Below are 114,408 nucleotides of genomic sequence, written 5' to 3'. Positions count from 1 at the left end.
TGTCTCCGTTTTCACAGTGAATGGTGAGACATAACAAACAACTCACTGGTTTACGATGTTAAAAGTCTATTATGTCACTTTTTTTGCGAGCTCTGTGCCCAAAGATCTGGGCACACAGCCATAGATATTCCAACTCCCCTGATGACACACGGGTCTCCTGCCGTGACACCAACCTTCAATCTGCCCATCTCCAGAGCTCCGAGATCCTAGGCCTCAAAACATGAGCCAGACTCTTAGGCCGAGCCCTTGGCGTGCTGAACAACAACGGTCGGTTATGGTACCCTGAGAGTGGGTCCCATTCCCGCAAAGAACCATAGTCAGCGTGTAACTCCAGGTCAGGGTCTTCAAAAGAACCTTGAAAGGGAAAAATAAAGATATTAAAGATGGAAATAGATCTGTTTCCGAAGTTGCAAGCAAAGGAGTCGCTGTTTAGCGCCATCATCACTCCACTCGGCCTCCTTTGCACCAGCCTTCACTGTGGAAGACACAAACAGAGTGCTGGAAGTTTGAAAGTATCAGGTGGCAGAAGTATGTGTAGTTACTATAACTAGTGAGAAGGTTCTTGGGAAAATGAAAGATCTGAAGGGAGATAAGTCATCTGGACCAGATGGTGTACACCCCAGGGTTCTGAATGAGGTTGCAGAAGAGATTGTGGAGGCATTTTAAAGATCTTTCAAGAATCACTAGATGGTTCTGAAAGACTGGAAAGTTGCAAGTGTCCCTCCACTCTTTAAGAAGGGACAGAGGCAGGAGAAAGGAAAGTAAAGGCCAATTAGTCTGACATCAGTGACTGGGAGGATGTTGGAGTTGATTATTATGGATAAAGTCTCAGGGTACTTGGAGACACATGATAAAATACGCTGTAGTCAGCTTCCTCAAGAGAAAACGTTGCCTGACAAATCCGTTGCAATTCTTTGAAAAAATAACAAGCAGGATAGACAAAGGGAAATCGACTGATGTTGTATACTTGGATTTTCAGAAGGCCTTTGTCAAGGTGCCACAAATGAGGCTGTTTAACAAGCTATGAACCCATGCTAATACAGGAAAGATTCTAGTATGGGTAAAGCAGTGGCTGATTGACAGGAAACAAAGGGTGGGAATAAAAGATGCCTTTTCTGGTTGGCTGTCAGTGACTAGTGGTGTTCCACAGGGGTCTGTGTAGCAACCAATTCTTTTTACATCATGTGTCAATGATTTGGATGATGGAATTGATGGCTTTGTTGTAATTTTGAAGTCCTTGTGCCAGATTCCCTAAAGGTTAATTTGCAGGTTGAAGCTGTGGCGAGGAAGGCAAATGCAATGTTAGCATTCATTTCAAGAGGACTAGAATATAAAAGCAAGGATGTAATGTTGAGACTTAATAAAACACTAGTGAGGCCTCTCTTGGAGTATTGTGAACAGTTTTGGGCCCCTTATCTTAGAAAGGATGTGCTAAAACTGGATATGGTTCAAAGGAGGTTCACAAAAATGATTGCAGGATTGATTGGCTTGTCATATGAGGAATGTTTGATGACTCTGGGCCTGTGTTCACCAGAATTCAGATGTATGAGGGGTGACCTCATTGAAACCTATCAAATAGTGAAAGGCCTAGATAGAGTGGATGTGAAGAGGATGTTTTCTATGGTGGGATAGTCCAAGACCAGAAGATGCAGCCTCAGAATAGAGGGGGGTCCTTTTAGAATGGAAATGAAGAGGAATTTCTTTAGCCAGAGAGTGATGAATCTGCGGAATTCTTTGCCACAGGCAGCTGTGGAGGCCAAGTCTTTACGTCTATTTACAGCAAAGTTGGTAGGTTCTTGACTGGTCAGGGCATGAAGGGATATGGAGATAAGGCAAGAGATTGGGACAGAGAGGAAATTGGATCAGCCATGATGAAATAGTGGAGCAGACACAATGGGTCAAACGGCCTAACTCTGCTCCTGTATCTTTTGGTCTTATGGTAATTGACCTGGGTGGACAAGGCACACAAGTTCACGATTGCAAAAGATTTTTCCAGTGCTGTCTCTCCTTTATGACGGTCTGTTGCTACTGATAGCTGGCTACCATGGGGATTGATCGTTTAAGATCTGACAAGCTTTTCTCACTGTTGTGTAGCAAACAAGCAGTAATATTCTGTTGGGATCAAAGCTAGATCATTCTGATCTAATGACTGACAGTGACTGGACCAGGACCTATTTCGTTACTGGCTGAAGGGTGAAGGATCTGCAGGATTGCTTACTGACTGTTGAATTAGCCATCTCCCCACAGTTTGCTGATGAAATCAGTCCCTCAGTGCATTACAACAAGTAGGCTTCTCCAAGCTTTTATATCAATGAATGACCCCTGCCACTGAGATTTTTTCAGTGTAACCAGGCAGTTGAATGTGAGTGGCCACAGCTGACTGAGGCACTAAACTTTTTCAGAGTTGCTGGACCAGACTATGAGTGGTCAATGGTGGTGAAGTGAATTTGGTGACCATTGGCTAAATAATTGTTTCCCAACATAGTTGTTGCCCGAAGCACCAACTAAAAAGTAGAAGCTTTTCATACAAACAATTAAACGAAAGCAGAAGCTGGCTTCAACATGTAAAAACTACTGCTTAACATGCTAAAACATTTTTAGCCGCCTGCTTGCTTCCAAATGATTGACATGGAAACTCCTGAGATATTGCCAAACTATATCCCCTTTGGGGGAAGGGAGGGAATTCCCCAGTTCATAACAAGAAATGTCACCAGCAGTTTCTAGTTTAATAATTTGTGAAACAAAGGAATTGACCTCAATTTGATGGGCTGTGCAACAGTTGGAGTCATTGAGTCATAGAGCACTACAACATTGAGACAAGCCCTTCAGCCCATCTAAACCATGCCGGCCTATTAATTTGCCTGATCCTATCACCTGCACCCAGCCCATTGCTCTCCAAACCTCTCCCATTGATGTATCTATCCAAGTTTCTATTAAAACCTAGTAAGTTTATGAAAATGTTTACTTGCATAGTTGAGCTCTAAGATGGCCCTTGATTGGTCAGGATCGACAGTGGGTGTTGCATCCTAGCTGTCTGTGTCAAAGTCAATTCGCAAGCCAGGGCAGTATGATATGGGGAGTAAGCTGATGTCCATGTAGCAGACTCCTGCTCTCCACACAGCTGATGAATCCAAAGGAACGGCTAAGACATTGTAGGAGTTGCCGGTCATCACTGAGCTCAAAGTAGGACTGCCTTAGGGACTCTAGCTCTGTATTTTTTCTTTGGGGTTTACATCTGAAGCCTTTCCCATGAGTTGGTATAGCTGCAAAGCAGTGGAGGTTTGAGATCAAAGTTTTCCTTCTCCTAGATGAGCTGCCAATCACAGCTGACATGCCTGAAACAACCAATTTTAAAGCACCAGCAACCCGCCTCTGCCCCTCCTGTCAGTAAAAACTATTCCACTGGGCTTAGTAACTAAGCCATACATGAAAGGCAAGAGCTGGATTTGGTTGTCAGAGGCTATTTGAGATGCATGACATTGGGAGCATTTAATAGGTAGTGGGAGCTTATCTCCACTAACCCCCCCCCCCCACTTCCCCCAGCTATGATAACCTTAGGAACCTCAAATAGCCATACAGGTGTCAATTCAGCATTTCATGATTTGTGTCATATGCTTGTGAACAATGAATATCTTTGCAATATTGAATCACACCATTCAGAAGAGGGTAACACACAAAACTGCTGGAGGAACTCACCAGGTTTGGCAGCATCCATGGAAATAAATAAACTGTCAATAATTTGGGCCAAGACCTTTCATCTGAACTGAATTTTATGGAACAAAATCTGTACCTATTATGTGCTTCTTAGCAGTATCTTAACACTAGTCAGCATGCTTCAGTGTTTCATGCTCCCTGGCTAACAGAATTAAACATTTAACCAAAACTAGAAATGTAATCTGGAAAAATATAAAACACAAGAAATATTCAGTTTGTCAGCCAGCCTTTAGGAGAAATAATTAATTCACATTTCAAAATTTTGACCCTGCATCAGAAAATAAATATTAAACTCTGATTAACCTTGTCTTTAATTTTGACTTGTGTTGGCGTGTGGCAAGGCATCAGACTAGTAACCTGAAGGTCACTGGTTCGAGCCTTGGCTGAGGCAGTGTGTTTGTGTCCTTGAGCAAGGCACTTAACAACACATTGCTCTGCGACGACACCGGTGCCAAGCGGCATGGGTCCTAGTGCCCTTCCCTTGGACAACATCGGTGGCGTGGAGAGGGGAAGGCCTGCAGCTTGGGCAACTGCCGGTCTCCCATACAACCCTGCCCAGGCCTGCGCCCTGGAAACTCCAGGCGCAGATCCATGGTCTCTCGAGACCGACGGATGCCACCACCAATTTTGACTTGGCAGTAGGTAGCTAAATTTTACTGAACAATTATAGACCCTCCAATTATAGACCAGTGGAATAACTTTCCCATGTTTTCAATTTAATACAAATTATATCAGAACAATAAGTTGAGAGAAGAGTATATGCATATTTTTATATAATTAATTTATAAACTAATAAATTTTTATTAATTTTTCATATAATGTGATAAACCTTGAGACATATTGTGAGGTTTCTTCCAACTTGTAAAAGAAAATTAATGATTGTAAAAACAGAGCAGAAGATGCTGTGTTTACAGATCAGATGGCATTGATGGAGAGATAAACAGCTGATGCACCAATACTTATCATCAGAACTGTAAAAGTGTACTTTAAATTCCAGGTTGTTAAGTGATGGTGTGTTGGTAGGTGGAAAGAATAGTGTTGAAACCAAGGTTGCCCAGGTAACAACAGAGCCTGTAGTACCATTTAAAAAAGGGAAAGAGATTCTAATTTGTAGGAGCCATGTATCTGTTTGATATCTGCTTTGTATTCTGTGTTGTGTGTTTATTATAGTAACTGGTCATGTGAGTGGGGATGTGTTAAAATGAAAAGTTTGGTTACATATCCATGCTTTGTCAGTCTAGGCAGTGAGAGCAAGAGACATCCGCTGATGATATCTTTTTGCTGAACATTGAATTCCACTAAATTATAATCGTGCTGCTAATTTTAGTTTCATTAGTTTTATCATTTCAAGATTGTTTGTTTTGCTAGTTCCTTAATAAAGGATCAATATTCTTCAACTTAGAACATTATTATTATTGAATCTGAAGGCACATCATACAGGATAACTCCCCGAGCTTGGTCTCTATCAGTAGCATTGGTTTGTTTGAGTAGTTGTTACATAGTTAATCATGGTTATGTCTCCACATGGGTCAAATAGAACAAGATAAACAAGGCAAAAGAAAGAATTTTAAAAATATGCTGGAACTTGTGAGATGCAGAAGTCAGTGGTTGCTGGAGTTTGTGGAATAAACTCTCATCATACATTGAACTATCTTGGTTCTGAATTTTCAGCCATATTAGACATGTACTGAATCCAACGATTTCAGAAACAGTCTTTCCTATTTGTATCAAAACCTACAAAATCTGACAAAAGTTTGTACACTAATAGCATTTTTTCTTTCTCCACGAAACTGCCTGACATGCTGAATATTTCCTGCATTCTCTTTTATTTCAGATTTACAGCAGCGTTTATGTTCTGTGTCTTATCATCCCAGCACAGTCTGTTTACAGTTTAACACCCGCAGTCATCTTCCTCTGGACACAATTTAATGAGCAGATTGGCTATACTCAGCAAACATGTATTTGCCTCCTTTAGATAGCATCAAAAACAATTACATAGGATAATATTGACACCTAGATAAACCATGATTTCCACTCAATCATAGGTATTGCTTTTGTTTGTGCTATCCCTCCCCCTCTCTGCTACTTAAAACACATTTGTTTTCTCACTCAAATCAAAATGCAGGAAACACTTAGAAGCCCTCATCTGTCGGGAGAGAAATGGGACCAATGTTCCAGGTCAGTTACCAGGTATTCTCAATTTTTCAGTTCAGGTGAACAATAACTCAGTTCCTCTTTCCAAAGTGCATTCTGACCAGTTGACCATTACCATCATTTTCCATTTTTATTTCAAATTTCTAGCAGAACTTTGATTTCTAACATAATTGTAACTACATTTAAATACATATAGGGAAAATTATGTTTTGACTCTATTAAATGATTGTGTATGTATTGGAAAACATTCAGGGTCTAAAAATCACTACCAGTAACCAAGGATAAAGAAAATGTTTTGGTTTCAGTTGTATGTGTGAAAACTAAAACTAAACTCTTAGGCAAAATCATCCGTGTTAATGTCTAAAGCAAAATCTTGCAAACGAAACAGAATTGGACATCACACATTCATTCTGGTAAAGTTCATTAAAAAAAGCCCTGAGTAAAGTTCTGAAGAACAGGTTGTAATGGTAGATTATGTTGGACCATTACTTTAAGATCATCATCTTCAGCGATCACTTGTAGTTGAGTATGAATCTTCTCCAGGTGGTTGAACTGGTCACTTGTGGGTCTTGAGATGATGGAGGAGACCGATTGATGATCCACAAGTTCTGTTGCAGTATTGGCAGGTGGAGGACATTGAAGTGTTGGTGAGTGTAGCTGGTTGGGCCTTTTCCAGTCTCCCCTTACATTCAAGCTGCTTTGTCTTAGCAGCACAGTCAAGATATTCTTTGAGCTGTGCAGTCCCCTCATAGACAGTCCTTCTCCAGATTTCCCTATCCTGTACTAGTTTCTTCCATCCATTCAGGTGGATGTGGCACTTCCTCAGGAGGGTCTGATATTGTCCTTGAACCACTTTTTCTGCCCTTCGGGAGTGCGCTTTGCATCCTTGAGTTGGCTGAACAGGAGTTGTTTAGGGAGGCAGGAGTCAGGCATATGGATCATGTGGCCGACCCATCGCAGTTGATGTTGAGTCACGATTGTGGTTATGGAGTTAATGTTAGCTTCCTCCAGGATGCTGGAGTTGGTATGCTTGTTCTTCCAGCTAACTTTCAGAATCTTTTGGAGGCATCTTTGATGGGACGGTTGGTCTTGATATCCCGATCTTCAAAATCCTCTTCCTCAGCCTGGCAAAAGCTCCACTCGCACAGCCTCTTCTGCAATTTATGTCAAGGTCAAAGTTGGCTCTTGATAAAAGAAGGCTGCCAAGATCTAGGAAATGATTAGTGTTCTCCAGAGGGGTCTTGTCATCTTGGATGGCTGGAGTAGGTTGGTGCAGAACTTGGGTTTTCTTAATATTTAGATCAAGTCCCAGGAGCTTGTATGCTCTGGAAAAGCATAAACTATGCACTGCAGATCCTCCTTGGAGTAAGCTATGATGGCATTGTTATCTGCATATTGGAGCTCCATGATGGAAGTGAATGACACCTTGCTCTTTGCCTTGAACCTGTAAAGGTTAGAGCTTCCCACCTGTCCTATAGAAAACCTGGACTGCTTGTGGGTGGTCTTGGCCTATGAGGTGAAGAATGGTTGCAATGAAGATGGCAAACAGAGTTGGGGCAATGATGCTCCCTGATTGACTCTGGTCTCAACCTTAAAAGTTTCTGTTTCAGAGCCGCTGTTACTGATGACTTTTGCACTCATATCATTGTGTAATAGCTGCAGGATCTTGAGGTATTTCTCTGAACACCCAATTTTGGAAAGTACCTGCCAGAAGGCAGGACGATTTACAGAGTCAAATGCTTTTGTAAGGTCTATGCAGGCCATATAAAGTTCCCGGGCTTTCTCCTGCAATTGACGTGCTGTAAAAATCATGTCAGACGTTCCTCTGGCTGGACAGAAGCCACACTGAGAGTCATGCAGGAGATCTTCTGCTAGAGGTGAAAACTGGTCACATAAAATTTGGGTGAGTACCTTTCCTGCTGTATAGAGGAGGGAGATCCCTCTATAATTTCTGCAGTCAGCTTTTTGAAGAGTGTGACAATCAAGGCATCAGCTGGAATATTTTCCTGGACCCAGATCTTGACAAGCAGGTCATGAATATGATTTAAAAGTTCTGTGCCACCTTCCTTGAGGATTTCTGCTAGAGCTCCATCAGGCCCAGTGGCCTTGTTGTTCCTCAGTTTCTTGCAAACCATCTGCACCCCTTTGATACTAGGAAGCTTACTCATGTCCTCCTTCATGGGTCATTGTGGGTGCTGGTTGATGGCTTCAATGTCAACATTAGTGTTACAATTAAATAGCTCCTAAAAATGTTCCTTCCATCAAGAATTGATGGCTTCATTGTCCTTTAGAAGCTTTTGTCCATCTTTGGAATGAAGGAGGTTTAGGCTATGATGGTTTGGACCATATACTGCCTTGGCAATAAAGAAACCCCTCATATCACCAGCATCAGCAAGCTGCTGTATTTCTAGGGCCCTCTCAGTCCACCACTGATTCTTTATTTCCCTTATTCTACGTTGGACTATGGCCTTTTGGGCTTGCAGTTGATGTCCTTTTGCCAGGTGCAGAAAGCTTTCTTCTTGTTGTTGATTAGCTCTTCTATTTCATTGTCATTTTTGTCAAACCAATCTTTGTTTTTCCTGGTCATGCATCTGATGATGTTTTTACAAGTATGTGTGGTCTTCAGTGTGCTTCAGTATCTCAGTACTGCGTTGAGAGTCTTTCAGAGGGGGCAGCCTGGAGATAAACCTTCGCTGTGTCTTTTCAGTTCTTGGTGTTGAATCTGGGATGGCTCAGCTTCATTGGGCTCTACTCTTCCACATGATTTTGATGGTCATTTGTGACTTTGATAGTCTGTCCAGCCATCATCAGCACTGATCATGGCTCTTGTATTCTTTATGTCTCTGCAATCCCTCCCCCAAACAATGACTTCATCTATAAGATGCCAAGTCTTTGAACAGGCATGCATCCACTAAGATTTCATTTTATTCTCTGGTGTAGTTGGGTATTAGTGATGGTCAGGTCATACTCAGCACACTTGGAGAGTAAGAGCATTCCACCAAAGTTGATATTGCCAACATTTTCCTTCCCAATTGTGCCTTTCCTGGAATCGCTGTCCCTGCCAACTCTAGCAATGAAGTCTCCAAGAAGAATGACCTTATCCTCCTTGGGAATATCTGATATTATGTGGTCTAGCTTAGCGTAGAAGGTCTCCTTGACGTTATCTGGTGAGTCTAGGGTTGGAGTGTAGGTACGCACAGCATAGCCATTTGATTGTTAGTGAGTTTAAGGTGTATGGTCATTGATGCCAACTGGCAATCGGAGAGTTGACTGTTGATGCTGTTCCTTATGGTGGATTCTGGATTCATCTGCTGACCTCCTCCAACTTCACAGTTGTTGTGGTGGTCCTCATAGTTCTGAGATTCCACAGAGACTCTAATTTACCACCATCTTCCGCCCGTTCCGCAGTTGAGGTCTTGGTTGGACCGCACTTCGTCTCGATCCTCTCCTTTGACCTTACTGCCATGGGCAAGCCTACCAAGAGCTAAGCTCCAGACGGCATCACTTGACAAGGCTAGTCTGGAAGCATAAGTCGTATGGAATCCTGAGAGAGCTTGCTAAGTGAATACATACTAAAATTGCTTTGATAGTAGGAAGTGTGTTGGCATGTGGCCTAGTGGGCAAGGCATCAGACTAGTAACCTGAAGGTCACTGGCTTGAGCCTCAGCTGAGGCAGCATGTTTGTGTCCTTGAGCAAAGCACTTAACAACACATTGCTCTGCGACGTCACCGGTGCCAAGCGGCTTGGGTCCTAGTGCCCTTTCCTTGGGACAACATCGGTGGCGTGGAGAGGGGAAGGCCTGCAGCTTGGGCAACTGCCGGTCTCCCATACAACCCTGCCCAGGCCTGCGCCCTGGAAACTCCAGGCGCAGATCCATGGTCTCTCGAGACCGACGGATGCCACCACAGTAGGAAGTAGAGGGCGATGCTGGAAAGCTTGTTTGTTTCGACTGGTAGCCTCTGACTAGTGGTGTGTAACAGGGATCAGTATTGGGCCCAATGTTGACTTAGATGAGAATGCACAAGGCATGGGTAGTAGATTTGCTGATGACATTAAGATAGGTGGTATTGTAGATACTGAAGTTTATGAAAAATTACAGGAAGATCTTGATCAGCTAGGTTAGTGGGCAGAGGAATGGTAAAAAGCATTCAATTTAGATAAATGTACGGAGTTACATTTTGAGAAGTCAAACCTTGACTTTCACAGCGAATGGTATGGTACCAGGGATTGAAATAGAAAAGAGGAACCCAAGGGTGCAAGTATATAGTTCCCTGAAAGTGGCATCACAAGTAGATGGGGTGGTAAAGGTGGTGTTTGGTACACTGGCTTTCAAAGGTCAGGGCATTGAGTTCAGGAGTTGGGACATTATGTTGCAGTTGTACAAGACGTTGGTGAGACCACACTTGGAGTACAGTGTACAGTTTTGATTACCCTGTTGAAGGAAAGATGTCATTAAGCCAGAGATAATGCAAAAAGGATTTACAAGAATGCTGCCAAGACTTGAGGGCCTATGTTATAGGAAAAGGTTGGCAGGCTAGGACTTTATTCCTTGGAGTGTAGGACATTCCATTGGGTGGTGCATTTATGGAATGAGTTAGCAGAGGAAAATGTACAAGCAGATAAAATAACAACATTCAAAAGGTATTTGGAAAGTAAAGGGTTAGAGCAGCGTTCCCAATGTGGTTCCTCACAGGGGCGGTAGGAGTTTCTAAGGGGGTGATAAAGAGTGTGTGAGAGGGCACTCTGTAGTAAGGGGAGCAACTGAGGATAACAGGCTGAATTTTAAAAATGAATTACTTCATATAGGCATTTGATGCTCAGTGCCTCATAATTGATTAAAATTATCACATAATCACCTCATCTCTTGCTAACCCACCGGTCTCTTAGTCTTTGCTGGAAGTGCATTATATTTGTTGAAAAGCAATGTGATATTTCTGTATTTAACATTAGATGAGAAACCTGTACTAAAGAAATAATGTTATTTCCGGGCCCAGCTGTGCATTATTGCCGGTCATTACTATAGAACAGCATTAGCTAGTACAATTCACACTCTCTAATCACAAAGTGATGCAATTCCTATATGGGGTTCACTGGGGTAAAGATCAAAATCTACCCTTGCGACTGGGCTTGGCTGCATTTGTATAGGCCAAGGCCCAACTGAGATATTGTTGCCCTACTTTATGTGCCTTCAGGCAGGAAGTCAGGTTTTGACTGAGCTATGGTGACATCATAACTTTTCCTTTTATTGATCACAATGCTTGAGGTTGGACTTAAACAGGTGATTGGCTGAGGTCATTAATCCATAACACAAATGGCAGAAGCAGACCCAATGAAAAAGAAGTGTAGACAGAATAGTGTTGGGTATCTGAAATATGGATTTATACCAGCCCCAAGCAACCAACAGCAGCCAATGTGTCTGTTATGTGAAAAGTTTTTTTAATGAGCCAATGAAACCATCCAGTCTCATTGAACACTTGAAGAGAATACACTCTGATAAAGCGTGCATAAACGTGCCTTACTTCCAGTCACTTCATAAAACTTTGAAACAGAAAACACTTCAAAACATGTTTGCCAGTACTTCACAACAAAACAGTGATGGCTTGTGTGCTTCACACATCACTTCATTGCTCATTGCAAATTCTGAAAAGCCTCATACAATTAGAGAGGAACTGATTCTGCCAGCAGTAAGGCAGGTTCTGAGTATAGTTTTCATAAGTCGCAAGACCAAATAACTAAGGCAATTCCCCTCAGTGACAACTCTGATCAATGATGAATAGATATAATATCTGAAAATGTGAAGACGTATTTTGCAACAACAGAATTTGCTGTGCAGTTGGATGAGTTAATGTTGCCAGACACTGGATCTTTGCTTCTCGATTAAGTTTGCTTTGGAAAAGATGAAAGAATAGTTCAAGAGTTGTTATTTGCAAACAGACTAGCCAACATCTGTTATTAGCCAACATCTGTACTTTAAGAGCAAATCAAAGTTTTTGAAAATAGTTCAAAAATGGTCCCCACAATGTTTGAAAGTATTGACAAGATTCAGAAATTGAACAATGGATCTTCTCTAAATTTAAGCATGATATAACATCACGTAACCATTGAGCATGAGTAGGTGGAACAACATCCTTCTATTTAAGCAAGAACACCCTCCTAGCTATAAAAGAAATAAAAGCCAATATATGCAAATCAGATATCTCCAAAATAATATCTTTTCCTCCAACAATACTGAATAAGGCAGTCAAAGGGTTAGGCTTAAAATTTACTTTGAAAACCACAGAGAAAGTTTGGAATACTTCCTTCCAGTATTTTTCAAGAATCAGACATGTCCAAAACATATGAATTAGTGAAACTTCTCCATTGTTACATCTATCACAACAGGGAGATATATCCAAATAAAAACAAGATAGCTTATCCTTGGTCATGTGAGCCCTATGGACCACCTTAAGTTGTAGGAAGGAGTGGTGGGCACGTAACGATGAAGTGTTAACCAATTTAAAAATTCTATTCCAAGTTTCCTCAGAAATTGAAATCTGTAAATCTTGTTCCTGAAGATTTTTAATTGTGTCTAAAGGCGCATTTCTCATTCCCAGCAACATGCCATAAATATTGGATATTGAACCATTATGAAAAGGTTCATAAAAGCAGACTAGAAACAGACTAGTTTTTAAAGAGAAGGGCATGCTGCTCTCCAATGTTCTTGCTTGTGTAACAGATGGGGCACCATGATTGACAACACGCTACCACGGGTTATTACACTTTTGAAAAAGCTGTACCTAACATATTTACCATTCACTGTGTAATTTGCAGAGATCAGGAGAGAGGGTGAGCAGCCAGAAGCTATGGTTCATATTGGAATCAATGACATAGGTAGAAAGTGGGTAAAGGTCCTGCACAGTGAAAATAGGGAATTAGAGAAGAAGCTGAAGAGCAGAAGACCTCCAAGGTAGTAATCACAGTGCACGTGCTAATCAGGGTGGGATTAGAATAATTGTACAAGTGAATGCATGGCTGAACAAGTGGTGCAGGGGGCAGAGTTTCATATTTCTGGATCACTGGAGTCTCTCAGGGGAAGATAAGACCTATATGAAAAGGATGTGTTACACCTGAACCTGAAGGGGACCAATATCCTTGCAAGCAGGTTTTCTAGAGCTGCTGGGGATGGTTTAAACTAATTTGGCAGTAGGGTGGGAACCAGAGTGAAAAGGCTGAGGATGGGGCAATTGCTATTCAAGTCGATGCATTGCATAGTGAGACTGTGAGGAAGGACAGCAGATGATAGGGTGAAACTGCAGTCAGTGGGATGAGTTGAAGTGTAACATGGGGCAAAATCAAAAAGGGTGAAGAATACAGAACTGAAGGTGTTATATGTGAATACACACACTATATGGAATAAGGTAGATGATCTTGTACTGCAGTTAGAGATTAGCAGGTATGATGTTGTGGGCATCACTGAGTTATGGCCAAAAGAAAATCACAGTTGGGAGTTCAACATCTAAGGATGCACCTTATATTGAAAGAGCAGGTAGAAAGGTGGCGGGGGGGGGGGGGTCTGTTGCGAGAAAATGTTGTTAGAAATGAGGTGTCGTAGGATCAGAAGATATAGAGTAGGGTAATGAAATTGGGGAAAATGTACATAATACAGTCACCAACATTGAGTTGGGGTTTCACTTTAAGAATCTGGTCTGACATGATGACGTTATAACGTAAAGTTTTTTAGCGCACATTGTGTTTAGGTTTTGGAGGTCAATAAAATGTGTTATGGGTTTCATTAAATATAAAACATCTCACTTCATTTTATTTGTGAAAACCTACATTGGTGACCCCAATGCACTAGGACGAATCCAGAATTATTGAGCATGTCAGCCAATGCAATTACTTAGAAATTGCCGAAGATTTGAGAGCAAAATGCCGTCGCTTGGTTTGTAGAAGCTGAAGCCCAATTTGGTCTGTAAGAAATCACTGCCGACGACACCAAATTCTACTATGTGGTAGCATCGATCAGCAACTCCATGGCTGCAAGAGTGGTGAGTTTGCTTGAACACCCTCTGAACACGAGAAATACCGATCGCTGAAAACTCACCTTTTTCAGACTTTAAACTATCGAAGCCTGAGTGCGCTCCTCACCCAGTCTCAGCAATGCTAGGCCTTTGGAGTTAGTTGTCCACCTGCTTATTCTGCTGGGAAATCACCACTCTTGTTTGATTTTTAAGGAACTCCTTATGCAGCAAATGCCTGATCAAGTTCATATAGCCCTCACCAGTGCACCCATGAAGGATTATAGGGAGCTTGCTAAAATGGCCGATAGTCTACACTCAGCCAGGCAGCAGTGCATCATTCCTCCTCTTTTCTCTCCCTCAATAAGCCCGATCAGCAAGGCCCTCAACGCAAGGATGCCCGTGGCTCCAAAACAGTCAATACCAAATCTGTGATTTTACCATGCTCGCTTTGGTAGGAACACCTAGAGGTACCCATCGCCATATAGTTTCAACAGTGCCAGCACATCGGGACATCAGAGGTCTGTGAACACTATGGGTTGCAGCTGCTAGGGTCGTCTACTGTTCATTATGAACATCCTTTCAGGGTGATATTTCCTGTGTGACACGGGTGCTCAAGTGAGTGTGCAGTCAGCATCGTCTAGTGATGAGAAGGCAAAGAGTGATGAAAGCTTGCTGCTGGCCACCAATGGCAGCAGGATCTAACGATGTGTGACTTTGTGCTTCAATGGGCAACTTTGTCCTAGCTAAAGTGGATAGACCTCTACTTGGTGCAGATTTCTTGTATGCCCAAGGACTGTTGGTTGATCTTAAGAACTGCTGGCTTGTGGATGTCGAGGACTTTGGGTCGTTACCCTGCTCCCCCCAGTAAGCTCCCCACAATGATTCCGTCAAACACATGCACTACCGCATGTGAGTTTACTCAACTGTTGGGCAAATTTCCTGACCTCAAGCCCATATTCTCCACTACAGTCACAAAACAAGGGGTTGAGCGCCACATTCCCATAACTGGCCCACCAGTCCATGTCCACATGCATAAACTGGACCCAGAAGTGCGGGTAACCACAAAGGCTGAGTTTGCCAACATAGAAAACCTACGCCACAATACAGGCCCTTCGGCCCACAAAGCTGCGCCAAACATGTCCTTACCTTAGAACTACCTAGGCTTACCCATTGCCCTCTACTTTTCTAAGCATGTAGCCATCCAGGAATCTCTTAAAAGACCCTATTGTATCCACCTCCACCACCACTGCCGGCATCCCAATCCACCTTTCTGCGTAAAAGCTTATCCCTGCCATCTCCTCCGTACCTACTCCCAAGCACCTTAAAACTATGCCCTCTTGTGCTAGCCACTTCAGCCCTGGTGAAAAGCCTCTGATTATCCACACGATCAATCCTCTCATTATCTTATACACCTCTATCAGGTCACCTCTCATCCTCCGTTGCTCCAAGGGGAAAAGGTCGAGTTCACTCAACCTATTCTCATAAGGCATGCTCCCCAATCCAGGCAACATGGAAAGACTTGGCATTGTATGCCATTCGAATAGTCCCTGGGCTTCACCCTCCATATGGTCCCTAAGTCCAATGATGGTTGCCGCCCATGTTGTGATTATTGATGCCTCAAGGATACCACCCCCAATCATTACATGGCCCCACATATCCAAGACTTTTGGCATGTTTAGCCGGAAAATTAATTTTCCCCAAAGTTTATCTAGTTAGGGGCTACTATCAGGTGCCTGTGTGCTCGGAAGACATTCACAAAACAGCTGTGATAACCCCATTTGGCCTTTTTGAGTTTCTGTGCATGCCATTTAGACTGAAAAACTCAGCACAGACTTTCCAGCGGCTGGTGGACTCTGTACTGGAAGGCTTACTTTTTCTTTTTGTTTATCTGGATGGTGTGCTTGTGGTTAACGCGTCCAGATCTGAACATGTACCTCATCTCCACACACTTTTCAAGCACTTAAACCAACAGGGTTGACTATTAACCCTGCTAAATGCTAGTTTTAGTTGTCAACCACTGACTTACTCAGCCATCGCTTCTCTGCTGAAGGTGTGAAACTCCTTTCATCAAAAGTAGCCGCTATTATGGATTTCCCAGCACCCCACACTGCAAAAACCAACAGGAGTTTTTAGGTACGCTAAGTTTCTATCACTGCTTCGTTTTGTGAGCTGCTGAACTTGCACTTCCCCTGTATAGTGCCTTAAAGTCAATACTCCTAATCAAGTGCTTGGCTGGTCAGCAGACTTAACCAGGGCATTTGTTGATACCATACGAGCTCTTTCTAAAGCAATCCCAACACACCCATACCCATTACTCCCAATGCTTCAGACTATACTGTGGGTGCTGTGCACGAACAGTTGGTCGGAGGTGTGTGGCAGCTGCTCGCCTTCTTCAGCCGGCAGCTCTGTCCCCAGGAAAGGAAGTACAGCACGTCGGACCTTGAGCTTTTTGGCCTCGATCTGGCAATCTGCCCATTTTTGCTTTCTTCTAGAGGGTTGCCATTTCACACCATTTGTTGACCACAAACCCCTTGTGCACATTGTGGCCAAAATATCAGATCCTTGGTCTGCACAGCAGCAACATCACCTGGCCAACGTATCCAAGTTCACAACTGATATACAACATATCAAGGGGAAAAATAATGCCCTGGCTGATTACCTCTCACGGCCAGCCATTGAGGCCCTACACATAGGGTTTGATTCTGCCAGCATGGCAGATGACCAAGTTACTGACCCAGAGGTCCAGGCTTACCAAACAGCAGTCATGGGCCTGCGGTGACTGACATTAAGTTTGGGGAAGATGGCATTTCTCTCTTGTGCGAAGTCTCTACTGGTTGCACTCACCCCATTGAGCCCACAAACTGGAGACAGACTGTTTTCGACTCCATACATGGCCTCTCAGAAGGCCTCATAGAAACTAGTTGCAGTAAAGTTTGTTTGGCATGGCCTCAGAAAGGTTGTGTGTAATTGGACTGCAGCCTGTGTGGAATGCCAGCTGGTAAAAATTAACCGTCATGTTTAGACGCTATTGGGTCCTTTTGAGGTCCCTGAATGGCAGTTTGACGTTGTGAATGTGGACCGTGTTGGTCCTCTTCCCCACCCCTCCCCCACCTGCAGTTTCACTCACCTTCTTACCTTGGTGGACCATAATACCAGGTGGCCAGGGTTTGTCCTTGTAGCATTGTCAATGGCCACAGATGTGGCTCAGGCATTCATCAGCACCTGGGTTGCTCGGTTTTGGCACCCCATCTGATAATTCCTCTGACCACGGTCCCAATTTCATTTCAGACCTCTGGACTGTGATGGCCCAGATCACCAACTGTCTAATAGCCTACGCGAGGGGTTTCCACGCCCCTTAAAGGCTGCTCTGAGGGCTTCACTGACCGATGAGCATTGGCATGGGTCCTGCAGGGGTTCAGAACTGCTCCAAAAGAGGACCTGGAAGAGTGTCGTGGCTGAGTTAGTATATGGGCAACTGTTATGAGTGCCAGGTGGTTTCATTCCTGATGCCATGACTGCTTGGTCAGCCTCTCGACAACATGCCATCCTCCTCAGTAAGTTCAATTCCTTTTCACCTGTTCCTACCTCCCATCATAGCATACAGCACCCTTGGGTTCCTGGTGACCTACATTCCACCTTGTTTGTTTTCATCCACCCTGACGCGCACCAACAAAATACACTGAGCAATAAACAGAGAGGCAGATGATAGGTGGAGCACAATCAGACACAGGTGGCAGCAATACAGGTACGAATGGGAAACAGGTGAGGGGTGGAGTAATCAGTGATACAGGGGCCAGAGTAGAGCAGGGGTGGGGACAGGAGCACATGGGGCATGAAAACAAACAAGAACACATGGCAATACAAAAACACAGAATGATGGCTAGGGGGAAAACACACAAAAAGACAGAGTTCAACTGGAGGTACTGACAGGCTTTTCATGACAGCTTATCTTTGAGCCCGCAAGGGGAAAGGCAGTTCTGGATTGGGTGTAAAATAAACCAGATTTGTTTAGGGAGTTTAAGGTAAAGTAACCCTTAGAAGGCAGTGAAAATAATATGATAGAATTCACCATGCAGTTTGAGTGGGAGAAGATAAAATTAGATGTATTGGTATACAGAAGGCAGATAAAAAAGCAATAAACTATTAAATATAAAGGAGCATACCAACATTTTTTCAGATATATAAAGAATAAAGTAGAGGCAAGAGTGGATATTGGACCACTGGAAAATAGAGTAATAAAGGAGAGATCGTAATGGGGACAAAGAAATGATGGGCAAACTTAATAAGTATTTTGCATCAGTCTTCACTGCGAATGACACTAGTGTTGTGCCAGAATCTGAGAGTGTCGGGGCAGAAGTGAACATAGTTACTATTACTAAGGACAGGGGTTTTTAATCTGGGACCCCGAGGCATCTGTGGATAGATTCCAAGGGGTCCATGAACTTGGATGGGGAAAAAATTACATCTTTATTTTCACAAACCTCTAACTGAAATTTAGCTTTTCCTCTAAATATGAATGTTGGCAACAAACCACCATAGTACTAGCATATATGTGACTTTGTCATTAATATATAAATCACAGATACTTTCATATCATGCTACAGTTCTTACTTATATCTCAAAACATCACTTATGGCATACTCACCACTACTTCGAAATTACAGTTGTTATTAGACCCGCCGCAAGATCGAACACGGTTGCAGTCTTCCTGTCTGCAGATGCTCATGCAACGTAGCTGGCCAACTATCAGCCCTGCCCCTAGTAGTCATTCAGCCATCAAATGGTGAAGTCGCTTGTTCTCATATTTGTGAGCCAGACATCTACGTTGCTCTCCATTATTCTCTATCTCCAATTGTTTGTTGATCAATGCGTAGAAGAAGGTGAGTGTTTTTTGTTGTTTATTAAAGTTTTGCAAAACTGGACTGTTCAAATGAGAATTCTGAACTCTCCATAAGGCCATGGGGCCTTAGGTAACACCACACGACTCCATATGCAAGAATAGCCGAATTCTAGGAAGTACAGGGCACATGAGCTACTGCTTTAATCCTTGTTTCTATCCCAGTATCTGAAAGTCATTAAAAAGGTTAAAACTTTGGATAAATTGTAAAGCCATTTTTATTTTACTTACTTGGCAAACAAATTTCTTGATTATCTTGTTCTTCACTAACTAACACACAGATTACTTATTTCTTTGCAGTTTATCAAAAAAATTACCTAAAAACCATACAAAAACTTGAGTTTCAAAAAATGCCAATTGAATCAAATATTTTATTTTAGCTTTATTTATTTAATATTTTTTCCAGACCAAATTTAAGTTGAACTGTCAAAGAAAAGGAAATATTATGAAATATGGTTCCACTTGCATTAATGGACGTGATGAGACGGTAAAGGCACAGTGATTTTTGTGTGGAAGAATTATTGCGAACAGAGTATTAAGCCAACAAAACTGAAAGAGCACCTCACGCCAGTCCATCCTGAAAATGCTTATAAAGATGTGGCATTTTTCCGAGCAACGAAAGCTCAATTTGAAAAAATTGAGACTCTTCCAAATCCTGGATTTGCCATTTCACCAAACCTTTTCTTGAAGCATCCTATAAAATTGCTTAGTGGTTTGCCAAATGAAAGAGGCCCTACACTACTGGAGAGATTTTAGTAAAGCCATGTGCACTGATTTGTGGACTAGAACAGAAGAAATAAAACTGGAAGTGATTCCCTTACCAAATAATGTGATACATTCTAGAATAGATGATATTTCTTTTAACACTTTGAAGCGGGTTATTGAGGAATTGGCTGGCTCGCAATGCCCATGCAGTTTGCAACTGAATGAGACTACAGACATCTGTTAATGTAGTCAGCTCTTTGTTTTTTGTTTGTTATGTGTGTGCTGTTGCCATCAAAGAAGAGTTCTTATTTTATGAGTCCCTTTTGGAAACTACAAAGGTCATCAATGTTTTGTAAATGGTAAAAAGTTTTTTTTGCTGGAAAGAAAATCTTCACACTCTTTGCACAAATGAAACTCCTGCAATGCTTGGCAATAGAACTGGTTTTGCTACTTTAGTGATAATGGAAGCTCCTAACATTGTCATCACTCAGTGTTGTTTTACACAGATATGCACTGACAACAAAGGCTCTTTCAAGAACCCTAAAGGAAGTTTTGTCAACAGCCATAATAGTCATCAACTTTATAAGAAGCAGGTGTCTGGATAACACATTTTTTAAAAAGACTTTGTCAAGAAATGGGTGCAGAATACGAAGTGCTTCTCTACCACACAGAAGTTCGCTGGCTTTCAAGAGGGCAAGTCTTGAAGTGCTTTTTTGAACTAAGGGCAGAAGTTTCACTTTTACTGAAAGAAGAATAAAATCCACTCTTGTAGCAGTTTGAAAAATAGGATTTTATCCATGGTTTGGCTTACCTAGCAGATACTTTGAACCATATGAATGAAATAAATCTTTCAATTCAAAGTCCTGAAGTCACTATTATGGATGCTACTGGAAAATTTCAAGCTTTCTTGGCTAAACTGCCGATATGGAAGAGAGTGAGGCCGACATCTTCACAAACTTTCAAATGCTGGAGAAAGTGCTTTGCCAAGATGGAGTTGAGATAAAAAATCCTCAGTCAATTTCTTTGAAGGGAGACGTCTGCAAACACCTGGAAACACTATAGAACTCTTTCAAAAGTTATTTCCATTACCTGGTGGCATCAAAGTTAAACCATGGATTCGCAACCCTTTTCTTTCTGCTATACTGCAAACTGTATCGAAGATGTTGATCTAGCCAAAGATGAACTCATTGATCTTACAAAAAACTTAGTACAGTTGGAGTTTAACTCAAAAAGCCTTGGAGAATTCTGGTGTTTTTTGAGGGAATCCTTACCTTGTAAAGCGAGCTATGGAAGATTTAATTCAATTTGCAACAACATATCTTTGTGAATTAGTATTTTCAACACTTATAACTTGCAAAAACACGCATATTGCTTTGTTAAAAACCACCGTACAGTTTAATGGTCTTATTCAAGCTAAACAACAACAGCCTTCACACTGATAAGTTTTTTAAAAATAAAACTTAATTTTAACTGACTTATTTTAAATATGAAGTCTTGTTACTTAATGCATTAATAAAGAAACATGTATATTACTATATCACATATTTGTCTTTTTTAATGTTTTAATAACTATATTTCAATGAAATTGTTTCTTTTGTAATCCTAAGTATTTTATATACTTAAGAATATTATTCTGAGAGAAGGGGTCTACAATCTTCACTGGACTGCCAAAGGGGTCCATGGCATAAAGAAAGTTTATGAACCCTTGAGAAGCTGAAAGGTCTAAAGTTAGATTAATCATCTGGACCACATGGACTACAGCTCAGGGTTCTGAAAGAGGTACCTGAAGAGATTGTGGAGGAATTAGTAATAATCTCTCAAGAATCACTAGATTCTAGAAAGGTCCCAGAGGACTGGAAAATTGCAAATTCCACTCCACTCTTTAAGAAGGGAAGGTGGGAAGATGTTGGAGTCCATTATTAAGGATGAGGTTTGGGGGTATTTGGAGGCACATGATAAAGTAGGAGAAAGTCAGCATGGTTTCCTTAAGGGGAAATATTGCATGACATATCTGTTGGAATTCTTTAAGGAAATAACAGGCAGGATAGACAAAGGAGAGTCATTGGAGCTTGCTTATTTGTATTTTCATAAGGCCTTTGCCAAAGTGTCACACATGAGCTGTTTAACATGATAAGAGCTCATGGTACTACAGGAATGATACTATCACGGATTGATACTACCACTGTTGGAAAGGAGGCAAAGTGGGCAAATTGATGGCCTATTCTGGTTGGCTGCTGATGACTAGTGGTCGGTATTAGGACTACTTCTTTACACGTTATATGTCAACGATTTGGATGACAAAATTGATGGCTTTATGGCCAAGTTTGCAGATATTACAAAGATAGGTAGAAGAGCAGGTAGTGTTGAGAAAGCAGTGAGTCTGCAGAAGGACTTAGACAGACTGGGAGGAAGGGCAAAGAAGTTGCAGATGGAATATAGTGTAGCAAAGTGTATGGTCATTCACTTTGGTTGAAGGAATAAAGGTTTAGACTATTTTTTAATTGGGGAGAATATTCAAAAATCAGAAGTGCAAAAGGAATTGGGAGTCCTTTTGCAGGATTTACTGAAGATTAACTTGCAGGTTGAGTCAGTGGTAAAAAAGGCAAATGCAATGTTGGCATTCACTTTGAGAGAATTAGAATATACTCTAAGAGCAAGGGTGTGATACTGAGGCTTTATAAGGCATTGGTCAGACTGCACTTGGAGTATTGTGAGCAGTTTGGAGCCTTTTTTCTAAGAAAGATATACTGACATTGGAGGTGGGTTCAGAGGCGGTTCACAAAAATGGTTCTGAAAAAGAAAGGATTAATGTATGAGGAGCATTTGATAGCTCTGGGCCTGTATTTGTTGGAGTTTAAAAGACTGAGGGGGGGAATCTCATTGAAACCTATCAAATATTGAAAGGCCTAGATAGAGTGAATGTGGAGAGGATGTTTCCTATGATGGATGAGACTAGGACCAGAGGGCAAGCTCTCAGAATAGAAGGACGTCCATTTAGAACAGAGATGAGGTGGAATTTCTCTAGTCAGTGGGTGCGGAACCTGTGGAATTCATTGCCACAGATGGCTGCGAAGGCTAAGTCTTTGAGTATACTTAAAGCAGAGTTTAATATGATTTTGATTAGTCTGGATGTCAAAGGTTACATGGAGAAAGCGAACGGGGTTGAGAGGGATAATAAATGATAGAATGGCAAAAAAGACTCAATGGGTCAAGTGGCCCAATTCTGCTCCCATATCTTATGGTATTCCATTTGAATATAATGTTGCAAAAATCCTAAGTGATCGGCTGCACAAATCATTAAATACTGTTATCACAGCAGTAAAAAAAAATCAAGCTCTCAATTTTTGATAATTTTGAGAGCTTTATATTGAGAATGATGAATAGTTTGAATGCTTGCTGTTGCACACAGAAATCAAAAGGTAACTGCCTGAGATGGTTTTATGTTCTTTTTTAAACTATGACAAAATTCTCTTTATTACCTTTCCAACATGATATTTAATAGAGTGCAGTCTCAGTGCAGTTGCCCAACTTCTTTCAGAGCAACAAAACTGTCTGCAACTTACTGAATGTGGGGACCTGAGACTCCTGAGTGACATTCATCCTGATGTTGAGAAGATGATACCACTGCTCCAAGCCCATCACTCTGATTGAACGGTGAAAAATCAATTGAAGTAGTGAAAAACTGGACTACTAATGTAGGCTCTATAATTGTTGATGAAAATTGTTTCACTGTAATTAAATAAAGAAATAATTTTATTTGCAGCTTTAAACAGATTTGAATATTTTTTGCAATTATGTGTTACTGCTTTGAATTTGCAGTTCCTATTTTCTTTCACTGTGCATCATAAATCAAAATTATTTGTAGTTTTTATGCGATGGCCAGAAAGGGAGAGAGGGGCACTGGATATGTGGCCTGGGAGCCAAGGGGGCAGAACCCAATGAAGTTTGGGAACCATCGGACCATCAGATGGATATGAGCCTCATGGGTAAATGGGACTGACTTAGATAGGCATCTTGGTTGGCATAGACAAGATGGGCTGAAAAGCATGTTTCCCAACTCTGTTATTCCATGCTCCAATCAATCACCTTAACAATTGTTTGTTCTGGCAGTTTTGTCACTTAGTAATTTGCATTTTGTTTCCTGATTCAGCACTCTGCCAAGTTGTATCAAGTAATCAACAAAATATAAAGGAATACATTTTCTTTCTTTATTCTTAAGTGACAAGAATAAACCTGCTTTGAACTGAAGGAGGATTGTTTAACTATTAACTAAGGCATTCACCATGTGACACTAATTTGAATATTACCTCACTTTTTCTAAACGTGTCTATTTGCAGTTTAGTCTTGGGTGCAGATCCTGTCTGAGATGGTCAGCTAAGGTTCTTCCTTTCTGCTGTATGTTACTTTTCAGGTAAAGTGAATAGACTTCTTACATTCCTGAACTTAAAATTGACAATTATTTTCATTGCTTTGATATGAATACTGTCATTCAGCTAAACTTCCAATTTCCATAGGGCTTATTTCCATAAACAACTAAAGTTGATAGTATTTTTATTTAATTTTTTAGTTGTATGTTTTTAAAATCTTATTTCATTTCTGTATGTTAATGTGTTGATTCTCAACTTTAGACTCTTGTAAATTTGCAGAGTATATCATCTGCAACTTTGGTCTCTGCCAATATTATTGTACCATGACTGTTTGTTGTCAAAATTTTAGCTCTAAGATTTTATCAGACACAGACATGTATTTTTTATTCCTGTGGTATGGTATATTTAATGTGTTACAATTGGCTTCAACAATTCCAAACTAACAAAAGCTAAGCTTTATGAAATTGCACTCTTGTCTATAATCCAGCTACTACTCCCAGTACTGTGTATAGAAGTAAATTAAGACAAGATCAAACTTGGCTGTTGAACAGCATTTTATATTCTCAAGGCCCAAAGGATTATATTTGTGCAAATGTACTACAATACATAAACATTACAATCTGCAAAGAAAAGTGTGGTGGGGAGAGATTGTTTGTATTTTACAGTTCAACATTCAATGTTATTCTGAAATTCAGAAAAAATGCTTCTAAGTTTGAAGGTTTCATGAATACTTGAGTTACTTAAGCCTCAGCTCAACAAAGTAAAGTTATTTATGAAAGGATTATTCTAATCTTATTGCAAGTCGAGAGCTGTGCCTTGTGTATATTTTAGTGAAGTCAAATATTTAATATAGATTCCTGTCAGAATGCCAACATATAAATTGGGAATAAACCGTTCTTTCCATGCCTTATAAGTGAAAAACCTCTTTGGCTGTTTTCTACTAAATCTGGTAACTGGGGATTGTATGCTAAAAAAGAAGAAAACTTTTTTAAAACAAAAACTCATTAAATCAATAATCTAATTTAAATAACTGATCTTGAATTGGAATTGAGCAGGCCAGGCAGCTTCGATGGAAAAGAGTGAACAGTTGGCATTTCAGGACGAGACCCTTCATCAGGCAAGACCAACCCAAACCATTGACTATTTATTCTTTTCCGTAGATGCTGCCTGGCCTGATGAGTTCCTCCAGCATTTTGTGTGTGTGTTGCTGAGATTTCTAGCATCTGTAGATTTTCTTGTGTTTGATTAGAGTCGGTTTATTATTGTCACATGTACCAAGTAAGGGGCTGAGCATGCAACTTTATAGAGTGCCAGTGTTCAGCATAATCCTGGCAGAGATGGTGCAGCCCATCCTTACTGACTGGGTTCTGGTGATCAGGAAGTTTTGGATCCGGTTCCAGCAGGAGGTGTTGACACCCAAGTCTCAGAGTTTTGGTGTTGAGTTTGGAACTATAGTATTGAAGGAGGAGTTGTAGCCAATAATTAATAGCATAAAGTAGGTGTCTATATTGTCTGGATGTTCCAGAGACAAGTGTAAGGCCAGGTCCGCTGATGACCTGTTTCAGCAGTAGATGAACTGTAGTGGGTCAAGGTGGTCTGGGAGGCTGCAGTTAATGTGTGTTGTGACCAGCCTCAAGAAAGACTTCATGATGGTGGATATCAGAGTCACAAAAACAAAAGGAAATAATACTTTCAGCCACAAGTTATTTTCCTGAAAGATTAACATTGGGTCAGGTGCACTTGTAGCAAGCCAAGTCTCAGAAAATCTCATTATTTTTGGATTCTTGCTTTTTAACCAATGGATATCCATGATGGAGTCAGTGATCCAACAATTTCCTCACTCCTAATGATACGGAATTGCTTCAGGTTGGAATTCTCACTAACTTTAGCTGATCAGCTGTATACAAATGAACAAGTAAGTATTGTATTAGAATAAGGGGTTTGGTACCTTTACTTGTGAACTATGTGCATCACAGAAGTACAAAGTAGATTTATTACCAAAGTACATGCGACCCTGAGATTCACTTTTTTGCAGATAATCACAGTAGAACAAAGAAATACAATAGAATCAATGAAAAACTACATACAAACACAGAAACAACCAATGTGCAAAGGAAGTCAAAACTTTGCAAATACACAAAAAAGCAATTAGCAATAGTAATCACCACTAGAATAGTCCAACAGTTCCTAGCAATTGAGAAATGAGCATGCTTAGCTAGGCCCACACCTCAGGATTTACCTGCTTGAGCAGAGAAAAAAAATGTTTTTAAACTTTCATAAACGTAATAATATATGTAAAAAAAATAACATTGAGAATATGAGTTGTAGAGTCCATAGGTTGTGGAATCAGTTCAGTGTTGAGGTGAGTGACGTTATCTATGCTGGTTCAGGAGCCTGATGGTTGAAGGGTAGTAACTGCTCCTGAGCCTGGTTTGTTGGGCGTCCGGCTCCTGAATCACCATGGCCAGGAACAGTTATGACCTTTCTATACTATTGTGCATTATAGAACACTACAATTTTGCCTTGATAGGACTTCCAAAGGTTCAAGAAGTCTAAGATTGCATCCCTGCAATGTATAAGGTCATCATTCCAGCTAGCAGAAAAGAATTCCATTCCTTCAATGCACAGCATGCCTATGATTGTTACACTGTGCTGTATAAATGAATTCTGCTTTCTCTAGGAGCAGCCATGAATCTTTAATCTAAGACAATCTATTGAGGTAGTTCTCTTTTTGCCAGTGAGCTTTCCATAGATCAAACCTATACTCTGCAATGTAGCTCATCAAGTATGGTATCAGGTGAACCTGATAATGTTCCTTCAACTACGTGGTTGGCCACTGAGGCAAAGTGACTTGCCTGTTGTACCCACACCAGACACAACACGATACGATCAATGCTATCTGGTGTCAGGTGCAGTAGAATTCTCTGTAATCATCTGGGACATCGGCTCAGGGGAAATGAAGCATACCTTTTGTGTCTATGGTGAAGAGATTACCCAACTGGTAGTTCCACTTGAAAACTGCTGTGTAAGCTCTTTATAAAGAATTCACTTTATATAAATGTAACCTTTAATGTTCAGCTTTTACTCTATTCCTTTGCTGCTTCTATTCAGTAATGGACAGACTGAACCAGGTTTTTATTGCCAGGTCCTGAAAAAAGAAATGGAAGGAAACTTTGTCCAAGGCTCCAGGACTTTTGTCTTAGTATGCTTTAAATACTGTTGAGTCCACTCATTTAAAACTTGGAACAAAAAGCCAGTAATCATTCTGGATTAATGAGAATGGCTCCAGGGACAGTGTTTTGTACTGTGTGTGGGATATGGGAAGTCTGGGAGATGTCCAGTCTCCTGGATAAACACATCTGCACCAGGTACAACAAGCTGCAGAATGTATTAAGGAATTGGAGCTGCAAATTGATAACCTTTGACTCTTACAGGAGAATGAGGAGGTGACACACAGGAGCTACAGGGAGGTACTCACCCCGAGGTTGCAGGAGACAGGCAACTGGGTGCCTGTCAGGAAAAGGAAAGGAAATGCAGTCAGTACAGAATACATGTGTGGCCGTTCCCCTCAATAATAAGTATTCAACTTTAGATACTATTGAGGGAGATCGACCTACCGGGGAGAGCCACTGGGTCTCTGGCGCCAAGTCTGGTGCTGTGGCTCAGGAGAGCAGAGAGGTGAAGAGGACTGCAGTGGTGATAGGAGATTCCTTAGTCACAGAAACAGAGACAAGGTTCTGAGGGTCCGATAGAGAACCTGGATGGCATGTTGCCTCCCTGGTGCCAGGATCTCGGATGTCTTGGATGGGGTCCATGGCATTCTCAAGGGCAAGGGTGTGCAGCCAGAAGTCTTGGTACATATTGGCATCAATGATACAGGTAGACAAGGTGAGGAGGTCCTGAAGAGAGATTTTAGGGAGCTAGGTAGAAAGCTGAGAAACAGGACCTCCAGGGTAGTTACCTTTGAAATGCTTCATGTGCCTTGTGCCAGTGAGGATAAGAATACGATGATTTGGCAGATGAATGTGTAGCTGAAGAATTGGTGCAGGGGGCAAGCGATCAGATTTATGGATCATTGGGATCTCTTGGGAAGGTATGACTTGTACAAAAGGGATGGGTTACACCTGAAGCTGAGGGGGTCCAATATCCATGTGGGCAGATTGGCTATATTCACTGGAATTTAGAAGAATAAGGACTGACCTAATCAAAACCTATTGAAAAGTGAAAGGCCTTGATAGAGTGGATGAGGTGAGGATGTTTCCTGTGGTGGGAGTGTCTAAGACCAGAGGACAAGCCTCAGAGTAGAGGTGCGTCCTTTTACAGCAGAGATGAGGAGGAATTTCTTCAGCCAGAGAGTGGTGAATCTGTGGAATTTGTTGCCACAGACAACTGCGGAGGCCAAGTCTTTCTGTATATTTACGAGAGCAGAGTTTGATATATTCTTGATTGGTCGGGGCATGAAGAGCTATGGGGAGGATGGTGGGGGGGGGGGGGGTTGTGGGGAAGGCAGGAGATTGAGGCTGAGAGGAAAATTGGATCAGCCATGATAAAATGGTGGAGCAGACTTGATGGGCCAAATGGCCTAATTCTGCTCCTATATCTTATGGTCTGATAATGAATCCAAGTACCTGATTGAAATAGTACCGTTGTAAAACATGGGTGTACTGAATGAGCAAGCATGGAGGTCAGTGCAAAGCTGAAGAGGATAACAAAGTTAAGCTTTGTCATTTACAGGAGACATTTGCCATTTTCCAAAAAAAATTCTTTTAGAATCAGAATCAGGTTTATTATCACTGACAAATGTCATGAAATTTCTTGTTTTGTGTCATTGCAAGACATAAAAATTACCTTAAGTCATTAGATAGATAGAAGGAAACAGAATAACATGGTAGTGTTTGTGTACTGTTCAGAAATAACATTTCTTTTATTTCCATATCAACCTTCTCAATAACAATATCTGCACTTTCTCCACTCCAAATCAGCACAAGCTAGCACTGATCCCTACCTAAAAGCACGATGGAAGTAACTTAAGCAGAATTGTAACACTACTGTATGTGAATAGTGGTGGATAGATTCTTTCGTGTTGACGATGGTCAATACATGGTATTTGCAGTATTTTAATTGTGCTTTCCATCCCAGTGGTGGGTGTTGTCCATCCTGTGAGATTTCCTCTCTGGGTACACGTACGTTGACATGCTGTGTATTGTTCTCAGCAATTTGCATTCACCATGTGTGTGTTTAACAACACAGTTCTTTCATCTTCATTTTTAAGGAAATTAATATCAGAAAGCACAAGTAGGAAGAGAGACTCCATGCACAGCACTGTATTCAAATAGTTTCTGCTGAAAACTGCAGTAACCTCCAGCTATTGCGCCTCCCACTGAGTAAAAGGGGCAGAAGTTGGTGAGTGTGTTGTGGGAAGAACTATTCGAATTTCCAGTGGACTTTGAAATAGAGAGAGGAACGGAATTAAATATGTGGAATTGTTTCTAAAAAGCAACTTTTCCTTCTCTTCATCACAGCCAGCATCAGATAAGACTGAGTTGAAACGAGTAACCACGAGATGATTCACTGAAATGCGATCATATTTTCTTAAAAGTGTAGGAGTTTATTTTAATCCTCTGCTCTGGGGATCGCATTAAAACCTATCAAATATTGAAAGGCCGAGATAGAGTGGAAGTGGAGAGGATGTTTCCTATAGTGGATGAATTTAGGACCAGAGGGCACAGCCTCAGAATAGATGGCCATCCATGTAGAACAGAGTTGAGGAATGATCTGTGGATCCTATTGCCATGGATGGTTGTGGAGTTCAAGTCATTGAGTACATTTAAAGTGGGGGGTAATAAGCTCTTTATTAGTCAGGGTGTCAAAGGTTATAGGGAAAAGGCAAGAGAATGGGGTTATGAGGGATAATAAATCAACCATGATGGAATGACCAATCAGACTCGATGGGCTGAATGGTCTTGTACTGCTCCTTTATCTTATGATCTTATAATACAGATGTGGATCTAGGGATGTGCAATAAATTCTGCTTACCAAGACACTCATTCCCATGTCTGATTAGAAATTACAAAATACACTCCTATCACAGGTACTAGCTGTAAAATAATGTAACTTTGGCCTGACTTTCGCACCACAAATGAAATCTTTTTCAAAAATTATTTTCAATTTCAACAGCATTTTTCAGTATCGAGGTTCTTCAGACATCTGTAAATCTGGTGAACAAAGAGCTGTCCAATTGGTTTCTCTTGGAATTTTCTCACACATAAACCGAACCAGTTAGTCTGGGACTTTCTCAATACAGCTGCAGCAAAATTAATTATAAAAATAATCACCTTTCTAAGCTGTTCCCTGCATCCTGTTGCAATATATCTTTACCAGCACAATTAACTCTCAAAATAGCACTACTGTCCACCTGAACAGATCATTTCACACCATTTCCTCAGCTGAATCTTCAAGAAAGTGTACAAAAAGATGAGGGAAATATGTTTTTATTGCTTAACATTAATAGCAAAATTATTGTAGTTTGCTTTGTATTTAAGATTGAATCATATTCAGTCTCTGTTTTCTACCAGTTCAAGATGTTTCTAATGCATTGGCTGATACTCGGTGCCAAATAGAAATGAGATCGTTTTACTGTGGCCAAGATTTTGAATACAGACGTAAATTTTGTAACGTTTGCAATGTGACCATAGTCTTGTCAATAAATGAATTCATTCTGCTGATTAGATCATCTGTTTCCCTGAGGCAATGAGGCTATTTCACCTGGTTTTCTACATGAATGCTGATCAAGTCTAGTTTAACTATGAACTCATAGGGAGCAAGACAAGGAAGCAAATCCATTCTTGCCCAGAATGCCAATGATTTGCAACATCTCTTTGATGTAAATATTATTACCTGCTATAAAATTCACATCTAAAATTATCAAACGTTTTCTGGCTGAGACCAAACTCGGTCAATATTCTTAATACTGAATGCTGCTGTGTTTGAGTGAAGAAGTGATTTCAGTGATACTTGGAACTGAAGGTGCCTATGGCAAGATTTGCAGAAGGATTTTGATTAGATGGCAAAAGAGCAGAAAATAGCTGGTTTTACATGAAGGTGTGACAGATACTATTTTGCATACATACGGCAAATAATGATTTCCATAGAAAACAAACCTGTTTATTTACATTCCTCTTATGTAAGGAGCACACAGTACGTTGCTGTGCCAAGAACTAATAAAACAGAGTCAGGTTTCATTTGCTATGAACTGAAGTTAACATATTTCATGTGTGGTCGATTTTGGAAGCGTTTTAGTTAAAAATTAAATAAATTTGACATTTCATGCTGAGTAATACTCCCTGTTTCTTTTAATCCTATTTGATGTTATCTGCATATTTGGGAAATCAGCCTTTAGCATCCTATGTATCCTTAATTCTACAAAATTACTCCAGACATAAGAGAATGGTTGATTAGATATTAGGAGCCTGTCATGACTAGTCCTTCCCTATTGAAGAGCTCCCATGGGTTTATGGCCAGTGCTTGCAAACTCTCACAGTTAAATTGCCAAAATGTCACAGGAAATATTTAATTTAATTAGTTAGGCACAAAATGCTGCAGAAACTCAGCAGGTCAGGCAGCATCTATGGAAATGAATAAACCATCGGCGTTTCAGTCTCATCTTAAAGTGTTGACTATTTATTAATTTCCATAAATGCTGCCTGACCTGCTGAGTTCTTCCAGAATTTTGTGTGTGTGTTGCTTTGGATTTCCAGCATTGCAGAATTTCTTCTGTTACTACTTAATTAGACATGCTCAAGAACAATCACGGGTCATTCTTAAAGAGCCCTAACTTTATACTTCTCCAGTCACAGTAGTTGTGTTACTTAATGAACAATTCACACACTTTGAGCTTTTGAAGTATCTAGCAAAACTACTGGAGTTAACCTTGGTGTGTCAGAATGCTGTGGAAAGTTACACAGCAAATGTTAGTGATATGCACCACCAGTTCCCCACATAACCCTCATTACCTTTGCCATGAATGGTACCACTAGGTGAGCCTACATGAGCAAAACGACAGGACAAATATTGAAGGAAAACAGCAAAACTTACTTCATTAACATAAAGCTATGAAAAGGCATGGTACTGCTAGAGTTAATAGAGGCAATAGAACAAAGGACTGGTAATTCTGGTTCATGCTGTTTTAACTTGAATAAACATATTAAATATGACTTAAAACCATAAGATACAGGAGCAGAATTGACCCATTTGGTCCATCAAATCTGCCCTGCCTTTTCATCATGGCTGATCCAATTTTCCACATAGTCCCAGTCTCCTGTCTTCCCCCACACTGCTTCATGTCCTGTCCAATCAAGAATCTATCATCTCTACCTTAAATATACATAAAGACTTGGCCTCCACTGCTGCCTGTGGCAACAAATTCCAGAAATTCATCACACTCGGCCTAAGGAAATTCCTCTTCATCTCTGTTCTAAATGAACGCCCCTCTATTCTGAAGCTGAGTCCTCTGGCCTTAGACTCTCGCACATTCACTCCACATTCACCCTGTTACCATTTGATAGGTTTCAATGAGATCACCCCTCATTCTTCTGAATTCCTGTGAATACAGGCCCAGAGCCATCTACCGCTCTTCATGTGACAAGTCATTCAATCCTGGAATTATTTTCTTGAACCTCTTTTGAACCCTCTCCAGTTTCAGCACATCCTTTCTACGATAAGCTGCTCGCAATACTCCAAGTGAAACTTCACCAGTGCTTTGTAACCTGACCTGTTTGTAAGTTGGAGTTACAAAAACATGTGGAAGGGGACCACAGAAATGGATGTGATTGGTCGGAATGGGAAGAGCAGCCGCCAGCTCGCCTCACCGATTGGGTGAGTGGATGACTCTGATCAGCACTCTCAGCTCTGTCCTATTTGACCAGCCTCTGATAGTCGTGGTTCAGGGGACGAGAAGGCCTGCGGAAATGCCCTGTTCCCACTCAGTCAAAGATGCTTGCAGCCCTGCAGTAGCTGAAAAATTCATCTCCATCCATCCCACCGGTCTCCCAAACACTCATTCATTTATACAGGGTGTCCACAGGTCAGATGTTTGTAACATGGAAGGACCTGACCATGAAGACAGTTTGTGTAAATTGTATATCCACTGTTTTACATGTGTACAAATTGTACATGGTAGCTCACGTGACCATTTCCTTCAATATGTACAGTAACTCTCCAAAAGTTAAATTGTTAAAATAATTTTTGGGATCTGGGTGTCACTGGTAAAGCCAGCAGTTTTGTTAATTGTTAATAGCCCTTAAGGGAGTCAAAGTGGGGCCCGGGCCTGGGTCTGAGAACTAGAAATGACCTGAGGTTTGGATGATTTAGGTGCCGAGCCAGATTGAAAAGGCCAGGTTGGTGCGACATGAGGCAAGGGACAGGCTGGTGATCAGCTGGCTGCTGCACGAAGTTTATTCGCCTCTGTGCTGAACTGAGATTGTGGCCTGCAAACTAACAGGCTCCTGGATGGGCTGCAGTGACGACTGGCTTCGTGGCTGTGGACCCACTTCCCTGAACTTCAGTTCTGAATGTTATCTGTTTTTTTCTGTACATTGGGTGTTTGACAGTCTTTTTTTTTAATGTGGTCTATCGGGTTTCCTTATTTAGAGGCTGCCTGTAAAGTGGTGCGTGTCAAGGTTGTATATGGTATACATTGATAATAAATGTACTTTGAGCTTTAATACAAATGCTGTCTTTGCCTTCCTTGTGGTAGAGCTCTGAAATTTGAGAGGTGCTGTTAGAGTAGCCTAGGGAACCGGTGTTTATTTTGTAGGTCAAACAAACTGCAACATTGTGCACAGGTGGCGGAGTAAATGAATGCTCAGGGTAGTTCATGGGCTGTTGATCAAGCAGGTCACTTTGTACCAGTAGAACCATATAATTAAATGTAATTGTATTCTGTAGAGCTCAGTATCTTTAATACCAACACTTACTCTTTTCCAAGTATGTGTAGTGACCATGCAAAATGAAATGCAATATTTTAAAATATTTTTCTATTGTTGTTTTCTTACATTTTTAAATGACCTAGGATGGTTCTATGGATCACTACAGAAAAAGTACTTCTAATTGTTGTAAAGGTAACATACAAATTAGGAGATCTATACGAGTTTTTAATAGCACCCACTGTGCATGAACCAAGACCCTACCAAGGTCACCTTGACCTGTTCAAGTCATTGCAGATGAGCCAAATGCATGTGGTGTTAAAGGGGAAATAGTTGCCATCGATGATCTTGTAAACAGTCAAACTATTATCCAAAGTCTGAATCCTGTTTTAGAAGTGTCACTCTCAGTTCGGCTAGTGGCTTAATCTAGGAGAAGACAGCCCTTGGCCCGGCCAAACTTGAAAAATCTCGTTTGGATGGATGCTGCATGATGTGTCCCCTGTTACAAATAAGTACCACAAGATGACAAACTGTACACAACATGCGATTAAACGAGTGAGATTTATAATACTTTATTTGGCTATATGGTTAGTAAAGAAACAGAAAAAAGAAGGGGGCCCATTCTCATGAAACAGTCTAATGCGCAATGTTGGAGCTCATGGTTCTGTCCATTTGTTCCCTGTCAACCTCCTCCAAGCGTAGCCAACCCTCAGACCTTCGCTCCAAGTCCACTCTGTCTGGTGGTCTACTAACTCTCTCCATTCGTGTCTTCTCTCCTCACCTCTCCCTGGCAAAAGACCACGAAATCCCTGCCTCCAGACCCACAAGATAGAACAACATCCCGCTCATTGGATAGCACACATTCCAAAGCCACATTATCTCTAATCATGATCCAAACATTGCTGCTACAGAGAAACCATTTCCTTAGCAGTAAAACATTACAGAGAGGCCAATATATTAGCAGTGAGACCTTACTGCGCATTACAGGAGTTGATAGCTGACAGATTAATTAATGCAGATAATGACATGTAAGTGAATACAGTTACTAAGTCAAGGTGCCAAATAGGATGCTTAGCATTACCATAAATTATAACATTAGGAGAAGATAGTGAGACACTTTTTAAAATCTAACTTCTCAAGTTTTTCCCATTAAAGTCTCCTAAAGACCTGTATACTTATTATTCAGTGATGCAGGCACCTTGAAGTTTAGGAATCCAAGGAAATTCTTGCAGAGGATTTGTTGCTCTTTAATTCTCTGTAATCAAGCTTTCCAGTATTCACAAAATGCTCTCAAAAATTAATTGCTGATTTAAGTTAGAAAAAAAAACAAATCCTCTGATAATACTTCATAAGCTAAATTTGGTTATACGTGCGTCAAAAAGTATATTTTTAGAACATCTGCTCCAAAATGGTTTTCTCTGGATTTACTTGGAGAAGCTCCTCCCCAAAGGGAAGTGATAGGCAGATCATGAGGGCAGGGGAGGAGAAGAAAAGTAGTGAGAGGGACGCCAGACTGAGGGAAAACAGAGGGGAATTGTTATTGGAAATTAGAGGTATCCATGTTCATGCCATCAGGTTGGAGACCATCAAGGTGGAATATGAGGTGTTGCTCTTCCAACCTGTATCTGGCTTCATTGTGTTCTGTCTTGGTAGTCTCCAACCTGACTGCATGAACATCAGGTTTTCCAGCTTCTGTTCCCCTATCCCACACACTTGGTTTTGCTTTAGCCTGGTGGCACTCACACTTTCCTTTTCTCCTACCTGCCCTACCTCTGGTTCCCCAGCTTCTTCTTTTTATTTCATAGTCTATTGTGCTCTCCTGGTAGATTACTTCTCCTTCAGTCCTTTACCACCTCCGAGCTTCTCACATACATCCCTTTCAAGCCACTCGCCCACCCACTTACCTTCCAAGACTTGTAGAATGGTCCGGAAACTGATTACTCTTGATCATCCCCACTTTACGATCTCGCCAGTATCATTAATTGCAATACAAAAATACATTTGTAACCGCTTGGCATCAAAACGTAAAATCACCATTGACTCCTTCACTGAAGCATAATGAAAGATTGACTCCACTAGCCACCTACAAGACAAAGGCCCTCTACTAACCAGCACCCATGGAACAATTGCAAATAAGGCAGTTAGAATCTATGACAAGGCCCTGGACATCATGGTGAGCCCAGCACCAAGAGTGTTTCTTCGTGCCTCAACCCCGCAATATCTAAGACTTCCCAAAACCAACTATTGCTATGGATAATCTGCTTTTCTACCACATTTTCACACACATCCTAAGAAGGACATCACTGGATCATTCTCTTCTACTACTGTTCATTCCCAATAGATCTTCTTCTTAATATTTTTACCCATCAAGGCAATGTGGGAGTGGTTCCATTACATTTTAGCTTGGAAAATCAGTGCCACCGCCCTGCAACCATCACAAATCCATTGGTAAAATGCATGACAACCTACAAGCCACAAGAAGTCCGAATTGTGCTGGTTTGTGTGGCCCACAATCAAAGTCATTCAAGCCCTTGAAATTCCATGTAGCTCTTAAGTTCAAGATCAAACTATTGTATACAATATTGTGTCTGAGTACTTCTTAAATCTTGCAATGAGAACCTGTTCCTTGAATTCCTTTACTCTATCTTTCATTCACAGATGGAGCATGGCTAAACCTGGCAAAAGCTTGCCACTTATTCAAAGTCTACACATTCACCTGAGCAACACAATAAAAATTGGTGTATTGGTGGCAGTGGTTCTTTTTTTCCTGATATCAATGATAATTCTGGGATGGCAGATCTACCTCTACCGCAAACATACAAGAGCAAAGAAATCAACAGGTGGGTTCTAAATAAACTTTTAAAAGCAGATGTTTGAAATGGCTTTGTGCTTAGCATCTCATTCCAGCTGTTAACTATGTAACTTTATATCCAGTGGCCACTTTATTAGGTATACCTGCTCATTAATGCAAATATATAATCAGCCAATCATATGGCAACAACACCATGCACAAAGGCTTCCAGACATGGTCAAGAGATTCATTTGTTGTTCAAACCAAAATCAGAATGGGAAGAAATGTGATTTAAGTGACTTTGACTGTGGAATGATTGTTGGTGCCAGACAGGGTGGTATGAGTGTCTCAGGAACTGTTGATATCCTGTGATCTTCATGTACAGCAGTCTCTAGAGTAGGGGTCCCCAACCTCTTTTATGCTGTTGACAAATACCATTAAGCAAGAGGTCCATAGACCCCAGATTGAGAACCCCTGTTCTAGAGTTCACAGAGAATGGTGCAAAAAACAAAAAAAAACCTGCAATGAGTGACAATTCTGTGGGGGGGAAATACCTTGTTAATGAGAGAGGTCAGCGGAGAAAGGCTAGACAGGTTCAAGCTGACAGAAAGGCAACGGTAACTCAAATAACCACATGTTGCAACAGTGGCGTGCAGAAGAGCATCGCTGAATGCACAAAACATTGAATCCTGAAGTGGACAAACTACGGCAACAGAAGACTATGACCACACACTGCATGGCCACTTTATTAGGCACAGGAGGTATCCTACAAAGAGGACAGTGCGTATATAGCATGTCAATGGCATAAATCCATATATTGTAAAGAAAACATCATTACTCTTCATTGATAGCAACATTAAATTATTAAATACCAGCAGAAAGACGCAACCAGGAATCAAGAGATACCGATTATATTTCTGTAGCATTTCATAATGCACCAGCTTCATTTCCAACAACATGCCATTGTGTTACCTCAGCTCCCACCTTGGGGATGATCCCACAACTGTGCTACCTTAATTAGTCTCATACTAATCAAGGTATGGGGTGCTGTGGCTATGCTGTTTATAACAAAGAACTGTGCAGAGAGGGAATATGAATGCTTGTGCCCCTCCACATCTTGAGACATTTTCAAAATGGTGGGACATGAAAACTGGCCAGTGGCAATCTTCAATTAAGGAAGGCAGCTAGTAAGATGAGAAGACTTCCTCTGCCAAAACATATACAGCAATCATAAAAGTGTCAGAAAATTGCACAAGATTAGTCCAGTGTACTGCAGAATGCACTGCAATTAATTTTACTCCATATCCCTTGACCGAGTGCAACACAATAGAGTATTTATGTGGATGGCTCCATTAAGGATATTCTATGCCTTAGAAGGAGGACATTTGTTTATTAATTATTTGGTCAATCTCAGAGTATTCCCATCAATCCTCTTCCCCCACTTAGCCTAATCTCCCTCATGTCCTTTAATTCTCTTGGCATCAACTTTAGTACCGGCCTTCTCAGAATCAGAATACTATCACTGACATGCAGTATGTTATGAAATTTATTGTTTTGGAGATGCAGAATAGTACAATACATAAAAATGCTATAAATTACAAGAAGAAATACATTTTTTAAAAATAGTTTAAATAAATAATTCAAAAATAGAGCAAAAATAGTGAGGTAGTGTTCATAGGCTGGTTCATTGTCCATTGCTATTCCTAAAGCATTGGGTATGTGTCTTCAGGATCCTGTACCTCCTCTCTGATAGCAGTAATGAGAAGAGAGCATATCCTGGGTGATGGAAGTCCTTAATGATGGATGCCATCTTTTTAAGGCATTGCCTTTTGAAGATGTCCTCGATGTTGAGGAGGCTAGTGCCCATGGAGGAGTTCGCTGAGTTGGCAACCCTTTGCAGCTTTTTCCAGTCCTCTGGAGTGGCCCCTCCATACCAGATGGTGATGCAACCAATTAGAATTCTCTCCATAATACATCTGTAGAAATTTGCTGGAGTCTTTGGTGACATGCCAAATCTCCTCAAACTCCTAATGAAATATAGCTGCTGACATGTCTTCTCGGGATATCACCAAACACTCAAGGTGCACATTACAATGCATAAAAAAATATTGTGAGTTTGTGTCTTCTTCCAGAACACTTACATCCTTCAAAATAAGACCATAAGACTGAAGATGTACAGTAAGAGCAGAATTAGGCCATTTTGCCCATCAGGTCTGCTTCGCCATTTCATCATGTCTGATCCATTTCTCTCTCAGCCCCCATCTTCTGCCTTCTCCTCATATCCCTTCATGCTCTAAGATGCAGCTATAGCAAAATTTATCTTTAAGTTACAAGTTCCCAAAAAATAACTGTGATTTTAATAATTAATGTACATTTGCTGTGTAATTTTTAAACTATATTACATTTATAGATACAAAGATTAAACCCAAGAAAAAATATACAGAGAAAAGCAACTTGTCAACACAAAATAATTCTTCAGACTTCCTGGCTAAATCAGATAAAGATGAGTATTCGAACATGAAACTACACGATTACAAGGCAAGTACATTTCAGGATTGATAATACACTTACTGTATTTAGCTATGAAAAAAGTTGTTATATGTAAATTAATGCAGTTGATGTGTGTACATGACTTTTTTTAAAGGTATACAAGCTCCAAGAGAGTATACAAAAGCTAAATCATTATCTTCACAGTTCTTCTGATCATCTTAAACTGATACAATCAAATGAAGATCTTGTTGCTGAATCAAATTATGAGCTTACAGGAAAATTAAAATTTTCTCTATCGTACGATAAAATACAATCAAAGCTACAACTGACAATTTTACAAGCATTTAATCTTCCTGCTCGACATGCCAAACGGACTACAGACTCCTTCATTCGAACAAAGCTATTCATCAGCTTACTTCAGTACCAATGTATTCTTCATCAATGGGACACAAAAATTGTGAAAAACACCAGTTATCCCTGTTTTGGAGACCACTTTACCTGTTCTGTTGAAAGCGATGTCAGCAAGAAAGCTACTTTAAAACTTCAGGTACTTTATGCTTTTTTTTATACAGTACTTAAATCTTTTTATTTCCCTTTTATTTTGAATTATTGTCTCTATTTATCAGTCATTTTCATTTTATCTGTATGAACAAACCACTGAGTTTAAGGTTCAAGTAAACCAATCTAGAACATTACGGTCTCTGACAAGTGTGCCCCCCCTCCCAATATCAGGCTTTGGCTTTATGTGAAGATAGTAGAATAGGAACATAGAAACTAGTAGCAGGTAACTTGGTACCTTGAACTTTTCTGTCATTCAGTGTGATTAGAGTTGATCACTAATTCAATAACCTGTTCCTACTTTCTCCCTATATCCCTAGAGTCTTTAATTTTATACCAAACTTCTTAAATGCATGTAATGACTTGGCCTTAACTGCATTTGCAGTAAGAAAATCCCACAGATTCACCAACCTTTTTGGGGAAGAAATTTCTCTTCATTCTTTCTCCTAAATGCTTTACCCTACATTCTGAAGACTGGGGTCTCTGATTCTGGACTCCAAACCATTGGGAGCATCCTATATTATCTGCCTTTAGCCTGCTCACTCCCTATTGGATTTTATATTTCAATGAATTCTCCCCTCATGTTTCTAAATTTGAGTGAATTTAGATATATATTTTGAATTTCCTGGTGACATAGAGGAAGCTATTGCAGCTCATCAAGCAATCCTATTCTCCAATAATTTTCCCTGTGACTTGTACAAGCCCAGTTGACCCATTTTGCTTTCATATTTTGTCGGTCAAATTCAGAATTTGCCTAATGAAACTTCACAGCCTTCCTTCCATAGCAAGAACATCTATCCTCAAATAAGGAGACCAAAACAGCACACAGTTCTCATGTTGTAGCCTCATCATAGCCCTGTTCAATTATAGTAATATAGTAGGTAGTAATAATATGGTAGTAGTAATATTGTAGGTTGGAGTAATGTAATAGTAATATACTGGGTAGAAATATTGTAGCAATATAGAAGGTTTCCACAAATATAAACGGCGGAGGTATTTTATATTTAACAAAAGCTCTAACAACTCATTTATTATACTCCAAACACTGAACTCAAAGCGTGGTAAAAACTTTACATAATTACATCATCATGTCAGACCAGCATCTTAAATTCAACCCCAACTCAAATGTGGGTGGTTGTGAATTATGTACATTTCCGCCAGTTACATTACCCTACACAGGCTGCCGCAGAATTCACTAAACTGATTTTATGAGCCTGTCCGGAGCTCGGACGAGTCACCCAGATTGGGTCCTATGTTCCATGGGTGGAGTACAACAGGAAGCTTTGGCTCGTCCAGGTGTGTGTTGACACACTTGTAGTCATGTCTTGACATCAGGGGCATGCTTGCAGAATCCTCCAAATCTTGGTGGGCTGGTTAAAGGTGATCTACTGAAATACCTTCAGGTGTACTTCATTTATCTATGATAAAAGTCTTTTCTCACTGTTCTATTGTAAGGGGACCTGATGCACCATCAATAACTCACTCTGAGACGTAAGAAGCAAGATATCAGCTTTTATTGACTGGAAGAATGAACAAAACTACATCCTGGAGAATGAGGCCGGGCTCAGGCCTCAATCGCCTTTATACAGGGGTCTGTGGGAGGAGCCGCAGGAGCAGTCAGCAGGGGTCTGTGGGAGGAGCCACAGGAGCAGTCCAGACAGGTATATGTAGTTCACCACAGGACCTAAAGGGATGTTGGTGTGCATCGTGGCAGACAAAAACCAATGATGTGAAATGTAGGTCAACAAGAACCCGAGAATGTTGTACACCATGATGGGAGGTGAAAAGGGATTGAATTTACTGAGGAGAATGGAATGTTGTTGAGAGGCCATGCCAGAAGGAAATCACTTGGCACTTGTAATAGCTGCTTGTATACCAACTCAGCCATGAATGACTTCAAGTCCTCTTTTGGAGCTGTTCTGAGCCCCATGGGAGACAATTATGCCAATACTCATCGGTCAGGGAAGCCCTCAGATCAGCCTTTAAGGAGAGGTGAAACCCCTCACGTGGGCCATTAGACTGTGGGTGATATGCAGTGGTGTGATGTAGCCTAACGCCAAGGTTCTGGGCCTTCACAGCCCAGAAGTCTGAAATAAAATAGGGACTGCAGTCAGAGGAAATATCAGATGGGGTGCAAACTGAGCAATCCAGGTACTGATGAATGCTTGAGTCACGTCTGTGGCCACTGTTGATGCTAGAGGGACAACATCTGGCCACCTGGTGGTACAGTCCACCATGGTAAGGAGAGGGGCAAGAGGACCACCAAGGTTCACATTGACATGGTCAAACCTTCACTCAGGGACCTCAAAAGGTGACAATGGCACCTGAACATGACAGTTAAATCTTTGCCCTCTGGTACTCCACACAGGCAGCAGTCCAATCACGCATGTCCTTTCTAATGCCACGCCACATAAACTTCAGTGCAACCAGTTTCTGCAAGACCCTCCGGCCCGGATGCGAGAGGCCATATATGGAGTCAAAAGCAGTCCACATGCAATTTGCGGGCACTATGGAGTGAGGAGGACCGGCTGAGACACTGCATAGTGGAGAAACCCCAGCTTCCCTGAACTTAATGTCAGACAGCCGCAGGCCTGTGACTGCCGTTCGGTAAGCCCGGACCTCCGGGCCAGTAGCTTGGTATCATCAAATGCCCTGGTCATCTCCACTGACCAGTCAAGCATGTGACTAGGAATGTTGTCTTAAAGTGCACTATACAGGTTCTGTAGCTTGCATAATGAATCAGTGATAGAAATTCATCATGCCTAAAAACTCCTGTGGTTTTTAGTAGTGCAGGGCGGTGGGGAATCCATAATAGTGGCTATTTTTGATGGGAGGAGTTTTGCACCTTCTGCAGAGATTTGATGGCCGAGCAAGTCAATGGCTGGCAACCTGAACTAGCATTTACCAGGGTTGATAATGTTGGCTTAAGCGCTGGAAAAGTATGCAGAGGTGAGGTACATGTTCAGATTTGGATGCACTGGCAACAAGTACTTCATCCAGGTAAACAAAAAGAAAATGTTAGTCTTTTAATACAGAGTCCATCAGCCATTGCAAAGTTTTTCAGGCCAGATGGCATGTGTAAGAACTCAGAGGCCAAACAGGGTTATCACAGCCCCTAACTAGATTGACTTTGGAAAAAATTAACTTTCTGGCTAAATGTGCCCAGAAGTCTTGAATATGTGGGACTGGGTAATAATCAGTGGTGGTGGCTTCATTAAAGCGTCAGTAACCACCAAATGGGCAGCGAGCACCATCAGACTTGGGGACCATATGGAGGGGTATAGTGCAGGGTCTATTCGACCAGTGTGCAATGCCAACTCTTTCCATGTTGGCACTTACATCCATTTCCACCTATTACATTGCCCTATAAGACTGTCTGGTGGCTCTGGGCTTGTATTCACTAGAATTCAGAAGACCTCATTGAAACCTATCGAATGGTGAAAGATCTTGATAGAATGGATGTGGAGAGGATGTTTCCTATAGACACAGCCCCAGAATAAAGGGGGTACATTTAGAATGGAGATGATGAGGAATTTCTTTAGCCAGAGAGTGATGATTCTGCAGAATTCTTTGCCACAGGCAGCTGTGGAGGCCATATCTTTATGTATATTTAAGGCAGAGGTTGATAGACTCCTGACTGGTCAGGACATGAAAGGATACAGGAAAAGGCAGGAGATTACGGCTGAGAGGAAAATTAGATCATGATGAAATGGCGGGGAGACTCAATGGGCTAAATGGCTGAATTCTGCTCCTATATCTTATGGTCTTGTATCCCTGTTCCCGTACTCAAATTCTCTGCCTACGAAGTCCAACAGACCATTTGTTTTCTCAGCTGCCTACTGTACTTGCTTCTAGCTAGTGTACAAGGACTATTGAGTCTTGTTGCATCTTCCTCTTTAATTTATCATACATCAATTAATAAATTGTCCAGTGGTATTTCTTAGCATTACTGATATAGGTTCCACATCATCTGATCTAATCTATCTCCACACTCTTGTGTTCATTTTAAACACAAGAGATTCTCCAGATGTTGGAAATTCAGGTTCTCTCTCTCTCTCTCACACACACACACACACACACACACACACACACACACCCCTCCCCCCCCCCCCCCCCCCCGGGGGGATTTCAGCAGATCAGGCATTATCTATGGAAAGGAATAAAGAGTTGATGTTTTGGGCCAGTGACTCTTTATTCCAGTCCTGATGGAGGGTCTTGGCCCAAAACGTTAACTCTTTATGCCTTTCCATAGATGATGCCCATCATACTGAGTTCCTCCAACATTATGTGTGTGTTGTGTTGATTTCCTGTTTAACCAGCAACGCTACCCCACCACCTTTTTGTTTTCTTTCTCCTCTCCTTCCTAAATACTGAATACCTCTAAACATTCAGGTTTCCATTTTTCATCCCCTTCAGCCTTAAACCCAACTGTGCATTTTTTCTATCTGTATTTGGTTCATTGACCCATCCACTTTATTATGAATGCTCCACACTTCAGATTAGTCTTTCTTTATCTGTAATTCTTAGTCTCCTGAATATTATTTTGCACTATAGCACCATTTGTTTATTCCTCTTGATTTTTCTGTCTTCCACTTCTGTTTTCCCCTTGTCATTTGCTATACACAGTATCTTCCACAAAAACAAAGCTCACAGCCCAGTGTGAAAGAATGAATGCAGTGCTGGAGCTTCTTTGATCCTAAATGTTTCTCCTTCTGTAAAAAAAAAATCACAAATATAACAAATACACATTTAGAAGCTACATATTATAATGATTTTGGATTATAATGGCAAATGTCTTGACATGGCTCTAGAAACACTATCGTAATACCTTGCTTGGATAATGCATCTTGCTGGCTTTAGTTGTGTAACAAGAACCAAGTGGTTGATAGAGTATTTACTTCCACTTAACATTGCATGATGACAAACAGGAAAATAATCAAGTATCTTATTGAATAATTGGCTCTCATCACTGCTAACATTGAGTTTCAATGAGATTTCCAGGAAGATGTTTTCAAATACAATTATCAAAGTATTCCAACCTTTAACAGGATGAATTAACTAAAGGTAAATGGTAGCCTAATACAGTGAGAGTCAAAATGTAATTCCCAAGTTTTTAAAATGACACATTAGCCTCAAAGTGTCTGGAGGTAACATCCAAAAACATGCCTTCTCATAGATGACTAACAATAATTAAGAAAGTGAAGGAAAGTAACTATATTTTAAAGGATCAAAGGCATTTGGTCCTGGCTAAATTTTCCAAACATATGGATGACGTCTGAGGAATGAAAAAATGGAAACACCCTTATTCAAAAAAGGATCTAAAGATCAATGCAGTACCTGCAGATAGGTCAGTGTTATCTCTGTCATGGGAAAGCTTTTAGAGGCAATAATCAGGAACAGGAAATAGCAGTGCTATTTGTAGATGTGCTCAATGATGGGGAGGGCCTTTCCTGTGATGGACTGGACTGTATCCAAGCTTTTCCATGCTTGGACATTGCTGTTACCCTGCCCGGCTGTGAGACAACCAGTCAGGATACTCCCTGCTGTGCTTCTAGGGAAGTTTATCAAAGTTGTAGATGGCATGAAACAATCAACACTGAGCATCACCGCTAGCCAAAAGCTTTCAAAGTCAAACACAACATCGTGGTTATATCAGCGTGGAAGCTAGAACTCTATAGCCTCAAAGTTCACTCTCCATTTGCACAGCTCTACAGTACGATGGAAGACGGTTACTCTTTTGGATGGACACAGCTGCTACCGCAGGTAGGCAAAGTAGTAAAGAAAGCATTTGCTTTGACAGGACCTGGCAAGAGTTAGGACACCATGTGCCAGCAGTCCAAGACTGCTCCTGGAATATAATTTGCAGTGCTGTAGCCCTGCTACTGGAAAGATGTGATTAAGCTGGAAAGGATGTAGAAAAGATTCACAAGGATGTTGCTGGGTCTGGAGGACTTCCATTATTTGAAGAGATTGGCTGGATTGTTATCCCTAGAGTGAAGGAGGCTGAGGGATGACCTTATAGAGTATATAAAATCATGAGAGGCATAGGTTAGATGGATTGTCAGTCATTTTCCAGGATAGGAAAGACTAAAACTAAATGGCATTGGGTTAAAGTGAGAAGGAAATGACTTAAAGGAGATCTGAGGAGCATATTTTTCATACAACGTGTGGCGGCCATATGCAACAAGCTGCCAGAGGAAGTCATTGAGATAGGTTCAATTACCATGTTTTAAAAGACATTTGAGCAGGTACATTGGACAGGAAATGTTTAGAAGGATATTGGCCAAATGCAGGCAAATTTAACTGGTTCAAGAAGAAACTGTCACGGTCCGGTCTGTTGACTCCTTGTTTCAGTTAATTTCCTTTTCCCTGTGTTCCACTGGGCTCCTTGATTAGGGCACCTGATCCTCATTTGAACCGGTCAGCGTAAAAAGCATCAGTTTACATCTGCTCGCTGCTGGTTCGTCACCTCTGCAGGGCGGCTATGCTCGTTCCGGGCTGCCGAGAATGAGTCAAATCAAGAGCCTGCCATCTGTTGTTCCTGGGTCGAGTTCAGAGCCTGCCATCCGTTGTTCCTGGGTCGAGTTGAGAGCCTGTCATCCGTTGTTCCTGAGTCGAGTCGAGAGCCTATCGTCCATAGTTCCTGGGTCAAGCTGAGAGGCTGGTCCATTACCATAGCCAGGGCAGTGATGAATGTTCCAAGCCGCCAAGAATAAGAGATGTCTTCATGATCTTCTCCGCATCAAAATACATTTTGTCTGTCGTTGTTTGTTTTTGTCGCCTCATTTCCTGGTGAGTGGGTCCGGCTATTTTGCCGCTGCTCCGAGCCAGGATGTGAGTGGTCTGTCATTGTTTGTTTTGTTGGCTCTGAGCCCCAGTCCAAGTCAAGGCTCTGAGAGTCCGGTCCAAGTCAAGGCTCTGAGAGTCCGGTCCAAGTCAAGGCTCTGAGAGTCCGGTCCAAGTGAAAGCTCTGAGAGTCCGGTCCAAGTCAAAGCTGTGAGAGTCCGGTCCAAGTCAAAGCTGTGAGAGTCCGGTCCAAGTCAAGGCTGTGAGAGTCCGGTCCAAGTCAAGGCTCTGAGCCCCCGGTCCAAGTCAAGGCTCTGAGCCCCCGGTCCAAGTCAAGGCTGTGAGTGTCCGGTCCAAGTCAAGGCTGTGAGTGTCCGGTCCAAGTCAAGGCTGTGAGTGTCCGGTCCAAGTCAAAGCTGTGAGAGTCCGGTCCAAGTCAAGGCTCTGAGTGTCCGGTCCAAGTCAAGGCTGTGAGAGTCCGGTCCAAGTCAAGGCTGTGAGTGTCCGGTCCAAGTCAAAGCTGTGAGAGTCCGGTCCAAGTCAAAGCTGTGAGAGTCCGGTCCAAGTCAAGGCTGTGAGAGTCCGGTCCAAGTCAAGGCTCTGAGCCCCCGGTCCAAGTCAAGGCTCTGAGAGTCCGGTCCAAGTCAAGGCTGTGAGAGTCCGGTCCAAGTGAAAGCTCTGAGAGTCCGGTCCAAGTCAAGGCTGTGAGAGTCCGGTCCAAGTCAAGGCTGTGAGAGTCCGGTCCAAGTCAAGGCTGTGAGAGTCCGGTCCAAGTCAAGGCTGTGAGAGTCCGGTCCAAGTCAAGGCTCTGAGCCCCCGGTCCAAGTCAAGGCTGTGAGAGTCCGGTCCAAGTCAAGGCTCTGAGAGTCCGGTCCAAGTCAAGGCTGTGAGAGTCCGGTCCAAGTCAAGGCTGTGAGAGTCCGGTCCAAGTCAAGGCTGTGAGAGTCCGGTCCAAGTCAAGGCTCTGAGAGTCCGGTCCAAGTGAAAGCTCTGAGAGTCCGGTCCAAGTCAAGGCTGTGAGAGTCCGGTCCAAGTCAAGGCTGTGAGAGTCCGGTCCAAGTCAAGGCTCTGAGCCCCCGGTCCAAGTCAAGGCTGTGAGAGTCCGGTCCAAGTCAAGGCTGTGAGAGTCCGGTCCAAGTCAAGGCTCTGAGAGTCCGGTCCAAGTCAAGGCTGTGAGAGTCCGGTCCAAGTCAAGGCTCTGAGAGTCCGGTCCAAGTCAAGGCTCTGAGAGTCCGGTCCAAGTCAAGGCTCTGAGCCCCCGGTCCAAGTCAAGGCTGTGAGCCCCCGGTCCAAGTCAAAGCTGTGAGTGTCCGGTCCAAGTCAAGGCTCTGAGAGTCCGGTCCAAGTCAAGGCTGTGAGTGTCCGGTCCAAGTCAAAGCTGTGAGAGTCCGGTCCAAGTCAAAGCTGTGAGAGTCCGGTCCAAGTCAAGGCTGTGAGAGTCCGGTCCAAGTCAAGGCTCTGAGCCCCCGGTCCAAGTCAAGGCTCTGAGAGTCCGGTCCAAGTCAAGGCTGTGAGAGTCCGGTCCAAGTCAAGGCTCTGAGAGTCCGGTCCAAGTCAAGGCTGTGAGAGTCCGGTCCAAGTCAAGGCTGTGAGAGTCCGGTCCAAGTCAAGGCTCTGAGTGTCCGGTCCAAGTCAAAGCTGTGAGTGTCCGGTCCAAGTCAAGGCTGTGAGAGTCCGGTCCAAGTCAAGGCTGTGAGAGTCCGGTCCAAGTCAAGGCTCTGAGCCCCCGGTCCAAGTCAAGGCTGTGAGTGTCCGGTCCAAGTCAAAGCTGTGAGTGTCCGGTCCAAGTCAAGGCTGTGAGAGTCCGGTCCAAGTCAAGGCTGTGAGTGTCCGGTCCAAGTCAAAGCTGTGAGTGTCCGGTCCAAGTCAAGGCTGTGAGAGTCCGGTCCAAGTCAAGGCTGTGAGAGTCCGGTCCAAGTCAAGGCTGTGAGAGTCCGGTCCAAGTCAAGGCTGTGAGAGTCCGGTCCAAGTCAAGGCTGTGAGCGTCCGGTCCAAGTCAAAGCTGTGAGCGTCCGGTCCAAGTCAAGGCTCTGTGTTCAGTCAAGTTAAGGCTCCGTGTCCAGGTCAAGTCCCAGTCCAAGTCCTGGCTCCGAGTCCAAGTCAAGTCCGAGCCCATCTCCGTGCCTGTGTCCTGCTCATGGGTCTGCTTCCTCATCCGCCCATTGCAACAGAAACCTTGTTTGGAATGGATGAATTGGGCCAGCAGGCTTGCTTCCATGATGTATAACTTGATGACTCTGTCTAGAGCAGAGCAATTTGCTTGGTCAGTTATCAAAGAACTGAAGCCTAGCACTCAAGCATTGAATAAGATACCCCTGTGCATACACTTGATCAACTGAATTTTTTTAATCCTCCTCTTCTAAGTAGTCAAACATTTGGTACTTCAACAAAGTAGAGCTACTTCTGAAAATAGTCCAGGCTGTTTGGACAGTAAAGAGAATTTTAAAATGTAGTTATTTGATTTAAACCTTTTCTTTAAAAGTATTTGCCCCTCCCTCCTCTCTTCTGATTCTAAATGCCCATAGCTGTACTCACTGGCCTAAAGATCTGTCACCAAGCTTCTCTCACTGTTGTCCTGTAATTATATTTGAGAAGCTGAATGAATCTTCTCAAATGAATCTAAGTACTGCCATTTCACGTTCAATTCCTCTCCCCTCCACAGGACTAAAACAGAAACCTTTCGAGCATTTGCTAACTGATATTTTAATTCAAACTTTCAGGCTCATGTTTAAATTTAGCAGCCTTGTATTTTTCTAAAGTTCTCCACAGAAGTTTCAAAAAAAACAAAAAAGCAGCTAAATTATTGCATCAATCAAATCACCAACCATCTGGTTTCTTGGGGAGGAGAAACTACATAATGAAGGTATTCACAGACTGGAAGACTTGGGTGTCGTTACATAATGGTCTGGATCAATTAGTACCGTAATTTCCTTAAAATTTTCAGCAGCTGAGAGCATTCAGGTTTCTTTGCAACAGTACACACCAGCACAACATGAGGATGTCAAGAAATGGATTGAGAGACTTCAACCTGCCCCAGGATCCAGTGATTCCTCCCTCAGTCTCATGCTAGGGGCAGTGCGAGCCTGCAAAGATGTCACATTCACTTTTTTATAAATTATGTTAAAGTTTCACTTCACTAGCAGGATAAAAATAAACATTATTATTTCACCAATAAACAGTCTGGGTAATGCACCTCCTGTTCATATTTTGTGTCCTGTCTTGTATGAACTTCAGTTCTTCATGCAATATGACTCCTTGTAAATAATCTCTTGCCAGGTCTGGGATTTTGACAAATACTCACGATGTGATGCATTAGGGGAAGTAAGGATATCATTGAGCAACTTGGATTTATCAAATACAACGGAATTCTGTGAGGACTTACAGAGTGTCCAAAAGGTATAGATGTTATTATTTTGCCTTTCCAGTACAGTACATTAGTATATTTTATGCCAATGCTCTTCAATATTCTTTGAAAAGTATTCCTCAGTGGATCAACTGAAGAATTTGAGATGATGTGGTAATAACCTGGGCCTATAATCTGCTACAAAACCAAGAAAGAACACACTGTATTGCAGTTTTATAAGACATAGGATATAGGATCAGAATTAGGCCATATGGCCGTTTGAAACTTCCATTATGGCTGATTTACTATCCCTCTCACCTCTTTCTCCTACATTCTTCCATTCAATGCCCTTACTGATCAAAAACCTAACAACCTCCACTTTAAATATACCCAATCACTAGGCCTCCACAGCCACCTGTGGAAATGAATTCCACAGATTCACCACTCACTGGCTAAAGAAATTCCTTCCTCATCTCTGTTCCTTCTATTCTGGGGCTGTGTCTTCTGATCCTAGACTCTCCCAACACAGGAAACATCTTCTCCACATCCACTCTTTCAATATTTAATAGGTTTCAATAAGAATCTTGGTCTTCTAAACTCTGGTGAGTACAGGCCCAGAGCCATCAAACACTTCTCACATTAACCCTTTCATGCCCAGGAGCATTTTTGTGAACCTCCTCTGGAATATCTCCAATGTCAGAATATCTTTTCTTAGATAAGGGGCCCAAAACTGTTCACAATACTCTGTGTGGTCTGACGGATGCCTTATATTTGTAGAAGTTACACATTCAGGAATCTTATAATGGAAACGTACTGAAATAGCAATTTGAGCAATAGATTTCATAATTATTTAAGCCTGTAATGAACAAATGCATATATATAAACATCACATTTTCAGTCATTTTTATTGTATTTGGTTCCTTCAGGAGGTCATTGGAGAAATATGCGTATCTCTTAAATATCTTCCAACAGCCCAAAAATTAGAAGTTGGACTACTGAAGTTGAAAATTGGTTGCCTGAGCAACAATCAAAATACAGGTACGCAAAGCTCTATATTAATCTCATTCTGAGATCAAAACTTAGAACCTATCAGCTTAATCTTCATTAAAGTTTGCCAATGAATGCTCTGCCTCAGGTAAACTTACCTTCGCTGCATTTTCAAGACTGATGCGTTTTCTGTTTAACTCTGGAACATGAAAGATTTTTGAAAGCAAAATGCCACAACACTAGAAATCTCTTATAAAATAGAAAATGTTAGAATTCCTTGGCAAGCCAAGCAACAAATGTGCAAATGGCTTTTTCTAATCTGAAACATTTATTTTCTCCACACTTTGACTGACAATTTACAACATTTTTGGTTGTACTTTCTGTATTACATTGAAAGTATGAGGTGCAAATCTATTGGCCAGCATGCTTGTGCAGTGACAGTGTTGTTCCATCCAAAGATATTCCTGGGAAGGTTGACAAGGTCAGCACCACTCTAGCAGTTTGGGTTTAATGCTAACTGAGATTTTGATTCAGATGCATTTATTTATCAGTACATTAAAAGATGCAGTGAACTGCATTGTTTCCAGTAATAACCAATGCAACCAAAGGTGCACTGAGGGCAGCCTGCAAGTGTCACCACACATTCTGGTGCCAAACACACTGTGCCCACAAAGTTCAGCAGAGCAACACCTGCAGCAGCAGCAACAAAACAAGCCAACAGCAGCAAAACAAACTCCTTTCCCAAACTCATGCTCACACACACCCCATCCCCACGACAGGCCACCTCCGGGCCTCCAGTCTTTGGTGCCAGATTCTCAGACTAGCAGACAGCAGGTTCCAACTTTAGATTTTGTCCCAGGACTCGCTGATCACAGCTTCAACCTTTGGGCCCGACTTCCTGAGTTGTGTGGCCCTCCGACACTGATTTCCTGGGCCCCCATGATCCCTTTGGCCTTTACCTTCGGTCTTCAACCTTTAGGCTCCTACTTTCAGACTTGCCGTTCTCCGGACTTCAACCTTTGGCTCTGCCCTCCGCGCTTCTCCTCGCTCTGCCTATCAACCCCAAGACTTACCAGTCTCAGATTTAACCTTTGGGCCTCAACCTCCAGACTTGGAAGGACCTCTGACCCCAGCGGAGTGTTCCCGCCTCAGCGGAACGCTCTGAGCTGGAATCAAACCCCTGCCCAGACTTTTCATTTACTATCCCTGAGTTTGATTTCTGGAGTTTCCACACTTTACTTGTGGCCGCCTGGGCTTTCCCTGGGTGTTCTAGTTTTCTCCCACATCCCAAACCCATGCTGGTTGATAGGTTGTGACTTCTGTGAAAGCAGCATCTGTCATCAGAGATCCACCACCCAACTCATGCCATCCGAAGGTACAAGAGCCTAAGGACTCTCGCCACCAGGTTCAAAAGCAGTTACTATCCCTCAGCAACTCTGCTTAACTTCCATCATTCAAACGTTCCCACAACCAATGATTTCACTTTCAAGGACTCTTTATCTCATTATCTCATATTCTCATTATTTGTTGCTATTTATTTACATTTATATTTGCACAGTTTGTTGTCTTCTGCACTCTAGTTGATCATCCATTGATCCTGTTGTGGTTACTATTCTGTAGATTGGCTGAGGATGCCCTCAGGAAAATGAATCTCGGGGTTGTATATGGTGACTTTGAGAATGAAATTTACTTTGAAGGTGTTGAATGATGATTAAGCAGTTTCAAGTCAAGATGCCACACGTATATATGATGCTCCATGAGCTTAGTTTGCCACCTAGTGGTTACACCAGTGTTGGTACCTCCAGAAACCTGGAAGGTCCAAAATACACTGCAGATCTAGCAAAATAAAATGGAAAATACAAATCACAGACTACAATATCAATTTTATATCCCATTTTTATTAAATTAATCAACCCAAAATTTGTTCCTATTTCAATATTTTGTAATTTTATTGTTTCTTTTTGAAAACACTATATTTAGAATGGAGGCACAAGAGACTGGAATCTGGAGCAAAAAGGCCTGGTTTTCCCAGTGCCCACCCACAGTAGGGGTAACTTGCAGAAGTCTCTTTACTTGTCAAACAGCATGTCTTTGGGATGTGGGAGAAAACTAAAGCAGCGGGGAAAGTCCACGTGGCCAAAAGCAAAGTGTGGAAACTGCAGAAATCATACACAGTCAGCATCAACCCCAGATCGCAGAGTACCTTCAACAGCCTGTTTTTACATAATATTTAGAATAAATAATTCATGGGAGAAATTTAAAAGCCAGGGAAAATTGAAATAACAAAGTAGGAATGGCATCATAATCTGTAACTGCTACTTATGATGCATGAAGGTAAGACAATGGCTACATTTCATGAGGAGTGTGAGAAGATTTGGTGTGTCACCTAAAACACTCACATATTTCTACAGATGTACCATGGAGAGCATTCTATAGGCTGCAATACCATCTGGTATTGGGGAGGGGGACTACCGCACAAGGCTGCAGAGAGTTGTAAAATTAGTCAGCTCCATCATAGGCACTAACCTCTGTAGTATCCAAGACATCTTCAAGGAGAAAAGACAATGTCAATCATTAAGGACCCTCACCATCCAGGACATGCCCTCTTCTCATGTTACCATCAGCAAGGAGATGCAGAAGCCTGAAGGCGCACACTCAGCCTTTGAGGAACAGTTTCTTCCCCTCTGCTCTCTGAGTGGACATTGAACCCATGAACATTACGTCACTACTTTCTTTATTTCCGTTTTTGTGTTACCTATTTAATTTAACTAATATATATATATATATATATATATATATATATATATATACTCTCTCTCTCTCTCTCTCTCTCTCTCTCTCTCTCGGAAATTTTCATGTTTTATTGTTTTATAACATTGCATCTCAGTGGATTTAATTTGGCTTTTTGACACTGATCAACAGAAAAGCAACAGAAAAAGACTCTTTCATGACAAAGTGAAAACTGATCTCTACACAATGATTGGTTGCATTAGGTATTCACTCCCTTCAAGTCAGTATTTAGAAGATGCACCTTTGGCAGCAATTGCAGCCTGGCGTCTGTGTGGATCGGTCTCTGTCAGCTTTGCACATCTGGACACTGTAAATTTTCCCCCAGATTGCATGGGAAATATGAGTGAACAGCCCTTTTACAAGTCCAGCCACATATTCTCAATTGGATTAAGGACTGGACTCTGACTTGGCCACTCCAGGTCATTAATTTTGTTATTATTAAGCCAGTCCTGTGTAGCTTTGGCTTTGTGCTGGGGGTCATTGACTTGCTGGAAAACAAATCTTCTCCCAAGTTGCAGTTCTCTTGCAGACTGCATCAGGTTTTCCTCTAGGATTTCCCTGTATTTTGCTGCGTTAATTTTACCCTCTACCTTCACAAGCCTTCCAGGGGCTGCTGCAGTGAAGCAACCCCACAGCATGATGCAGCCACCACCATGCTTAGCGGTAGGAATAGTGTGTTTTTGATGATGTGCAGTGTTTGGCTTATGTCAAACATAGCATTTAGTATGATGGCCAGAAAGCTCAATTTTGGTTTCATCAGACCATAGAACCTTCTTCCAGCCGACTTCAGAGTCTCCCACAAGCCTTTTGGCAAACTCTAGCCAAGATTTCATGTGAGTTTTTTCTACAGAGGCTTTCTCTTTGCCACTCTCCCATAAAGCTGTGACAGGTGAATTACCCGGGCAACAGTTGTATGCGCAGTCTCTCCCATTTCACCCCCTGAAGCTTGTAACATCTCCAGAGTTGTCATCGGTCTCTTGGTGGCCTCCCTCACTAGTTCACTTCTCGCACAGTCACTCAGTTTTTGAGGACAGCCTGCTCTAGGCAGATTTACAGCTGTGCCATATTCTTTCCATTTCCTGATGATTGATTTAACTGTCCTCCAAGGGATATTCAGTGACTTGGAAATTTTCTTGTATCCATCTCCTGACCTGTGCTTAATAACCTCTTATGGAATTGCTTGGCGTGTTCTTTAGTCTTCATGGTGTTGTTTTTGTTAGGATAGTGACTCACCAGCAGTTGGACCTTCCAGATACAGGTGAATTTTTACTACGATCAATTGAAACACACGGTGATCTCCATTTAACTAATTTATGTAATTTCTGAAACCTGCTGGCTTCACCAGTGATGATTTGGTGTGTCATATTAAAGGGGATGAATACTTTTGCAATCAACTATTTTATGTCTTATATTTGTAATTAACTTAGATCACTTTGTAGAGATCTGTTTTTACTTTGACACAAAAGTGTCTTTTTTCTGTTGATCTGTGTCAAAAAGGCCAAATTAAATCCACTGTGATTCAATGTTGTAAAATATTGTAAATTGTTGTAAAAATGTAGCAAAGTTAACAGATTTCATAACGTATGCCAGTGAAATTAAACCTGATTCTGACGTTTTTCTTCGTTTTGTTGGGATTTCTGTGTGTAGACTTTTTACGGACACAGTAACCACAAAGGTACAAATTTCACTGGAAGGTTAGGTGAATGAATGTCAGCCTCTCCTTTCAGGTTAACAATCCCTGGACTGAGGCCCTAAATCATTTACTGAATAGAAGCTGGAATGGTCATGCTCTTCTAAAAGGAGGAAAGCTAAATCAGTATTTAATGGCGGTTCAAAAGAAGCAATTAAATTGTGTGACCCTTTTGGAAAACTTCAAGTGAGGCATCATATGTCTCTTTCTAATATTTCTATTAGACACTGTACTTTATTTTATGATATAGAACCATAGAACAATAGAACATTACAGCACAGAAACAGGCCTTTTAGCCCTTCTTGGCCGTGCCGAACCATTTTTCTGCCTAGTCCCACTGACCTGCACCTGGCCCATATCCCTTCATATACCTCTCATCCATGTACCTGTCTAAGTTTTTCTTAAATGTTAAAAGTGAGCCCGCATTTAACACTTCATAAATATAGGAAGCTGTTGGCTACATAGGACAGGTCCCTTACCCAACACCAAACTCCCAAAGTAGACATCCTATTCCAAGTTCTCTCAGGTGAAGAGATTAGCAGCTGTAGAAAGAATTTAAGGATGTGCTCTAAGCCTCCTTGACAAAATGCAACATCCCATTGTCTCGCGGGAATCGCTGGTCTATGACTAATTAAAGTGGGGAAAAAAACATTTGGGATGGTATCAGGAACCTTGAGACCGTGCATTAGGAGTATGTGTATGAGGAAGAAGGAGAGGACCACTTCACAAATGTCCAACCCTCCCACTCCTGTCTAACAGCTCCGTTTATGGAAGGGTTTGGAGTCTGGATTTCATATTGGCCTCAATATCCACAAAATAAGAGTGGAAACAAATCATCCTCAATCTTAAGGTTGTCTGAAAAAGGAAAAGAACAGCAGCTTTGCTAAGATAAGAACTGATTGAATATTTAGTAGATCCAAGATAATTAGAAATATTGAATGAAGCTACACATACATGTTGGAGCAAAATGATTAGACTGAAGGGAAAGTGTAGGACTGATCACATGAGAAGCAAGTTCATGGACAGTAATCATCACTTGGATTAGTCTCTTGGGCAGGTTTGAGTATAAAATCTTAAGACCTAGTTTGATGACCTAAATAATATTTTTAGATGGCTCTGTAATGGTAGCATACTCAACATAGTGATTATAGCACAGAACTAGGTAACTGAAGTGACAAATTCATATCAAGTTTACAGTTTGTAAATCAGGACCAATAAATAACGGGTGAGTGATGATGGACTCGTGTGAAGAACATTGATCTGGCCACCCACCCAAGTTGAACGATTTTTGTTATATTCAACCACAGGATGTGGGCTTTGCAGACTGAGCCAGCATTTAATTGTCCACCCCTAATTGCCCTTGAGAAGGTAATGGTGAACTGCCTTCTTCTACTGCTTCAATCCTTGAGGTGTGGGTTTTGCTGTTAGGGAGAGATGCAATGATGAGCATCTCTGTGGCGGTGTGCCCCTGCTTTTGCTGCCTGTAACCTCGCTGGTAGGAGTTGTGGATTCGGAAGATACTGTCTAAGGAGTCTTGGTGAGTTGCTGCAGGTGTACAAACTGCTGTACTGTGTGTCCAGGCGGAGTGAGTGAACGGTAGTGAACGGGATACCCATCAGCTGGACTGCAGTGTCCTGAATGGTGCTGAGCTTCTCGAACGTTGTGGAAGCTGCACTCATTCCGCCTGCTTGTGACAGCACCGCACGGCTAACTTTTAAAGACTGTCCTATTTGAGGGGAAAGGTGTGGGATGAGCAGAGGGTGCAGAGAAGAGGATTTGACAGCTCCTGTTATCGCCCCTGCCTTCCAGAACCCAAGAGGAAATAAGAAACAACAACACACAGAAAATGCTGGTGGAACACAGCAGACCAGGCAGCATCTATAGGGAGAAGCGCTGTCGACGTTTCGGGCCGAGACCCTTCATCAGGAAATAAGAAAACAGTTTTTTATTTCTGTTTATCTTCTGAAAATGGTTTCTCCCTTGGATTGACTTGGAGAGGAACATATGAAGGCAATGAAGTGGAAGAGTATGGGCATGGACAGTTTAGTGCGGAATGACATGTAAAACAATTTCCTCTGAATCAGTCAATCTGACACATTCCTATTCCATTGAATTGTACAGCACAGAAGGAAATCATTCAGATTGTTGAGCTTGGCCCTTCAAACTGCTGTTTATTTTATTCCCTTTTGAAAGTTACTTTCAAATTTGTTTCCAGATTTTTTGTAGTCAGTGCAGACATGTGTAGTCAGGGTAAAAATAAGTGTCATCTCATCTCCTCTGAGGTCCTTTTGCAAATTACTTTAAATATGTGTTCCCTGGCCCTGGATGCCTTTGCCTGTGGAAACAATTCCTTCTTATTTGCTCATTCGAAAGCCTTAAAGATTTTGAATCCCTCTACTGCAGCTTCACAGAACAATCTCTGTTATTGGAAAAAAATGCTTAATTAATTTTGGCACCCCTACTTTGTTATTAAGACAGAACCTAGGTCACTTGTCATAAAATCATTGAAACCATTTTCCAGCAAATATTGACAGTCCTAGAATGAAGGGTTTTTTCCTATTTGGCTCTTCTATGAATATGAAAGTTTGTTGAAGATATGGAAAATGACATGTATGAAGGGTCTTTAACAGCTTTTACAAATATTATTATTACTGTTCACTATCATTCACTGTTACTTATTTGTCCAGGTTAACAAATGTTAAAGTCTATTTACACAGTTCAAATCTAACTTTTTGAGAAGTGATGACTCTAAAAGTAAGGCTCTAAAAGTAACCCAGGAAATTATAGGCTGGTAAGTTTGACGTCGGTAGTAGGTAAATTATTGGAAGGAGTATTAAGAGATAGGATCTACAAGTATTTGGATAGACAGGGACTTATTAAGGAGAGTCAACACAGCTTTGTGTGTGGTAGGTCATGTTTAACAAATCTATTAGAGTTTTTCGAGGAGGTTACCAGAAAAGTGGATGAAGGGAAGGCAGTGGATGTTGTCTACTTGGACTTCAGTAAGGCCTTTGACAAGGTCCCGCATGGGAGGTCAGTTAGGAAGATTCAGCCGCTAGGTATACATGGTGAGGTAGTAAATTGGATTAGACATTGGCTCAATGGGAGAAGCCAGAGAGTGGTAGTGGAGGATTGCTTCTCTGAGTGGAGGCCTGTGACTAGTGGTGTGCCACAGGAATCAGTGCTGGGTCCATTGTTATTTGTCATCTATATCAATGATCTTGTTGATAATGTGGTAAATTGGATCAGTGAATTTGCTGATGATACAAAGATTGGAGGTGTAGTGGACAGTGAGAAAGGTTTTCAAAGCTTGCAGAGGGATTTGGACCAGCTGAAAAATGGGCTGAAAATGGCAGATGGAGTTTAATACAGACAAATATGAGGTATTGCACTTTGGAAGGAAAAACCAAGGTAGAACATATAAGGTAAATGGTAGGGCACTGAGGAGTGCAGTAGAACAGAGGGATCTGGGAATACTGATACAAAATTCCCTAAAAATGATGTCACAGGTAGATAGGGTAGTAAAAAGAGCTTTTGGTACATTGGCCTTTATAAATCAAAGTATTGAGTATAAGAGTTGGAATGTTATGGTGAAGTTGTACAAGACATTGGTGAGGCCAAATTTGGAGTATTATGTGCAGATTTGGTCACTGAATTACAGGAAGGATATTAACAAGATTGAAAGAGTGCAGAAAAGTTTAACAAGGATGTTGCCAGGACTTGTGAAACTGAGTTACAGAGAAAGGTTGAATAGGTTTGGACTTTATTCCCTGGAGCGTAGAAGAATGAGGGGAGATTTGATAGATGCAAGCAGGCTTTTTCCACTGAGGCTAGGGGAGAAAAAAATCAGAGGAAATGGGTTAAGGGTGAAGGGGGTAAAGTTTAAAGGGAACATTAGGGTGGGGCTTCTTCACACAGAGAGTGGTGGGAGTGTGGAATAAGCTACCAGATGAAGTGGTAAATGTGGGCTCACTTTTAACATTTAAGAAAATTTGGACAGGTATATGGATGAGAGGTGTATGGAGGGATATGGTCCAGGTGCAAGTCAGTGGGACTAGGCAGAAAAATGGTTCAGCACAGCCAAGAAGGGCCAAAAGGCCTGTTTCTGTGCTGTAATGTTCTATGGTTCTATGAAAGATTCAATCATTGCTTTAAAAAAGGGAAATGAATGGTTGAGAGAGAAAAAATAAATTGGATCTTTAATGGACAGAGCCAGGTCCAGGACAGGTCCTCTGAAATAATAACACCCATGAATTTAAAGTTGCTGACCCTGTCCACCTATGATCCTCTGATGAGGACTGGCTGATGGACCCCGATTTCCTCCTCAATAATTAGCTCCTCGGTCTTGCTGACATTGAGAAAGAGGTTGTTGTTATGGCGCCACTCAGCCAGGTTTTCACTCACCCTCCTATATGTTGATTCATCACCACCTTTGAAATGGCCTATGACAACGGTGTCATCAGCAAGTGTGAATGTGGCTTTGGAGCAGCGCTTAGCCACACAGTCATAAGTGAAAAGTGAGTAAGGCAGGAGGCTAAGCACACAGCCTCGTTTTGCAGCTGTGCTGATGGAGATTGTGGAGGAGATGTTGTTGCCAATATAAATTGACTGGATCTGCAAGTGAGTAATCGAGGATCTAGTTGCACAAGGGGCATTGATGCCAAGGTCTTAAAGCTTATTGATTGGTTTTGAGGGTATGACAATATTAAATGCTGAGCTGTAGTCAATAAAGAACATCCTGATGTATGCATCTTTGCTGTCCAGATCATCCAGGGTTAAGTAAGGAGTTAATGAGATGGCATCTGCTATGGACCTATAACTCCAATAGGCTAATTGGAATGGATCCAAGTTGCTTCTCAGGAAGGAATAGATATGTCATCACCAACCTCTCAAATCCCTTCATCAGTGTGGATGCAAGTCCTACTGGGTGATAGTCACTGAGGCAGGTTACCATGTTTTTCTAAGACACTGGTATAATTGGAGCCTGCTTGAAGCAGGTGGGTACCTCAGACTGCCAAAGTGAGAGCTTAAAGATCTCATTGAACACTCCAGCCAGTTGATCAGATTTTTAGTACTTGGCCAGGATCTGGGCCGGATGCCTTTCATGGGTTCACCCTCCTGAAGACTGCTCACGCATCAGCCTCAGAGACTGTAATTACAGGATCATCGGGGGCTGTGGAAGTTTGTGATGGCTCCCTCATGTTTTGATGGTCAAAGTGAGCATAGAAGGCAGTGAGCTCATCTGGAAGCGAAGCCCTGTTGTTGCTTTTGTCATGATTTAACTTTATAGAGGTGATGGTATTCAAGCCCTGCCACAACTGGCCTGTTGATTCAAGTTTAGGCTGGAATTACCACTTCACCTGTGAGATGGCTTTCTGGAGATCATACCTGGACCTCTTGTAACTTCCTTGGTCACCAGACTTGAATGCCTCTCATCCACTCTCAGCAGATTGCAGATCTTATGGTTCATCCAGGGCTTCTGGTTGGGGAAGACTGTGAATGATTTTGTGGGGACACACTTGTCTACAACTGTTTTATTAATAAAGTCCATGACAACCATGGTGTATTCATTCAGATCCACAGATGAGTCCTTGAACATGGCCCAGTCCACCAACTCAAAGCAATGCTGAAGCCCCTCCTCAAACTCCCATGACCACCTCTTCGTTATCCTAATTTCCGGAGCCTTGCTCTTTAGCCTCTGCCTGTATGTAGGTGGGAGAAAGACAGCCAGGTGGTCCAATTTCCCAAAATGCAGTCTGGGCATGGAGAGGTAGGCACTCCTTTTCTTAGTATAACAGTGGTCTAGTGTGTTGGGACCTCTAGTGCTACAGGGTTATATGCTGATGGTAATTGGGCAGCATTTTCTTCAAACAAACCTGTTGGCATGGACTGTTTATTGTTTGGAGACAGCATTATGCAGTATCTCAAGTGCTTGATTATAGTTAACTGTGGTATGTAAACTGCAGTCAGGGTTATGGAGGGAAAACACCCTAGGTAAGTAGAATAGATTACATTTGACCATCAGGTGTTCAAGGTCAGGGGGGCATGAGTTCGACAAAACCGCCACATCAGAGCACACCAAGAGCACCACCCCTCCTGCTTTTGCCTTTTCTGAATCAGCAGTTCAGTCCATTCTATAAATCGAGAAGCCTTCAGGTCTGATGGCTGTTTCTGGTGTGCTTGAAGAAAGCCATGCCTCTCTGACATAGAACACAACAATCTCTCATTTCCTCCAATACAGAAATTTTGCCCTCAAATCCTCAATTTTGTTTTCCAGCAACTGCACATTTGCTAACAAGGTGCAGGATAGAAGGGGCCTCATCCCTCCGCATTTTAGCCTGGCTTGGAATTCCTCCTCCCCCCACTCCTGCCTCACCTCCAGTTAAGGCGATGAACCTTCATCTGCTTGAAGGTGCAGTACCTGTTTCGTCGACCAAGCCCTTCAGATGATTGTGAAACCTATAGTTCATCAAGCCAATTTAAAAGTACATTGCTTAAAGGGTAATTACATTCTACACATTGCAGTGAGAGTAATTCAATAGAGGTATACTTTGTAAGAGGTACTGTACGTGGCCTGCAGAACATTGCTGTGGTTCACTGGTGCCATCTTGCAAGCATAATTCCATGGTGCTTCATGTTTATTGTAAGTGGTTGGTAAATATCAAGTGGAGGCAAAAGTAAGTATAGAGACAGGAATAGGTACAGGAGCAACAAGAAGCAGTCATGTAGCAATATCTGCTGAACATTACTCCTACACAGCCCACCCACCCTCACCAATGAATCATAATTGAGAAGGACCATGTTGCTGTGTGAGCCAATTTGGCATTGTAATGAAAACTTCAGAAACTAGCCAAAACATTGCTGTGTTGAGCAACGTGGGAATAGAAGGCAGAAACAATGTTAAGGAATCGCCACTAACAAGATTAGTTAGTGAGATCACTTTAGCTAAAATATGATAAGTGGTGGTGGCGACAATAGGACAGAAAATTATTGTCCTCAAGGTACGTAGATATCATTATTTGCCTGTTGGTGTGATAAAGCAGCATTAAAACATTGAACAGCTGCTCCAGAAATATCCTCCCCACTGTTCAATGAGATCATGTCTAGTGTGTGACCTAACCACATAAAGTTGCTTTTCCACATACTGTACTGTATGTTGTTTTACTTTTGTTCAGCAAAATGGATTATCTCTCATCTCAGAAGCCTGGGGACATCAAAACATAATTCAACGGTTAATTGTTCACAGAGTATAAATGTATTGTCTGAATGCTTTAAGTAAGCTGTAGGAGAGGAACTCAAGAGGCTTCACAAAGTCAAAGCTGAACAGAGTACGGCTGATCACTCCTATCCTGGATTTACAGGCCTCCACGTCAAGCCAGGCCACAGCTGATGACATCACAATGTTTCACAAGCCAGCAGTCTGAAGTTACAGCCTGCCCTTTGTGACCAATGTTAAACACATTACTCATCTCCTTTTCAAAAGACAGAAAAACATTATGTATACACAAAAGTTTTGGACCATAGTGATCTTAGTTTGTGTCCTTAGATGTTAATTGTTCATCCCTTCAGGATTCATCAGAAATTCAGCTTGCTGTTCCCACCTCCCCTTTAGCTTCTTCATGTCCCACAGCTTTAGTCACTACATATAAGGACAATTTGGGGAATTTGTATTCAGCTCATTGTTTCCCTGTTTTCCACTTTGTAGAGAAATATAACTTCTTTTGCCCAGATTTTGATCTGAATCTTATGGGCACTGTCAAATTCAAAACCATTTTCTAGTGTTCAGTTACAGAAGACAACCAACAACTAACTCCTCTAGTGTAACTGGTTTCTTGATTATATGAGCAACAGGTGGTGTGTCCCTTCCAAGACGAGAACCCATCTGGACGCAAGGGAAAGTGGCAAACTGACAGTGTGATAGCAAAGATATTTAACAGGTGTCTTTGTGATTAGAAGACAAAATTTCCACAGGGCTAGGACTCAAGACTTACTTTTTCTAATGCATATTTAATGATTTGTGTTATCTGCAAATAAAGATATTTTGTCATGTGGGGATATGATAAAGGTATTTGCAGATGATACAAAAACTGGCCATGTGGTTGACAGTAATAAGGAAAGATATGAATGGTCAGTTGAGCATAAAAGCAAGTAGAATTCAATTCAGAGAGATAAGATGTAATATGTACATTTGGAGAGGCAAGAAAACATGATAAATGGGAGGATATTGAGAGATATGGAAGAGAAAATGGGATTTAGAGTGTACAGGTCCTTAAGAGTTGCAAGGCAGGTCAAAACAATGTTCAAAGAGATATAGGATGATTTCCTTTGAATTATAGGTTCATAAATATACAACATGGAAGCACAACCTTTGGCCCCAAAAATGAATGCATTCTTCTAGAATCTTTATTTATCTCATCTGATAATCTTGTCTGATTCCGATTTACTGCTCTTGTCTGCCTTGTCTTTGCTGCTCTTGCTTGTCTTGTTTGTGCTCTCACAATTGTATCTGCTGCTTTTGCCTATCTTGTAAAAGTTTCTCCTTCCATCTTGCCTGCCTTGTGTTTGGTTCGCTTACCCCCTGCTTGCTCTCTTCTGTATCTCATCTGATGCTCTCACCATCTTTAACAGTTTCCACTGGAGTTTCACCTGTCATGACAGTAGAAAGATTACAGCCCTACTGGCTCCATTCCTACCTCCTTGTCCTCAGCTAAGAAATTACAACCTCACAGCGCAGTCATTTCAAATCGCACAATTATATCCAGTGCAGTTGATATCTTGACCCATGATAACAAGAGGTATTTCTGCAGTAAAATGTACCATATAAATTAGCACGTGTATTGGATAATTTTGATTTCCATTTTACATTGAATGGGGCTCATTGTTCTCTTCCTATGCAATAATGTTTAGTTGCTGAGGGACTTGTGCCACTGCTTTCAGTTATTGAATACTGAAAGGTAAAGTCTAGCTTGATAACTAATTATCATGAATCATAATGTCTGTTCTGTAGGTATTCATTATTTAGAGATTGTTTTCAGAGCTAACAAAGATTAAGGTGCATGTTAAAACCTGTTGGCATAGTGCAAAGGTCAGACATTAAAATCTTGATTAAGTAATGAGAGCAGACTTGCATTTATAAAGTGCTACTCACATTCCCTTTAGGATTTACCAAAACATTTTTTTAGCCAGTGAAGTACTGATGTCATGTAACCTCTGAGTAATGGAAGTAGAGCTGAAAATATAGGTTTATTCACCAAGGAAATCCTGCCCGTCCATAAATTATGTAATTAATTGCCATTTCAAAGAGCTGCTAGGTTTATCATAGTAATGTATGTTTGAGAGTGATATCTGAAATGCTTTTCAATGTAATGTAACGTGCTTCTCAAGATTTGGTGACCGATAATTCAAACTGCAAAGGATTTACTTCATTCATTTAATGATTGTTACTTTACTTCTCACTATAAAAATGAGTGAAATTAATTACTGAGTTAGCAAAGCAAGCATGTGACATGGGAGATGGGGGAAGGTTGTTTTCCCACATGGCTAGGTAAGGTCACATTGGTCTTCATTCTTGTGATGCAAGTAGTGTGTTGAACCTGAAAGAGCAAAGAAAACTACTGAAGCAATCAAAAATAATCCAAATAAGTAAAGAACATTTTTCTAAGTGGAATTTGACTAGAATTAACTGCTTATCTACTCACCCATTATACTACGCTGATGAACACCAGGTATGAGAAAGCTTATGATTATTAGAAGTCTCTGTAAGGTTGTATTGGAACTGAAAGGCAACAATACATACAGGTATGAGAGGATACCACTGCTGTGTTGCTGGAGAAAGCTTCTACAGAGAAATCAGAAGTGAATTTCCCAATTAAGGAGAAATGAACATGTTCTCACAAATATTAAAAGAAGCTTTGGCCAAACAAAACATTTACCAAAGGAAAAGTGAACATAAGAATTTTGATAAAAATAATTATTTGAACATTAAAAAATGATTAGTAAATCATAATGGTGGCACTGAACCAAATATGGAAACAGCAGACAGCAAATAAAGAAATGTGTGAAAATTGTAACAAGACAGAGGAAACTACTATTTACTTTTTACAAATGTTTCAATTATTCTCTCCCATTTTGACCAATTATCATTTAATCGCTCCTGCCTTCAACTATTTCACAGAACTTCATAACCTTTCTGCCTACTGTCCTTTCTCTTATTTTCACTTAACTTTTCCCAGATTCAAATGGACTGTCGCCAGCCTAAGGCTGCCTTTTCACCAGCAAAGTTCTGACAACGTTTTCCTTCTTATTTCAGATTTCTAGCATCTACAGTACTTTGCCTCTGATTTTAAACTCACTTCCACGTTGCCTTCTTCCTGTAGTGATCCAGCAACCTTCAAACTCCACCCTTGTTTTTACTCAGTCACTCACTCACTCCCTCCCACATTCTTGGGTTCAATACTCACTTCCACTCACTCTGTTGCTTTAGCCAGCTATTGGAAAGAACAGAGTTCAGTGTGTCAAGGCGAGGCGATCTCCTTTGTGTCCGTGTAAACTTTTGACTGAATGCAATCTTGTCAAAGGCATTGGGTTATTTTGAACTGTATTCATGCAAGTTGTGATTGTCCAATATATGTGCATTTGTTTAAATTTGAAAAATACTGTGAATTAGCCAGACTTAATCTTTAGCTATTTTTAACTAGCTCTGCTTTTAGAATCCAAATCATTCCAACAGAAGCATCTCATTTCCGAAAAATATTCATTACCCTTGTGGGTAGCCAATATTGTGAATTATAAATTGGAATACAAATACCATACCAATAGTGAGGATGCAATCAGTTCCAGTTTTTATTATCTATTACTTTAATTCCCACTTTGACTCTTTTTCCATTTAGATATTTATACAAGAGTAGATTTTTACGTCAATCAACACAAGCTGAAGCACCAGAAAACACCAGCAAAACCAAAGTCTGAAGTAACTGTATTTAATGAGGTGATATTTTTCACTGTATCAGACACTGTTATTAATCAGTCCATGATTATAACTTCTGTGTATGAAATTTCACTTGCCAACGACAGTAGAAAGCAGCTGTTAGGCCGTGCGTACATAGGGAGGAAGAGGTCCAAAGAGAAGGATCACTGGCAGTCCATGTTGCAGTCGTTACGGCAACCGGTGTCAGAGTGGCATCCGCTTTTAATCTAAGCACATCCTCTAACCAGCGTCGATTGCAATGTAGCAGTGGATATCTGAAGCACTGTATTCTCTGGCAACCCTACTGTGTGCAATATATCATTCTGGAAGAACCCTGCTTCAGTTGAAATGTTCTCAAATTCTCATAAAAGCTGAAAGAATTGGAAGATTAATTTTGAATCACAGAACAAAATAGAAGATTGAGATTATAATGGCATTTGCAATAATTAATAATGGCACAAAGACATTCCAGCATTCTCCCCACACAGTAGTGGAGCTGGTTCTTGCAGTTTGCTGGGCCAGCCCAAAGTACATACAAAGCCAAAGCAGAAAAGCCTCCTATCTGTTATGTTACTAATGGAACCTCAACATTTCACAATTCTTAATTGTGGAACTTCAGCATTTCACAATTCTTAATTAGGTTTTAAGAATACAATTAACCATAGAACCATAGAACACTATGGCACAGTACAGGCCCTTCAGCCCTCCATGTTGTGCCGACCCAGATAATCCTTAAAAAAAGTACTAACCCCACACTACCCAAAACCCTCCATTTTTCTTTCATCCATGTGCCTGTCCAAGAGGCTCTTAAATACCCCTAATGTTTTAGCCTCCACCACCATCCCTGGCAAGTCATTCCAGGCATTCACAACCCTCTGTGTAAAATAACTTACCCCGATGTCTCCCCTAAACTTCCCTCCCTTAATTTTGTACATATGCCCTCTGGTGTTTGCTATTGGTGCCCTGGGAAACAGGTACTGACTATCCACCCTATCTATGCCTCTCATAATCTTGTAGACCTCTATCAAGTCCCCTCTCATTCTTCTACACTCCAAAGAGAAAAGACCCAGCTCTGCTAACCTTGCTTCATATGACTTGTTCTCCAAACCAGGCAACATCCTGGTAAATCTCCTCTGCACCCTCTCCATAGCTTCCACATCCTTCCTATAATGAGGTGACCAGAATTGAACACAATACTAAGTATTCTTTTGAGTATTCCTTTGAAAGTTACGAGCCACAGGTTGGCCCCATGATACGTGGGAACATTCATAGTGGATAAGCCTATCAACAAAGTCTCATATTGTCTGCACCTACCATCATCAATGAAGATTTATCCAATGTTCCATGTTTCCCAACTCAAGCCAGTGATTCCTCTCTCCTTACCCCAGTCACACCCCACCTCCTCCCATCTTGGTGGATGGGTTCCTGGCCTATTTTGTGTGGCCCCTCCTAGTATCTCACTGCGTGTGGGGGCACAGTGCAGTACTTCATGGAATGGGAGGGGTATGGCCCTGAGAAATGTTCTTGGGATCTGGCTCAGGGTATCCTGGACAAGTCCCTCATCTGGGACCTCCAGTGGGCACAGGTCACTGGCACCTCATGACCTGTGCCGAGGGAGGGGGTCCCTGTCACAACAACGGACTCTACCATGGGGTCTGGGCACCACACAAATGGGCTGCTGAATGGAGTCAGCCATCACACTTGTGAGTAGGCATGTTCCAGCCAATTAGTGTTTCATTGTGATGGTATTTAACTCCCTTCCTCTCATTTCAGTCTTGTTGAGTCTTGACCAAAAACACAGCAACGTCAACACTCCCTCTGTCCTTGATCTGGGGAAGAAGATGCTGTGAAGGAGCAGTGTTTATTTAGTGTTAAGATACAGACATAATGATGTTAGGATTCTTCCTATAATGAGGTGACCAGAATTGAACACAATACTCTAAGTGCAGTCTCACCAGAGATTTGTGGAGTTGCAACATGGCCTCTCTAATCTTGAACTCAATCCCCCGTTATTGAAGCCTAGCATCCCATAGGCCTTCTGAACTACCCTTTCAACCTGCGCAGCAACCTTGAGGGATGTATGGATTTGAACCCCAAGGTCCCTTTGTTCATCCACACTCTTAAGCAACTGACCATTAATCCTGTACTCAGTCTCCTGGTTTGTCCTTCCAAAATGCATCACCTCACACTTAGCCGGATTGAACTCCATCTGCCATTTTTCTGCCCAACTCTGCAGCCTGACTATATCCTCTTGTAACCTTCGACAACCTGCAGCTCCATCCACAATGACTCCAATCTTTGTGTCATCCGCAAACTTACTCACCCATCCTTCTGCCCCTATATCCAGGTCATTTATAAAAATCACAAATAGCAGGGGTTCCAGGACAGATCCCTGCGGCACTCCACTAGTCACCAACCTCCAGGCAGAATACTTTCCTTCCACAACTACCCTCTGCTTTCTTCCTTTAAGCCAATTTTTTAACCAAACAGCCAAGGTTCCACTTATCCCATGCCTCATGACCTTCTGGATGAGTGTCTCATGAGGGGCCTTGTCAAATGCCTTGCTAAAGTCTATGCAGACCACATCCACTGCCCTAGTCTCATCAATTTCTTTTGTTACCTCTTCAAAAAACTCAATCAGGCTCGTAAGGCATGATCTTCCCTTCACAGAGCCATGTTGACTATCCATGAGTAGACTGTACTTCTCCAAATGCTCGTAGATCCTATCCTTAAGAATCCTTTCCAGCAGTTTGCAGACCACTGACATAAGACTCACCGGTCTATAGTTTCCAAGTTTCTCCCTATTACCTTTTTTAAACAAGGGAACTACATTTGCCATTCTCCAGTCCTCCGGCACTTCCCCTGTAGCCAAAGAGGATTTAAAGATCATAGCTGGTGAAACAAAGATGTCAATTTAAAAGCAAATTTTAATATTTTCTTATCTATGAAATCAAATTACAATATTGATATTTTACTATTGTTAAGGCAAGTAGTTAGTTACTAAAGTTACAGGAATTAAGTACATCTTTTATAAAATGTGGTTTCAATCCCATGGTGAAAGCTGATAAAATACATTTTTTATAAAGGTCAACTTTCCTAAATTAATGCAAAACTCATCAAGAATATTTACTCCAAAGAGGTTCCACCTGAGATGTTTCAGCTGTGCTTTAGTTGCAAGGAGTTAATTCTCCCAACATCCTAACTGGAACTTTCCATTATTGAAGAAGTTCAATGAAATTTGCTGAAGACGCTATGGCTGTTTGTTTTTTGCATTCCTTGATATAGTTTGAATGCTCATTTATTTGTTTGGAGTCATACATCTTTGGAAAAATATCCTCAAAAATAGCTACAGAAATTATTTGGTGTTTGGGGCTTCCATTTATTTGTAAGAAATTAGTACATTAAAATGCAAAGCAACACAAAATGCTGGAGGAACTCAGGCAACACAAATAGTCGATGTTTCGAGCTGAGTAACTTCTTCCGAAACGGGAGGGTTTCAGCCTAAAACGTCAACTGTTTACTCTTTTCTATAGATGCTGCCTGACCTGCTGAGTACCTCTAGCATTTTTTGTGCATTGCTTTGGATTTCCAGCATCTCCAGACTTTCTCACGTTTGTGATATATTAAAATACAGTTTAAAACTGTATTCATTTTTATTCAGAATATTTGATTTCCCAGCTGAATAAGCTAATGGTGCACAATTTACTGGAAGAAAGCATTTTTGTACTGGGGAATGAAGATTGGTTCCCTTTCCTTATTTTCCAGTGCTAATTAATCTTATTCCACCAAATGCTGGAATTGAAAATCGATAAGGGAGCACTGATTTCAATTCCACAGACTCCCTGAAACAATAGATTAACAGTGATTCACTTTAATCAATTAAATTAAAGAGATAGAATGAAAGCAAATAACTGACAAAGCAAAACACTAACAGCGTTAACATGCCTACAGGAAGGAAAATAAAGAAATATTAAATTATAACAGACTTTAAAAAGGAAAATATATTTTAAACTCCTGTGATTAATTGATGGCTATGGCCCGGGTGTTCATGGTACTTCACATTCTTGCCATGATTTAATGAAATCTTTGTGCACATTAAATCTACATGTGCCAGAAAATTCTGTCGCAATGTAATAATGTAGTTTCCAGCAATGTTTTTCCTCAAAGATACAGTATATATAGAAAAAAACAGCAAACATTAAAACCTTAATGCATTGTAAATAATATTAGTGCTTGGAATGGTCTACAAACTCTGCCTGGTCTCACTGATTTCTCACTTAATCCCACTGTTGCCCTGCCATTTTATAATCTTAATCTCCTGCCCCTCTCGTATAAACTTTGAACTGATTTGAAATTTAGAATGACGCCTCTGTTATTACCTATTAAATTCCAAAATAATGCATGAAATAGAGCAATATTGCTGCTCAAATATTCACAGATTGTGTAGAGAGTGATGCCATTTATTTTATCCCAATGGTTCAGTTGCTAAATACAACATAGTCTGTGAAAGTGAGCAAATTATTGCAGGGTTGGATCACTCTGTGAATGATAAAGTCACTACTGTCTGCTCAGCTATGAAGGAAAATAAACTATGAAGGAAAGTAAACTAACAGCAAGGCTACCTGACTGAATGCTATTCAGACGTGCATGCACATGAATATTGGTTTTTGGATTGATTTTTGCTGTAATTCTTACAATGATTGGTTAACACTACCACAGATCATTTTTACACTCTAATATGTATCAGCTGCTCAGATGATGGTCCTGGTGGGCATCCAGTGTCTGGAAGACCACATTCCAACAATGAATTAGTACTTTCAAGAGAGAAGGAACAGAGCTATTTTTAAAATGTGTGAACCCTGAGTGCAGCTGACTTTATTCTCAGTTCTTGTGTAGGTCACTCAAATTCATGTTTAAAACTCAGGAGTTCTGTATTTATGTTCATCTCTGTAACTTGAGAACAATAAGAATTTAATGTATTAGTTCTAAAAATGTACAAAATTACAATAAAAGTAACAATCATGTGAAAGCAATTGAATGTGTTATTTTGCATTATTAGTTATTACAGAAGTTACAGAATAATTGAGTAGAGAAAGTACAAGACTATTCAGTCTATGCCAGACAAAAATTGTACTATTTATGTTACTACCACTTTTCTACCTTTGGTCCATAACACCTAATATTTTCACGGTCAGAAATAAAGATGACTTTAAAAATGCCACATACTTCATTCGCAATGCTTACATTTTTAAAGCATTGTATTTTGTTTAGAGAATTGTATGTATGAAAATTTTGGACCTTGTGTAAGACCCGATTTAAATTGCAGGAACAGCTTCAAAGTAATAAATCTGGTTTGCAGCAGACCAAATAAAACTGCAGAAAGTGATTAAATTTCCATTGGTTGCCAAGTGGCAACAGGACAGCAGACATGTTTGTTTCTGGGGTAAAGCGGCTGAAACTTCATTAACACTCCGTATCTATCAAAACATCTTTTAGACCTGTTAATAGATCATCAAATACTTTTGCTGCCAAGACAGAAGAGAAACGATCTAGCCTTTTGATGGTGTGATTTACAAGATGTACCTATTTAATTCTGGAAGAAAATATTTGAACTACATAAACATTTAGTAATCAGTCCCAAGGTGATTTTATTTTCAGCTCATTCCTTGGTGCACTGTAGTTCATTGTTCTCATTACCAAGAATGTGAATGGTCTGGTACACGAACACATGGATCTGTTTGGGATGGGGTAGACAGACTACAAGCTGCGGGAATGGTAGTGAGGCCAGGAATCCTGGGATTGGCCAAAAGGAAAGCCAGAAACCATGGCAACATGACTGCTGATAGCCTAATGTCATTGGTAAGTCAGATAATTACGTCCCGTTGATACAGGAAGACGTTCATTCCCAATCATAGCAAAATCCTCAACAATGCACCCTGCAGAGGAGCAGGGTTTTACCAACGGCAGTATCTGAACTTCCATTTAGATGCAGGTATTGTGGAGCAGATCTTGTCAGAGCAGTCCACAGTCCCCAGTCCCCTGATGCCTGTACTTACCAAGCCCAGATGTAAAGGACCAAACTCAGCGGGACTTCTCAATTCAAAGATGGTACAAAATTGATGCGGGGGGGGGGGGGCATCTAATGAAAAAAATGATTTTAAATAAAGCAATTTTTTTTGTATGTTTTTCCTTCCTTTTTGCCTTACACTTTAATCTCATTTGAAATGAGTGGGTGTGGGATCCTGTACCAAGTCTGACCCAGCTCAAGATCTGGGGGGCAAGGGAATCCCAGCAAGACCAGGTGAGTCAAATGGTCTTGCTGGGAAAAGCAAACCAGCAGATTTGTTCTTCCATTTAGATGTCTGGAAATACCAGCAGAAGCCAACAAGATCCAACTGAAAGTACTGTTCTATTTCACAGAACAGCTTCACCACTCAACAGTGAGCAAACTCCAGACTACTCTGCTTTTGCAGGTGCTGGTTGGAGAACAAATAACAGGAAGCATCAGAGACACAGTACAGCCAACACACTACTGCTAATTTTCACCGCTAACAGAAGTCAGAACTAACATCATAATCTTCAACATCTGCTTGAAACATCTTAACTTTTCACACAAAAAGGACACAGGGATCAGTGCCAGCCCTTCACTTCTGTTGCACGCATCATCAATCTGGTTGTGAATTTTGGAGATATGATTAATTTGCAGAGGGCGCACAGGTTCACAGTGTTGTGGATAGTGAAAAAAGTAGTTGTTAGCTACGGAACAATATTGATCAGCTGATAAGATGAACAGAGAAATGGCAGATTGAATTTGAAGTTCTAAGTTCAAATTTCAAAGTAAATTTAATACCAATGTACATATATGTTACCATATACTAGCCTGAGATTCATTTTCTTGCAGGTGTTTACGGGAACAGAAATACAACAGAAGAACTATACATATACAGACATAAACTGTCAAACAACCAATGTGCAACAGACATACTTTACAGATAAAAATAATACAGGTCCACAATCCCTTATCCAAAATCCTTGGGGCCAGTTGCATTTTGGAATTCAGAATCTTTTGGATTTCAGAATCCCTCCTTACTGTCACTATAAAACTTCAGTAACTTGTCTTTCTGTTTCTTTAAATCATATACAGTGGTAGTTCCGACGGCATATTCTTCAGCAAGACGCCGCACAGACACACTACAATCAAGCTTCTGTAATAACTCAACTTTCTGCATTATTAATAACGATAGATGCTTCCTTCTCTTTTTCTCATTGTTACCCATAGGGGTATCTGCAGCTCTTTTTGACATTTTCACAGTGAAATTAAACACTAAGTCAACAGTGAACACAAAATATCAGCGAACAGTAGATGCACGTGTAACCAGTACGAGCACTGAGCCACAACTGACGTCTGGCGGCCTCTGCTAGTGCTGCCACGTCACACCTGAGTGACGTCAGCTGTTGGCGGAAAAAAACTTGGTTTTCGGAGCTATTTGGATTTCAGAATTTCGGATAAGGGATTGTGGACCTTGAAAACCTGAGTTGTAAAGAGTCTTTGAAACGGAGTCTGTACATCATAGAATCTATGACAGGTGACTGAGTGGTCAAGGAGCCTGATGGTTTTGGAGTGATAACCTTTCCTGAACCTGGTGACGTGACACCTAAAACCTCTGTAGCTCCTGCCTGATCGTAGTAGCAAGGAGAGGGCCTGGCCTGGATGGTGGGTTGTTCGACGGTGGATTCTGCTTTCTTGTGGCAGTAACATGCTCAGAAGTGGGGAGGTTTTGCCTGTGATGGACTAGCTCTATGCACCTCCTTCTGTAGACTCTTCTCTCCCTCAGCGTTGGTCTTTCCACATCAGGCCATTTTGCAACCAGTTAGGATACTCTTCACTCTGCATCTATGAAAGTTTGCCAAAGTTTTTAGTGATATGCTGAACCTACACAGACTCCAAAGAAGTTAGAACTGCTGTTGTGCCTTCTTTGTGATGATACTTGCGTGCTGGTCCTAATGAGGACAGGTTCTTCCTCCTGTAGTCATAATTAGCTCTTTGGTTTTGCTGGCATTGAGAGAGAAGCTGTTGTTGTGGCACTATTCAATTAGATTTTTGTTACAGTACAGTGCAAAATTCTAAGGCACATATGTATAGCTGGGATGCCTAAAACTTGAGCACTGCACTGTACTATCAACGTGGAGCAGGGAAAGGAGCCTGTAAATCTGGCGGGAGCAAAGGATGTTGGGAATGGTGAGGATGGAGCACCACGGGAGGGTTGAAGGACAGGTGGCAGAGAGGAAGTGCCGGGGTGGGGGACACACTCAGCCTTAAGACACCAGGCAAGATCACATGACTCCAAACAATTGGTTTATTCATCATTATGTTAGGGGTTAGGTATTGGTTTAGGAATAGGAACGTGGAGGAGTTAGAGGTCAGGCCAGAGTCTAGGCCTCCCCTATAAGTTCCCCTTTAAAGGCCGGTCATGCAGATGGATGATGAAGGAGATCTGGAGCTGAAGCTTCCACTCCACACCCGAAGGCTAGTAAGTGGCCTGGAGGTGTGAAAAGGGACATCTATGGATGTCCAACTGGCAGGTGCTGTGATGCACCATCAATAACTCTCAGAGACGGGAGGCAAAAGATAGGCTTTTATTAGCTGCAAACATGACCACAACATCTCGGAGACTGAGGGGGGAGCAGTGCCTCCAACCGCCTTTATACAGGGGTCTGTGGGAGGAGCCACAGGAGCAGTCAGCAGAGGGGCGTGTCCAGACAGGTATACATAGTTTACCACATGCTGTGGACAAGGACGAGTAAGGATGAGGGCTGGGGGCCCACTGGGTCAAAGAGTCCCACCAGGTTGGTGGATCCTAGAATCAGGTGTCCATGCAAACAGGAGACATGAGAGCCAGTGTCATCCGAAGTATGTAGGTCGGCAAGTCTGGAGTTTGCGCCCTTGAAGTTTAGCATCCTGTTATCAGCCAGTGAAGGTCAATCTGAAGTCTGGAAGCCAAAGCCCAGTGGCTGAAACCCTGGGCCTGTGAGTCTGGTCTACTGGGGAAGTCTACAAATCCACTAGAGGCTGGAGGTTTGCTGGCATGTCCTGAGACTGGAGGACTGTCTGTGTGTATGAGTGAGGGAGGAAATGGCTCATTTTGCTGTTGTATTTTGTTGCTTGTTGTGTTGGTATTACTGTGCTCTGTGTTGTTCTACCGAACATTGTGGGCATCCTACTTTGACGGCAGAGTGTGTGGCTCCCAGCAAGTCCTTAGGTTGTGTTGGTTGTAAATGCAAATGCCACATTTCACTGTATGTTTCAATGTTTGTTTGGTAAATAAATGAGTCTGAATCTGAAGCTGGAGGGTGTATATGAGGGAGGATCAGAATTATTACGTGACATTTGTGGCAATCAGTGGGAACTCAGGAGGCTGTGATTTGATGACGTACTATTCCTTGACCCATTGAACAATGTTATAGGCTGAGGAGGGGGAGTGGGTTGGAGAGTAAAACAAACTATCTTGCCCTACAATTGATGTCAACTGAAAATGCAATTTGCGCATAATACTTTTGAAGGTTCTTCACTGTTTTCAACCAACGGCATCTTAAGTCTCTTGGAGTAATTTAGTGTTCAATCAAATTTAATACAAATCTAATCGTTTGCTCACTCTAAACTTGGGCTCAAGTAAAATCATACCACCCTATTCCTAACTTGCACCAACAGGTTTTGACACATCTTTCCAGTTCTCGTTAACCTACAGTAGTAGAAGATTCCTTGATGCATCTCACCTTTACTACGAGGGGTGATTGATATGTTTGTGGCCTAAGGTAGAAGGAATCAATTTTAGAAAACTTAGCACATTCATTTTTCAACATTGTCCCCTCCTACATTTACACACTTAGTCCAGCAGTTGTGGAGCATACGGATCTTGGACCTCCAGAAAGTGTCCACAGCAGGAGTGATTGATAAGTTTGTGGCCTAAGGTAGGAGATGAGTTATTGACTTCCAACTTTCTCCGTATTCACTTAAAGAGTTGACCTGCATGTGCATGTAACGAGAGCTGTATAACTCATCTCCTTCTGCCTTAGGCCATGAACTTATCAATCACCCCTGCTGTGGACACTTCCTGTAAGTCCAAGATCCGTATGCTCCATGACTGCTGGACTAAGTGTGTAAATGTAGGAGGGGACTATGTTGAAAAACAAATGTGCTAGGTTTTCTAAAACTGATTCCTTCTACCTTCGGCCACAAACATATCAATCACCCCTCATATAACTCACCCATGAGTTTGCCTCCTACCTGTGGCCTGAAATCTCTTAAGCCTACATTCCTCCATATTCTGACTCCAGCCTCTTTTGTCGGCTTCCATTCACTGCTGCATTAGTCTTCAGCTTTGTTTTAAAAGCTGGCCACTGATGTTTTGTGCTGAGAAATTACATCAAAACATTTCAAAATCAATCAACTTTTCACAGCATTCCGTTGTCAGTAATCTAACAATCCAATATGTACAATTGAAACATAACTGGTGGAATAGAACTCCACTCCGCCATTGTGCAGAAAATATATTACAGGGCGCAGCCTGCCCTCAGCTGTTTGCAGCTGCCTCATGCAGTAATTACTTATGTACACTAGGTGGCAGTGCCTTCCATTTTAGTTACACAGGCAAGAGTCACTGCAACAGAGCACAGGCATATTTTGGCCCTGCAACTACTTTGTAGGAATCTAACCCCAAAACATAAATGTGTGTATTAAAATCGCATTATATTATATTCAAAGCAGTTAATCCCTTTATTTAAGTACCTGAGGCACATAGAAACAACAGCATATTAATTGCCACCTTAAGCAGCTTTGATTGCCACTAACTTGGACCTGTTACGTTTTGTAACTGCAAAACATAAAACTAATCAAAAGAAAAAACCAAGGAGAGCTGGGGCAACTGGGGTACATTTTGCTTCTACTTTTAGCAAGGCATGCCTGCCATTCACACACTTCTACATATAACCCGTAATGAATTATGTAAGCAACAAAGACTGCTTAATCAAATATGTTTATAATATTACTCATATTACTGAATTATTAAATAGGCAACACTCCTCCCTGCTTAGTTATTAACTACAACTCAATATAGAATTCATCTCAACTCAAATATATAATGTATTGCTCTCTAATTATCTATATACACACACATATATACACTCACACACAGTATACTATATATCATACAACTATTATGTGGACATCCATAGCGTGGTAAATTTGATTAAGTCACTGTAGAGGATTTCTTATTCTTGTGGGATAACGTAGGGAGGTCACTCTGTTTGGGTGGTGAGCCTGTGGCTGTGCAACAATCTCAGAATTTGGGCCTTCCTCCATTCTGGTTGTAAGAGTTCACTCTGGGACTGTAGGAGCTGGCTTGGAGAGGTCCGGATGTGTTGGCATCCCGCTCAGTGCGTGGCAAGCTGCTCAATCTGCTGATCTCTCCCAGGGCACCAGACAAAGCTTTGAACTGGGATTTCTGCTGCACATTCCAGCCATTGTTGGTTGCTATGTAGACCTAAGACAGTCTGGGGACCTTTTCTGGTTTCCCTTGGATCATCTCTGCCATAACAGGGAGACTTTCAATTTGCCTCAGGGAGAATACTTCAAGAGGAAAGTCTTCTTTTGTAAATTTTTCAGGTGCATCAGTAAACTGACAATGCTCAGACAATTTCTAAGCTGAAACGGAATCCCCTTCTTTTTGAATTGGCTTATGAAACTTAAAGCATTCCGCAATCACGATGGTTTCAGTTCTAAATGTTCCTGCATTTCTTTCATAATAATATCAAAACTAATTTTGGCTGGTTTGGTTGGAGCAATCAGACTTTTAAGCAAAGTGTGTGCTCTTCCACCTATTGTACTCAGCAAAACTGGCACTAGTTTCTCACTGGCTATTTCATTTGCTTCAAATCACTCAGTATACATCACCATTTATCTTCTGTGCAACTGAAAACATCTATCTTTCTGATATAGTGAGCCTTTTTATTGATTTATTTATTATCATCCAGTAATCACTATTTCATCTACTTTCTGCCATTTTTTAAACTCAGCTATCTCTGTTCCCTTATTCCAAAGAAAATAAATGTACTGCACTTTTTAAAAAAAACTCAAATGAATTGCTGCACTTCAACAGGTAGGTATTCGACCTGGGTTCACTTTAAAACTTACTCATTGCCACTGTTATGGTCGGGCACTGAGGAGTGCAGTAGAACAGAGGGATCTGGGAATACAGATACAAAATTCGCTAGAAGTGGTGTCACAGGTAGATAGGGTCGTAAATAGAGCATTGTCCTTTATAAATCAAAGTATTGAGTATAACAGTTAGAATGTTGTGGTGAGGTTGCTTAAGGCATTGGTGAGGCCGAATTTGGAGTATTGTGTGCGGTTTTGGTCACCTTATTACAGGAAGGATATTAATAAGGTTGAAAGAGTGCAGAGAAGTTTAACAAGGATGTTGCTGGGACTTGAGAAACTGAGTTACAGAGAAAGGTTGAATAGGTTAGGACTTTATTCCCTGGAGCGTAGAAGAATGAGGGGAGACTTGATAGAGGTATATAAAATTATGATGGGTATAGATAGAGTAATTGCAAGCAGGCTTTTTCCATTGAGGTTCAGGGAGAAAAAAATCAGAGGACATGGGTTAAGGGTGAAGGGGGAAAGTTTAAAGGGGACATTGGGGGTGTTTCTTCACACAGAGAGTGGTGGGAGTGTGGAATGAGCTGCCAGATGAAGTGGTGCTCATCCATTGAGAACCATCTGCCATGCAGTTTCTTATACTGCAGGAAGAAGAAAGATGGAGGAGCCTCAGGACTGGTATCACCAGTCATTAGCCCTCAACCATCAGGCTCTCGAACCTCACTCACCTTCGCTTGTCCCATCATTGAGATGTGCACACAACCTGTGGACTCACTTTCAGGGACTCTTCATCTCATGTTCTCGCTATTTATTGCTAATTTATTGTTTATTATTATTTCTTCTTTTTGTATTTGCACAGCTCATTATCTTTTGCACACTGGTTGCATGCCCAAGTCAGTGCGGCCATTAATTGATTCTATTATAGTTATTACTCTATTACGGATTTATTGAGAATGCCCACAAGAAAATGAATCTCAGGGTTGTATATGGTGATACATATGTACTTTGATAATAAGTTTAGTTTTCAACTTTGTTGAACTTTTTTGTACCTCTCTATGCCATTTTGTGACTTGGTGCACACATCTGTAAACTTTTTGACTCTTGGCATACTTTCACAGAACAGCAAATAACAGCTCATCAAAGCTCTGGAACACTTTAGGATTTTAAACACCATTGCCAAATTCCCTCTAAAGAGAACCTGCTCACCTTACAACAATAATCTACCATTGCTAAAAACATGCCAGTAGAATCATTTTATACCTTATCGAAATCATTTAAATTCTACTGACATGTGGAACTTGGGACTGGCCAACATTAGAACAAAACGAGATTTGACATAGCTACATTCTGCCCACTGTTTGTAAACACCATAATCACAATTACTTCCTTAGCTAATTTTGCTCAAGCTGTCATAATGTTCCTAGCTCTCTATTTTTGAACCCATTTTAGATCCATTTATCCAGTATTACATCTCCTCATTCTCCCTGCCAAAGTATATCACCACACTCTTGTGCGTAGAACCGCATTTGCTGCTGTCCGTTCCATGCCTCAGCTGTCCCATAAACTCTTGGGAACTATTGCTGATTGTGTTTATTAGCTATGTCTCCTCTCTCGCTGTGAAATGGGGACACCTCTTTTTCCCTTATTAGGGAGCGAGAGAGCCTGTGGTGTGACGAATTACCGGGTGTACGAGTAGACTTCGGGGTGCTGCAAGTCTGTGTCTTTATTGATGCTTTGCTGCACGCTTGAGTGCTCGGTGGGGGGCACCGATGCTTTTTTGCTGGCAGGGGAGGGGGGGTCATTGCTTTGCTGCTGCTTGTGCGTGGGAGGGGGGAGCTGGGGGGGGGGACTTTGGGGTTCTAATGTTTAACTGTCATTCATTCTTTGGGGCACTCCTCTGTTTTCGTGGATGTTTGCAAAGAAAAAGAATTTCAGGATGTATATTGTATACATTTCTCTGACATTAAATGTACCTACTGAACCTACCTATTTTTTGTTGTTTACTCCAGAACCAAGTTTCTTACCAGTTACAAAATAGTTCCATCACTAATGATGAGGCATTGCTCCATGTCCAGCATGGTATCAGGCATTGAACTTATCTAATGTTTGACTTAGGCAGCAAAGAGTAAGGCCCAATCCCCTGATTTTTCCCCATATCCCTACATTTATTCAGTTACCTCCCAATTTGTTAAATGGGATATTTAGAGAAGATAAATGAACTTCTAAAAAGAAGAAATAGCGTATTAAATCAAAAAAAAAGTGCTTTAAAGTTTAAGTTGTTTTTTTCTTTGCCAGTAGCTTGGCTACTTAGACATATGATGAAATCTACCCGTTGGAGTTTGATGCGAGCTGAGTGAGTTATGTCTAAATTTATAAACTGAAGTCAGTCATACGGTTTTAACTGTCAACCTTGTAATTATATTGTTTAATATAATAAATATACTGAAAATGAGAAACCTGGTCCACTGAAAGAAAATATTCAGGCCTCAATTTTGTCTCATGGGTCTGTGTTAGCTGGCTTTTTGGTTATGAAGTGGCTCTCTGCAATCAGTAGATTTATTAATGATGTGGAAAGTGCATGTCAGTAGCTTGGGAGACTGCCTTCCACCATAAACTTAACAAATCCAATAAAGAGCATATGTTCCAGCTCAGGAGAAAACTAACCTTTCAACTCATGCCAGCAGTCCACAAATCCAGCTTTTTTTTTTTTTGGTTTTGAAGCCTTTATTTATACATTGTATGAATAAATCATCTTTGATTCAATGCCATGTCAGGTGAGATGCCAATGTTATTGTGAGGCCAAACCCAGCACCTGTAAAATATTAACCTCATGTGTAGACTCTGGTCTTCAGAGCCAAGTTGGTGAATGCGTTGTGAGCATTCAGTGACCCAATCAGGGTCGATCAGTTTGAACCAGTCGAACACGCTGGCAAATGTTCATTACCTATTCGTGCAGAATTGTAGTACAATTCATGTGAGATACACAAACAACATAAAAATAAATGAATCCACTTTACTCGCTGACAGAGCCTCATTTATAATGTTGAACTCTGTGGCTTTGTGCTTTGTTCTTAGCATCTGTATTTCGGGAGAACTTTTAACGTTGAATTATTGATAAAATCATGCGCCTTGAAGCAATTCCACTCAACACTTTAATTTTCTGAATTTCAAGAGCATATCTACTGAAGCTCAAAGTCACTGTTCTTTTTTGCTGTTCACAAGAGCCAAACAGGGTGGGGCTGCATCTGAATTTAGACACAGCAACCAGCTGCAGCCCCCACTGAGGGAAATGCACCTGCACTGTCTTCAAGCTCCTGAACTATGTCAGATTAAATACAACCAAAGAGCTCAGCGAATGCCGAGTACTGGCTGCTCACTGCAGATGAGGACATGTGTCCATCACTGGATAAAGGAAACAGAGCGGTGGGCACTGTGGCATTGCCCAGAATAATATGAGACTGCTTAAGGGAGACCAATGTCTCCCTCCCACTCTGTGCTCACTTGCTGCCTTATGGGAAACAGCAACTACCAGAGAGTAAGCATTTCGTTAGCCCTCGGGATAGTGGATGACATTTCTATTCCAGTGCATTGGGTACTGAGGTGATTAATGAGACCAATGTGGGAACTACAGGCGTTGCTACAGGTGAGTCAGGAGCTGGTTTGGGAGGCAGTATTAACCTTATGCTGTTTACAACATTCATCCAGTGCAGAGAGTTGAGCTTCTCAAAGCTCTCCACAAAACTCCTCCATTCTGTGCCAGACATTCCCATATGTTATAGACAATAGACAATAGGTGCAGAAGTAGACCATTCGGCCCTTCGAGCCTGCACCGCCATTTTGAGATCATGGCTGATCAACTACTATCAATACCCGGTTCCTGCCTTGTCCCCATATCCCTTGATTCCCCTATCCATAAGATACCTATCTAGCTCCTTCTTGAAAGCATCCAGAGAATTGGCCTCCACTACCTTCCGAGGCAGTGCATTCCAGACCCCCACAACTCTCTGGGAGAAGTAGTTTTTCCTTAACTCTGCCCTAAATGACCTACCCCTTATTCTCAAACCATGCCCTCTGGTACTGGACTCTCCCAGCATCTGGAACATATTTCCTGCCTCTATCTTGTCCAATCCCTTAATAATCTTATATGTTTCAATCAGATCCCCTCTCAATCTCCTTAATTCCAGCGTGTAAAAGCCCGGTCTCTCTAACCTCTCTGCGTAAGACAGTCCAGACATCCCAGGAATTAACCTCGTGAATCTACGCTGCACTTCCTCTACAGCCAGGATGTCCTTCCTTAACCCTGGAGACCAAAACTGTACACAATACTCCAGGTGTGGTCTCACCAGGGCCCTGTGCAAATGCAAGAGAATTTTCTTGCTCTTGCACTCAATTCCCTTTGTAATAAAGGCCAACATTCCATTAGCCTTCTTCACTGCCTGCTGCACTTGCTCATTCACCTTCAGTGACTGATGAACAAAGACTCCTAGATCTCTTTGTATTTCTCCCTTACCTAACTCTACACCGTTCAGATAATAATCTGCCTTCCTGTTCTTACTCCCAAAGTGGATAACCTCACACTTATTCACATTAAACATCATCTGCCAAGTATCTGCCCACTCACCCAGCCTATCCAAGTCACCCTGAATTCTCCTAACATCCTCATCACATGTCACACTGCCACCCAGCTTAGTATCATCAGCAAATTTGCTGAGGTTATTTTCAATGCCTTCATCCAAATCGTTGACGTAAGTTGTAAACAGCTGTGGTCCCAATACCGAGCCCTGTGGCACCCCACTAGTCACAACCTGCCATTCCGAGAAACACCCATTCACCGCTACCCTTTGCTTTCTATCTGCCAACCAGTTTTCTATCCATGTCAATATCTTCCCCCCAATGCCCTGAGCTTTGATTTTACTCACCAATCTCCTATGTGGGACCTTATCAAATGCCTTCTGAAAATCGAGGTACACTACATCCACTGGATCTCCCTTGTCTAACTTCCTGGTTACATCCTCGAAAAACTCCAACAGATTAGTCAAGCATGATTTACCCTTGGTAAATCCATGCTGGCTCGGCCCAATCCTATCACTGCTATCTAGATATGCCACTATTTCATCCTTAATAATGGACTCTAGCATCTTCCCCACCACCGATGTCAGGCTGACAGGTCGATAGTTCTCTGTTTTCTCCCTCCCTCCTTTCTTAAAAAGTGGGATAACATTAGCCATTCTCCAATCCTCAGGAACTGATCCTGAATCTAAGGAACATTGGAAAATGATTACCAATGCATCCGCAATTTCCAGAGCCACCTCCTTTAGTACCCTAGGATGCAGACCATCTGGACCTGGGGATTTGTCAGCCTTCAGTCCCATCAGTCTTCTCATCACCGTTTCCTTCCTAATGTCAATCTGTTTCATTTCCTCTGTTACCCTATGTCCTTGGCCCATCCATACATCTGGGAGATTGCTTGTGTCTTCCTTAGTGAAAACAGATCTAAAGTACTCATTAAATTCTTCTGCCATTTCTCTGTTTCCCATAACAATTTCACCCAATTCATTCTTCAAGGGCCCAACATTGTTCTTAACTATCCTTTTTCTCTTCACATACCTAAAAAAGCTTTTGCTATCTTCCTTTATATTCCTGGCTAGCTTGCATTCGTACCTCATTTTTTCTCCCCGTATTGTCTTTTTAGTTTAGTTCTGTTGTTCCTTAAAAACTTCCCAATCATCTGTCCTCCCACTCACCTTAGCTCTGTCGTACTTCCTTTTTTTTAATACTATGCAATCTCTGACTTCCTTTGTCAACCACTGTGGCCCCTTCCCCCCTTTGAATCCTTCCTTCTCTGGGGGATGAACTGATTTTGCACCTTGTGCATTATTCCCAAGAATACCTGCCATTGCTGTTCCACTGTCTTTTCTGCTAGGCAATCCATCCAGTCAACTTTGGCCAGCTCCTCCCTCATGGCTCCATAGTTTCCCCTGTTCAACTGTAACACTGACACCTCCGAGCTGCCCTTATCCTTCTCAAATTGCAGATAAAAACTTATCATATTATGATCACTATCTCCTAATGGCTCCTTTACTGCAAGATCACTTATCAAATCCTGTTCATTACATAACACTAAATCCAGAATAGCCTTGTCCCTGGTCGGCTCTCGTACAAGCTGTTCCAAGAATGCATCCGGTAGGCACTCTACAAACTCCCTATCCTGTGGTCCAGCACCAACCTGATTCTCCCAGTTCACCTGCATGTTGAAATCCCCCATAACTAATGCGACATTACCTTTGCCACATGCCACTGTTAACTCCCTATTCAACTTGCACCCAATATCCATGCTACTGTTTGGTGGCCTGTAGACAACACCCATTTGGGTCCTTTTGCCCTTACTGTTCCTCAGTTCTATCCACCCAGACTCTACCTCTCCTTACCCTATGTCCCCCCTTGCAAAGGACTGAATCTCATTCCTCTCCAACAGGGCCACCCCACCCCCTCTGCCCACATTTCTGTCCCTACGATAGCACGTATACCCTTGTACATTCATTTCCCAGGTCTGATCTCCCTGCAGCCATGTCTCCGTTATCCCAACAACATCATAGTTATCCATTCGCACCTGGGCTTCAAGCTCATCCGCCTTATTTCTGACACTTCGTGCATTCAGATATAGAATTTTTAGCCCATTTCTCCTCTCTCTGTTTGAATCGCTGCCTATTGTACTTAACCCAGCTCCCCGAACTCCCATCGGGCTATACGCCCCTAGAATTTTGTTGTCCTTCCTAAATTTACATTTCCTAAATTTCCTAAATAGACATTGAACAGTACAGGCCCTTTGGCCCACAGTGATGTTCCGACCTTTTAACCTACTCTAAGATCAATCTAACCCTTACCTACTATGTAGCCCTTCATATTTCAATCATTCATGTGCTTATCAAAGGGTTTCTTAAACCCCCTTAATGTATCTGTTCCACATACCCAACATGTCTGTAAAACACTTACTTCTGACCAACTCTTCCTGGATTCCATGGGATCTAATCTTGCCAACTAGCCTGCCATGTGGAACTTGGTCATAGGCCATGCTAAAGTCCAGATAGACACCATTTACTGCCCTACACTAATCTACCTTTTTCAAAAAAATTCTGAAGGTTTATCAAGCACAACTTCCCACTATCAAAGCCATGTAGACTCCTCCTAATCAGGCTTTAGAGGCTAGAACACGACAGTTACAGCACATTGGCTATCAAAATGCTGGTAGATCATGTCCCTCAGAATTCCTTCTGTTCTCTAATGGGACCTACTCTCTCTAAATACCTTCTTCCTCTTAATATAGCTATAAAACCTCTTGGAATTTTCCTTAACCTTATCTGCCAAATCTATCTCTTACCTTCTCTTTGCCCTCCTGATTTCCCATTAAGCATATGCCTAATCATTGTATAATCCGAAAGGGATTTGCTCGATCCCAGCTTCCTAAACCCATTGTATGTTTCCTTCTTTTTCTTGATCAGGGCCCCAATATCTCTCATCAGCCAAGGGTCCCTGAACTTTCCAGCTTACCCTTCATCCTAACAGGAATGCTGCATGTGGACACTTGACATCACACTCACAAAAGCCTCCCACTTGCCACTTCACAAACAAGAAAATATCTGCAGATGCTGGAAATCCAAGGAACACACACAAAACGCTGGAGGAGCTCAGCAGGCCAGGCATCATCTATGGGGAAAAAAATGCAGTTGATGTTTTGGGCCGAAACCCTTCGGCAGCTCCTGAGTTCCTCCAGGATTTTGTGTGTGCCATGTGCCATTTGTTCCTTTCCCTTTAAACAGCTTCACCCAATCCACCTCTGAGATTGTGTCAAATTCCTCCCAAAATTAGCTTTGCTCTAGAACCTTAAGCTGTGGACCTGTCCTATACTTTTCCACCATTACTTTAAAACTAATATTTTCTTGAAACACACGTTTCTCAAGTTCCTGCTGACTCTTGGTGTGGGGCAGGGTCTATAACATAGCTCCACTAGAAAGATTCTTCCCTTCTTGTTTCTAAGTTCTACCCATAGGTCCTCACTGGACACAACAGCATTTATGATAATATTATGTCATCTCTAAGTACTGTTGTTACGTCCTCCCTTATCAGAACACCCACTTAGAAGTCCTTGCTTATCCATATCTTTGTATGCTGGAATACTGAGCTGCGTGTCCTGCCCTTTGCTCAGCCATGGTTCTGTTACAGCTGTGATAAACCAGTCCTCGGAGCCAATCCTTGAACCTTGAACATCCTTGTACCTTCATTTTGCTGAGCAATTTTTATGTGGAATTTAATTAGCTGCCTTCTGAAAATCTAGATAGACTACTTGATAATCTCTAGTGACATGCTTATTATGACTTCAAAGAGTGTTAAATTGGTCAAGCATGAATCTTCTTGCATAAAATTTACCTTTTTTGCAAGGAAGTGGGTTGGGAATTTGATGTTATTGTTGCTGCCTTTTTGCGAGGGAGTGGGTTGGGAGTTTGATGATATCATCACAGAGAGAGAAACTTTCATATTTGTTGAAACACTTTTAACAAAGATGAAAGTCTCACTAAGTAAGAACTGGAATTTGATTGTAAACGAAGTGGGAGCATGGAAACTTGATTGGTTGAGGATGATCTAATCAGTAGTGATGGACTACTGGACTAGACTCACCCAGGTATCACCCCCAAAGATGGCAAAGTTTGTCATTGAAGGGTTGGTTATCATTGATACCTGTTCCCGACTTGAAGCCTGAGAAGAATTTTTTTGAGTGAGGGAAGGGGTGGGGGGGGTGGGTTTGGAGGCTTGGTTTCTATTTCTTTTTCATGTCAGTGGGGGGGGGGGGGGTGGCGGTGGAAGATGATGACTCTTCCTTGAACAGCTCCCAAGGATTTTTCTGTATTTCACGGCTATTTGGAGAAGACAAATATCAAAGTTGTATTGTACATGCATACTTTAATAATAAAGTGAACCTTTGAACTTTTCAACCTTTGATGTTCTAAATAGCCTATAACCAGTTCCTTAATAATGACCTCCATCATTTCCTAGGAGCTTATAGTACATCAGATTACCTAGTTTGCAGTTTCTCTGTCCCTCAGTTCTTGAATAGTGGTGGTATACTTGCTATCTTACAACCCACTAGTACCACAGAAACTTTAAAGAAACAAAGTTCAAAGTTAATTTTCTTATCAAAGTGTGTGTATGTCACCAAATACTACCCTGAGATTCATTATCTTGCAGGCATTCACAGTAGAACAAAGAAATACAATAGAATCGATGAAAAGCTATGCACAAAGACTGACGAACAGTACAAATACTAAAAGAAAAAAGTAATAAGAATAAATAAATAAAACTGAGAACATGAGTTGGAGAGTCCTTGAAAGTAGGCTCAAAGGTTATGTTCAATGATCAGTTCAGAGTTGAGGTGAGTGAAGATGTCCACACTAGTTCAGGAGCCTGATAGTTGAACGGTGATCAGTGTTCCTAAACCTGGTGGTGTGGGACCTAAGGGTTCTGTACCTCATTCCTAACAGGAGCAGCGAGAAGAGAGCATGGCCCGGATGATGGGGATCCTTGATGATGGATGCTGCTTTCTTGTGGCAGTGCTCTTTGTAGATTAGCTCAATGGTGGGAGGGCTTTTCCTGTGATGAACTGATATATCCATCACTTTTTGTACACTTTTCCATTCTTGGGCATTTGTGTCCATACTAGACCATGATGCAACCACTTGGGATATTCTCCACTCTGCTTCAATAGACATTTATCAGAGCTTTAGCCCAATTTGTGCAAACTTCTAAGAAAGTAGAGGCACTGCTGTGGTTCTTCGAAATCATCACTAAAGTATTCACTATTTTTGCTGCACTTCTCCCTATAGATGCTGCCTAGCCTGCTGTGTTCTACCAGCATTTTGTGTGTGTTGTTGTTTGAATTTCCAGCATCTGCAGATTTCCTCGTGTTTGTTCACCATTTTTGCTGCCTCTGTTTTTAGAGCTTCGGCTGTAGAGCACATGCTTCAGTAGGTTTATTGACCACTACTTCCCTCAATTTCTCCAGCATTTTATACCTATTAATGTTGGATATGCTATGATCATCAAGATTCAGTGCTTGCTTAGTTCCCCATTATTTTTTGTGACATTTACTTTGAAGATAGATGTAAATTATATTTCACTTCCTTATCAACTCCTGCACTGTCTCTGAGAGATTTATATTAACCTTTGCTTTCTTTTCTTTTTACTGACTTGCAGAAATTATTTCAGTTTGTTTTACATCTCTTGCTGTATTCTACCTCATTAGCTTATCACTTATTTTCCCATCATTTACTTGTTCCAAAATTCTCCTGGTCTTCAAACCTGCTAGCTTTCTTAGAAATAGTATAAACCTTTCAACCTAGTATCATCAGCAGCCTCTTTAGTTAGCAGCAGATGGATGACATTTTCCACAGAGCCTTTGTTTTGCAAAGGAGTGCTTACTTGTTGCAAGTGATAAAACTTTTGAGGGAATGTTTCCTATGGATCACAGAGCAGCATGTCCTTTCATTTAGCTTTGTAATTTACTTGAATCACCCCACCTTTTCTCATATTCAATTATGAAACATTCTTCCACATATATTATTTTGAGTGCTGTTATGAGAATATTGCCTCACTACTAAGTTCATTGTTAAATATTAAAATTGTGCAATGTGCTTGCTAAAAGCAATAAAAAGCATTAAACTTCTGTTAAAGATCAATCTAATTCATGCAGTGGTTTTCCAATTGATGTGCTTTCATAATACATTCAAAATCATTCTGAACTTTAATCATTGAGATGAGATTAGCCCTGCTGCTTCGACTCTGCCTACTTCTTTCTATCTTATCTATCCCTTTCAAAATTTTGTATGTTTCTATAAGATCCCCGATCCCCTCTCATTCTTCTGAATTCCAGAGAGTATAGTCCCAGGCGACTCAATCTCTCCTCTTAGGTTAACCCCTTCATCCCTGGAATCAACCTGGTGAACCTCCTCTGCACTGCCTCCAAAGCCAGAGGGGAAGAGGGGACTGAGTGTAGCATAGCAAAATTTGCTGATGACCCTAAACTGAGTGGAAAAGCAAATTGTATAGAGGATGTGGAGAGTCTGCAGAGGGATATAGACAGGTTAAGTGAGTGGGCCAAGATCTGGCAGATGGAATACAATGTTGGTAAATGCAAGATCATCCACTTTGGAAGGAATAATAGAAGAGGAGATTATTATTTAAATGGTGAAAGATTGAAGCATGCTGTTGTGCAGAGGGACTTGGGAGTGCTTGTTCAAGAATCGCAAAAAGTTGGCTTGCAGGTACAACAGGTTATGAAGAAGGTGAATGGAATGTTGGCCATTGCTAGAGGGATTGAATTCAAGAGCAGGGAAGTCATGGTGCAACTATACAGTGTACTGGTGAGGCCGCACCTGGAGTACTGTGTGCATTTCTGGTCTCCATACTTAAGGAAGGATATACTGGCTTTGCAGGCAGTGCAGAGAAGGTTCACCAGGTTGATTCCAGGGACGAAGGGGTTAACCTAAGAGGAGAGATTGAGTCGCCTGGGACTATACTCTCTGGAATTCAGAAGAATGAGAGGGGATCAGGGATCTTATAGAAACATACAAAATGTTGAAAGGGATAGATAAGATAGAGGTAGGAAAGTTGTTTCCATTGGTAGGTGAGACTAGAACTAGGGGACATTGCCTAAAGATTCAGGGGAGAATATTTAGGATGGAGATGAGGAGAAACTGTTTTTTTTTTTCTAGAGAGCGGTGAATCTGGAATTCTCTGCCCAGGGAAGCAGTTGAGGCTTCTTCACTAAATATACTTAAGATTCAGTTAGATATGTTTTTACATAGTAGGGGAATTAAGGGTTATAGGGAAAAGGCAGGTAGATGGAGCTGAGTTTACTGACAGATCATCCATGATCTTATTGAATGACGGGGCAGGCTCGATGGCCTACTCCTGCTCCTATTTCTTATGTTCTTATGTTTGTCTCAGTTCTGCTGCTTTAAATCAGCTCCAAGTCCACGCCAACAATGGCCACATGTATATTCAAACATTGAAATAAATAGTGAAGTGTGTTATTTTGCATTATCAACCAACCATCTGAAAATGTGCTGGGGACAATCCATAAGTGTCACCTTGCTTCCAGAATGTCCACAACTCACTAACCACAACTCTTACAACTTTGGAATGTGGGAGGAAGCTGGATCCCCCAGAGGAAAACCATGTGGTCACAGAGAGAACGTACAAACTCCTTACATACACCAGCAGGTATTGAACCCCAATCTTCAAAGTTCAAACTAGATTTATTACCAAAGTATGTATACTATATATAACCTTACAGGCAGCCACAAAAGAAAGAAACCCAATAGAACTCATTAAAGGAAGACCATCAAACACAATGTGCAGAGGGAAAAAAAAATTGTGCAAATGATAAAAGTAAGCAAATAAAATTCAGGAATGAAATAAATGAAAGTGAGTCCACATCCACAAAGCTGGTCTTAGCCAATCCAGGAGCCCGTTAGCTGCAGGCCAGGCCATGGCCTCGGGTCAGTGCAGAGATGAGTGAACCTTGTGAGCAGCAAGCTGAACTTCGACCCCAACCCCTGACCTGGCCCATCACTTAAATCAGCCAGACAGTGGGCTATTCCTCACTCTCGGGCCTGGGCCCCGCCACCTCAGTTCTGTCGCAAATCAGCTCCAAGTCTGCTCCAGCAGTAGCTGTGCCGCCTCGATTCAGCCCATACCCACCATCCTGCTATCATCCTACACCTTCCAGACTTCAGTTCATACTGCAAAAATGGCTGGTCATACAGGTGATTCAAAGGCTCAATTCCACAAGGGAAGTTACAGGCTGTTGATCGAAGTGTTCCTTTTCCAGAAAAAGTGTGATTAATGGAGTAGTTAGTAGTCTTGTTTGCTGCCAGTAAATCATTGCTGTCTTTCATCTTAAACCGCTGATTCAGAAAAACGCTATGCTAACCTCTACACTACCCTGCCACCCTAATGAGACATTTAGATTAACATTTGCCTACTAAGATTAATAGCTGCTAATGGGCTTCATTTATATCAGTGGAATTGAGAGGATCAGCATGTTCCATTGATTGTGTTTTTCCCCCCCTTTAGGAACCTTCCAAACATTTGATTTGGGGGTTATATATTTTCTTTGCTTCACAAATTCCATGGAAAAAGAAAACAAACAAGGCACTGACCCCCAGACTTCTTTGCAAAACAGGTTGCTGCTATTTGATTTTTTTCTATCTGTGTGGAGTGGGAGTGGAGAAGGCAATGTACATAGCCGTAATGCCTCCGTTATCAAGTGGTCTCATGGTATCGGTTAGTCTGTACAGTGGTAATAGTCAAAGATATTGTATTCCACCTTCCTGATGGAAATCAGATATCCCACCAGCAACCAGCTCTTCCTCTACAGCAGCTCCTGGCAGCCGTTCATCCTCCCAGGGCACTGACAGACACAGGAATCCAAACATTACTGAAGTGCATGAATTCGGTCACACTTGGGAAATCTGTTCCTTCGTTGTGCAATATCCTGAACCAGTCCTATCTGGCCTGAACCAGTGCAAGGACAGATAAACTTCCACTGGAAGGTTCAATGTCCGCAAGCAGCTCAGTATCCTCAGAAAGTTCAAGAGTCATAAAGGAGATAAGCAAACAAAGATGTTTGGGTAAAAATTCAGCGTTCTGGGCTCAGAAACTTTGTCATGAAGTACCTCCTACAGGAATATTCCTGCACCACTCATCGCATCAGGCATTAGCTGGTATTATTTTGCAGGGTTCATGCTTTGGCACTAAATGGAAGATTCAGGCACCTCAGCTATTCCTTGCTGACAGATAAATTGGTGGGCTCTGAGAGTCAGTTCTGAAGACTGACGAATTTTAAACAGAAGTATTATAATGCACACTTTATTGCACCATCACGTTTGACCAGTTTTCAATGTTAAACACTGCGCAGAGGAGAGAAATCCAGTACTGTTGTCCTCCCAGTGCTGGGTTCTGCTCGTGTTCTCCTCCTGCTCTTTATGCGGCAAGTAGCCTTCTCCCGAGTCTCCTTTTAAAGGACCTTTGTAACATTCTTCAAATTATTTAAGAGAACTTTGGATAGAAACATGGATGAGAGGAGTATGGAGGGCTATGGTCTACGTTCAGGTCTGTGGGACTTGACAGAAGATCAGGTTGGCACATACTAGACTAGTCCTCTATGACTCTAAAACCAAATGTATATACCAACAATTCTTGAAACCTTGGGCAAGCTGCATTATTGGATGCTTTGATATAAAGCTCCATTTGACCATGCTAATTGGTAGATTAGATTAGATTGTGAGGATACTCAGTCCTCGTTTATTGTCATTTAGTAATGCATGCATTAAGAAATGATACAATGTTCCTCCAGTATGCTATCACAAAAACACGAGACAGACCAAGACTAACTTACAAAAACCACATAATTATAACATATAGTTACAACAGTGCAAATCAATGCCGTAATTTGATAAGGGCAGACCATGGACAAGGTAAATGAAAGTCTCAAAGTCCTCGATAGCCCATCATCTCACGCAGACGGTAGAAGGAAGAAAAACTCTTCCTGCCATGAACCTCCAGCGCCGCAAAGCTTCCCGATGCAGTCTCCGGAAGCATCCGACCACAGCCAACTCTGGGTCCGTCCGAAAAACTTCGAGCCTCCGACCAGCCCTCCGACACCGAGCACCATCTCTGCCGAGCGCTTCGACCTCGGCCCCGGCCGCCAAGCAACAGGCAAAGCCGAGGATTCGGGGCCTTCCTCCCCGAGATTTCTCAATCGCACAGTAGCAGCGCCAGTGAAACAGGCATTTCAGAAATTTCACCAGATGTTCCTCCGTGCTTCACATGTCCGTCTCCATCAAATCAGTATTGTGCACGGCCCCTACTTACAGATAACAGATATTCATTCCTGGAGTGGCCGCGCGCACTGCCGTCGTGCCACCATTTTTTCTAAAATGGCATGATGATCACTATTTCTACTACTAAGGCGTCTAAATATTACAAATATACTCCAAAGGATGACTTCAGGTGTCACTCTGAAATAGATCTCTGTGGATGAATAATGGTGGGACGGCTGTCTGCGTACACACTTGACCACTGTCATTCCACCATCAAGTATACCTACCATGCCTGAACTTTGGAAAGTCCAATCTCCTGCCTGTACTTCTACTCCTGGTGTATAGGCAGAGATGAAAGACTGTAGCACCAGTGGTGAGAACCAAGAAGGTACAGTCAAGGGAGGTAAAGAGCTGGATACAGGGCTGCTTTGAGTCAGCAAACCGGACAATATTCAGGAATTCATCTTTGGGTCTGAATAAGTACAACACAGTTGTCTCCAATTTCACCAAGACCTGTGTGGGTGAGTGTGTGCCTTCCCAAATCTAAAGCCATGGATGAACCAAGAGATTCATAGTCTGCCGAGGAGATAGGTAGTCTGCATTCAAGTTCAGTGATCCAAAGCTATACAAGAAGTCTAGTTACAACCTACAAAAGGTTATTTTAAGAGCAAAAATAAATAATTCTGATTGAAGCAACACACAAAATGCTGGAGGAGCACAGCAGGCCAGGCAGCATCTATGGAACAGAACAGCAGTCAGTGTTTCAGGCCAAGACCTTTCATCAAGAGTCTCGGCCCGAAGCATCAACTGTCTACACTTTTCCATAGATGCTGCCTGACCTGCTGAGTTCCTCAGCATTTTGTGTGTGTGTGTTGCTTGGATTTCCAGCATCTGCAGATTTTCTCTTGTTTGGAATTCTGATTGAAGTTACAGACAGAATCGGATGCACATCAGTTCAGGCAGGGTTTGCAGGCCATTACTTCCTACAAGGCAAGACGTAACATCATAATTGGCGGTTGATGCTTCACTCCTTAACAACTTTTATACACACTTGGAAAGGGAGAATAAAACTACACCTGTGTGAATCTCTGCAGCTTCTGGTGACCCGACTCTGTCTCAGAGGCCAACGTCAGAACATCCTTCATGAGGCAATGTATCAGGCCCTGATGGTGTACCTAGAAGAGCTCTGAAAACCCGTGACAACCAACCGGCAGGAGTGTTCAGGGACATCGTCAGTCTCTCACTGCTGCTGCCAGGGGTTCTGATGCACCATCAATAACTCTCTGAGACGTGAGGTGAGATATCGGCTTTTATTGACTGGAAGAAAGAACAAGCAGCAATTGACCACCATACTACATCCTGGAGACTGAGAGGCCGGGCTCAGACCTCAATCGCCTTTATACCGGGGTCTGTGGGAGGAGCCACGGTCACTGGGAGGGGCCACAGGAGCAGTCAGCAGGGGGAGCGTGTCCAGACAGGTATATGTAGTTCACCACATTCACCCCCCCTTTGTTTTAAAAGAGAGTCCCCATGGGGCGAAGTTTCTTGCAAGTATATTTACAGGTTAAGTCTATCAGGTGGTCGAATCTGTCGCTGCAATCTACGTAGCACCGGCTGTGATTGCACAGATGCCGGTGGTGGTGATTGCACAGGTGCTGGTGGTGATTACACCGGAGACGGTGGTTGTGCTGGTTCCGGCCTGACTGGAGGTGACAGCCCACTAGGCGTCAGTGATCCCTCATGCGTGTGCGAGGCGCCTGGTATAGGAGTGTCGTGAGGAGTCTGTGTAGGGTTTGGTGTGCGCGGTGTCACCTCGGGTACAGGGTTCATAGTTACTGTGGAGTGTTCGGGGTAGTGGTCTGCTGCCCCTGCGGGCGCCAGGTTGCGGACGGAGACCGTGTCCTCCCGCCCATCAGGTAAGACGACATAAGCATACTGGGGGTTCGCATGTAGAAGGTGAACCCTCTCGACCAGCGGGGAGTATTTATTGCTCCTCACATGTTTCCAGAGCAGCACTAGCCCTGGGGATGTCAGCCAAGCTGGTAGGGTGGTCCCAGTGGCAGACTTCCTGGGAAAAGAGAATAGGCGCTTGTGAGGGGTGGCATTGGTGGACGTACATAACAGGGAGCAGATAGAGTGGAGTGCCTCGGGGAGGACTTCCTGCCATCGAGAGACCGGCAACCCTTTCGACTTAAGGGCTAAAAGTGTGGCCTTCCACACAGTGGCATTCTCCCTCTCCACCTGTCCATTTCCCCGGGGATTATAGCTCGTGGTCCGACTAGTAGCAATGCCCCTAGCTAGCAGGTACTGGCGCAGCTTGTCACTCATAAAGGAGGACCCTCTATCACTGTGGATATAGCAGGGATATCCGAACAGAGTGAAGAGCTGGCGCAGGGCTTTTATGATGGATGTGGTAGTGGTGTCAGGGCAGGAGATGGCAAAGGGGAACCGCGAGTACTCGTCGATAATGTTGAGAAAGTACACATTGCGGTCGGTGGAGGGAAGGGAGCCCTTAAAGTCAACACTCAGTCGCTCAAGGGGGCGGGTAGCCTTGATAAGTTGCGCCTTTTCAGGACGGTAGAAGTGCTGTTTGCACTCAGCGCAGACTTGGCAGTCCCTGGTCATCGTCCTGATGTCCTCAAGGGAGTAAGGCAGGTTCCGGGCTTTCATGAAATGGTAAAATCGGGTGACCCCCGGGTGGCAAAGATGTGCATGGAGGGCGTATAGCTGGTTGAGCCGTGCGCTGGCACACGCTCCCCGGGATAGGGCATCAGGGGGCTCATTGAGCCTTCCAGGCCGGTACAGGATATCATAGTTGTAGGTGGAGAGTTCTAATCTCCACCTCAAAATTTTATCATTTTTGATTTTGCCCCGCTGTTGGTTGCTGAACATGAACGCAACTGAGCGCTGGTCGGTCAGCAAGGTGAACCTTTTGCCGGCGAGATAGTGCCTCCAGTGCCTAATAGCTTCCACTATGGCCTGGGCTTCTTTCTCCACCGCGGAGTGCCGAATTTCAGGGCCTTGAAGGGTACGAGAAAAGAATGCTACTGGCCTGCCTGCCTGATTGAGGGTAGCAGCCAGCGCGAAATCGGAGGCGTCACTCTCTACTTGGAAGGGAATGGTCTCGTCCACCGCATGCATCGTTGCTTTGGCAATGTCCCCTTTAATGCGGCTGAAGGCTGCGCAGGCCTCAGCTGAGAGGGGAAAAGTGGTGGGGTTGACCAGGGGGCAGGCCTTGTCTGCGTAATGGGGAACCCATTGGGCGTAATAGGAAAAGAAGCCCAGGCACCGTCTGAGGGCTCTGAGGGTGGTGGGAAGAGGGAGTTCTAACAGGGGGCGCATACGGTCGGGGTCAGGGCCAATGACCCCGTTCTCCATGACATACCCAAGGATAGCGAGTCGGGTGGTTCCGAACACACACTTGTCCCTGTTATAAGTAAGGTTCAGGGCTTTGGCCACTTGGAAAAATCGTTGGAGGTTGGCGTTGTGATCCGACCAGTCGTGACCACAGATGGTGATATTATCCAGATAGGGAAATGTGGCCTTCAGTTGGCACTGGTCCACCATCCGGTCCATTTCCCTCTGGAAGACAGAGACACCATTTGTGACACCGAAGTGGACGCGCAGGAAGTGATAGAGCCTGCCGCCCGCCTCGAAGGCGGTGTAGGGGCGGTCCTCTGGGCGGATGGGGAGCTGGTGATAAGTGGATTTCAGATCTATTGTCGAGTACACCTTGTACTGAGCTATTTAGTTGACCATATCCGCGATGCGGGGTAGGGGGTACGCGTCAAGCTGCGTGAACCTATTGATGGTCTGGCTATAGTCCACAACCATCCTATTTTTCTGCCTGGTCCGAACGACGACCACCTGGGCCCTCCAAGGACTTGTGCTTGGCTCAATGATCCCCTCCCTGAGCAGCCGCTGCACCTCCGACTGAATGAAGGCCCTGTCCCCCGCGCTGTACCTCCTGCTTTTAGTTGCCACAGGTTTACAGTCGGGGGTCAGGTTGGCGAACAGCGGTGGGGGAGGGATCTTGAGGGTGGAGAGGCTGCAAATGGTGTCAGTAGCGCGTCAGTTGGCATGGTGCTGGGTGGGATGTGTGGGTCGGTGTGTGTGTGTGGTCAGTAGTGGGGTATATGACGAAGTCCCACAAAACTGAGGATTCCTGACAGTGAGTGGTGGGAGGGGCCCATCATATGCCATAGTCACACTTTCGAGGTGGCTCTGGAAGTCCAGCCCCAATAGCACAGGCGCGCACAGTTGAGGCATGACCAGTAACGCAAAGTTCCGATATTCTGTGCCCTGCACCACCAATGTTGCTACACAACCCACCCGGATGTCTGTGGAATGCGACCCAGAAGCCATGGTGACCCTCTGGCTTACCAGCCGTGTCACGAATCCGCAGCGTTGTACCATGTCCAGGTCAATAAAACTCTCAGTGCTGCCCGTGTCAAACAGGCAGCTAGTCCTGTGCCCCTCCACCAGGATGTCCATCATTGACCTTGCAAGCTGGTGTGGGGTGCTTTGGTCGAAGGTTACGGAGGCCAGAGTTGAACTGCCATCTTGGTGCCCGGTAAGCACTGGTGGGTCGGGGGCGGGGCGAGTTGGCGCTGACAAAGATGGCCGCCCCCATCCGGGCAGGCAAGATGGCGGCCCCCATGCCTCGCATGAGGCGGGCAGGCAAGATGGCGGCCCCCATGTCTCACACGCAGCACTCATCTCGTCAGGTGGCTGCCGCCGCATAGCTAAGCGATGTCTTGCTTAGACAGTGTTCACCGGCTGCAGGTACTGTCTTTTGAGGGCGTCCAGTGCCTCTTGGTAGGTCGGCAGGTCCCTGACAAGTGAGTAAACTTTCGAGGTGACCCTCGAGAGGAGAATTCTGTGCATAATAGCAGGCTCAGTCGCACGAACCTCCTCCAAGTATGATTGGAACCATGCAAGCCAGAGTTCAAAGGAAAGAGCTGCTTCTGAGTTTTGAGGGTCCAAGTCTAATTTTTCCAGACGTAAAATATTTTCCATGTTTTAAAACTTCCAGTCAATAAATTTGATGCACCATCAATAACTCTCTGAGATGTGAGGCGAGATATCACTGGAGACTGAGAGGCAGGCCTCAGGCCCCAATCGCCTTTATACCAGGGTCTGTGGGAGGAGCCACAGGAGCAGTCAGCGGGGGGGCATGTCCAGACAGGTATATGTAGCTCACCACAGGTTCCAGCCTGCTTCAAAAAGGCATAAACTAAAAAGATCAGGGTGTGCTGCCCCAACAACCATCGCCCAATTACATTCACATCTACTGTGATGAAGTGCTTTAAGAAGTTGGTCTTGACCAGAATCAACTCCTTGCTAGGCTGCAGTTCGCTTATCACCACATATGGGACTACAATGGATGCAAGATCACTGGCTCTTCATTTGGTCTTGGATCATCTGGACAACAGCAATACCTACATCATACTGCTGTTTATTGATTACAGCTCAGCAATCAACAGCCGATCAGAAATAACATCTCCTCCTTGCTGATAGTCAACACTGATGCACCTCAGGGATGCATGCTTAGTCCACTACTCTACTCTCCCTACACCTGTAACCATGTGGCTAAGCACAGTTCAAATGGCATCTATAAATTTGCCAGTGACACTACGACTTTTGGCAAAATTTCTAATGGTGACAAGTAGGCATACAGGAGTGAGATAGATCAGCTGGTTGAGTGGTGTTGAAACAACAGCCTTGCACTCATTGTCAGTAAGACCAAGGAATTTGATGGTGGACCTCAGAAAGGAGTAGTTGAGGGAACACACATCAGATCTAATTGAGGGATCAGTAGTTGAAAGGGTGAGCAAGTTCAAGTTCCTGGCTGTCAACATCTCTGAATGTCTATCCTGGGCCCAACATATTGATGCAATTACAAAGAGGGCACGACAGCGACTATATTTCATTCGGAGTTTGAGGAGACTTGGTCTGTCACCAAAGACACCGGCAAATTTCTACAAATATACCATGGAGAGCGTTCTAACTGATTGCATCACCATCTGGTATGGAGGTGCCTCTGCACAGGTTCGGAAAAAGCTGCAAAAATTGTAAACTCAGCCAGCTTCATCATGGGCACTAGACTCCCCAGCTTCCAGGACACCTTCAAATGACAATGCCTCAAAAAGGCAGCACCATCCGCCATCACCCAGGACCTCTCATTGTTACCATCAAGGAGCCAGAAGACACATACTCAGTGCTGTAGGAATGGCTTCTCCCATCTGATTTCTGAATGGACAATGAGTGAATCTGTTTAATTTATTCTTTTATCTAGGTATATGTATTTTTATTGTAATTTACAGCTTTTTACTATGTATTTCAATGAAATGCTGCCACAAAACAACAAATATCTCGACACATGCCAGTGATTTTAAACCTGATTCTGATTCTTTCACAAGTTTAAGATATTGTGACATGTGGACGATAATTTTTGTGCCTTTGGAAGTCCTGCTCTTCACAAACTGTTTCTTGTTCAGATTGCCTAATTCATGGACAAAAAGGGGAAATTGTTTTCAGAATAAAACGATGTATTTTTCATTCACTTGGCAGATCTATTAATAGCCGAGGAGGTAACTTCTGCTATCGATATCCGCATTGAAAACAAAGATTCCCAAAACTCGACCGTGCATAATTAGCCAGAAATAATGTAAAATAATTTCTGAATGCTGAAATGTCATTTAACTGCATGCATTTGGCCTCAAACTGCCGGGTGTTTCAGTACCTACACACATCAAAACAATTCAAAAAAGTCTCACGAAAATGAATCTGAGAATGAAAGGACAAACACGAGGAAGTCTGCAGAAGCTGGAAGTCCAAGCAACACACACAAGATGCTGGAGAAACTCAGCCAGCCAGGCAGCATCTATGGAAAAGTGTACAGTCGAAGTTTCGGGCTGAGACCCTTTGGCAGAACTGCAGAAAAAAAGCTGAGGAGTAGATTTAAAAGATGGGGGAAGGGGAGGGAGAAACACAAGGGATAGGTGAAACCGGGAGGGGGAGGGATGAAGTAAATAGCTGGCAAGTTGATTAGTGAAAGAGATACAGGACTGGAGAAGGGAGTCTGATTGGAGAGGACAGAAGGCCATGGAAGAAAGGAAAGAGGGAGGAGCACCAGAGGGAGGCGATGGGCCGGGAAAGAGAAGGCGAGAGGGAAAAGGTGAAGAAGAGGTTGGGGAGGCCCATTACCAGAAGTTCAAACAATTGATGTTCGTGCCATCAGGTTGGAGGAATATAAGGTGTTGTTCCTTCAACCCGAGTGTGGCCTCATCACGACAGTGGAGGGGGCCATGGATAGACATATCGGAATGGGAATGGGAAGTGGAATTAAAATGGGTGGCTACTCTTTCTGCAGATGGACCATAGATGCTCGGTGAAGCAGTCTCTCAATCTGTGTCGGGTCTCACCGATATACAGGAGGCCACACCGGGAGCCCTGATACCAACAGACTCACAGGTGAAGTGTCGCCTCATTTAGAAGGACTGTTTGTGGCCTTGAATGGTATTGAATTGACTTTATTTCTTACATACTTCACATACATGAGTAAAGATCTTTACGTCACATTTCCGTCTAAATGTGCAATCATAGTAACTTATAATAAATAGAACTGTCAATGTAATATAGAAGAAAGAAGAAGAAAGCCCTTAACTCCAAGTGGAGTCATCGGGACACCGTCAAGACAGCGCTTTTTTAAAAAACAGGCTTTCTTATTTTTACGAGGTCGAGTTGCTAGCTCGACGCTCAACCCAGCGCGGATGGAAAGTGTGCAAGGGAGCCAGCTGGATTCGAACTCGGGAACCTTCGCTCTGAAGTCCATCACTGATGCCATTACGCCACCAGCCGGCTAAATGTAATATAGAGTACTCTCAAATCAGCGTGAGTTAATCAGTCTGATGGCCTGATGGAAGAAACTGTCCTGGAGCCTGCTGGTCCTGACTTTTATGCTGCAGTACTGTTTCCTGGATAGTAACAGTTGGAAAAGATTGTGGTTGGGGTGACTCAGGTCCCCAGTGATCCTACAGGCCCTTTTTACACACCTGTCCTGTAAGCGTCCTGAATCATGGGAAGTTCACAACTACAGATGCGCTGGGCTGTCCGCACCACTCTCTGCAGAGTCCTGCGATTAAGGGAGGTACAGTTCCCATACCAGGCAGTGATGCAGCCAGTCAGGATGCTCTCAATTGTGCCCCTGTAGAAAGCTGTTAGGATCTGGGGGTCCATGCCAAACTTCCTCAACTGTCTGTGAAAGAGGCGCTGTTATGCCTTTTTCACCACACAGCTGGTGTGTACAGACCACATGAGGTCCTGAGTGATGTGGATGCTGAGGAACTTAAAGCTGTTCACCCTCTCAACCCCAGATCCAGTGATGTCAATAGGGATTAGCCCATCTCCATTCCTCTTGTAATCTGCAACCAGCTCCTTTGTTTTTGCGACATTGAGGGAGAGATTGTTTTCTTGACACCACTGTGTCAGAGAGATGACTTCTTCCCTGTAGGCCACCTCGTTATTGTTTGAAATCAGGCCAATCAATGTAGTTTCATCGACAAATTTAATTAGTAGATTAGAGCTGTGGTTGGCTTCACAATTATAGGTATACAGGGAGTAAAGGAAGGGACTTAGTACACAGCGCTGAGGGGCTCCTGTATTGAGAGTCAGAGGGGTGGAGGTGAGGGAGCCCATTCTTACCACCTGCTGGTGAACTGACAGGAAGTCCAGGATCTAGCTGCACAAGGCAGGGTCAAGGCTGAGGTCTCTGAGCTTCTTGTCGAGCCTGGATGGAACTATGGTGTTGAATGCTGAACTGTTGGGGCAGGTGTAGCACTTGTTCTGCTTGCAAGGATAAGTGCCAAAGGGACGAATGGACAAGGGAGTCGCATGGAGAGCGATCCCTGCAGAAAGCGGAAAGGTGGTGGAGGGGAATGATGTGCTTGGTGGTGGGATCATGTTGGAGATGGTGGAAGTGCTGAATGGGGTGGTAGGTGTAGACAAGAGGAACCCTATTAGTGGTAGGGTGGCAGGAGGATGGGGTAAGAGCAGACGTGCGTGAAATGGAAGAGATGCAGTTGAGGGCAGCATTTTTGGTGGAGAAAGGGAAGCCCCTTTTTTTGAAAAAGGAGGACATCTCCTTCATTCTAGAGTGAAAAGCCTCATCCTGAGAGCAGATGTGGTGGAGACAGAGGAACTGAGACGAGCAGCTGACATTCATTCTTACAAGTAACAGGGTGGGAAGAGGGATAGTCCAGGTATCTGTGAGAGTCCATGGGTTTGTAATAAACATCAGTAGGTACACTGTCTCCAGAGATAGAAAAAGAGAGATCAAGAAAGTTGGGGGAGGTGTCAGAAATGGACCAGTTAAATTTGAGGAGGGCAGGGTGGACATTGGAGGCAAAGTTGATGCAGGAAGCAGCACCAACGCAGTCATCGATGTAGCGTAGGAAAAGTGGGGGATGGACACCAGCGTACCTGGACTGTTCCAGGTAACTAACAAAAAGTCAAGCATTGCTGGGACCCATGTGAGTGCATAGGCAAGAAGTGAGAAAGCAAAAGGAGAATTTATTAAGAATGAGGACAAGTTCCACTAGACAGAGAGTGGTGGTGGAGGGGAAGTGGTTAGGTCTGGTGTCCAGAAAGAAACAGAGAGCTTCCTGTTAGGGGAATGGAGGTATACAGGGACCGGACATCGATTGTGAAAATAAGATGATGGGGGCCAGGGAGACTGAAATCATTGTAAGGATTCAGAGTGTGTGAAGTGTAACGGACGTAGGTAGGAAGGAAAAGAACTAGGGAGGATAAGATATTTGAGGTATGCAGATATGAGTTCGGTGGGGCAGGAACAAGCTGAAAACAATGGGTCTACCTGGACAAGAGAAAGAGTGAGAGAATGGAGGGAAACAGAGAGAACAGAACAAGAACGGGGGAGGGGGACATTGGGAGACAAGAGGGGAGAGAGGGAAAATAGAGTTGGGAAGTGGAAGAAGTGAGACAAAGACCAAATATTTGGAGAGGAAGATGGAAGAGGAAGGAGAGATTGAAGGCAGGACTGACAAAATGCATTAAGGGATTAAGCTTTGAAGGTAAATGGGTTTAAGGAAGGAAATCGGTCTGTTGCACTGAAGAAATTGAGAAATTGTCCTGTCTGTTCAGTCCCCTTGAACATAACTAGTAGAGTGGATAGGGGAGAACCAGTGGATGTGGTATATTTGGATTTTCAAAAGGCTTTTGACAAGGTTCCACACAGGAGATTAGTGTGCAAACTTAAAGCACGCGGTATTGGGGGTATGGTATTGATGTGGATAGAGAATTGGTTGGCAAACAGGAAGCAAAGAGTGGGAATAAACAGGACCTATTCAGAACAACTGGCAGTGACTAGTGGGGTACCGCAAAGCTTAGTGCTGGGACCCCAGTTGTTTACAATATATATTAATGATTTAGACAAGGGAATTAAATGCAGCATCTCCAAGTTTGCGAATGACACGAAGCTGGGCGGCGGTGTTAGCTGTGAGGAGGATGCTAAGAGGATGCAGGGTGACTTGGATAGGTTAAGTGAGTGGGCAAATTCATGGCAGATGCAATTTAATGTGGATAAATGTGAGGTTATCCACTTTGGTTGCAAGAACAGGAAAACAGATTATCATCTGAATGGTGGCTGATTAGGAAAAGGGGAAGGTGCAACGAGACCTGGGCATCATTGTACACCAGTCATTGAAAGTGGGCATGCAGGTACAGCAGGTTGTGAAAAAAGCAAATGGTATGTTGGCATTCATAGCAAGAGGATTCGAGTACAGGAGCAGGGAGGTTCTACTGCAGTTGTACAAGGCCTTGGTGAGACCACACCTGGAGTATTGTGTGCAGTTTTGGTCCCCTAATCTGAGGAAAGACATTCTTGCCATAAAGGGAGTACAAAGAAAGTTCACCGGATTGATTCCTGGGATGGCAGGACTTTCATATGAAGAAAGACTGGATCGACTAGGCTTATACTCGCTGGAATTTAGAAGATTGAGGGGGGATCTTATTGAAACGTATAAACTTCTAAAGGGATTGAAGCAGGAAGATTGTTCCCAATGTTGGGGAAGTCCAGAATGAGGGGTCACAGTTTAAGGATAAAGGGGAAGCCTTTTAGGACTGAGATGAGGAAAAACTTCTTCACACAGAGAGTGGTGAATCTGTGGAATTCTCTGCCACAGGAAACAGTTGAGGCCTGTTCATTGGCTATATTTAAGTGGAAGTTAGATATGGCCCTTGTGGCTAAAGGGATCAGGGGCTATGGAGAGAAAGCAGGTACAGGGTTCTGAGTTGGATGATCAGCCATGATCATACTGAATGGCAGTGCAGGCTCAAAGGGCCGAATGGCCTACTCCTGCACCTATTTTCTATGTTTTCTAACAAGACATCTATGTTTTTCTGTAATTACCCTTGGCATTGATGTTGTAAGTCACTGATAAATCACGAACATTGGACTTGCTCATGGTTCCACAAATTTATTTGCATTAAAGTAGAATATATTCCCATTTGCATCTTTTGCTGATTGATATCAATCAAATAAAGTTTGTCTCAATTGTTCCAATCCAAAAATGTAATCTCAGAAGTCACAATCTTATCCTTTTCATTCATAACTGGAAACAAATATTTGATTGTGTAGTCACTGAAATGGAATTACATGAAATGCATCTTTCACTCAAATAAACTTTGAACCTGTACCCTTTATCTGCCAGCTCACCTGACTTTGATCTGCTTTATTGCAGACTAATTTTAGATATGATCTCATTTCCTCATGATAAGGCAAGTTAGAAAAAAGTGATTTTTTAATATGCTGTAATATGTTTGCATTTTACAAGTCATACTCACATCGCTTACATACAGAATAGGAAGTAACTGTCCATTACATCCTTATATAAAGCAGTTGTGTTCATTCAAAACTGTTGAATACTTTTTCAAATAAAATTAACATAACAATATCCAAAATAGTATATCAGAAAACTTAATCTTATCTTTGAATTATTGAATGACACATCTCACATTTATCTGGGTTAACTTCATTTGCTTCTTCTCTGCCAACATCATTGAATGCATTATACCTGTTTGCACTTTAGACAAACCAAATAAATATGTAATCCACTCTTTGCTAATAGTCCGATAAATAATGACCTAGTTCCAGTTCCAGTTCCCTTTTCACATATAAGTGAATCCATTTCCACCATTCTTTCAATTACTACATTCCAGCTCACCACCACTTGCTCTGCCAAGTTGCTTTTATTCATGTCTCCTTTGGTTTTTGGAACAATTAATTTAACTCTATTCCGGTGGTTTCCATCTCAACTGCACATCGACACTTCATTCCAAATGACACCAGTGAAGTACTGAAAGGTTTTGCCTCCACAGTATGCAAGGCCATAGAGGAATCTGTCAAATCTCTGACAGTGCATTTATCAGTAACAGTTCACCACTCTGAAACTCCTCAATCTGATCACCCCAAATACACAAGCTGTCGTGGTTAACATTACTACAGTGCCATTTGTTACATGAGGTACTTTATCTCAAATGTTTCTGCCCAAGGTCAAGCAAACATACTTTATGTCTCCTGTCATCTTTGACAGAAATTTCTGGAAGCTCTGGAGGATGGGTTTGGAGGGTACAGGTATTGGAGGATCCGCATATTTTCAGCATAAAATACTGCCTGGTGGTGAAGACTGTACTGGAGATGATCTATCCATGCTTATCACGGTTTGTGGTACAGATGGAAGCCAATAATTCCAGCTTTCATTTAAGACACTTCAGCTTTTAACATCCTTTCTGAGTAATTGTGGCCATTTTCCCCAAGCTCAAAGTAATCAAATTTTCCAGATCCCTGCTGCAGCAGTTTTCCTTTTTTCCATTTTCGCTTTTGTTGCTCTTTTGTTTATAGATTACCTTTGGATGGACATTGCAACATGGTGGCATTATTACAACTCTTAACAAAGCATTACCTCAAATGCCTCGCTGGAAAATCAGAGCCATTGTGCCTTTTGGCCCTTCTCTAGTAACTTAATACTACCAGAATGGCCACACATGGCAAAAATCAGCAGATGCTGGAAATACAAAGCAACACACATAAAATGCTGGAGGAAATCAGCAGGACAGGCAGCATCTGTGGAAAAAGTAAACAGCCGATATTTCAAGTTGAAACTTCCCCAGCCAATCAACACTGGAAAAAAAAGATGAGAAGTCAGAGTAAGATCTGGAGAGAGGGTACAAGATAGTAGGTGACACAGAAAAGTGAGAATGGAGAGGGGGTGAAGTAAAGAGGCGTAAGACCATAACACCATAAGACAGAAGCAGAATTAGGCCATTTGGCCCATTTAGTCTGCTGCACCATTTCATCATGACTGTGTCATACATTGGGCGTTGAGAGCAAACCCAAATGCAAGACACAGACACTGAAGTACTAGGGACAGGACTAGGTGTGTCAAGAAAGCAAGGGAAGTGGGGAAGAAATGACACTGGACAAGACACAGGCCCTGGACGAGACTAGGATACAGGGCCTGGGCTAGGACAAGACAGGGAAAGCGGGACCTGGACGAGGAACTAGGAACTAGGGACCTGGACAAGGACTCCGAGCCAGAGACTGGACAGGGACCCGGAACCTGGGTCTTGACTCAGGCTCGGACTCCAGATCCAGGCGAGGACAAGACGTGGCAAGACAACAGGACTACATGTGGGGGCAGGACATGGGACTCCTGGGCTGGATGAGGACATGAAGCTCAGAGTCAGACTTGAGAGAATGGAACACAGAGCCTTGGTCTTGGGAGACAGGAAAGCGGAACACAGAGCCGGGACCCCTCCTTGGGAACAGGACGTAGGGCCGGGACTCATACACAGAAAGCTGAACACAACAAGACGGTTCCCAACACTAGGTAGCGGCAAACAGCCAGACTGACCTAGCAAAGGTGAGGGCACAAAAAGACAGTTCCATACAACAAGACAGTTCCTTATCTGGACACAGCAAGGCTCCAGTCTTGCTCCGGCAGTAGAATTTGACAGCAAGAATAGGCAAGGACACAGGCAAGGCTCCAGCCAAGGGCTACAGAAAGAGGGTGAAGGGAATGGAACAGTCCAGCCTCAGGGTAACAGTAAAGATGGCTTGACTTACCCCACAGTGTCAAGGACAGGATACTGACAAGACAAACAAACACCTACACTTGAACCCAGGGCCACTTATATTCCCGGCCACAAGATGAGCATCAGGTGCCTATGATTAAGCCCAACTAAAACAAGGGACAGCCGGAAGACCTGGAGTCTAGAGTCCATGGACCGGATCGTGAACTGGAATGTGGACATTACGGACCAGACCATGACAGACTGATCCAATTTGCCTCAAGCCCAAACTCCTGCCTTCTCCCCATATCCTTTCATGCCCTGACCAATCAAGAATCTATCAACCTCTGCCTTAAAAATACATGAAGACTTGGCCTCCACGTATACCTATGGCAAAGAATTCCACAGATTCACCACTCTCTGGCTAAAGAAATTCCTCTTCATCTCTGTTTTAAAAGGATGCCCCTCTATTCTAGTGGCTGTGTCCTCTGGTTGTACACTCTCCTGCCATAGGAAACATCCTTTCTACACCCACTCTATCAAAGCCCTTCAGCATTCGATAGGTTTCAATGAAGTCACCTTTCATTCTTCTGAATTCCATTGAATACAGACCACCAAGCCATCAAACGCACTTCAAATGACAAACCATTCAATTCTGCAATCATTTTCGTGAACCTCCTTTGAACCCTCTCCAGTTTCAGCACATCCTTTCTAAGATAAGGGGCCCAAAACTGCTCACAATATTCCAATTGAGGCTTCACTAATGCCTTAAAAAGTCTCAACATTACTTCCTCGCTTGGAGTCGGAGGAAGTGTATTGGCATGGATAGTGGATGGGTTAACCAATAGAAGGCAGAGAGATGTTACAAATGGGTGTTTCTCCTGTTGGCAGTCAGTGGTGAGTGGGGTACCGCAGGGGTCAGTGCTGAGCCTGCAGCTGTTTACCCACTTACATTGATGAGTTGGAAGAGGGGACTGAGTGTAGCGTAGCAAAATTTGCTGATGACACGAAACTGAGTGGAAAAGCAAATTGTACGGAGGATGTGGAGAGTCTGCAGAGGGATATAGATCGGTTAAGTGAGTGGGCCAAGGTCTGGCAGATGGAATACAATGTTGGTAAATGCGAGATCATCCACTTTGGAAGGAATAATGGAAGGAATAATCTATTAAATAAATAGATTATTATTTAAATGGTGAAAGATTGAAGCATGCTGTTGTGCAGAGGGACTTGGGAATGCTTGTTCATGAATCGCAAAAATTTGGCTTGCAGGTACAACCGGTTATTAAGAAGGTATATGGAATGTTGGCCTTCATTGCTAAAGGGATAGAATTCATGAGCAGGGAGGTCATGCTGCAACTATACAGGGTACTGGTGAGGCTGCATCTGGAGTACTGTGTGCAGTTCTGGTCTCCATATTTGAGGAGGGATATACTGGCTTTGGAGGCTGTTCACCAGGTTGATTCCAGGGATGAAGGGGTTAACCTATGAGGAGAGATTGAATCGCCTGGGACTATACTCTCTGGAATTCAGAAGAATGAGAGGGTATCTTATAGAAACATACAAAAATTTGAAAGGGATAGAGTAGAAAAGTTGTTTCCATTGGTAGGTGAGACTAGAACAAGGGGACATTGCCTCAAGATTCTGGGGAGAAGATTTAGGACGGAGATGATGAGAAACTGTTTTTTCTCTAGAGAGTGGTGAATCTGTGGAATTCTCTGCCCAGGGAAGCAGTTGAGTCTTCTTCATTAAATATATTTAAGATACAGTTAGATAGGTTTTTACATAGTAGGGGAATTAAGGGTTATGGGGAAAAGGCAGGTAGATGGAGTTGAGTTTACGGACAGATTAGCTATGATCTTATTGAATGGCGGGGCAGGCTCGATGGGCCGGATGGCCTACTCCTGTTCCTATTTCTTATGTTCTTATGTTTATATTCTAGTCCTTTTGAAATGAATGCTAACATTGCATTTGCCTCCATCACCATAGACTCAACCTGCAAATTAACCCTGTGCAAATATTCTGAAGTCCTTTTGCATCTCAGTTTTTTGTATTTTCTCTCCAGTTAGGAAATAGTCAACCCTTTCATTTTTTCTAACAAAGTGCATGATCACACACTTCCTGACACTGCATTCCATCTGCTATTTATTTGCCCACTCTCCTAATCTGTTTAAGTGCTCCTGTAGCCTCTCTACTTCCACAAAACTAACTGCCCCTCCACCTATCTTCATATCACCTGCAAAATTTGCAGCAAAGCGATCAATTCCATCATCCAAATCACTGACATATAACGTTAAAAACTGGTCGCAACACAGAGCTCAGTGGAACATCTCCAGTCATCTTCAGCCAATCAGAAAAGGCTCCTTTTATTCCCTCTCTTTGCCTCCTACCAATCAGCCACTGCTTTATCCATGCTACAATCTTTCCTGTAATACCATGGGCTCATAGTTTGTTAAGCAGCCTCATGTGTGACACCTTGTCAAAAGCCTTCTGAAAATCCAAGGACACAACATCAACCGATTCTCCTTTGTCTAAACTGCTTGTTATTTCTTCAAAGAATTCCTACAGATTTGTCAGGCAAGATTTTCCCTTGAGGAAACCATGCAGACTACTGCCTATTTTATCATGTGCCTCCAAATACCCGGAGACCTCACCCTTAACAATCGACTCCAACATCTTCCTAGCCACTGACATCAGCCTAACTGGCCTATACATCCTTTTTTCTGCCTCTCTCCCTTCTCAAAGAGTGGAGTGATATTTGCAATTTTCCATTCTTCTGGAACCATTCCAAAACCTAGTGATTCTTGAAAGATCATTACCCATGCCTCCACAATCTCTTCAGCCACCTCTTTCAGAACCATCTGATGTGGGTGACTTACCTATCTTCAGACCTTTCTGTTTCCGAAGAACCTTCTCTCTAGTTATGGTAACCTCACACACTTCATGACCACTGTCGCCTGGAACTTCCACCATACTGCTAGTGTCTTCCACAGTGAAAACTGATGCAAAGTATTTATTCAGATCATTGTACCCCATTACTACTTCTCTGGCATCATTTTCCAGTGGTCTGATATCCTCTCTCACCTCTCTTTTACACTCTTTGTATCTGAAGAAACTTTTGGTATCCTCTTTCTTTTTCCAATATTTTTATTAACTTTCAAAATTTCATATACACAAATACAGAATTCATAAGGATACTTAATATAAATCAAAATACGATAACACAAAATGCACTATGTATAAATCACACTGATACAATCACAGTATCCTGTATTCATTATCAATCAAATAAAATAAATTTAATTATGAAATACAATAATAATATGGTTAATTATATTATTAAAAAAACCTGCACCCACTATCAAGACAAAGCTGGTTGGTAAAAAAAAACAAAAGAAAAGAAAGTCTACTTTACCATATCGTGTTTTACAATAATAGCCCAGATCTATATTTTAATAACAATAACAATTCAAAGATTTTTAAAATATTTCAGAAAGGGTTCTCATAGCATTTGAAAATCTTGGTTAGAATCAGAAGTCGAACAACGAATCTTGTCTAAATTTAAGCATGACATAACATTGCATGACCATTGAGCATGTGTAGCGAGGGCAACTTCCTTCCAATTAAGTAAGATCACCCTCCTAGCCATAAGAGAAATAAAAGCCAGTACCCGCAAATGAGAAGGCTCCAAAATTATACCTTTCCTCAACAATACCAAACAAGGCAGTCAAAGGATTGTGCTTAAAATTAACATTAAAAAAGTACAGAAAAAGTTTGGAATACATCTTTCCAATATTTTTCAAGGCTCGAACATGACCAAAACAGATGAATTAATGAAGCCTCTGCATTATTACATCTGGCACAATAAGGAGATATATCTGCAAAAAAATGAGAGAGCTTGTTTTTAGACATATGAACCCCATGTACCACTTTAAATTGTAGGAGAGAATGATGAGCACATAATGACGAAGAATTAACCATTTTGAAAATAGTCCTCCAGGTCTCATCAGATAATGAAGTCTGTAAATCCTTTGCCCAATCTTTTTTAATTTTGTCTTAAGGAGCCATTCTCAATCTCAACAACAGACCATAAATATAAGATATTGAGCCACTATCAAAAGGTTTCAAATTAAAAATTACATCTATTATGTTCTTATCTGGGCTGGTAGGAAATATATGTAGTTTAGATCTTAAAAAATCTCTAATCTGTAGATATCAAAAAAGTGGGAATTTGATAGGTTATATTTCACTGAGGACTGCTCAAAAGAAAAAAGAATCCCTCCAACAAACAGGTCCTGAAATCGTTTAATGCTTAATCTATCCCACGACTGTGCTGCAACACAGAGCTCGAACCACATCATCAAGTTCGCCGATGACATGACCATGGTGGGTCTCATCAGCAAGAATGACGAGTCAGCATACAGAGAGGAGGTGCAGCGGCTAATGGACTGGTGCAGAGCCAACAACCTGTCACTGAACGTGAACAAAAGAGATGGTTGTTGACTTCAGGAGGGCACAGAGTGACCACTACCCACTGAACTTTGACGACTCCTCGGTAGAGATTGTTAAGAGCACCAAATTTCTTGGTGTTCACCTGACGGAGAATTTCACCTGGTCCCTCAACACCAGCTCCATAGCAAAGAAAGCCCAGCAGCGTCTCTACTTTCTGTGAAGGCTGAGGAAAGTCCTTCTCCCACCCCCCTATCCTCATCACTTTCTACAGGGATTGTATTAAGAGCATCCTGAGCAGCTGCATCACTGCCTGGTTCGGAAATTGCACCATCTCGGATCGCAAGACCCTGCAGTGGATAGTGAGGTCAGCTGAGAAGATCATTGGGGTCTCTCTTCCTGCCATTATGGACATTTACACTACATGCTGCATCCGCAAAGCAAACAGCATTATGAAGAACCCCACACACCCCTCATACAAACTCTTCTCCCTCCTGCCGTCTGGGAAAAGGCACCAAAACATTTGGGCTCTCACGACCAGACTATATAAGTTTCTTCCCCCAAGCTATCAGACTCCTCAATACCCAAAGCCTGGACTGACACCTTGCCCTATTGTCCTGTTTATTATTTATTGTAATGCCTGCACTGTTTTGTGCACTTTATGCAGTCCTGGGTAGGTCTGTAGTCTGGTGTAGTGCTTTTTCTGTGTTGTTTTTTGACATAGTTCAGTCTAGTTTTTGCACTGTTTCATGTAACACTATGGTCCTGAAAAACATTGTCTCGTTTTTACTATGTACTGTACCAGCAGTTATGGTCAAAATGTCAATAAAAGTGACTTGACTTGACTTGAATATAGGGTAGCAAGAAAGGAGCTTAATAAGGGGCTGAGGAGAGAAAAAAGGGGGCATGAGAAAGCCTTGGTGAGTAGGGTAAAGGAAAACCCCAAGGCATTCTTCAATTACGTGAAGAACAAAAGGATGACAGGAGTGAAGGTAGGACCGATTAGAGATAAAAGTGGGAAGATGTGCCTGGAGGCTGTGGAAGTGAGCAAGGTCCTCAATGAATACTTCTCTTCGGTATTCACCACTGAGAGGGAACTTGATGATGGTGAGGACAATATGAGTGAGGTTGATGTTCTGGAGCATGTTGATATTAAGGGAGAGGAGGTGTTAAAATACATTAGGACGGATAAGTCCCCGGGGCCTGACGGAATATTCCCCAGGCTGCTCCACAAGGCAAGGGAAGAGATTGCTGAACCTCTGGCTAGGATCTTTATGTTCTCCTTGTCCATGGGAATGGTACTGGAGGATTGGAGGGAGGTGAATGTTGCTCCCTTGTTCAAAAAAGGTAGTAGGGATAGTCTGGGTAATTATAGACCAGCGAGCCTTACGTCTCTGGTGGGAAAGTGTTGGAAAAGGTTCTTAAGAGATAGGATTTATGGGCATTTAGAGAATCATGGTCTGATCAGGGACAGTCAGCATGGCTTTGTGAATTTCACAAGAAACCATAGAATGGCAAATAACCAATGAGCAAAGGACGATAAACTGTGCAAATAAAAATCCTTGAAAAATCAGTCTGTAGTTTATAAAATCAGTTCAGAGCGGTGGTAATTGAACTTTTATGCATGCCTGTTCAGGAGCCTTGCGGTTGTAGGGTAATAACTGTTCCAGAACCTGGTGGTGTGGCACCCAAGCCTTCTGCATCTCCTCACAAAAAATGGGCATGGCCTGAATTGTGTGTGTGTGGGGGGGGGGGGGGGGTGTAGGGTTCTTTGATGATGGACGCTGCTTTTTGTGTGGCCTTACTCCATGTATATGTCCTCAATGGTAGCGAGGGCTTGGTTTGTAATGGACTGGCCTGTGTCCACTGCTTTGTTGCCCTTTCCATTCCTGGGCATCTGTGTTCCATCCCAGGCTGTGCTGCAACCAGTTAGGGTACGCCTACAGCATTTGAATAAGTTTCTGGTGGCATGCCAAACCAATGCAAACTTCTAAGTGGGTGGTGTTCTTATTCTTTCTTTGTAATGACATTCTTCGTATGATGCCATAGTAACAGTGGTTAGCACAGCGCTATCACACTTCGGGGCATTCTGGAGTTCAGAGTTCAATTCTAACATCACATGCAAGGAGTTTGTACATACTCCTCACCAATGTACAGGTTTCCTCTGGGTGCTCCAGCTTCCTCTCAGTCCAAAGACGTACTGGTTAGCAGGTTAATTGGTTGCTGTAAATTGTCCTGTGATTAGGTTAGGGTTAAATAGATGGGTTGCCAGGCGGTACCACTTGTTGGGCTGGAAGGACCTGCACCACGCTGTATTTCTAAATAAATTATGTGCTGATCCCAGGGGCAGGTGCCGGGAGAGTGGTGGAGGTACTTAGATGGGCACATGAACATGTAGTGGAAAGAGATGGACCATGTGTAGCAGATAGAATTAGTTTAACTTGGCATAACGGTCAGCATAGACAGTGTGGGCCAAATGGCTTGCTCCTACACTGTGCTGTTCTACATTCAGAGATAATACCAAACACAGCTTTACTATGGTACTCGATTTAGATGACAGTGTACATTATTATTTTCACAAGAGCAGATTTAAATATTTTACACCCTGATCATAACTTTACTGTGGACTTTCAGTTGGTAACATTTCATTGCCAACAAAATGTGAAGTAATTGGCA

General features: G+C 42.3%; 1 protein-coding gene and 2 long non-coding RNA genes across 3 annotated transcripts; 2 read left to right on the top strand and 1 right to left on the bottom strand.

The window, feature by feature from the left end:
* The first annotated feature begins 23,803 nt into the window (after nt 1–23,803).
* LOC140729629 (uncharacterized) lies at nt 23,804–39,086 on the top strand. The gene is made up of 3 exons (XR_012099376.1): nt 23,804–23,882; nt 36,420–36,601; nt 38,963–39,086. It is a non-coding gene; the product is annotated as an uncharacterized lncRNA (long non-coding RNA).
* Nucleotides 39,087–39,134: 48 nt separating this feature from the next.
* syt19 (synaptotagmin XIX) lies at nt 39,135–71,195 on the top strand. Its single transcript, XM_073050069.1, has 5 exons — nt 39,135–39,143; nt 39,197–39,589; nt 49,663–49,782; nt 50,656–50,767; nt 66,086–71,195. Exons 1-5 carry the CDS (start codon nt 39,135–39,137, stop codon nt 66,391–66,393), a joined length of 942 nt encoding a protein of 313 aa, XP_072906170.1. The 3' UTR covers nt 66,394–71,195.
* LOC140729628 (uncharacterized) lies at nt 64,613–65,655 on the bottom strand. The gene is made up of 3 exons (XR_012099375.1): nt 65,549–65,655; nt 64,895–64,971; nt 64,613–64,789 (listed from the first exon to the last, which is right to left on the bottom strand). It is a non-coding gene; the product is annotated as an uncharacterized lncRNA (long non-coding RNA).
* Nucleotides 71,196–114,408: the final 43,213 nt, after the last annotated feature.

The sequence above is a fragment of the Hemitrygon akajei genome, chromosome 6 (assembly GCF_048418815.1).
Source record: "Hemitrygon akajei chromosome 6, sHemAka1.3, whole genome shotgun sequence".
NCBI classification, from domain to species: domain Eukaryota; kingdom Metazoa; phylum Chordata; class Chondrichthyes; order Myliobatiformes; family Dasyatidae; genus Hemitrygon; species Hemitrygon akajei.
Note: the sequence above shows the minus strand (reverse complement) of the source record. Positions and strands in the feature narration are given on the sequence as shown.

What these genes read in the sequence shown, in the direction of transcription:
- syt19 (XM_073050069.1), top strand. An exon ending in AAGCTACTTTAAAACTTCAG is followed by an intron (nt 39,590 to 49,662) that starts GTACTTTATGCT and finishes ATCTCTTGCCAG; the next exon opens with GTCTGGGATTTTGACAAATA. An exon ending in GAGCAACAATCAAAATACAG is followed by an intron (nt 50,768 to 66,085) that starts GTACGCAAAGCT and finishes TTTTCCATTTAG; the next exon opens with ATATTTATACAAGAGTAGAT.